The following is a 142,115-nucleotide window of genomic DNA, read 5'->3' on the forward strand; positions in this document are numbered from 1 at the left end:
CACTCTCCTAACACTGAATCTGCTTCAAAGTAACGCTGCAGACACTTTGCTAAAAGATGTAATAACTTATAATTATGAAAATATTTAAAATTTATTTTATGCATTCAGGGAAATGCAAGCTTCCATTTAGCCCACATAACAACTCCAGGAGCAGGCACAATTGTGGTTTGTAGTTTGTAAGTGAAAAAGCTGAGGATGCTAAGTAACTTGCTCAAGGTCACAGTCACTAAATGGAAAATGCATGCCCCAAATCAATTCGATTCCCAAACTGTTTTTAACTGTATTGCTAAGCTGCCTTCCACTAGGTTGGTCAGGAAGGATAGTAGAGACAGAGGAAATGGCAGAAGGGACTGGGGGGGTGGGGACAAGATGCTGGCTCTGTTGCATTTTGAAGGCCACATCTGCCAGCCTGGGAGTGGCCTGTGGTGGCCAGGCAACCCAGCTTGATGTTGCCTCTTCTGTCCTGAGGATGGAACGGAGGCAGGTGAGAAGCTTTCTGTGGCTGCTGCAGCAAAACCAACCTATGACCAGGGGCTTTGGCTGCCATTGCCCTCCCTCCAGCCAGAAGTAAGGAGAAGGGAGCCATGCTTTTGGTGGGTAAGCTCCGCGAACAAGAACTGTGGCTCTGGGAGCTTTACTCTCAGTCCTAGCTTCTCCAGGAGAGGGTCAGCCACTGGATGCTTGGAGTCCACACTAACAGCACAACTGATTCTCGGCAGCTGACGACGGGAGTGGAGTATGTAGTCACTGTGAAGATTGGCCGGACCAAATGCAAGAGGAATGACACGAGCAATTCTTCCTGCCCCCTGCAAAGCAAGAAGCTGAGAAAGGTGTGTAGTGGAAGTCATCCCAAAGGGACTTGTGAAGTGAACCTTTTAAAAAGCAACAGCTAGAAGTTTGCAGTTTTGCCACTTGTGTGGATTGGGGCCAGCTGCGGCCCAGCCCTGGGGCTGTCTGGCACCTCCTGAGGCACCTGGGTGAAGGAGGGAGGCTTTATATTTGGGCTGGTACAGCCCTGCACCCAGGCCTCTGGTCGCCTGGACCCTTCTCCAACCTGGCCTGCTCCCCAGACCCTCTGCGTGAAAGCAGTGGTTCCCTTTCCTTGGGGTCCTTCTTCTGTCTTCTTTCTCCCTCTCCAGGTCTCTAAGGTTGTCCAATTTCCTCCTTGTTCCCTTCTATTTTTCCTGGTCTGTGAGTGGCACCCCTTGGAAGCTGGCAGATACAAGGGGCTCCCCCATGCCTGGGGAGGTGCAGGAGGAGGTAACGATGCTATTGCTCCTTGCTGGCCTGCCTGGCCCACATGACAGGGTCCTGCCAGGCCGTAGACTCCAGGTTCACCTGCTGTGGGTCCCAAGTGGCTGGGTAGGGGGAAGACAGGGTGACATTCCTGTTCCAGACTGGCCGTCCTTTCTGTTTCTACCCTTGACTGTGGGCAGCTCCCCTCTCTGCCCACGGGGTTCATGAGCAGCCACAGGGACAGACCTGGGGAACAGGCGCCTGTTGCTTGCCTTTGAAAAATACTTCCCCCAAAGTCTGTTTTCTTTCTTCTTCCACAGAGTTTAATTTGCGAGTCTTTGATATACACCATGCCCTGGATAAACTATTTCCAGCTCTGGAACAATTCCTGTCTGGAGGCCAAGCATGTGGGCAGAAACCTCGGATGAGGGCTCAGATGATTGAGTTGTGCACTGGCTGTTATTAAACTGTAAAGGATCATGTCTCCCTCATTGGGGTCTTATTACACATGCACACACACACATGCACACACACACGAGTGTACACGTACACACACATGCACATACTTACCTTCACAACCCACACACACAATGCTCACACTCACGACACCCTCACACTCTCACCACTCACATACATGCACACTCACTTTAACAGCCTCACACACTCATCCACCCGCCCACCCACTCACTCCTACATGTCAAGCACATGCACACTCACTCGCACACACATTCAGTGGTCTTCAGGGGTTGGTGCAATCTTTTCTTTCTTTTCCTTTCTTTCTTTCTTTTTTTTTTTTTGAGACACAGTCTTGCTCTGTTGCCCAGGCTGGAGAGAAGTGGCACAATCACTGAAGCCTCCGCTGAAGTGGAGCTCACTGAAGCCTTGACTTCCCCGGGCTCAAGTGATTCTTTCACCTTAGCTTCCCAAGTAGCTGAGATTACAGGTGCACACCGCTTTGTCCAGCTAATTTTTTAAAACACATTTTTTTGTGGAGACAATATCTCCCTTTGTTGCCTAGGCTGGTCATGGACTCCTGGGCTCAAGTAATCCTCCTGCCTCAGTCTCCCAAAGTGTTGGGATTATAGGTGTGAGCTACTGCACCCACCCAGCTGATGCAATTAGAACAGAATGTTCATAATCACTGGGGAAACCTCATCATTCTTTCTACACCACCCCACCTCTCTATGGCTTTTCTGAATTTAGCATGTCCCTGAGCTCTGACCCTAGTGTGGGGAGCCCTATTTCTTCCCAGCACACACACAACACTGTGACTCACACACATTTTTGTGAGTGTGTCTGAGATTCCCAATACCAAATTCACATTGAGTGACTCACTAGAGGACTCACAGGACTTAGCCTAGAGTCATTCTCATGGCTGTGATATGACAGCAGTGGGACACAGGGTGAAACCAGCAAAGGCAAACGGTGCATGGCGCTAGGTCAGGAGAAAACCAGCCAGGAGCTTCCAGAGTTCTCTCTCGGTGCCATGACACAGAGCACGCTCAATTCCCCCAGAAGTGAGCTGTGGCAGTATGTGTCACAAGCAATCTCCTTAAGACCCAGCAGCCAGGGTTTTTACCGGGGGCTGGTCATGAAGGTAGTCTCTGCCTGGCACGTGCCGAAATTCCAGACTCCCAGAGGATAGCAGGGGTTCAATGTCAACCTCATTGCTGTACAGAGAATGTAGACACACTGAGGTCCTCTTCTCATGCAGGAAAAGTTTTCTATCAGTGTAGGGAACTGTTGACTCTCCAAGTTCTCAAACTCCATCCAAGGCCAGCCTTGCAAGCAGCCTTTCTTTCTTTTTTTTTTTTTCTTTTTTTTGAGACGAAGTCTCGCTCTGTCGCCAGGCTGGAGTGCCGTGGCATGATCTTGGCTCACTGCAGTCTCCGCCTCCCAGGTTCAACCAATTCTTCTGCCTCAGCCTCCCTAGTAGCTGGGACTACAGGCGTGCACTGCCACGCCCAGCTAATTTTTTTGTATTTTTAGTAGAGACAGGGTTTCACCATGTTGGCCAGGATAGTCTTGATCTCCTGACCTGGTGATCCACCCGCCTCAGCCTCCCAAAGTGCTGGGATGACAAACGTGAGCCACCGCGCCCAGCCTGCAAGCAGCCTTTCTAAGGACAGCAGTTCAGGCGGGCCGTGCGAACTCTTTTCTGCACACTGAGTCATTGAGCCTCCCATGTTCTGATGGCTGCTAAAATAAGACCTGTGTTTTCTCCTCTTCTCTGGCTGACAGTCGATTAGAGAAGGTGCTTGTTAGACCAGAAATGGTCTAATAGCCACAGACAATGGCTGACAGTGTGCCTATTGTACCACTTGACCATTCAGCCTCTTCCCAGGCACCAGTGCCACCAGCTGGTCATAATGGCAACTTGAGGGAGTATTGCTAAAGGGGAAGAATAAACACAGAGCAAGAACCTCAAACTTGACAGCAAGGCCTGAGGGAGAAGAGAGGATGGAGGAAGAGAGTTAAAGGAGGTGGAATTCCTGCGCAAAAAACCCCACAAAAACAACCTCCCCACAAACATCGCAAAAACAAAAAGGCCAGAAAGCACCCAGTCCTGCAAATCTAAGCTAATTGAGGGCTGACTGGGTGACCAGCACTGGCCTGCTGCCCACATTATCCTATTTGATCATCATGACCACCCTACGAAATGGTAACTTTTTCTCCACTTTATAGATGAAGAGCCTCCAAAGGCAGCCTCTGTCCAGATTCTAACATCCTAACTTAACACAGCTTGTTGGTTGCATTTTTAGAAATAGAGTCATACAATATATATTCTTTTGTCTCTGGCTTCTTGAATTCAATACATCTGTGTGGTCGTGTGTAGTTATAGTTCACTTTCTTTATTGTATAGAATTGCTTTGTGTAAATATACCACAATTTATCTATTGTACTGATAATGTACTTTTGGGTCGTTTTCAGCTTCTAAGAACAATAGCTATTAACAAGCATGAGTGTGCCTGTCTAATGCTGGACACATTACATGTACTTCTTTTCTTTTCTTTTTTTTCTTTTTCTTTTCTTTTTTTTTTTTTTTTTTTTTTTGTGAGACAGAGTTCCACTCTTGTTGCCCAGGCTGCAGTGCAGTGGCACGATCTTGGCTCTGCCTCCCAGGTTCAAGTGATTCTCCTGCCTCAGCCTCCCAAGTAGCTGGGATTACAGGTGCCTGCCACCATGCCCAGCTAAATGCTTTTGTATTTTTAGTAGAGATGGGGTTTCACCATGTTGGCCAGGCTGGTCTCAAACACCTGACCTCAGGCGATCCACCCGCCTCGGCCTCCCAAAGTGCTGGGATTACAGGCATGAGCCACCGTGCCTGGCCACATACATGTGTTTCTATTGGATATATGCCTAAGAGTTAGTTGGTAATAGGATGTGCTTACGTTTAGCCTTTAGCTATTTTTTGCTCAAGACTTTTAAACATTGTTTGTTTTTTACCTAATTTGTTTTTCTAATGTTACTTACTTATAGATTTAAATCTTGTTCAACCTCTAAGTTCTTACTTTTTGAACATCTTTTATTTATATGGTCTAATTGTACTATTTCTATCTTTTTTTTGCTTTCCAACTTTAGAGTCATCTCTTATTATTATTGTTATTAATACTTTATTTCAATGGGTTTTTGGGAACAGGTGCTGTTTGGTTACATAGATAACGTCTTCTGTGGTGATTTCTGAGATTTTGGCACAACTCTCACCTGAGCAGTGCACACTCTACCCAATGTGTATTTCTATCTCTTTAAACACAATTTCATATTGACACTCTATTCTTTTTATAATGTTTTACCAAACTTTATGGCATTACTTTGAATTTTTTAAAATGAACTCTCCCACCCCACCCGCTCACCTTGCTTTCATAACTAGCAAACAGGAATGGTGGGCCTGAGCCAGCATTGAGACAGGAGTGGGCACCCAGGCCCTGGCTGAGTACAGGGAGGCAGCACAGCAGAGCTCTCCGGTGATGGAGCAGTGCTGTGTCTTGAGCATGGTGCTGGTTACACGAATGTACACGTGTGACTAAATGGCACACACACAGTACCAATGTTGGCTTCCTAATTGTGATATTTTCCTATGATGTGATAAGATGTAACCATTAGGGGAAACTAGAGGAAGGACACAGAGGACTTCTCTCTACTACCTTTGTAACTTCCTGGAAATATATACTAATTTTTAGAAAAACTTCTAAGAAAGCCCCCACAACGTTGGCTGAGAAATCCAAGAGATTAATGGGCATAAATGTTCCACCTTCTCTTTTTAATCTCCCCAAGAATAGTAATGCCTGCCTTGGGGACACCATAGCAAAAAATGTCAGGAAAGTGTTGACTGTTGACTGGTATTAAATTACTACCACTGCCACTGCCAGCATTCTTCCTAATGGTTAATATTTATTTGAATGCCTGCTTCGTGTTAGGCACTGTGTTAAGCAATTTATATGCATTATCATCATCAATCTTTACAACTGCCTCAAGGAGTAGGTACTGTTATTCTCAGTTAAAGATGAAGACATTGTAGGTTAGCATCATCCCAGGCAGTTGGTGGAGGGAAACCCCACCTGGGCCCCGCTGAAACAGGGTTCTGGGCATTCCAGCACTTCAACAGGGAGAGTAAAAGCCAAAAATAAATTATTTGTTCTTTCAAAGCCCATCCCATCTTGGGGAGAACTGGTGTTGCTGACGTGCATCTCAGCTCACAGTTCACACATGCAGGAGCTCTCCTGTTGGTGCTCTGCCTATAGTCTCTCAAATCTCGCACTTTCTGTGCATGCCAGCTTGACTTCCCTGTGCCCTTTTATCTGTGCACCGTCTCTGCCGCTTACTCTGCCCTGGAGCTGCCTCAGGCAGGAGGTACTAGGGAATTCATGCCCCCTAAGAGCCAATACTGATGGGAACTGAACTGTTGGATAAATACCCCAACTCCCTCTCCCCGCAGGGAAATGAATGCCGTAATGCCGTGTGTGTGTGTGTGTGTATGTGTGTGTGTGTGTGTTTGCTATGATGTCCCTAGACCTCGCCTGTTGTATTAAACCCAAGGCTTTTGCTTGAGCTCTTGGGAACAAGATCTTCCTCCCTTTCTTACTGGATGTGAAGGAGGACACACCTAACCCATTGAGCTGCTGGCAGCCTCCCTGCAACCACATGGAGGAGGAAGTGGAGTGGGGTAAGCCCGGTGACATCATCTGAGACCTTGAATCAGGCTGTGGAGTTGGGGGATGCTTCCTCCCATGGCTGCTGTGCCTTCTGTGGAAAGAAAGCCCCTTGAACAGAGGACTCCTGGCTTCTCCCTGTCCTCAGGACTTCCTCTCCTGCTGGGATTAATCTGACTGGTCTGTTTGGGAAGAATGAACTGGGCATTGTCACCAGGTCTGCCTCCTTCACAGGGAGCACATATGTCCCTTTGCTCCTCTAGGAGAGGAACTTATTTATAGACAGACCTAGTTTGGTCCAGTGTTGCTCGTGCAAGGGGGCAGAAGTCTAATTCTGGAGTTTGCAATTAGAAAGTGCACTTGCTTGTAAAAATAAGGCACATCTCTCAACCTGGTTATCGTATCAGTAGCAAAGGCCTTGTCTTTCTTAGTTCTTTGGTGATTTCTTCTTATTTCACACTTTAGGCAAGGAGAGAGGGTGATCTTCATTGGGCCCCTCAGAGGTGCCATCACAGGCCATACTTGCAAATGTCTCTTGGCTGTTCAGTTGCTTTGAGCTTCTTCCCTCTCCTTATTCTGCTTCTCAGTTTCTCCATACTATTTTAAAATCTAAAGAATCTTAAAATCTTGCCTGATATGAGAATGAAATTGAAGTTCTGCTACCATGAAGGCATAGGTGATAAGGTCAGGAATAATGTAGGTCACCTCATTTGGACCCCCAAACTGCCCTGGCCCAGCAGACTTTCAGATTATTACTATGAGCTGAAGAATTTGGATAAAAGAAAAAAGAAAAAAAGTGGAATCACGATCTTAGGAGAATATGTTGACAAACATTTATTGCCTATATTAAAGATTATTGCCCATTGCAGGATTCTCTCACATGCAGTGGCCACAGTTGTACGCTCCAGGACACCTAGTCACTGCTGCAGCTTTTGTTCAGAATTTTGTACTGTTCAAACCAGGGTACAGCAAACACTGAGAAGAAGCAGTTGACTTGCTAAAACAAAAAACAAAGGCAATATTTTAAAAGACGCCAGGTGAAATTTAAAAGGAGAAGGAAGAGGATGTAAGACACGAAGATGGAGAAAAGGCTACCACCTCTCCACCCCTACAATCCTATTTGACCACAAACAGAAGGACATTTTCTGGAATGATCCCAGCAATGTTACTATCAAGCGGCTGAAATCAAAATAAATATCAAACAAGATATTTAGAAATAAAGTGTCTGCGCAGCCCATATTCACCATAGGTACTGCTGATTCTTTTTTCCCTCTTCATTTTTACTCATTTTTTTAAACTTCACTTCTTCCCTTATTTGTCCTCTCTTGGCTCCATTTATTCATCCACCCATTCTTCCAACCATCTATTTATCCCTCCATTCATCTACCCATATGTCCATCCATCCATTTGTCCATCCATTTATCCTTCAATCCATCCCCCATCCATCCATTTACCCATCTGTCCACCCATCAACCCATTCATCCATCCTTCCATTCATCCCTCATCCATCTCCATTCATTCTTCCATTTATCCCTCCTTCCATCCACCCATCCATCTTTACTTCCTGACTTTGCTTCCTCTCCCTCAGTGCATGCAGCCTTGCTTCATTTCTTCATCCATCTGTCCATTGCACCATCTCCCACAGATGGGCCAGTGCCAGGTGGGATGAAGGCCTGTTGGAGCTGGAGCTGCCTTCGGGGGTGGTGGCTTCCCAGCAGAGCACATGCATGCAAGTTTGTGCCCCTCACCCACCCTCACCCACCAGTCAAATCATTTCTGAACTTGTTTCCTCACCTCCTCCTCCCCCTGGATGAAGACGGCTGGATGAAATGAGAGAGGACAGGAGCCCAGCACTTGCGTGGCCTTGTCATGTTGACTCTGAGGTATTCAGTCAGCGCACCTGCCAGGTCCCTCCCACAGGCTGCTCAAATATTAGGAATTGTCTGCTTCCCTCGCCCCAGAGTGTGCCCCTGCAGCTCGGCCACCTCAACTCCTCTCTCTGGACATGTTCAGCCTCCTCACACTCCTTCCAGCAACAAAGGAGCAGCATCCCGGCTGTCTCCACCTTTGCTTTCCCTCTCTGAGGAAGGAGGTGTTACCCATGCATTCTTTTCAAGCCAGCTTGAGTAAATTCCAATTAATTCTTCCCAACTCATTCTAAAGCCACAGAAAAACCTCACTGAAAAGGACTTCTGTCTACGTTAAAGTGCTTTTACCCAATACCTTGTGAAGCTCCCCTTCCTGGGGGACACAGTTTGTGGTCTCTGGCTTTTGGCAGGTGGTCCGCTGCATTTCCACGTTCAGGTGATACTCCAGGTGGTCAGTGATCTGTGGGCGCCAGGCGTGGGGGAGGCACAGCTTGTCTCCTTCTCCCCTGTCTGTGGTTTCTGTGCCTGGGGGCTCCGCTACCCCACGTCCAAGGGCAAGGAGCTGGTCCTGGGCGGATTAGCGGGCTCCTCTCTCCTCTATTTGACTCATGATTGTTTTTGTCATTCCAAGAGAATTAACCAGAAACCATCAGAAACATGAACTTTCCCCCTGGGCAAATCTATCCCTTGGGTAATGCAAGTGACGCTAGTGGTTCTGGATAGGGGTCTGTAAACTTTTTCCGTAAAGGGCTACATAGTAAACATCTTACGTTTTATTGGCCATGTGGTCTCTGTAACTACTCAGTTCGGCATGAGTGTGGCAGCAGCAAGCAGTGGCAGACAAAGCACAGGCATGCTCATGGCTAGGTCACAAGAACACGACTTACAAAAGTGGGCGGCAGGCAGATTTGGCCCTTGGGATGTAATGTGCTGAGGATCCCTGGTCCTGGGTTTTGTTTAAGTGCCTTAACTTCATCACCCTAGTGAATTTATGCTTCTCTTAAAGTGCTCACATCAAGCTAAGCAAGGTTGAATTTCCCTTGAGTGGGACTATTCCTGACACCAGTGGCCACCCGATGTGGGCGTATCAGGCCTGGGGAGAGGCGGGAAGTCATACACTCACCTGCCTCTGGACTTTAAGGACTCGGAAGATCCTGAAGTGGTACTTGTCATCACTTTCCTTGTTATACTGGTCGGTGATCCACTGCAAGCTGTCCTTCGCATAGTTTTCTACTGCCATCACTTCATGGATGCTTAGAAAGGTTTTCTTCCTTGCTTGGTAGGGGAGGGCCATCAGAGTCAATAGAATGGCCAACAGGAGCCGTAGGGCCTGCCAGGGCTCAGCCATCATCCTTCAGCTGCAGAGGAACAGGAAGAGTGTTCTCTGTACTCCTCAGGGACAAGTCGAATCACACTGACCCTACCTGCCCTGGCAGGATTTAAGAGCAGCTGGTGGTGGACACCCACAGCTCTCCTCTCCTCCTCCTCCCCCTTCATCAGCAGCTGAACTCGAGGGGAGAGCAGCAAGAGACTGTGCAATGGTTTTTGCATAAGTTCATGCCACACACACACAGGCTAACACACACATTTTCTCTTTTGAGGGGCTGCTCCCTCAGCAACACACAGGCTTCTGCGGACCCAGCATTGTCTTGGTGGGAGCCAGGCGAGGGCCCCTGGGAGTCCTGGAGGATGGTAGCTGCTGGAGACACGGGGAGACTGGATGCCAGGACTGGCGCATTCATAGGTGAGCAGTGGGGGATGAGCACTGTGGGGAGGGGCCGCCTGCACCGGAAGCCACTCTCCCCCAGCCTGGTTCCTGGAGATGAGTTTTGGAAAATCCCCTCCCTTAGAGGACAAAGGAGCAGAGGCACCCTACAGAAAGGTGTGAAGGGAGGGAGAGTCAACTCTGACACCGACGATTCCCCAGTACCGACAAGTCCTAGAGTGGCCTCCGCTGGACTTGCATGTTTTGGAGGAGGAGGCAGTGGCGAGGAAGCTTCAGGTGTGAGACACAGGGAGCTTTCTGGTTGGACATTCTGGTCTCCTAAAGGTCCCATCCTGGGGACCTGATGGGAGTCCCCAGACTTGGCTGCCAGTTAGAGAAGGAAGAAGCCATTGGTGGGTGGAGGCTGGAGCTTGTGTCCCACGGCACACAGAATGCAGGCTTAGCGCGGTTATGTTCGACTCCTAGAAGGCCTGTTATGGTGTCTTTTGGGAAGATGCGATATAAAAATGTGCAGTGATGGCTCCTGTGTGGGAACCCGGGGAGGAGCCCTGGGCACACCCAAGGCCTGTTTCGAGGCTTCCTCATGTGCCTCCAGGGGATGCCAGGAACCAGGAAGCCAGGGCCTCTTTCCTGACACCCCTGCTCAGCCTTCCCTCACAGACACACTTGCTGCATAGCCACATTCACACCCGAACACACGGACACACAACACATACACATACCTACACACACAGTCACACTCACACTGAAACACAGACACACAACACACAGAGACAAATACCTATCCACGCTCACACTGAAATATACAGACACACACACCTACATGTATACATCCACATTCACAGCAAAAAACACAGATGCACAACACACACACACCACCACACATGCACACATACACACTGAAACACACACACAACACACAGAGACACACGCACCTACATGTACACAACCACACTCACACTGAAACACACAGACATACTACACACACATCTACACATACACAATGACACTCACACTGAAACATATAGACACACAACACACACCTACACGTACATGCCCACACTCACATTGAAACACAGACACACAACACACACAGACACACACCTACATTACACACCCACACTCACACTGAAACACACAGACACACAACATACACACACATACCTACATGTACACACCCACACTCACACTGAAACACACACACAACACACATAGACACACCCCCCCACGCATACATACCCACACTCACGCTAAAACACACAGACACAGTACACACACAGACATACATACCTGCACACACACACACTCCCAAAACTCATGGACCTCAGGGTTCACTCCTTGGAGTACAGTGGAGCACACATCCTCCATGCCCTCTTGATGGAGGGTTTGGCATCACCACAGAGCGAACACTGTGGAAGGGCTCTGTCTCCACCTCCTGTCTGTGCTTCCAGGACGGCCTCAATTTGTCTGGTGGCACAAAGGCAAAGCGGAAAAAGGTGAGAAGCTGGGCATCAGTTGGGCCTAGTGTGAGGTCTGCTTGGCCTCTGCCCTGAGCTCCCTGAGCGGCTGTAAGTGGGATATCAATGCTCTTTTCATTGGGTTACTCTTACATTATAATTAAGAGCCTATGGGCAGAGACTGCTCATTTTATTTTCCTCAGTAACAGAGCTGCATTTTTGTTTGAGTATGGGACTGCCTGCAATAAAGACTGCATTTCCCAGCCTTCCTTGCAGTGGGGGTAGTCTCATGACCAAGATCTAAGTGAAATTGTTGTTTGAGACATAGAGGAATTTACTCTGTAAATTGCTGACTCAGTTGCAAAGAGTCATTTTTGCCTTATCTGCCATTGGGAATGAGGACATGATGGCTGGAGCTCCAGCAGCTCTATTGGAACATGAAGTAATCTGGAGAACAGAAGCCAGCTCTGAGGATGGGAGAGAAAAAGATGAAAGGATTGTGGTGCCTTGTGCCCTTGCCACTTTTTGGAGTGCCAGCCCTATATTGCCATCCCAACTCTTGTATAGTAAAGTTTATTTTCTTGTTTATATAAATAAGAGTTTATTTTCAACTCTTGTGTGCTTAAACCACCATAGTTTTGGTCTCTAATTCTCATGGCTGGCCACATACTTCTACTAATTGAAACAGAATCTGACTCATAGTAAGTGCTTAATATATAGTGGGATTACTGTGCAATTGTCTGAACAATATTTATGAAATTTTGTTTTTTATTGTCTGATTTAGGTTGTTCATGGAATAGACATATTTACTACATGTCTCCGGCAGAATTGCTGTAAGACTAGGAATAGTATATGTAAGCATCTAGCACGTGGTGGGGCAGGGTGGTGGGGCTCACAAAGAATCCCTCCTGTCAATGTCTGTGGGGTCTGACTGTGGATCCCCTCCCATGTGTGCTTTGCAGCTGTGCAGAACTGGCAATGTTCATCTCTGACCTCAGTGGGCAGCCCATGGGCCTTCACTTATATCAGTGCAAACATGCCTTGCCAGTTCCCTCAGGCCCCAGGTAGCAAGGCAAGAGGGCGGCACCAAAGAAGCCGGGCCAGGAGGCGCAGGTGGTCGATCTTCCGCAGGGTTGCACTGGCAGCATTACCTCTTGGTTGATCTCGTCAGTGGCCCGTGGGTTCTCTTCCTGTCGCCCACTCGCCCTCCTGGCCCTGCATGGGGAGGTGAGCAGTGTGAAGAACACCACGTCCTCCAGCCCTCTTGATCTTGTCTTTTTTCCCCTCTGCTTTTTCTTCTTGTTATTCCCTCCCCACTCCCCTGCAGGCTGGAATACAAACTCTTCTCCAAGCCCAAATCTTGACCTCTTCCTCTGTGTTCATAATTCTTTACCTCAGCAGATACAAGAATCCCCTTTGAGAAGCTGGTGGAAGCTGTGGCCCACTCCCCTGAAAACAGAGAATGTGCCCCTTATGGGGAACAGGCTTCACTTGCAAGTGTCATCATGGTGTGGCTTTGTCCTCACTTTCTACTGTTCCTTTGCATGGACTCAGCCATGCTATTTGTCCTCTGTGACTTTTCAAGTGACTCCCAGGCAATATACACAGTCTCAATCCAGTTATTGAAATGCTAGTTTTTGGAGATGGTCAAAACTTTGAACGTGCTTTAAAGTTGCGCTTCTCCCTCCTGGAGGCTTGCATTTGGGGAGGAGTGCTTGCTTCTTTCTCTTTTTCCCTATGCACCACATCTCCTCTGCCTCTTCCATCTCACCAGCCATGGTTTTTAGGGCCCCTCTGTGTCAGAACGAGCAGAGAAGGAAGATGTAGAGGACTGGAAAATTCCTACTTGGCTGCAGCTGCTGTGCTCCCAAGCCTTGGCAGAATTTTAAAACTGGCTGTTCTGGGGTCCCTTCCTGCCTCTGCCCAGCCTCCATCGCTAGCAGCCCCTCCCCTGCAGCTCCCCTGGCAGCTGTGCTCATTTCCTGTGGCTGCTGTAACTAGTTACTAACAACAGTGGTTTAAAGCAACACCCTTTTATTATCTTGCAATTTTGGAGGTGACCAGCCCTACAATCAAGGTACTGGCAGGGTCGCATTCCCTCTGGATGGCCTAAGGGAGAACCTATTTTTTCAGCTGCCAGCATTGCTTGGCTTCTGGCCCCTTCCTGCATCATCAAAGCCAGCATGGAGTCTCTTCAGTCTCTCTACTCTCTGGCCTCTGGTTCTCCCCAGCATGTCTCCTTCTCTGACTCTCCATCTCCCTCTTCTAAGGACGCTTGTGATTAATTACATGGGGCCCCTTCAGATAATCTCACCATCTTAAGATCCTTAACTTAATCACATCTGCAAAGTCACTTTTGCCCACAAGGTAACAAGTTCACAGGTTCTGGGGTTAGGATGCGGACATCTCGGGTGGGGTGTTATTCTGCCTGTCATGGCAGCACAGAGGCTCTCCCTTCCGGCTGCCGGTTGCTGTTGTCTCGGCCAGGACTGCTCTGGTTCTTTTGGCTGAGGTATGTGGAGCCCTGTTGACATCCCTACCGCCTCAGTTCCTTCTCTGCTCTGGACCATCTCAACCCAGCCGCTTCTTGGCTGCCTGGCCAGAAAAGCAGGAAGTCAGTCACCACTAGCTTGGGCGAGGGTCAGGTAGATCACCTCCCTCAGAACTTCCTCTGTTCCCGACTCCTGGACATTTCATTTTCTCAACATGGGTGAGCAATTCAGGTGGCTTCTGTATCCACTATGAAAAATTTTACGTTCTTCTCTGGCACCTGATTTTGAAACTTGTCCTAATAAAAAATTCCATTTAACATTCAGTAACATTTACATAAAATGTTGCATATGACTTTAGGGAGGTTACAGGCCGCTGAATCCAATCCCTTGGCATGGGATAATATGTATGTATGTATATATATGTGTGTGTGTATATATATATATATATATATATATATAAATTTTTTTAAAGGCTAGTCAAGGGAAGCAGTGGGAGTGGAGAAAGAACAAAGGAATCTGTAACTGTTTGTGATCAATAAGTTGTAAATACCATTGTGCTTGCACCAGCCTTGATGGTATTTTAAGAGCCCCTTTTCTACAGTCTCAGTTACTAACAATTTGGCCACATTCAATGCTCCCGTAGAGGTGACTCCCATATAGTTAACTTCATTCCAAGTTCCCTTTTTGAAGTGTGATTTTATATTGCTACCTGTTTGCTGCAAATTCCTTTGAAAGTCCCACTGTAAACTGAATCTCCTCCAGCCAAAGAAAGGCTCATTGTCTTGACTTCCTTCCATCGCCTCTCTGGGGTACCCTATTTTGTCTCTTGGGAGCCCCAGAGTCAGCCACCAAGTCCCACAAGTCCTCCAGTCATGTCTCAGTTCCACACTCCATCCCCTATGGCTTCTTCTGGGTAACATGGATCTATGGGTCCATGGATTAATTGCTAGGAGACATCCATCCACAGATGCAATATTGTAGCATGTTTATATTCCAAAAAAAATCTTTCTGACTTTCCACATCCTACCAAGAGTTGGTTAAGATGCTAAAATTAAAAATAGAATGGACTGCCATTTCCAGCTGTCAGAAAGACTTCCTCTCAACATGGTATAGAACACTCAGACTGCAGTTTGTGTATATTTGCCCAAAGTTCCTGCAGCCACAGGCATGGAGTTGCTCTGCTGGAAGATGCTATCTGGCCACCAAACTGTCATCTCACATAGATGAACATGCTGAGGAACGTGCCGGTTTCTAAAATTTTCCATGCACTCTTCAACTCCAGTGGCTTTGTAAGTTTTCAGATTGCAATCAATGAATGTTCCTGCCCTGCTAAATCTTCTTCATTATTCCCCGTAGCTCAGGTGGATGTGTCTCCTTGCATGCTGATTCTCGCTTGCTGTTGTTACCTCAGCTTTCATGTCTCATGAAAACTGTTCTCCTGGCCAAATTGAACGAATGCAGCTCTCTGGACTCAGAGAGGATTGAATGGGCAATTAATCAGGAGGGTGCCAGTCTCCCAGGAGAACCAGCAAATATCACTGAATTACGGTGAGGATGAGAAAGGCACATTTATCAGTACTGTTCCTGGGAAGGAAGGCCCCTGAACCATTGGAGGTGGACCCAGTTTCCTTTGGGACTTTGGTTAAGATGGGTTTTGTTTTGTGGGTCTTGGGCCAGAGGAGTTGGAATTGCTGGGCCTCGGAGGAGAGGCCGAGCTCTTAGCCAGAGACTCCTTTTCCTCACCTTCCCTAGACCATTTGGCCTCTTCTCTCCATTAAAGAGGGGCCAACATTTAAGAGATGTAGGTTTATAGGAGTCCAAGATCATGAGCTTCCTGGGGCAGCCGAATTCCCTCCTACAAAGTCTCCAGCATACGTGCTGTAGCTCTGTCTTGGTAGGGGATTCCCCTCTGCTGAGCACTCTTGTCCTTCTCTTCCTTTTGTTAACAGCTGCTCATATTCCTGGACTCTGCTGAAGAACAATCTCCTCCAGGAAGCGCCTTCTGATTGCCTGGCCCACCTTCTGCCCAGGCTAACACGGATGCCACTGCTCTCTGGCCACACTTCTATCAAAACATGCAAGCTGTTCTCCTTCCACTGCTCTTCAGCTCTGCCTCTGGAACCTCACTTTGAATCCCTTGGGACAACAAAGTCAGACTGGCTGGACTCACATCTGGCTCCACCTTTGACCAGCTGGGTGGCTGTGGGCAAATTACTTACATTCAACATGCCTCAGTCTTCTCACCTGCAAAATGGGTATAAAATAGTTCCCATTCATGCTAATGAAATGAGATAATCCAGGCAAAGAGCTTATAATGGTTTTTAAAAAAATGTTCAATTATTATTGTTGTTGTTATTATCATTTGTTATTTTCTGTATTTCTGACAAGTAGTGCAGTTCCTGATGTTGAATGAACCACTGACAATGTTCACACACACACACACATGCACGCACTTGCCCAAATGTTAAACTTTGGTTCTCTCCTCTGACTCATTCTTTGTACCCAGTCAGTCATATGGTCCCATTGGGTCATTCTTCAGAACACCTGTCAAAAACCACTGGCATGGCGCAGGATTTAGTTTTATTCACAACTGTATCTCCAGGGACTGACACAAAGTCATTGCTCAAAAACATGTTGGATGAGTGAAGGCATGAACACATGGATGATTGAATGAATAAAATCCTTTTCCCTGTAGACTGCATTTCCACAGCTGCCTTCCAGCCCACTCTTCACTGACTCCATCCAGACTTCTGTAATATCCTGACCATTCCTGCACTGTTCACTCTGGCCTCTCCCTGCACAATACAGCTAGTTTTATACCACTGCTGTGAGGTCTTCAACTGGTTCCCAGTGGTTTAGCAAATAAGGAACAAACTCACAAGACAACTAGTGTTTATAGCATCACTTCTGTTTATACTTCCCCAGCTTGTACTTCTGCCAACATTAGATGAGAATGCCTTTTCCACAAACCCTGCTGGCCTCCCCAAGTCCTTTATAAGCACCTAAAATGCATTTATACCGTTCTGGGAACAAATATAATGGGATCCTGCTTCACAGCTCAGAAGGCAAATGGTGACTGCCTAACAGCTGAGCTTCCCAAATGCCCTCACCAACAGGAAGTCCGGCTCCTTCTCCACATTCAACCAGGGTTCTCTTGTAAGCCTCAGTAGAATCCAGAGGGTCATGGGGTGGCTGTCCTGGCTGCCAGATGAGCATTCACAAGTATCCCTTGTATTTGTTGATCCCATCTGGAATTTGTGTTGGTGGAAGGAATGCCTTGGGGATTGAACTATGTATTTATTTATCTATTTATTTTGCAGTTGGCTATCTAGTTTTACCCACCCCATTTGTTGAATAGTTATCTTTCACTTTTTAATTCATAAATTTTGTAATCATGGGGTTGTCAGTTGAGGAAAATGGCGAGACAAGTCTCAATCATTTTTGGAGATTTATTTGCCAAAGTTAAGGACGCACCTGGGAGACAGGTGCCTTTCTCTGAAGATGATTTTGGGGGTTCAAAATTTAAAGGGGAAAGTGTGGGATATTGAGAAGCCCACAGTTTTCACATTAAAAAAAAAGGCACACAAAAAATGTCGGGAATCCTCATTTTACTTAAGATAACACAGACAAAATGGGTTAGGGAAACAGTCAGATACACCCTGTGAAAGGAAATTAAATTTTGGGACCCCAAGCTCATTTAGCCAAAGGGAAAAGTCAGGCTGGGAACTGGGTCATGCAAACCTGCCTCCACCTTTTGTTTCCTAAGTAAGAAGACTACAAGATGAAAAGCTACTCGCTTCCCCCATATTCTGCCCACAAGAAAATTCCTGGTGAGATGTTAAAACTTCACCGTGGCAATGCAAATTGATAGCTTGTCTTTAAAGGTGCAGTCACCCTGGCCAGCCAGATATAAACTTTATTGTTGTCTTAGTTTCAGAAATTGCCACAGCCACCCCAACCTTCAGCAACCACCAGTCTGATCAGTCAGCAACCATCAACATCAAGGCAAGACCCTCCATCAGCAAAAGGATTATGACTCACTGAAGGCACAGATTGTTAGCATTTTTAGCAGTAAATCATTTTTAATTAAGGTATATATATTGTTTTTTATACATGATTCTATTACACACTTAATAGACTATGATATAGCATAAACACAACTTTTATATGCACTGGGAAACCCCCCAAAAAATGTGTGACTCACTTTATTGCAATATTCACTTTATTGTGGTGGTCTAAAATGAAACCCCCAATGTCTCCGAGGTATGCCTATGTAAGAAATTGCAAAACATGTCTATAGTGATTACACCATTTTGCATTCTGACTGGCAGTGAATGAGAGAACCAGTTTTTATCTTCATCCTCACCAGCATTTGTTGTTATCACTATTTTTTATTTTAGCTATGTGGTATCTCATCATGGTTTTAATCAGCATTTGTCCAAGGACTGATGACATGGAGCTTATTCGCTAATAACTAATGATCTTTTTATATGTGTATTTACTATGTGCTTATCTTTGGTAAAGTATTCATGTCTTTTGTCCATTTATTAATTGGTGTGTTTGTTTTTTTACTATTGAGTTTTTGAGGTTATTTATTTTTTCTGGTTATAATTTTTTAGGTATGTGATTTGAAAATATCCTATTTCAGTCTGTAGCTTGTCTTTTCATTTAACAGTGTCTGTGTTAGAGTAAAACTTTAAATTTTCATGAAGTTCAATTTATTTTCTTTTTTCAAGGGGTACATGCACAGGTTTGTTTTGTAGGTCAACTTATGTCATGAGGGTTTGTTGTAAAGATTATTTCATTGCCCAGGTATTAAATCTAGTACCCATTAGTTAGTTTTGCCTGATCCTCTTTTTCCTCCTACCCTCCACCTTCCAATAGGCCCCAGTGTGGTTTGTTCCCCTCTATGTGTTCATGTGTTCTCATCATTTAGCTCCCACTTATAAGTGAGAACATGTGGTATTTGGTTTTCTGTTTCTGCATTAGTTTGCTGAGAATAATGGCCTGCAGTTTCATCCATGTCCCTGCAAAGGATATGATCTTATTCTTTTTTATGGCTGCATAGTATTGCATGGTGTATGTGTACTACATTTTCTTTAGTCTATCATTGAGAGACATTTAGGTGGATTCCATGTCTTTGCTATTGTGACTAGTGCTGCAATGCACATATGCATGCATGTGTCTTTATAACAGAACAAGTTATATTCCTTTGGGTATATACCCAGTAATGGGATTGCTAGGTCAAATGGTATTTCTGTCTTTGAGACTTTGAGGAATCACCACACTGTCTTCCACAATGGTTGAACTAATTTACATTTCCACTAACAGTGTATAAGCCTTCTTTTTTTCTCCATAACCTTGCCAGCATCTGTTTTTAAAAAATTTTTAATAGTAGCCATTCTGGTTGGTGTGAGATGATATCTCATTGTGGTTTTAATTTGCATTTCTCTAATGATAAGTGATGTTGACCTTTTTTCAAATGCTTGTTGGCCGCATGTATGTCTTCTTTTGAAAACTGTCTGTTCATGTCCTTTGCCCACTTTTTAATGGGGTTGTTTGTTTTATTCTTGTAAATTTAAGTTCCTTATAGATGCTGGCTACTAGACCTTTGTTAGATGCATGCTTGCAAAAATTTTCTCCATTCTGCAGATTGTCTGCTCACTCTGTTGATAGTTTCTTTTGCTGTGCTGAAGCTCTTTAGTTTAATTAGACCCCATTTGTCAATTTTTGCTTTTGTCACAATTGCTTTTGGTGTCATTGTCATGAAATCTTTGCCCATGCCTGTGTCCTAAATGGTGTTGTCCAGGTTGTCTTCTGGGTTTTTATAGTTTTGAGTTTTACATTTAAGTATTTAATTCATCTTGAGTTAATTTTTGTACATAATGTAAGAAAGGGGTCCAGTTTCAATCTTCTGCATATGGCTAGCCAGTTATCCCAGCATCATTTATTGAATAGGAAATCCTTTCCCCATTGCTTGTTTTTGTCAGGTTTTTCAAAAGTCAGATAGTTGTAGGTGTGTGGCCTTATTTCTGGGTTCTCTATTCTGTTCCATTGGTGTGTGTGTATGTTTTTGTACCATGCTGTTTTGGTTACAGTAGCCCTGTAGTATAGTTTGAAGTCAGGTAGCATGATACCTCCAGCTTTGTTCTTTTTGCTTGGGATTGCCTTGGCTATTTGGACTCTTCTTTTGGTTCTATATGAATATTAAAATAGTTTTATTTAGTTCTGTGAAGAATGTCAATGGTAGTTTAATAGGAATAGCATTGAATCTATAAACTGCTTTTTAACAATATTGATTTCAACAACATTGATTTTTCCTATCCATGAGCATGGAATGTTTTTCCATTTGTTTGTGTCATCTCTGATTTCTTTGAGCAGTGTCTTGTAGTTCTCTTTGTAAAGATCTTTCACTTCCCTAGTTATCTGTATTCCTAGGTATTTTATTCTTTTTGTGGCAATTGTGAATGGGTGTACATTCCTGATTTGCCTCTTGGCTTGACTTTTGTTGGTGTATAGAAATGTTAGTAATTTTTCCACATTGATTTTGTGTGCTGAGACATCATTTTATGACTCCTTAACATAAAATGAGAGATATACATTATTTTTAAAAAAGGATCATGCCTTTGGTGTCATGTCTGAAAATTCTAACTTCATGCCATGAATATTTTGCTCTAAAACTGTTATAGTTTTATATTTTTATCTATGATTTAATTTTGAGTTAATTCTTGTATAATGCATATATGATGAAATTTAGTTTCAGATTCATTTCTGTTGCATATGGAAGCTCAATGGTTCCAACACCATTTATTGAAAAGATTGTTCTTTATACATTGAATTGCCTCTACACCAATGCCAAATGTGAGTTGGCTACCAGTTGGTCTATTTATGGCTATTTTGTTCTATTCTATGTTTTGACTATTGTATTCTGTTCTTACATATGTGTCCATCACCTTATAAATACCACCGTCCTCTAGTTCTGTAGGATTTGAGGTAGACTATTGGGATTTTCATAACATGACACATATAATCATACGTGTTTCTGTATGTGAATAGGGAGGTATATGCATACAGTTGGGAGATATTTTTATTCATTTTGACAATCTCTATCTTTTAATTTAGATCACTTATATTTAATGTAACGATTGATATGTTTGGATTTTAGGTCTATTATAGAGAGGCCCATCAGTCTTAGTCTAGGTTCCTCAGGCATCTGAACCCCAGGAACAGCTTTAGCCAGCATATCTGTCTTCTCTAGCAGCCATGTTCCCTTCCAGCAAGGTTCCCTAAGACACTAACAAAATATTTTGTCCGCTGCCAGGAAGAAAACTCCTATTATTTTTTCACATGGTGAAATAACTGTGCTGATGCTTGATCCTGTTTCTGATTTATGGATCAATGGATTGAAGAAAAGGCATTTTGTTTGTTTGTTTCTCTCCAGATCTACTTTTCAGAGCTCACAAAATGATGAAACGTTCTAAGGTCAGATGGCTACTCTGCTGTGTTTTGCTGTGTTTCAGTGGTTCTCTGGGAATGATGGCTCTCAAATGTGATGTAAGAATTGGACACCCAAGGAGAGATAGTTTGAGACTGTTGAACTCTGCAAAAGTCTAGCAGGCAGAGACACACCTTCCAGAGTGGCTAACATTAGCCCCTGGTGCTCTTAGGCAACACAAATGCTCCAAAAGGAGGCAGAAACCCTCAGGCCAGCTGAGAGACCAGAGGAGACCAAGCAGGTCAGCAGTGGGGATGTCAGGGAGGGGATGCTCTTCCCTTCTGCTCTCTCCTCTACTGCCAGATTGGGCACCAGAAGACAATGCCAGAAGACACTTTATAGGGAGCAACTTACCTTCAAATCATAGGCTTTTTCTTTTGTGATTCGGAATTCTCCTGAGCCCCTGAATTTTTTATTATGGTTAAAATGTGTATAACATAAAATTTGCCATTTTAAGCATTTTTAAGTGTACAGTTCAGTGGTGTTAAGTACATTCATCCATGTGCAATCCTCACCACAATCCATCTCTAGAATTTTTTTCATGTTGTAAAATTGAAACTCCATACCCATTAAACAATAACACTTCATTCTTCTCTCCCCCAGCCCCTGGTAACCCCTAGTCTACTTTCTGTCTCTGTGAATTTGATTAGTCTAGATATCTTATGTGAGTGGAATCATATAGTGTTTGTCTTTTGTTACTGGCTTATTTCACTTAGTATAACATCCTCAAGGTTCACCCATGTTGTAACATGTGACAGTTTTTTCCTTTTTTATGGCTGAATAATATTCCATTGTATGGAAATGCCACATTTTTTTTATTCACTCATTCTTCCATGGACACTTGGGCTGCTTCCACCTCCCAGCTATTGTGGATAATGCTGCTGTGAACACGAGTGTGTGGATATATGCTCAATTCCAAGCCTCTGATTTTGCACCTTTGGTAATGAAGGAATCCCGAGGGAGGGTTGCAGAAGCTCCAGGGCAGGAGCCCTGATCAGGCAGCTCTCCGTTCTGCCCATGAGTCTCCAAAAGGTCCTCTAGGTATATGAGCCTGTCCCTAAGGGCCTGACCAACTTCTCGGTTAATAAGAAAAACTTTGCCAAGACTGCAGATGATTGCAGAAGCAGCAGCTCAACTCAGCATGTCCCTACCAGCTTTTTGATGCTTAAATCCTTCAGCCTGGGGACCCAGCATGGTCTCCATTGTGAGCACTCAGTTGCAGATGCTACTCACTGCCCTTTGGAGAGACACTGTGGTAATAGACACTTGCCTTGATGTAGGAAACTTCCTGACTTGGAGCAAGACCTAGAGTGGAGGGCACCAGGGGCAGAAAGGGGATGAAAGATCTTGACTTTCAACACTGCTTGGGAAAATGCATTTTCTCTGCTTCAATTGAGGGGACAAAAATTAAAGTTCAGTGCCTGATAAGGAAGAAGACTATGGCAAATATCCAAGGGTTTCAGGTGAAACCATGACAGGCCACATCCTAGGAGTAAAAGTGAACTGGAAATAGACCATTTGCAGAAGCCCAGATTTGAATCTTTGAACTGAAAGAAAATAATGAACAATCTAGAATTCCATAGTCAGTAAAGATACTCCTCAAAAATGAAAGCAAAATAAAGACATTTTCAGAACATCAAAAAAGAAAAAAATCTCAAAAATTTTAAAGATGAAAATGTTTCAGAGTGTGTTCTTTGCTCACAGTAAACAACTATAATAAAAATAGCTAAAAATAATTTTAATAACTCTAGCTGTCTGTAAATTTAACAATAAAAAATCAAACAATAAATTTAAAAGTAATTCATGGATTTTGAATTGAAAGATATAACCATATGACATATCAACATTTCTGAGATGTTGCCAAAAAAGGGCTTAGAAGGAAATTTATAGTCTTAAACCCATGTGTTAGCAGTATTTTGGGGACACCCAGAAGAGAGAGGATGGAGATTTGGCTGAACCCCTAGGATAGGGGGTCCCAGAGAAGTAAAATTGTTTAGAGAAAAGTCAGCTTTTGGAAAAAGCTAAATGATAAACCAACAAGATCTAATAAAAAATAAACACTAAAATGAGTTCTTTGGAGGTAAAGGAAAATGATCCCAGGTGGAAGCAAAGTAATGTTGAAGGAATGGTGCATGGAAGAAGGGTAAATATAATTGATAAATCCCCATGAATATTAAACGTATAAAACCACTGTAATATTGTTTTACAGGCTATCAAATATGTAGAATTTAAGTACATGACAACAATAACATACAAGGTAGAAGGGGACAAAGGGGTAATAGTGCCCTAAGGTTTCCTCACCATCTTTGCAGTGGTATGATGGGAGCAGGCCCCCCAAAATCTGGCCATAAACTGGCCCCAAAACTGGCCATAAACAAAATCTCTGCAGCACTGTAACATGTTCATAATGGCCCTAACACCCAAGCTGGAAGGTTGTGGGTTTATGGGAATTAGGGCAAGGAACACCTGGCCCACCCAGGGTGGAAAACCACTTAAAGGCATTCTTAAGCCACAAATAATAGCATGAGTGATCTGTTTCTTAAGGGCGTGTTCCTGCTGCAGTTAACTAGCCCACCCTATTCCTTTAATTCGGCCCATCCCTTTGTTTCCCATAAGGGATACTCTTAGTTAATTTAATGTCTATAGAAATAATGCTAATGACTGGTTTGCTGTTAATAAATATGTGGGTAAATCTCTGTTTGGGGCTCTCAGTTCTGAAGGCTGTGAGACCCCTGATTTCCCACTTCACACCTCTGTATTTCTGTGTGTGTGTCTTTAATTCCTCTAGCGCCGCAGGGTTAGGGTCTCCCCGACCAAGCTGGTCTCAGCAAGTGGCACCCAATGTGGGACTCAAATCCAGATCGAAGGGTTGCCAGAGCGACCATTGGAATGGAAAACTAGCTGGAGGACACCCGAGTACTCTTAAAGCAATCCCCGTGGTGAGTAAGAAGGGGAGTTTGGAAGTGTCAGGGTAACAGTGGGACAGTGTGGGGTCTGGTTCCTTTCACCTTGGAACTTTTTCACACTGATAATGAGGAGAACAAGAGTATAGTGAAGTAACAGAAAAGGTTACAGAGCATGTTTATTTGCCAGCTAAAGCGGCAAAGGAAGGAAAGTTTCATCCCTACCCTTCTGCACCCCATCCTTATTATTTTGAAGAAAATGACCCCCCAGATCTTTCTTTTCTGGAGGACACTGGGTGAAAAGTAGTTGCCCCAGTGACTGTTGGAGCAGCGCCTCGAGCGACCACTCTTAGTTCTATTCAGGCAGGAATTCAGCAAGCTAGACGAGAGGGTGATTTAGAGGCTTGGCAGTTCCCTGTTAGAATACACCCCCCAGATCAACAGGGAAATATTACAGCTACATTTGAGCCTTTTCTTTTTAAATTACTCAAAGAATTAAAACAAGCTATAAATCAGTATGGACCAGGTTCTCCTTTTGGAATGGGACTGTTAAAGAATGTTACTATTTCAAGTCAGATGATTCCTACTGACTGGGACGCTCTTACTTGAGCTTGTCTAACTCCTGCTCAGTTCTTAAAATTTAAAACTTGGTGGGCATGGGTGCAGCACACCAACATGGCACATGTATACATATGTAACAAACCTGTATGTTGTGCTCATGTACCCTAGAACTTAAAGTATAATAAAAAATACATATATAAATAAAATAAAATAAAATAAAACTTGGTGGGCAGATGATGCTTCCATTCAGGCTGCTCACAACGCCCAGGCGCAAACTCAAATTAATATAACTGCAGACCAACTTTTGGGGATTAGCAGCTGGGCTGGTTTAGATGCACAACTGGTCATGCATGATGATGCCATAGAACAGCTTAGGGGAGTGTGCATTGGAGATTGGGAAAAAATCACTTCAGGTGGAGAACAATACCCTTCCTTTAGTGCTATAAAACAGGGACAAGGGAAGCATATGTTGATTTTATAGCTCGGTTACAGGAGTCTCTTAAAAAGATGATTGCAGATTTGGCTGCTCAGGATATAGTGTTGAAGTTATTAGCTTTTGACAATGCTAATCCCGATTGCCAGGCTGCTCTGCAGCCTATCAGAGGGAAGGCACATTTAGTTGATTATATCAAGGCCTGTGATGGTATCAGAGGTAATCTGCATAAAGCTACCTTGTTGGCACAGGCAATGGCAGGACTAAGAGTGGATAAAGGAAATACTCCATTTCCTGGAGCTTGTTTTAACTGTGGGAAGCATGGTCATGCTAAAAAAAAATGTAGAAAAAAATCAGCAAGTTAGGTTGCCAGATAGGGGAAAAAAGAAAACTGTTAAGCCTGTAATATGTCCAAAATGTAAAAAAAGGAAATCATTGGGCTAGTCAGTGTCACTCTAAGTTTGATAAAGAAGGGAACTTGATTTCGGGAAATGCAATGAGGGGCCCGTCCCGGGCCCTGTTCTAAACTGGGGCATTTCCAGCACAGGCCATTCCCTCACCCCTGTAAAATGTCTGTCCCCTGCCACAGCTGGTAGTGCCACAGTAGATTTATGCTGCACAAAAGCTGTGAGCCTTCTGCCTGGGGAACTCCTGCAGAAGGTCCCAACAGGAGTCTGTGGACCCTTGCCAGCAGGGACAATAAGATTACTTTTAGGAAGGTCTAGTGTAAGTTTAAAAGGGATACAAATACATACAGGAGTCATTGATTCAGATTACAATGGGGAAATTCAAATTGTTATATCTACTTCTCTTCCCTGGAAAGCAGACCCAGGAAAGCACATAGCACAGCTCCTGATTGTGCCATATGTAGGAATGGGAAAAAGTGAAATTAAACAAACAAGAGGATTTGGAAGCACAAACAAACAAGGCAAAGCAGCTTATTGGGTAAATCAAATTACTGATTAACGTCCTACCTGTGAAATAACTATTCAAGGAAAGAAATTTAAAGGTTTGCTAGATACAGGAGCGGACATTTCAATCATTGCTCTACAGCACTGGCCGTCCACGTGGCCAATTCAACCTGCTCAATTTAACATAGTTGGAGTTGGTAAAGCTGCTGAAGTATATCAAAGTAGTATATTTTGCATTGTGAGGGGCCCAATGGACAACCTAGGACTATTCAACCAATGATAACTTCTGTACCTATAAATTTATGGGGAAGAGATTTATTACAACAATGGGGAGCACAAGTTCTAATTCCAGAACAATTATATAGCCCTCAAAGTCAACATACAATTCATGAAATAGGGTATATCCCTGGTATGGGACTAGAAAAAAATTTGCAAGGTTTGAAAGAACCACTTCAAGCAGAAAAACAAAGTTCCTGCCAAAGATTAGGAAATAATTTTTTATGGTGGCCATTGTTAAGCCTCCAGAACCTATACCTTTAAAATGGTTAACAGATAAGCCAATTCGGATAGAACAATGGCTGCTAAGTAAAGAGAAACGGGAGGCTTTAGAGAAATTAGTTACTGAACAATTAGAAAATGGGCACATAGCTCCAACATTTTCCCCTTGGAATTCTCCAGTGTTTGTAATTAAGAAAAAAACAGGTAAATGGAGAATGTTAACTGAGTTAAGAGCCATCAGTTCAGTTATACAACCTATGGGAGCATTACAGCCAGGATTGCCTTCTCCTGCTATAATTCCAAAAAATTGGCCTTTAATAGTCATAGATTTAAAAGACTGTTTCTTTATTATCCCTTTAGCTGAGCAAGACTGTGAACAGTTTGCATTTATGATTCCTGCTGTAAACAACCTGCAGCCTGCTAAGCGTTATCACTGGAAAGTGTTGCCACAGGGCATGTCAAACAGTCCAACAATTTGCCAGATGTATGTGGGGCAAGCAATTGAACCTACTTGTAAAAAATTTTCACAGTGTTACATTATTCACTATATGGATGATATACTTTGTGCAGCCCCCACTCGAGAAATATTACTCCAATGTTATGATCACTTGCAAAATTTGATTTCTCATGCTGGTTTAATTATAGCTCCTGATAAAATTCAGACTACTACTCCTTACTCCTACTTGGTGACCTTAGTAAATGACACTACCATTGTGTCACAGAAAGTAACCATACATAGGGATCAACTAAAAACATTAAATGACTTTCAAAAATTACTAAGGGATATTAATTGGATATGACCTGCTCTAGGCATTCCTACCTATGCCATGAGTAATCTGTTTTCTATCCTTAGAGGAAATCCTAGTCTTACTAGCCCTCAGCAATTAAAGAAGGCTGAGGTCAAGTTACAGCTGACTGAAAAGCAAGTCCATAAGGCTCAAATAGAATAGATCCAGAGAAGACTCTAGATTTGCTAATTTTTTTCATCTCAGCATTCACCTAATGGTGTTATTGTCCAAGAACAGGACTTAGTAGAGTGGCTTTTTCTTCCACATACTAATTCATGGACTCTAAATCCTTATTTAGATCAAATCACTACTATGATAGGGATTGGGAGAACTCAGATTGTTAAACTACATGGATATGATCCTGGAAAAATTATTGTCCCTCTCACAAAGGCACAAATACAGTAAGCTTTTATAAATAGTCTTACCTGGCAAATCCATTTAGCTGACTTTGTGGGTATTCTCGATAATCATTTTCCTAAAACGAAGCTGTTTCAGTTTTTGAAATTAACTAATTGGATTCTCCCTAAAGTAATGAAATTTAAACCAATTGAAGGTGCTGAGAATGTTTTTACAGATGGGTCTAGTAATGGTAAAGCTTCTTATTCTGGCTCAAAAAGTAAAGTTTTTCAGATGCCCTATACTTAAGCTCAAAAAGTGGAGCTTGTAGCTGTAATTGAGTTATTGACTGCTTTTGATATGCCTATTAATGTGATTTCTGATTCTTCATATGTGGTTCACTCCACACAGTTAATTGAAAATGCTCAGTTATGATTTCATACAGATGAACAACTGATGACTTTATTTACCCAATTGCAAACAGCAGTTAGGAGTAGAATGCACCCTTTTTACATCACTCACATTAGGGCTCATACACCTCTTCCAGGACCTTTGACTGAAGGGAATCAAATGGCTGATCACCTAGTTGCTACTGCAATATCTAATGCTAGACACTCTCATAATTCAACCCATGTTAATGCCTCTGGTCTCAAACGCAGATACAGCATTACCTGGAAAGAAGCTAAAGCTATTATCCAGCGATGCCCAACTTGCCAAATGGTACATTCCTCATCTTTTACAGGAGTTAATCCTCGAGGACTGGAACCTAACTCTATTTGGCAAATGGATGTCACACATGTTCCCTCGTTTGGGAGACTAGCTTATGTACATGTATGTGTGGACACCTTTTCTCACTTTGTCTGGGCTGCATGCCAAAAAGGAGAGTCTTCTGCCTGTGTGAAACATCACCTTTTGCAGTGTTTTGTGGTGATGGGCATTCCAGCTTCTATTAAAACAGATAATGCCCCAGGCTATACTAGCCAAACTCTAGCTACATTTTTCTCTATATGGAATATTAAACACATTACCGGTATCCCATACCATTCTCAAGGACAAGCCATAGTGGAAAAAATGAATCTCTCCCTAAAACAGCAGCTGCAAAAGCAGAAAGGGAGAGACAGAGAATATGGGACACTGCAGATACAACTGAATCTAGCATTATTGACTTTAAATTTTTTGAGCCTGCCCAAAGGCCAGATGTTATCAGCAGCTGAATAGCATCTACAGAAACCAGCTGCAAAGACAGAAATAGAACAACTGATTTGGTGGAGAGATCCGATAACAAAAAGTTGGGAAATAGGTAAAATAATAACTTGGGGTAGAGGTTATGCTTGTATTTCTCCAGGCCAAAATCAACAGCCAATTTGGATACTATCAAGACACCTGAAACCTTATCATGAGCCAGAAGCTGAGGAAGAGACTCCGGGAGGATCCTGAGGACCCCCCAGTTGCAGCCATGTCAAGACTGACTCTGAGGAGGACTCCAACTGTCACAAGCAACACCTGTCAAACACAGCCACCCATCTGGGGACAGATCAAGAAGCTGTCACAGATGGTGGAAGAAAACCTGAGGAAAGTGGGACAACCAGTCACAACGAGTAATTTTATGGTAGCTATGATAGCGGTTATCACCACTGCCATGAGTATTCCTTCAGTAAGGGCTGACACAGAGAACAATTATTGGGTATATTTATCAATCTTGGCTGGCAATAATTCCTGGATGCAATCACTTTATGACACAGTTACACATGCTTTCTGATCTCAGTATTTACCATAATAAATCTGCCCCTATAATTGAGGCATACTGCCCTCAAAAACCTATTTGTAAACAGGAGTGGAACCAGTTAGAAAAAATGAACGTACTTGTTTAGGAAGATTGCATTGCAGAACAGGCAGAGGTACTGAACAACGATTCCTATGGAATCATTATTAATTGGTCCCCTAAGGCGATGTTTAGCTTAAATTGCACCTCTCAGTCTGTGCCACTGTCACACTATGTTCAGCTGATCTGAACAAAACAGTCAGATGGTAGATATAATAAGAAGTACAGCAAGAGTTCCTATTATCTGGAACCATGGCAGTATAGTGGCACCTCAACCTCAAATGATATGGCCCACTCTAGGAGCTTAACATAAGGATTTAAAATTAAAAGAACAAATATTTAAAGCATCCCAGGCACACCTGACCTTAATGCCAGGAGCTGGAGTGCTTAAAGGAGCTGAAAATGGATAAAAACACTTGGAAGTTCTGTGATTTCAATGATGATTGTGCTTTTAATCTCTGTTGTTTGTCTTTGTATAGTCTGCAGATGTGGATCCTGACTCCTGCGAGAAGTAGCTCATGATGACAAAGCTGCCTTTGCTTTTATCCATTTGCAAATCAGAGAGTGGTAAAGGTACTAATTTATGGTAACTCAGTTAAGTCAATGATACTCATTACAATCACTATAGTTACACTAAAAGAAGAGGTAAAGAAGAGATAACTTGGCTGGGTGCAGTGGCTCACTCCTGTAATCCCAGCACTTTGGGTGGCCTAGGCAGCTGGATCACTTGAGGCCAGGAGTTCAAGACCAGCTTAATCTACATAGTGAAACCCCATTGCTACTAAAAATACAAAATTAGCTGGACAGAGTGGCTCACATCTGTAGTCCCAGCTGCTCGGGAGGCTGAGGCACGAGAATTGCTTGAACCCAGAAGGCTGCAGTGAGCTGAGATTGCACCACTGCACTCCAGCCTGGGTGACAGAGTGAAACTCCATCTCAAAAAAAAGAAAAGACAAAAGGGGAGGTTAACTAAAAGCCACTGAGGAGAAGAAATTGAATAAAACAAGAAACAGGGACAAATGAAATGAATAGAAAACAAATAGCAATATGGTAGATTTGAAACCAAACATATGGTAATATTAGTCATTAGTAACTAATAATATGAGTAATGTAAATGGAACAACTTTCCAAATAAGAATCTTAGACTGATTTAAAAAACTATTTGGTGGTTATAAAGGCACATATTAATTAAGATACCATATTAGAATAAAAGTATGAATAAAGATATTCAAGTAAATAAGAATCAAAACAATGCTAGATGTTTTGGTGTCTCTGACATCAGACTTCAGAGCAAGAGACATTACTCAGCATAAACTGGTACATTATATAATGATAAAATGGTCAGCCACCAAGAAAGTGTAACAATTCTACTTGTATAAGCACTGGACGACATAGTCTGAAAATAAATCAAGCAAAAATTGTCAGAAAGAAATAGACAAATTCACAATCATAATCATCATGAGAAATTTTAACATACCCCTCAGTAACTCGCAGAAAAGGCGACCAAAACCTAAACCAAAACCAAACCAAACCAAACTCAATAAAACAAGACAAAGTAAAAAGAGTAAATATGGCCAGGCACAGTGGCTTATGCCTGTAATCCCAGCACTTTGGGAGGTTGAAGTGGGCAGATTACCTAAGGCCAGGAGTTTGAGACCAGCCTGGCCAACATGGTGAAACCCTGTCTCTACTATAAATCCAAAAGCGTGGTGGTACATGTCTGTAATCCGAGCTGCTCGGGAGGCTGAGGCATGAGAATTGCTTAAACCCAGGAGGCAGAGGTTGCAGTGAGCTGAGATCGTGCTACTGTACTCTAGCCTAGGTGACAGAGTGAGACTCTGCCTCAGAAAAAAAAAAAAAAAAAAAAAAGAAATAAAGAAAAAAGGGTAAATATATAGAAAATTTCAACAGAATGGACTTACTGATGTATATAAATATCTAACTCTACATCTATAAAATGCAGAATACGTATTCTTTTCAACTGCATATATTAATAGAATATTGGTTATTCTAGACAAATAATAACTCAAAAATTTCAAAGAAGGGAGATAATGAAATGGTGTTCTCTGACTGACTATAGTGGACTTGAGTTAGAAGTCGATGAGAGAAAAGATAACTAGAAAATCAACTACATTTGGAAATTAAACAATACAGCTATAATAGCCCACAGATTTAAAAAAATGTCATAGTGGAAATTACAACTGGTTTTGAAATGAAGGAAAACTAATAATCAGCCTGGGAGGATGAAGCCAGTTGCACCTTCTGGTGGAGGAAGGTCTGGCAGCAGGGAAAATGGACTCTTATAGACATCTCCCTTGCACCCTTCAGAGCCCCACTGGCCACACACTTTGTGCTCTCCTGGGCCCAGCTGGCGATGTGGGCTCCAGCCCAGTCATGGGCAGGCTTAGCAACTGCTTCTGCTCTTCAGGAATTGGCTCACCAGAGGTCTCAGAGATTTCTTTTTCCCTGGTGAGCCTTACCTGCACTACGTGAGGGCAAGCCAGGTGGGCTCGAGGTCTCCACCGGGTCTTCTCAGGGCTGGGCTGAAGCTGGAGGAGGCTTCCCTGAAAAGGTAGGCAGCAGGCATGTTGCATGCATGCCTGCAGGTCCAAAGTTATGTGACCTCCTGCTCTGCCTTGTTTGGAGATAACGGAGGGACTCTGCGGGGTTGTGGAGAGAGGCACTGGACAAGGCACTGCTCAAAGGGAGGTGCTCAACAGCTCAGGGCCCCTGGTGGACAGGGCTGTGTGGGACCCAGAGCTGAGAAGGGAGTCACCAGCAGCAGCTGCCACCACTCCTCCACCTGAGTGCCCCTGGCCCCCAGTGTGTACGCTGAGGATAGCCATGTGGTGGAAGGTGCCCCTGCTCGTGACACTTATTGTGCTGAGCACCCGCATCTGGATCATTCAAAAAGAATTCGTAGACATCAGTATCTTGTGGCATCAATGGAGCTTGCTGTGGCTCAGTTCAATGAGGACAATATGGAAGAGTACACGCACAGGTTGCTGGAGGTCCAGTGAGCCCAGCAGAAGGTGAGTGGCAGTCATTTTGTCCACTCCCAGAACTCTCTTCACCGACTGAATAGCTCAGAGCCCGGGGTGATGGCAGCAGGGGGTGACGTGGGAGGGGGTCCCATGTCTGCACCACATTTCTGAAGTTCGGGCTCAAGGGTCCTTCCTCCTGCGGAGGGCACACAGCCTTCCTGATCTTTGCCCATTTCCTTGGCCATCTGCCCCTTCCTTGGGTTGCATCCCCATCCCTGGACCCTGGGAGGCTGCAGGAGCCCTGGGCACAGGGGAGTTATGCTGCTGCCCAGCCACAGTGCCCGGGGTGGGGGCTTCATGCCAGCCCAAAAGGGGAGAATGCAAGGAGGGGAAGGGCATATGTGAGTGTTCTTGGTGTGTATGGGAGTATGAGTATGTGAGTGTGTTATTGATATATGTAAAAACATGAGTGTGCTGTTGGTGTGTATCAAGGAATGAGTGTGAGTGTGTTGGTGTGTTGGGGCATGAGTGTGTGAGTGTGTTGAGGGTTGGGCATGAGTGTATGTTGGTGTGTGTCAGGCATGAGTATGAATGTGTTGGTTTGTGTCAGGCATGAGTGTGAGTGTGTTGGTGTCTGTCAGGGCATGAGTATGTGAGTGTGTTGGGCATGAGTGTATGTTGTTGGTGTATGTTGGGCATGAGTGCATGTTTTTGGCGTGTGTTGGGCATGTGTGTGTGAGTGTGTGTTGGGCATGAGTGTGAGTGTGTTAGGTGTATAGGGGCATGAATGTGAGTGTGTTGGTGTGTGTTGGGCTTGAGTGTGAGTGTGGTGTGTGTGTGTTGGGTATGAGTGTGAGTGTGTTGGTGTGTGTTGTGCGTGAGTGTATGTTGGTGTATGTTGGGCATGAGTGCATGTTTCTGGCATGTGTTGGGCATGCATGTGTGAGTGTGTGTTGGGTATGAGTGTGAGTGTGTTGTGTGAATAGGGGCATGAGTGTGAGTGTGTTGTGTGTGTTGGTCATGAATGTGAGTGTGTTGTGTGTATAGGGGCATAAGTGTGGTTGTTAGTTTGTTCCAGGGCATAGTTGGGTATCATCTCATCCCCAGCATGGATTGCTGAGCCCTTGACTGGGTCAAGTTTCTCGACAATTTCTAGGCTGTCCAGTAAGACCTGTGCCCCAGCCTGCCCAGACTTCCGGTCTGGATTCATTTTCTCTCTACATTTGGGTGCTTCCTGAGTTTCGTGGACTTCTACGTAAAGAAATGAAAATAACTTTTAATCACTTCTTATAGAAGCCTAAGAAACATGCACAACAGCATGGTGCAGCTCTGTATTCACCTCGATGAACACTGGCAAGGTAGATGGTTACGAGCAATTAGCACTCACATGAAGCAGAACAGTGCCATCCCCCAGAGCCCCCTCTGTGATCCCATCTAGATTCTAACCTGCAAGGAGTCCTGCTGACCTAGTTTTTAATCCCAGGCATTAGTCTCGCCCATTTCTCACTCTGTGTAAAAGGAACCACCCAGTGTGAGCCCTCTGTGTGTGGCTGAGGCTCAGGTGTAAGGCAGAGGCAGTGTATTGTTAGGTGTGGCTGCGGCATGCGCAGGTTCACTGCTGCGCAGGATTTGATTGTGTGAGTGTGTCACACCCTATATGTTTATCACTCTGTCAATTTGTCTGTCAGGTATTAGTCATTGGGAAGATTCCAGTGTGTATCTGAAGCACACTTAGTGGACTCTCTTCTATTGACCTGCAGAGAGATTGTACATGGCCCTATCTAGGCCTATTTATATGACATGCACATGGCAGCCTTTTATCCACTTTCCTAGTTGTTTCTCTGCCTTTTTAAAAAATTCATGAAAAGAAAACACTTAGCAACTGTTTGTATAATTCTTCTTGACAGACGTGGACAATGATATTTTTTTTCTTTTTTTTAATTATTATTATACTTTAAGTTTTAGGGTACATGTGCACAATGTGCAGGTTAGTTACATATGTATACATGTGCCATGCTGGTGCGCTGCACCCACTAACTCATCATCTAGCATTAGGTATATCTCCCAATGCTATCCCTCCCCCCTCCCCCCACCCCACAACAGACCCCAGAGTGTGATGTTCCCCTTCCTGTGTCCATGTGTTCTCATTGTTCAATTCCCACCTGTGAGTGAGAATATGCGGTGTTTGGTTTTTTGTTCTTGCAATAGTTTCCTGAGAATGATGATTTCCAATTTCATCCATGTCCCTACAAAGGACATGAACTCGTCATTTTTTATGGCTGCATAGTATTCCATGGTGTATATGTGCCACATTTTCTTAATCCAGTCTATCATTGTTGGACATTCGGGTTGGTTCCAAGTCTTTGCTATTGTGAATAATGCCACAATAAACATACGTGTGCATGTGTCTTTATAGCAGCATGATTTATAGTCCTTTGGGTATATAACCAGTAATGGGATGGCTGGGTCAAATGGTATTTCTAGTTCTAGATCCCTGAGGAATCGCCACACTGACTTCCACAATGGTTGAACTAGTTTACAGTCCCACCAACAGTGTAAAAGTGTTCCTATTTCTCCACATCCTCTCCAGCACCTGTTGTTTCCTGACTTTTGAATGATTGCCATTCTAACTAGTGTGAGATGGTATCTCATTGTGGTTTTGATTTGCATTTCTCTGATGGCCAGTGATGGTGAGCATTTTTTCATGTGTTTTTTGGCAGCATAAATGTCTTCTTTTGAGAAGTGTCTGTTCATGTCCTTCGCCCACTTTTTGATGGGGTTGTTTGTTTTTTTCTTGTAAATTTGTTTGAGTTCAGACAATGATATTTTTAACAGATTTGGAGATGGGCCTCACAATTTGTAAAAAATATGATGAAGACATTGACAATTGCCCATTGCAAGAAGGCTCAGCAGAGAAAAAGGTTTGAGAATAAAATCAACCCCAAAGCATCATGAATCTCTCAGGAATGGATAGTAATATCAAGGTGGGCCTTTGGGAGGAGGCTTAGAAAGGTCATCAGAGGTGATCCTGGGGCAGAATGAGGGTCCCTGAGCCCTCTCCCACCTGGTGTCAGGGCTCCCTCAGTGAAGGCAGAAGGCTGGCATGTAAGCAGACAAAGCCTGGCCTCAGTGCCAGGGAGATCCCTCTGCCTACAGCATGGCTGGCTGGACATAGCAGGCACCTGCAGATTCTACATGGCCTTTGTCCCTGGACCAAGCCCTCACTTTGCTCCCCAGGCCAGTACCTTCCTGAGACCCTCGAGATCCAGGTAGATGATGTTCTCCATGCAGTCCTCACTCTTATTTTGTTCTTGGGGATTGCAGGACTGTCTAGTTTCTCTGGTCACTCAACCTGTCACTCTAGTTCCTGTGTGGTAAGGATGTGTCCTAGTCAGTCTGAGTTCTGACACCATCCTCCCATGACCCATACATGACCCATGTGAGCTCAGAGGTTGAGGATGCTCTGAATCAGAGTTACAGGAGCAGCAGGGCTGGTCTCACCCTTCCACCTGCAGTCTTGCTGTCAACTGCTGTGCTCAGTTGGTGGGTGCCCAGAGGGGCCATCCCTTGGGAAGTTCATTCTCTCCCCTAGAACACACAGGGTGGGAGCCGTTCATCCAGAATCATGTGTGCTAGGGAGATTGTGAGTGGACAGGATGCTTCAGGGGTCAGGTGATGGCCCAATCAGGCATGCTTTCAGGAATCCCCAGGCTCAGGTGGGAGCATTCAGCCACCTGTGCCCCTTGTCCTGGTGGAGGCTTGGGCATTTCAAGCCCTGTTTCTGGATGACTGTTTTTGTTTTTCATTTTTTGTAGTTTTTAATACATCTTGACCCCCTACTACAGGCTAAATGCTCTCAGTGCATTACATTTTTCTAATTTATATGTTATACTTATTTTTTTTCAGGTATACTGCACATTTGCAATGGATGCCCGACCTTGGTTTTCCCAGTTCAACCTCCTAAACATCACCTGTAATGTGGAAACAGGTGGTGGCAGAGCCTCTGATTTTTTGCAGCAGAAGTCCTCTCTTCCTCTAGAGTATGAAAGTTTGTAGTTCTAGGCCTATGCTGCACTAGCAGAATTAAAGACATCTTAGCTCCTTCTGGGTCTGTGAACAGTTTTGCACTCTTTCCTATTATTTATTTGTCATGGATGTTGCTGGCAGTGATAGGCAAGGGAGAATTCATTATCATCGTTACCTTGGCTGCAGGTGCAGACTGTTGAATAAACCAAACTCCCCAGTTGATTTGAGGCAGTTCATGTAGGAGCCCCCCACCAGTTGGTTGGTGTACTCATCCATCCACCCATCGATCCATCCATCCATCCATCCATCCATCCATCCATCCATCCATCCAATCAGTTCCTTCATTCATGCACTGATTCATTCATTCATCCTTCCATTTCTCTATGCCATCATCCATCTACTCAAAAGGAATGCAGACAAGTTTTTTAACCACACATGACCCTTCTGTTTCCATCTCAGGAACAGGCTCACAGAGGGTGGCTCTTCTGCAGAAAGGCCAGGCGCAGGCCTAGGGATCAGAGAAGGTCACTGAAGCTGACAGGAGGCTTTGCCCTTTGTGGACACTGAGGGCTGCATGAATGACAAGGATGTTTTCTTTAGTGTTCAGATGACAGCTCAGAGAATGACATCTCCAGTCCCCATGTCCCCCATGACCCATCTGGTGCATATGTTCCCCAGCTGGGACTCAGCTCGGCCTTCATGTCTGTCGGCACTACTCACTGCCCCTGGGAGAGGCACCGTGGTGACAGACACCCATCCTGATGAGCAAGCCTCTCTGCTGGGGTCTTGGTCGGGGAGCAACCTTGGAGAGGCAGAGAGATGAGGATCTAGGGGGAGGGGGTACATGGGTGGGCCAGAAAGGCAATGCAAAGCCCTCTGGAAGAGTCTTTCAGATCTGAAGTGCTGGAGAGTCTTTCCTCCTCTCTCCTAGGTTTTTAGGGACTTTGATTTGAATATTTCTTGGTAAGAAGTCTGCGTTTTTCCTGTCTGGCTCATTCCCATGAATTTGCCATAAGGGCTAATGGGACAGAATTTTCAGAAACAGCTCTGGGAAGCTCCATCTGTCACGGTAAAAAGATGAGGCAGCTTTGGTCATTTGACCCACCTGTGTGCAGGATTTGTAACATCCCCTCAGAATTTGAGAGGGCATATTTATATTACCAAGAGTGTGTCTGTGTGGTCAGCAAAACCAATCTATTGCTGGCCCTTGGCTTTGAGAGCCCTCAGGCTGCAAGGGGCAAGGGATGGAGCCCTTGTTGATGGACCTCATGCCCACTGTTCTAGGCAAGCACAGTGGGTTCTGGTCAGCATTGCTCACTGATGGCAGCACCTTTACCCAGTTCACAAGGAATGCCTGGTGTCCTGCTCTTTTTCAATTTAAAGTTATCATTTGAGGTCAGATGCACTTAAGTGCACCAGACGGCTTTCAGTGTTCATAACACACTCTAGCATTTGGACTCAGATGCTGGGTTATTTGAATGTTTCCTCCGATGATTCTCATGAGCCTCTAGTTGGACACCTTAGTGAAAATAGGCATGACCAATTCTGACTGTGGCCTCTCTCTCTGCTGGTTTTATGAAATTAGAAACATGGCCTTTTGAGAACTAAAGGGCACAGTTTTGCTCAATTATTGAAGTTACAACAGTTCTATCTGTGGTGCCCCCTCTTAACACAGCCTAAAAATATATAAAGCGACACATGCCAGGGCTAGAAGAAAAACTAGCAGCACCATCACCCTCATGGGAAAGTTTCAGGCACCTCTCTTAAGAACCGACAGAATCTACCAGGTAAAACTCAGAAGAGGCTCAAAAAATTTAAGAGCTCACTAAACATATTTGATCTTTTGTTATATAGAATATCACCCAACAACTGGAGAACATTATTATTCTTATTATTATTATTATTATACTTTAAGTTTTAGGGTACAGATGCACAATGTGCAGGTTTGTTATATATACATACATGTGCCATGTTGGTGTGCTGCACCCATTAACTCGTCATTTAGCATTAGGTATATCTCCTAATGCTATCCCTCCCCCCTCCCCCCATCCCACAACAGGCCCCAGTGTGTGATGTTCCCCTTCCTGTGTCCGTGTGTTCTCATTGTTCAATTCCCACCCATGAGTGAGAACATGTGCTGTTTGGTTTTTTGTCCTTGCAATAGTTTGCTGAGAATGATGGTTTCCAGCTTCATCCATGTCCCTACAAAGACATGAACTCATCATTTTTTACTGCTGCATAGTATTCCATGGTGTATATGTGCCACATTTTCTTAATCTAGTCTATCATTGTTGGACATTTGGGTTGGTTCCAAGTCTTTGCTACTGTGAATAGTGCCACAATAAACATACGTGTGCATGTGTCTTTATAACAGCATGATTTATAATCCTTTGGGTATGTACCCAGTAATGGGATGGCTGGGTCAAACGGTATTTCTAGTTCTAGATCCCTGAGGAATTGCCACACCAACTTCCACAATGGTTGAACTAGTTTACAGTCCCACCAACAGTGTAAAAGTGTTCCTATTTCTCCACACCCTCTCCAGCACCTGTTGTTTCCTGACTTTTTAATGATCGCCATTCTAACTGGTATGAGATGGTATCTCATTGTGGTTTTGATTTGCATTTCTCTGATGGCCAGTGATGGTGAGCATTTTTTCATGTGTTTTTTGGCTGCATAAATGTCTTCTCTTGAGAAGTGTCTGTTCATATCCTTTGCCCACTTTTTGATGGGGTTGTTTGTTTTTTTCTTGTAAATTTGTTTGAGTTCATTGTAGATTCTGGATATTAGCCCTTTGTCAGATGAGTAGGTTGCAAAAATTTTCTCCCATTCTGTAGGTTGCCTGTTCAATCTGATGGTGGTTTCTTTTGCTGTGCAGAAGCTCTTTAGTTTAATTAGATCCCATTTGTCAATTTTGGCTTTTGTTGCCATTGCTTTTGGTGTTTCAGACACGAGTCCTTGCCCATGCCTATGTCTTGAATGGTATTGCCTAGGTTTTCTTCTGGGTTTTGATGGTTTTAGGTCTAACATTTAAGTCTTTAATCCATCTTGAATTAATTTTTGTATAAGGTGTAAGGAAGGGATCCAGTTTCAGTTTTCTACATATGGCTAGCAAGTTTTCCCAGCACCATTTATTAAATAGGGAATCTTTTCCCCATTTCTTGTTTTTGTCAGGTTTGTCAAAGATCAGATAGTTGTAGATATGCAGCATTATTTCTGAGGACTCTGTTCTGTTCCATTGTTCTATATCTCTGTTTTGGTACTAGTACCATGCTGTTTTGGTTACTGTAGCCTTGTAGTATGGTTTGAAATCAGGTAGCGTGATGCCTCCAGCTTTGTTCTTTTGGCTTAGGATTGACTTGGCAATGTGGGCCCTTTTTTGGTTCCATATGAACTTTAAAGTAGTTTTTTCCAATTCTGTGAAGAAAGTCATTGGTAGCTTCATGGGGATGGCATTGAATCTATAAATTACCTTGGGCAGTATGGCCATTTTCACGATATTGACTCTTCCTACCCATGAGCATGGAATGTTCTTCCATTTCTTTTTATGCTCTTTTATTTCATTGAGCAGTGGTTTGTAGTTCTCCTTGAAGAGGTCCTTCACATCCCTTGTAAGTTGGATTCCTAGGTATTTTATTCTCTTTGTAGCAATTGTGAATGGGAGTTCACTCATGATTTGGCTCTCTGTTTGTCTGTTATTGGTGTATAAGAATGCTTGTGATTTTTGTACATTGATTTTGTATCCTGAGACTTTGCTGAAGTTGCTTATCCACTTAAGGAGATTTTGAGCTGAGACGATGGGGTTTTCTAGATATACAATCATGTCATCTGCAAACAGGGACAGTTTGACTTCCTCTTTTCCTAATTGAATGCCCTTTATTTCCTTCTTCTGCCTGATTGCCCTGGCCAGAACTTCCAAAACTATGTTGAATAGGAGTGGTGAGAGAAGGCATCCCTGTCTTGTGCCAGTTTTCAAAGGGAATGCTTCCAGTTTTTGTCCATTCAGTATGATATTGGCTATGGGTTTGTCATAGATAGCTCTTATTATTTTGAGATACGTCCCATCAATACCTAATTTATTGAGAGTTTTTAGCATGAAGTGTTGTTGAATTTTGTCAAAGACCTTTTCTGCATCTATTGAGATAATCATGTGGTTTTTGTCTTTGGTTCTGTTTACATGCTGGCTTACGTTTATTGATTTTTATATGTTGAACCAGCCTTGCATCCCAGGGATGAAGCCCACTTGATCATGGTGGATAAGGTTTTTGATGTGTTGCTGCATTCAGTTTGCCAGTATTTTCTTGAGGATTTCTGCATCAATGTTCATCAAGGATATTGCTCTAAAATTCTCTTTTTTTGTTGTGTCTCTGCCAGGCTTTGGTATCAGGATGATGCTGGCCTCATAAAATGAGTTAGGTAGGGTTCCCTCTTTTTCTATTGATTGGAGTAGTTTCAGAAGAAATGGTACCAGCTCCTCCTTGTACCTGTGGTAGAATTCAGCTGTGAATCCATCTGGTCCTGGACTTTTTTTGGTTGGTTGGCTATTAATTATTGCCTCAATTTCAGAGCCTATTATTGGCCTATTCAGAGATTCAACTTCTTCCTGGTTTAGTTTTGGGAGAGTGTATGTGTTGAGGAATTTATCCATTTCTTCTAGATTTTCTAGTTTATTCTATAAACACCACCTACATAGAGGTGTTTATAGTATTCTCTGATGGCAGTTTGTATTTCTGTGGGATCAGTGGTGATATCCCTTTGTCATTTTTTTATTGCGTCTGTTTGATTCTTTTCTCTTTTTTTCTTTATTAGTCTTGCTAGCAGTCTATCAATTTTGTTGATCTTTTCAAAAAACCAGGTCCTGGGTTCATTGATTTTTTGAAGGGTTTTTTGTGTCTCTATTTCCTTCATTTCTTTTCTGAGCTTCGTTATTTCTTGCCTTTTGCTAGCTTTTGAATGTGTTTGCTCTTGCTTCTCTAGTTCTTTTAATTGTGGTGTTAGGGTGTCAATTTTAGATCTTTCCTGCTTTATCTTGTGGGCATTTAGTGCTATAAATTTCTCTCTACACACTGCTTTGAGTATGTCCCAGAGATTCTGGTATGTTGTGTCTTTGTTCTCGTTGGTTTCAAAGAACATCTTTATTTCTGCCTTCATTTCATTATGTACCGAGTAGTCATTCAGGAGCAGGTTGTTCAGTTTCCATGTAGTTGAGTGGTTTTCAGTGAGTTTCTTAATCCTGAGTTCTAGTTTGATTGCACTGTGGTCTGAGAGACAGTTTGTTATAATTTCTGTTCTTTTACATTTGCTGAGGAGAGCTTTACTTCCAACTATGTGGTCAATTTTGGATTAGGTGTGTTGTGTTGCTGAAAAGACTGTATATTCTGTTGATTTGGGGTGGACAGTTCTGTAGATGTCTATTAGGTCCGCTTGGTGCAGAGCTGAGTTCAATTCCTGGGTACCTTGTTAGCTTTCTGTCTCATTGATCTGTCTAATGTTGACAGTGGGGTGTTAAAGTCTCCCATTATTATTGTGTGGGAATCTAAGTCACTTTGTAGGTCACTAAGGACTTGCTTTATGAATCTGGGTGCTCCTGTATTGGGTGCATATATATTTAGGATAGTTAGTTCTTCTTGTTGAATTGATCCCTTTACCATTATGTAATGGCCTTCTTTGTCTCTTTTGATCTTTGTTGTTTTAAAGTTTGTTTTATCAGAGACTAGGATTGCAACCCCTGCCTTTCTTTGTTTTCCATTTTCTTCGTAGATCTTTCTCCATCCCTTTATTTTGAGCCTATGTGTGTCTCTGAACGTGAGTTGGGTTTCCTGAATACTGCACACTGTTGGGTCTTGACTCTTTATCCAATTTGCCAGTCTGTTCCTTTTAATTGGAGCATTTAGCCCATTTACATTTAAGGTTAGTATTGTTATGTGTGAATTTGATCCTGTCATTATGATGTTAGCTGGTTATTTTAGTTAGTTGATGCAGTTTTTTCCTAGCCTTGATGGTCTTTACAATTTGGCATGTTTTTGCAGTGGCTGGAACTGGTTGTTCCTTTCCATGTTTAGTGCTTCCTTCAGGAGCTCTTTTAGGGCAGGCCTGGTGGTGACAAAATCTCTCAGCATTTGCTTGTCTGTGAAGTATTTTATTTCTCCTTCACTTATGAAGCTTAGTTTGGCTGGATATGAAATTCTGGGTTGAAAATTCTTTTCTTTAAGAATGTTGAATATTGGCCCCCACTCTCTTCTGGCTTGTAGAGTTTCTGCCAAGAGATCAGCAGTTAGTCTGATGGGCTTCCCTTTGTGGGTAACCCAACTTTTGTCTCTGGCTGACCTTAACATTTTTTCCTTCATTTCAACTTTGGTGAATCTGAGAATTATGTGTCTTGGAGTTGCTCTTCTCGAGCAGTATCTTTGTGGTGTTCTCTGTATTTCCTGAATTTGAATGTTGGCCTGCCTTGCTAGATTGGGGAAGTTCTCCTGGATAATATCCTGCAGAGTGTTTTCCAACTTGGTTCCATTCTCCCCGTCACTTTCAGGTACACCAATTAGACATAGATTTGGTCTTTTCACATAGTCCCATATTTCTTGGAAGCTTTGTTCATTTCTTTTTATTCTTTTTTCTCTAAACTTCTTTTCATGCTTCATTTCATTCATTTCATCTTCCATCGCTGATACCCTTTCTTCCAGTTGATCGCATCGGTTACCGAGGCTTCTGCATTCATCACGTAGTTCTTGTGCCTTGGTTTTCAGCTCCATCAGGTCCTTTAAGGACTTCTCTGCATTGGTTATTCTAGTCAGCCATTCATCTAATTCTTTTTCAAAGTTTTTAACTTCTTTGCCATTGGTTTGAACTTCCTCCTTTAGCTCGGAGTAGTTTGATCTTCTGAAGACTTCCTCTCTCAACTCATCAAAGTCATTCTCCATCCAGCTTTATTCTGTTGCTGGTGAGGAGCTGTGTTCCTTTGGAGGAGGAGAGGTGCACTGATTTTTAGAGTTTCCAGTTTTTCTGCTCTGTTTTTTCCCCGTCTTTGTGGTTTTATCTACCTTTGGTCTTTGATGATGGTGACGTACAGTTGGGTTTTTGGTGTGGATGTCCTTTCTGTTTGTTAGTTTTTCTTCTAACAGTCAGGACCCTCAGCTGCAGGTCTGTTGGAGTTTACTGGAGGTCCATTCCAGACCCTGTTTGCCTGGGTATCAGCAGCAGTGGCTGCAGAGCAGAGGATATTGGTGAACCGCAAATGCTGCTGCCTGATCGTTCCTCTGGAAGTTTTGTCTCAGAGGAGTACCCGGCCATATGAGGTGTCAGTCCTCCCCTACTGGGGAGTGCCTCCCAGTTAGGCTACTTGGGGGTCAGGGACCCACCTGAGGAGGCAGTCTGCCTGTTCTCAGATCTCAAGCTGAGTGCTTGGAGAACCACTACTCTCTTCAAAGCTGTCAGACAGGGACATTTAAGTCTGCAGAGGTTATTGCTGTCTTTTGTTTGTCTGTGCCCTGCCCCCAGAGGTGGAGCCTACAGAGGCAGGCAGGCCTCCCTGAGCTCTGGTGGGCTCCACCCAATTCGAGCTTCCTGGCTGCTTTGTTTACCTACTCAACCTGAGCAATGGCTGGTGCCCCTCCCCCAGCCTCACTGCCACCTTGCAGTTTGATCTCAGACTGCTGTGCTAGCAATGAGTGAGGCTCCGTGGGCATAGGACCCTCCGAGCAAAGTGCAGGATATAATCTCCTGGTGTGCCATTTGATAAGCCTGTTGGAAAAGCACAGTATTAGGGTGGGAGTGACCCAATTTTCCAGGTGCCGTCTGTCACCTCTTTCTTTGACTAGGAAAGGGAATTCCCTGACCCCTTGTGCTTCCCGGGTGAGGTGATGCCTCACCCTGCTTCGGCTCACACACGGTGCGCTGCACCCACTGTCCCGCACCCACTGTCCGGCACTCCCCAGTGAGATGAACCCAGTACCTCAGTTGGAAATGCAGAAATCGCCCGTCTTCTGCGTCGCTCACACTGGGAGCTGTAGACTGGAGCTGTTCCTATTCGGCCATCTTGGCTCCACCCTCTCGAGAACATTCATTTTTTCGGCTGATAGAACATGTATCACAATTGAACATATTCTTAATGAATTTCAATCGCATAGAATACGTTCTCTGTGAAATTTAGGTAGAAATTAAAGTCAGAAATGTTTGAAAATTCAGCTACACGCCTCTAAATAACACATGGACTAAAGAAGAAATCCCAATGCAGATTAGACTGTACTTTTAAAACACTGGAATTGAAACCTGAGTAGCAAACTTACGAGATGCTGCTGATGCCATGCCCTGAGGTTCACCTCCAGATCTGGAAATGCACATGCTAGAGAATGAACAGGATGGCAACTGATGACCTCTCTTCAATCTCAAGAATCAAAGAATTGTAAATAGAACTGGGGAGAAAGAAAGAAGAAAATCATAGCAAAAAGGCATAGGTGAGTGAAAGAGAAAGCAAAGATTGGCAGAAAGGATCAAGAAGTCCAATAGTTAATTTTTTGGAGGTCTAATAAAATCTCTAACCCTGGGCCAGGGAGAGCTGGAATTGGAGAAGGCAATCACAACCCATACCAGCAGTGAGGAGGGGCCTCAGGACAGATCCTGCCGACCTCAGAAGACAACAATGAGACATTTTAATCAGCCTGCTGGCAGGAAAGGCAAAGATGAGCAAGAACTGGGAGCTGCAGCTTCTCTGGCAGGAGGACACATGGGGGTTCAGGCACACTTTGAGCATGATCAACCAGACAGAGCCACTGTGCTCCTCAGGCCCCCACCTGTCAGCCACTTTCAGGCCAGTCCTGTGTGGAAGTGCACCTGAGCCTCTGTCTCCTCCCATCGAGAAGCTGCAAGAAGGTTGTCATAATTGTGCCCATCATTCTGGCCACAGTCCCATCTCTTCCTGTGTCAGCCCCAGTCCTGCCCTTACTACTGGTCCCCAAGGCAGTGGCCCAAGCTCTGAGACATTTTTTGAGATCATCACTCTACATACCACACAGCCAAGGTAGGGTCAATTGCTCCAGCACGGCCACCTTTGGGCACATTGGTGCATCCAGACACGGTGCAGGCACCTCCATACCCTCCCAACCTGCTCATCCCCTGGCCCTGTTTACCTCCCAGAGGCTTCCGCAGGAGGAGTCAGATAGAGCTTGGGTCAGTTCCCCTCAGGGCAGTCTGACACGGTGGCTCGGCGTGGGCCCAGGGGACTACAAAGAGGCAGAGCTGGGTGAGAACACACATTGGCCAGTGCTCCCAGGGCTTCTTCCAGCCCCTGGCCCCTTCTCATGTTCATGGTTGCCTTCCACACCCATCCTAGCAGGGCTCTAGCCTTGGACTTGGCTTCTTTCTGGCCCCCCTGCTGAGAGCAAGCGCTGCAAGGCCACAGGGCAGGAAGGGGACATGGCAAGTCAGCTAGCAGGTGCCAGAGAGGGTGAAGAGGATGACCCCAGCCCCTGAAGCTGGCCCTTCTCCCGTACCCTCCCAAGGCTCCCTGAGGTCATGGGTCTATGCAGCCAGGGTCACAGGCAGACATGGCTCTTCCCTCAACTGCTCAGCACTCAGTGCCCATTATTATTCCTAAGCGTTCCCATCACTCTGCCAGTCCTGGGATGCAGCCCTGTGAAGGCAAGGCAGGTGGGCTTGAGACCTCCACCCCGGTCTTATCAGGGCTGGGCCAGGGCCAGAGGAGGTGACCCTGAAAATGTGCGGGCATGTGTGTTGCATGCATGCCTATGGGTCCAAGGCTATGTGACCTTCTGCTGGCCTTCTGTTTGGAGATAATGTGAGGAACACTGTGGGGGAGTGGGGAGAGGCACTGGACAGAGGAACCAGTCAAAGGGAGGCTAAGCAACTCAGGGCCTCTGTTGGGCAGTGCTGCGTGGGGTCGGAGCTGGGAAGGATGTCACCAGCGGCAGTGGCCACCTCCCCCTCCACCGAGCGCTCCCGGCCTCCAGTGACAACTCTGGAGACAGCCATGCAGTGGAAGGTGCCCCTGCTTGTGGGGCTCATCGTGCTGGGAACGCAAGTCTGCAGCTGCAAATTTGTAGACATCGACAAGAACTTGAAGGATTTCGCCAGTGCTGTGGAATATGCTGTGTTTCAGTTCAATGAGGACCAGGAGGATGAGTTTGCCTACAAGTTTCTGCAGGTCCACCGGAGCCAGCGTAAGGTGAGCAGCTGCTGTCTCTCCCCGTGAACCCTGCATTCCCTGGCGCCAGGCCAGGGCTGGGTGGATCCTTGGTCTGCAGGAAAGAGCAATGGCATTCCAAATTCTGAAAATATGCATATAATTTAAATATAAGGTATCATTAGGAGAGCTACAGCTTTCTATTTTGCTTCCTTAATGAGGGTAGCCCCTGCAAACAGGGCATGGGTGTGAGCGTGTTGGCTTGTGTTGGGCATGAGTGTGTGTGTTGGTGTGTGTCAGGTCATAGATGTGAGTGTGTAGTTGGTGTGTTGGGGCATGAGAGTGTGTTTGTGTTGGTGTATTGGGGCATGAGTGTGTGTGTAACTGTGTAGTAGGTGTTTGTGGGCATGAGCATGTGAGCGTGTTGGTGTCAGAGTGTGGGTATCTGTGTTGATGTGTGTTGGGGCATGAGTGTGTGTGCTGTTTTGGGGCATGAGTGTGTGTGTGTTGGTATGTGTTGGGGCATGAGTGTGTGTGTATTGGGGCATAAGTGTGTGTGAGTGTGTTATTGGTGTGTGTTGGGGCATGAGTGTGTTGGGGCATGAGTGTGTGTGTGCTATTGGTATGTGTTGGGGCATGAGTGTGTGTGAGTGTGCTGTTGGTGTGTGTTGGGGCATGAGTGTGTTGGGGCATGAGTGTGTGTGAGTGTGTTGTTGGTGTGTGTTGGAGCATGAGTGTGTGTGTGTGTTGGGGCAGGAGTGCATGTGTGTTGTCTGTTGGGACATGAGTGTGTGTGTGTTGGTGTGTGTTGGGGCATGAGTGTGTGTGTTGGGGCATGACTGTGAGTGAGTATGTTGGGGCATGAGTGTGAGTGTTCTGGGGCATGAGTGTGTGTGTATTGTGTGTTGTGGCATGAGCGTGTTGTTGGTGCATGTTGGGGCATGAGTGTGTGTGAGTGTGTTGATGTGTTGGAGCATGAGTATGTGAGTGTGTAGGGGCATGAGTGGGTATCATTGTCACCTGCATGGATTGCTATCCCCAAGGGATGTCTGCTTCCTCAACAACTTTCAGGAGAGATGTGAGCTTCAGCCTGGGAAGATTTCCTGGTTGGATTTGATTTCTCTCTCTCTCTGGGTGCTTCCTGAGTTTCATGAACCTCTATTTACAGAAATGACCATAACTTTTAACAACTTTTTGTAGCACCCTAATAAACATACTGAATAGCAACCTTAATATTTACTTCAATTAATATTCTCAAGTACATTCGTGTGGTCCTCACTCACATAAAGGACACAACATTGCAGTCCCCAGGATTCCCCACCCCAGGTAACCGTCTAGATCTATCTCCCAAGGGATAGTCCCATTCTGAGTACACTGCCTGCACTGCTGTGTAGGAGTCAATCATGTGATGGTCCACACCCTGTGTATTCATTGCCCTGTCAATGTGACTGCCAGGTATTAGATGTCAAGTAGAGTACTACAGGAAAGACTCTAGTGCATGCTTTAGGTATAGTGAATGGATATCTGTTTTTGAAAAAAAAAAATGGAAAATTAAGAGAAAAATTTGAAACAAAAAACTTGAAATAAAAAATAAGAGAGAAGAAAGATTGCACAGGATATGTATATCTTTATTTGCATGAATATTAACATTCACCTCTTCTGGCAGCTTTTCTGTTTGATTCTCTTTGTTTTTCTCATTCCAATTTCTTCTTGACAGAGACTGACGTGGATATATTTAATGGACTTGGAGATGGGGCGTACAGTTTGTAAGAAACGTGATGAAGACATTGACAATTGCCCATTGCAAGAAGGCACAGAAGAGAAAATGGTTTGAGAATAAAATGAACCCAAATCATGAATCTCTCAGGAATAAGAAATAATGTCAAGGCAGGCCTTTGGGAGGAGGCTTAGGAAAGGAATCCGGGGTGATCCTGGGGCAGAATGAGCATTCCTGGCCCTCTCCCACCTGGTGTCAGGGCTCTGTTAGTGAAGGCAGAAGGCAGGCATTTATTTGATAGACAGAGCTTGGCCCTCAATGCCAGGGACAGCCCTCTGCCTACAGCCCAGCTGGCTGGACACAGGCACCTGCAGATGCCGCAAGGCCTATGTCTCTGGATGGAGCCCTCACTCTGGGTCCCAGGTGTATCTTCCTGAGACCCTCAAGATCCAGGTAGACGGTGTTCTCCCTGTGGTCCTCACTCTTCTTTTGCTCATGTTCTTGGGGATTGGAGGACTCTCTAGTTTCTCTGGTCACCCAACCTGTCCCTCTAGTTCCTGTGTGGTAAGGATGTGTTCCGGTCAGTCTGAGTTCTGACACCATCCTTCCACGACCCATGCATGATCCATGGGATCTTGGAGTTTGAGAATGCCCTGAATTAGAGTTACAGGATCAGTGGGGCTGATCTCACCCTCCCACCCCCAGCCTCATGGGCAGCCTCCCTTTGAGGTAGGTTTGCAGCTGCTGTTCAGTTGGTGGGTGACCGGCAGGGCCATCCCTTTGGTAAGCCCATGGTCTCCCCCAGAACACACAGGGTGGGGGCAGCTCATCCACCCTCATGTGCTCTGTGGAGGCTGTGAGTGGACAGGATGCTTCAGGGGTCAGATGATGGCCCAACCAGGCATCCCTTCAGAAATCCTCAGGCTCAGGTGGGAGGATTAAACCACCTGTGCCCCTTGTCCTGGTAGAGCCTTAGACATTTCAAGCCCGGTTCCTGGGTGACTGCTTTTGCTTTTTATTGATTTATTTTTGTAGTTTTAATACATCTTGACTCCCTATTGCATGCTAGATGCTCTCAATGCTTGCATTTTCTAATTCGAGTCTTACAATTTTTTTTTTCAGGTGCGCTGCACTTTTATAGTAGATGTTCGAGCTTGGTTTTCCCAGTTCAGCCTCCTGAACAGCACCTGTGTGGAGAGAAGCTGGTGACAGAGCCCATGGTTTTTTGCAGCAGAAGTCCCCTCTTCCTCTATAGTGTGGCAGTCTGTAGTCCTAGATCTGTGCATCCCGGCAGAATTAAAGGCATTTCAAAGCACTTTCTGTGTCCCTGAGCAGTTTTCACTCTCCTATATTGTTTATAAGCCATTGATAAGCAATGGCGAATTTATTATCATCATTATTACTTTGGTTGCAGGTGCAGAGTATTAAATAAATCAAACTCCCTGGTTGATTTGAGGGAGTTCCTGTATGGTTCCCACCAGTTGGTTTGTGTGCTCATTAGTCCGTCCATTAATTCTTGTATTCCCTCCCTCCCTCCCTTCCTCCCTCCCTCCCTCCCTAACTTCCCTTCCCTCCCTCACTTCCTTCCTTCCTTCCTTCCTTCCTTCTTTCCTTCTCCAGTTTCTCTATGTTCTCATCCATCTACTCAAAAGAATGCAGAACATTTTGTTAGCCACATGTGTCCCCTCTGTTTCCATCTCAGGGACAGGCTCACTGTGTGTGGCCCTTCAGCAGAGGGTCCAGGCCCAGACCCAGGGGTCAGAGGAGGTCACTGAAGCTGACAGGAGGCTCTGCCCTCTGTGGACACCGAGGGCTGCATGAATCACAACGATGTCCTCTCCAGAGCTCAGATGTCTTCTCCAGGGCTCAGAAGATGGCAGTTCCAGTCTGCACGTCCACACCTGCTCCTGATGCCTGTGTTACCTATCTGGGATCCAGCCAGGGCTTCATAGCTGCCAGCATCACTCACTGCCCCTGGGAGAAGCACTGTGGTGACAGACACCCATCCTGACAAGCAGTCCTCTCTGCCGGGGTCTTGGTGGGGGATCAGCCTTGGAGGGGCAGAGAGATGAGGGGATGGTGTGGTGGGGGGACATGCGTTGGGCAAAGAGACAGTGCAACAGTTTCTCGAGGAGTCTTCCTGAACAGAAGGGCTAGGGAGTCTTTACTCCTCCATCCTTGGTTTGGGGGATGATTTGAATATTTCTCGGTAAGAAGTCTGCCTTTTTCCTGGATAGCTCATTCCCATGAATTTGCCATAGGGCTTATGGGACAGAATTTTCAGAAACAGCTTTGGGTAGCTCCATCTGTCATGGCAAAAAGATGTGGCAGCTTTGGTCCTTCGGCCAACTTCTGTGCAGGATTTGTGTGCAACATCCCTCCATAATTTGATAGGGCATATTTATATTACCAAGGGGATGTCTGCATGGTTAGCAAAACCAATCTGTTGCTGGCCCTTGGCTTTGAGAGCACTCAGGCTGGGAGGGGTGGAGCCCTTGTTTATGGACCCCATGCCTACTGTTCCGGACAAGCACAGCCACACCCTCCCTGAGCTCTGGTCAGCATTGCTTGCTGATGGAAGCACCTTTACCTTCAATTCTAAGTTCACAAGGAAGGCCTGGCATCCTGCTCTTTTTCACAATAAGCCAGTTGTTTTCTACCTTGATCCACACAAAATCCCACTGGTTTCATTTTATATTTCTCTTAGGGACCAAGCATTACCCCTATCTGTATTGCAACAGAAAATTTGGGCCTAAATCATAAATACATGGAGTCCTCAGGTGTTCGGTGCTTGGGGCTATGGCTGTGAAGTGGTTCTTTAAGGTACTCCAATATTTTAGAAATTGTGTTTACTGCAGTTGGGTGTTTTGTCCATGGCCTGTGTTCTTTAGTTCCGGCTCTCATAGAAATTGAAAACATGGCCCTATTGCGGATTTCATTGTTGATGGTGCCCAGTGGTCATGAGCTATGCAAGCAGCTTTGGTAGGGTTAGTAAATTTTGTGCCTGCCACTTTTGTTAGTAATATGATGACCTCAAACCAGTAGAGCTTTGAATAATGTGTCAATATCCAAGATCAGCCAGAATCCACGAGTCCATCTTGTTTCCTGGAGAAACCTCTCTGGATTTGGCTCAGTCATTAAGTGGCCTGAATAAGTAGGAAGTAAACATATTGAAAGTTATAGTACACAAAATTGACATATATTTTTAAATTCTAGATCTATGTCAAACCCCGAATATTTTCTACATCTTATTGAGTGACCTGTTTTGAAGGAGCAGGGCTCTTTGGAATGCATTTGCTGAGACCCCTCCTAAAATTAGGACTTAATTAAAATCTCAGCATTGGAGTGAGGGAGGCTGAAGAGAAATATGTGTCACCGAAATCATCTCCTTTAACCCTCACCACAGCCCCCTCCCCATCTTCATATTAGGACATTGAGCTACTTTTGTGGTTAATTACTGGGATTTTCTGAAATTGACCTCAGGGCCAAACGAGTCCACTACCCATATCACCAACTGCCCTTCTAACTCTTGAGTTTCCAACCCCACAGATCCACGGGCATTCAGTAAAGAACAAACCAAAGGCTTAGGAACACTTGCAACTGCCACTTATCTCCTTTGTCTGATGTTTCCCAAATACTATTTTTTTCAAAAGAAAATCACCCACTACAAAAGCTGCTATTGTTTATTTCCTTTCTCCTGTCAGCCCAGGAATGCAATCAGCAGATCAAAGTAAACAATCTGTCTGTCATCAAAACCCCTTGTCTGGTCTCCAGCCATACCATACTCATCTTTTGCCCCACTTGCTCTCTGAGCTCCACAGACCCTGAATGGCCTCCTCCCATTCCTCTTCCAGCCTCCTGGTTGCACCCCGCTTGAAGAGTTCTGCTGCTTTTTAAATGATGATACCTATTATCTCTGCAATGGTCTATATTTTACACAGACATGTCCCCTGCTTACATCCTGTGCATGGCAGACAGAAAAATCTAAAATGCCATCTAAATCATACATAACCTCAAATTAGTTTTATATTTTAAAAATACAGTCTGTAATTGATTGGAGATGTGAAAAAAACCTGGCTCTTCACAACAGATTTTGAGAAACACAGGACTTTCTATTGGCCATGAAGTTTATCTTCACACTGATTTTCTGTTCTACATATTAATTCAGACATGGGCAATGTCTTCGTCTATACTGTCATTTATCTATTGACTTCTTATGTCTTCCGTGGGTCAGAAATCCTTAATTTTATAATTTTTAATGTGGGGTGTGGCATTTTATACTAAACATTTTTAGAGTACTCTTCAAGTCTTTTCCTCTCTGCTTATTTTTTGGCTTCTTGATCTATCAATTTTTGGCTTTAGAACTGTCAAATAAAATGTTGGTCACACCTTTTTTTTCTGCAGTTCTCTTATTTTTTTGCTAGATATGTGTTAGACTGCAATGATGGTATATAAATGTTTTGATGACTGTATTTTCTTGTCCTATTTTTTCCTTTGTTTATTTTTGTTCCTATATTAGTTATCTATGCTATGTAACAAATATCCACAAACTTAGAAGGTTAAAACATCTATTTGTTATCTGAGTTTCTCAATTTGTGTGAGTCAGACTTATATGGGTCCTATAATCAGGATCTCATAATGCTGAAATCAAGTTGTCAGTCAAGACTGGGGACTCATCTGAGGCTTGGGGTCCTCCTCCAAGCTCATATGCATTTATTTTAGGACTCTCAATTCTATTCCACTGATCTCTATATATATCCTTATGTTGGTACTATAGCGTTTTGAAGACTGTAGCTTTATAGTAAGTTTTGAGATTGGGAAGTATAAGTCTCCCAACTTTGTTCTTTTTCAAGATTGTTTTTCATAGTCTAGGTTTCCTGCATTTACATGGGTGAATGGGTCCATGGAGTTCCCCACTCTGACATTCCAAAAGTATAACTCTTTTCTAGATTCTCCTTTAAAGACTCACTGGTTAGGTAAGGTCCATGCAGGGAAATATGCCTTTATATTATCTCAGCGCGATGGACTGGAGACTTTAATTACGTCTACAAAATAGTGTCACCTTTGCCATATAACCTAACCTAATCCCAGCAATGATATTCCATTGTATTTCTATGTCCTACCCACAATCAAGGGGAGGAGATTATACAGAGTTGTTGTTGTTTTAAGATTTCTGTCTACCACAGTTTCTTTTTACTTTATTTTTTGCATTAAGTTCTATTTTGTAATATATTAAGATTGAAAGTCTAATTTTTTTGCTTCAAATTTGCCTAAACATTTTCCCAACCTTTTTAATAAAAATATTTTGGGCATCTTTTCATTTTGAGAGTCTTTTATAGACACTATGCTGTGGGTCTTTTTCAAAAATTCAATCTGTGAGTTTCAATATTTTATTTACTGAGGTATTTTTATTACCGTTATGCTAGATATCTTCTCTGTTATTTTCAAACCTTTCTGTTTACTGTATTTTCTCATTTTGTGTTTGTACACCCTCCTAGTGATGTGCCTTTGGACGGATAAGCTGAAGTTTCTTCTGCTTATTCGACTCTGCTTTTGTTCCTGTGGTTACTGCTCACTTAGCTTCAGGGCCATTTTCATGCTCATATCCCCTGTGGCCTCCAGTTCCTGTCAAGATGGTGAACTAGCACGGGCTGCTGGCTTCTTTCTGAAATCAATGCTAGAGAGACTATAGAAATGAGAAGGAAACTTAAATTCTAGTGACCATCAAAGAATAACAAAACAAAAGCTACGTGAGACTCCTGAGTGACTAGCGGCTACAGGTTGGCTCTTGTTTTGAAGCAATTTTTCACCGTAGAAACTGGCAGCAAATTCTAAGACTTCAGGTACCAGGGCCCCAGGGAAAGAACAGGACAGTGCAAGATTTCTTTCAGTAACAGGAGTTGATGACAACCAGTGGGGTCAAAAATCTACTTTCAGGGAGTTACATAGCCCATCCCAAATCTCCTGGTATGGTGGTATGAAGGGTTGAGACTATTTGAATGTTGAGGAGGGGAGTATTTTGCATGTAGAGCTTTCAGGTGTGATTGAGGATCTTGGAATGGAGAGATTATCCTGGATTATCTGGGCAGGCCCAATGTAACACACAGCTCCTTATAAGAGAGAAGCAGGAGGGTCAGAATCAGGGTCAGAGATAGAGATGTGATGGTAGAAGCAGCAGAGAGTGAGAGAGGGAGAGCAAGTGAGAGAAGTTTGAGGATACTCCACACCTGGCTTTGAATATAGAGGAAGGGACTGTGTTTGTCAAGGTTCTCCAGAGAAAGAGAAGCAATAGCATATTTATATATTTATTGCAGGCCCTTGCTCACACAATTACAGAGGCTGAGAAGTTCCATGACCAACCACCTGCAAGCTGGTGAAGCAGAAACACTGGTGGTGTAATTCAGACCGAGTCCGAAAACCTTCTTTCTGGAATCATTGCTAGAGACACGACCGAAGTTGCTGGTGGTGTCTGAGCCTGAAGGCCTAAGAACCAAGAGCTCTGATGTTTGACGACAAGAGAAGATGATGTCCCAGCCCAAACAGGGAGAATGTGTTGGCCTTTCCTTCACCTTTTTGGTTTATTCTGGCCCTTAATGGATTGAATGATGCCCATCCACACTGGTGAGGGCAGATCTTTTTTTGCTCTGTCACCTATTCAAATGTTAATGTCTTGCAGAAATGTCCTTACAGACATACCCTCACAGAAATAATGTTTTACCAGCTACCTGGACATTCCTCAGCCCAGTCAAATTGGCACATAATATTAACCATCAGAGACCATGAGCTGAGAAATTTAGTCAGCCTCTAGAAACTGGAGGGGGAAGGAAATGCACTTTCCTTTAGAGCTTCCAAAAGAAATACAGCCCTGCCCATACCTTGATTTTAGCCCAGTGAAAGCCAGTATGGACTTCTGACCTGCAGAACTGTGAGATCACACATTTGTGCTTTTTGAAGCCACCAGATTTGTGGTAGTTTGTTACAGCAGCCACAGAAAATGAATGCAGGTAGATTCCAATTTTGGAAGACTGTCAAAATTGCTTTATTAAAAGCATTTTTTAAAGTTATTCTTTTTTTTAAATTTTTTAAACTTCATTTTATTTTGGGGGGTACATGTGAAAGTTTGTTACATAGGTAAACTTGTGTTATGGGGGTTTGTTGTACAGATTATTTAATCACCCAGACATTAAGCCCAGTGCCCAATAGTTATCTTTTCTGGTTCTTTCCTTCCTCTCACCCTCTACCCTCAAGTAGGCCCCAGTGTCTGTTGTTCCCTTCTTTGTCTTCATAAGTTCTTATCATTTAGCTCTCACTTATAAGTGGGAACATGCGGTATTTGGTTTTCTGTTTCTATGTTAGTTTGCTAAGAATAATAGCCTTCAGTTCCAACCATGTTCCCACAAAAGACATGATCTTGTTTTGTATTTTTTATGGCTGCATTGTATTCCATGGTGTATATGTACCACATTTTCTTTATCCAATCTGTCATTGATGGGCATTTAGGTTGAGACCATGTTTTTACCATTGTGAATAGTGCTGCAATGAACATTTGCATGCATGTGTCTTTATGATAGAATTATTTATATTACTTTGAGTATATACCCAGTAATGGGATAGCTGGGTCAAATGGTAGTTCTGCTTTTAGTTCCTTGAGGAATAGTCATATGCTTTCCACCATGGTTGAACTAATTTACACTCCTACCAACACTGTATAAGTGTTCCATTTTGTCCACAACCTCACCAGCATCGGTTATTTCTTGACTTTTTAGTAATAGCCATTCTAACTGGTGTGAGATTGTATCTCATTGTAGTTTTGATTTGCATTTCTCTAATGATTAGTGATATTGACCTTTTTTTCGTATGCTTGCTGGCCACATGTATGTCTTCTTTTGAACAGTGTCTGTTCATGTCCTTTGCCAACTTTTTTAATGGGGTCATTTGTTTTTCTCTTGTAAATTTAAACAAAGTTCTTTATAGATTCTGGATATTAGACCTTTGTCAGATGCATAGTTTGCACATATTTTCTCCCATTCTGTAGGTTGTCTGTTTACTCTGTTGATAGTTTCTTTTTACTGTGCAGAAGCTTTTTAGTTTAAACAGTACAATTTGTCAATTTCTGGCTTGTTGCAATTGCTTTTGGCATCTTCATCATGAAATCTTTGCCAAAGCCTATGTCCAGATGGTATTTTCTAGGTTATCTTCCAGGGTTTTTATAGTTGTAAGTTTTACACTTAAGTCCTTAATCCACCTTGAATTCATTTGTGTAAATGGTGGAAGGAAGGAGTACAGCTTCAATTTTCTGCATATGGCTAGCCAATTATCGTAGCACCATTTATTGAATAGGAAGTTCTTCCTCCATTGCTTGTTTTTGTCAGCTTTATCAAAGATCAGATGGTGGTAGGTGTATGGCTTTATTTCTGGGCTCTCTATTCTGCTGCATTGGTCTATGTGTCTGTTTTTGTACCAGTAGCATGCTGTTTTAGTTACTGTAGCCTTGTAATATGCTTTGAAGTCAGGTTGATTCTTCCAGGTTTGTTCTTCCCATTTAGCACTGCCTTGACTATTTGAGCTGAATTTTGGCTTCATGTAAGTTTTAAAATTGATTTTCTAATGCTGTGAAGAATGACATTGGTAATTTGATAGGAATAGCCCTGAATCTGTAAAGTGCTTTGGGCAGTATGGCCATTTTAACAATATTAATTCTTCCTATCAATGAGCATAGAATATTTTTCCATATGGTTGTGTCATCTCTGATTTCTTTGAGCAATGTTTTGTAATTCTCACTGTAGAGATCTTTAGCCTTTCTGGTTAGCTATATTCCTAGGTATTTTATTCTTTTTGTGGCAATTGTGAATGGGATTGCCTTTCTGATTTGGCTCTTGATTTGGCTATTGTTGGTGTATAGGAATGCCAGCGATTTTCGTAAGTTGATTTTGTGTCTTGAAACTTTGCTGAAGTTGTTTATCAGCTAAAGGAGCTTTTGGGCCAAGGCTATGGGGTTTTCTGCCTTTTGCAACAGCATGTTTAAACCTTGAGGACATTATGCTAAGTGAAATAAATCAGATGCAGAAAGACAAGTACTGCATGATCTCCCTCATATGTGGACTCTAATAAAAAGTCAAACTCATAGAAAGGGAGTAGAATGGTGATTACCAAGGGCTTGGGGGTGAGGAGAGAGGGAGATATTGGTCAACTGGTACAAACATTCAACTGTAAGAGGAATGAGTGCTGGAGACCTCATATGCAGCATGGTGACTGCAGTTAATAATAATGTATTGTATACTGGAAGTTCGCTAAGGGAGTAGATCACAGGTGTTCTCACCATTAAAAAAAAGGTAACTATATGAGGGGATGAATATGCTAATTTGCTTGATTGTGATAATCATTTTGCTATCTATCTGTCTAAGCATCACACGTGCACCCTCTATATAACTTTTTATTTGTTAATTATGCCTCAATAAAGCTGGAAGCAAACAGAAAACCCTGCAACTACTTCCCCCAAAAGACCATAGAAATCTCAAAATGAAAGAAAAATAAAAAGATGGAAATATTTGAAGAAATTATGGAGATATATTTTCTAAAATTAAAGGAAAACAAAAGACCTCAACTATAAAGTTTTGGTATAGATAAGCTGTGATATGTAAGAAACAGCCTCACAATTGATAGCATGCAGCAGTGAGGATTTACTCCTGCTTGAAAAGTGTGCAAAGTAACTGGAGCAGCTCTCTGAGTATGTTCAGAGAAAGCCCAAATCAAAAATTTCTAAGTAATATCAACATGATGATGGTGTGTGTGTGTGCATGTATGTGTGCATGTGAGTGTGCATGCTTGTGAAGGCCAAAGGAGCATAAAAGTGTTAAGGGTATACGATTTGGATCTTTTACCTAGTTAACAACCACCACCACATACTTCTCCAAAGTCTAAAACCTAGAAATACTGCTTTGGTTCAGTGAATGTGTGTGTAGCAGTCAGCTGTTGGCCCAGAAGTGCTGCATAACAAACCACCCCTATCCTGTAGCTAACCACAGTAGGCCTTCATTTTCAGGGACATAGGTCTACAGGCTGACTGCCCCTTGGCTTGTCCAGGAGGCTTGGCTTTGCTTCAGGGTGTCACAGCTGGCCTCACCAAGGGGAAGTCTGCTCTACATGCATCCTGGGGCCTTGATCAGGTGCTCCTAGACTCAGTGAGTCTCTATGAAAACATGGTTAACCCTGACTAATAATACAAATAGTACAAATCAAATAAATGGAACATAATCATCTATTCCATGAAGAAAGGCTAGGCTGAAGGCAAAGATATGAAGAAGCAGGGATTGTCACAGGTCAATACTTCTCTAATCAAACTGGGATCTGAATATCAGCAGAATTTGGATCACATGGGGAGCTAGTTAGAAATGCAGAATCTAGGCCTTGCCTCAGACCCACAAACTCAGCACCTACATTTTAACAAGAGTCCCAGGTGGTTCATGTGCACATTAATATCGGGAAGTGCAGATCCACTACACTGATTTTCAAACTTGGCTGCAGATTGGAACCCCTGGGGAACTTTAAAAACAGCTGGCTTCCTGGACCCTGTTCCAGAGATTCTGATTTTATCAGTTAGGTATGCCCTGGTGTTTTAAATCTCCGTCAGTACTTTTAACATGCAGCAGGATTTGAAAATCATGAATATATAATTAGTAAGTGACAAACATTTTGGCAATAAATAATAAATTTAAATTTGCGTAAAGCTTTGCATCAATTTTCCATCTAGTCTTTTATTTTACAAAAATACTTGTGTAACATCATGAAGATATTGGAAAGGGATTGTTCACTGCAATACTGTTTGTAACAGCTGAAAATGAGAAACTGAAGAATCTAGTCATAGAGAGAAAATTTAAATACAGCATAATGCATTTGTAGTCTGCAATGCTTTGCCACCTGCCTGACAGATTCCTGCCCCATATGTGTTTTCCGTACGTTGCCCTTGCTCATAGAACCCATTGATCTTTGCAGCCTAGGAAGAATGCTCGCCTCTCTGCCTCACCAGGAACTTTCTGGACACTGATTTGGGATTTTCACAGAAAAGCAGAAGCTTTGAGAGCTTAACAGGTGCATGCCCCCCTCCTCCCACTAAGGGCCAGGCCTGGGCATCAGAGTGGGCCACGTGACCCTTACCCTGGCAGGACAGGGCAGGGGGTTACTGTTGGCCCAAGCCAAGGGAGTTCAGAGGCCAGGCATTCAGGAAGCCAGAGTCATTGGCACAGGTGGGCAGAAGATGCCAGAGGGGCCCTGTATTAGTCAGGGTTCTTTTAAAGGGACAGAACTAATAGGATATATATGGTTGTGTATATATATAAAGTTAATACTTAATAAACTCCCTTTATATGTATATATAAATAATATATGTAAATAATATATATATAAATAATATGTATATAAAAGGGAGTTTATTAAGTATTAACTTACATGATCACAAGGGCCCACAATAGGCTGTCTGCCAAACTGAGGAGCAAGGGGAGCCAGTCTGAGAGTCCCAAAACTGAAGAACTTGGAGTCTGATGTTCGAGGGCAGGAGGCATCTAGCATGGGAGAGAGATGTAGACTAGGAGGCTAGGACCATCTCTCCTTTTCACGTTTTTCTGCCTGCTTTATATTCGATGGCAGCTGATTAGATTGTGCCCACCAGATTAAAGGTGGATCTGCCTTCCCCAGCCCACTGACTCAAATGTTAATCTCTTTTGGAAACACCCTCACAGACACACCCAGGATCAATACTTGGTGTCCTTCGATCAAATCAAGTTGACACTCAGTATTAACCATTGCAGGCCCCTGACTCTGAGGGCACAGCAGGAGGCATTTGCCTGCTCTCTGTGCCCCTGTGAGAGCTGTTTAGACCAAAGGCCCTAGGCTGGCAAGTGGGAGATGTCCTCACTGGGACAGGACACAGGTGCTGAATTACATCACAAAGCGTAACCTCCCTGCAGGGCGTGGACTCAGAGGGGCAAGAGAGACCGGAGACCAGAACCCACAGAGACCCTTGACTGGGCCACAGGCATGAACTAAGAGTGCTGAAGACCCAGGAGAACCACTGGTCAGGTCAGCTCCCAGCTCCACAGGGAGTAAAGGAGCTGCAGGTACAGCAGGCTGAAAGTCCACCAAGGGCTGAGGCCACAAGGCCTCTGGGGCAGCCACAGTTTTCATGATCACATCACACAGGACTGAGAAGCAGATAACAAGAGTGACACTCACAGGCGTAGGCATAGACACATCGGGGCCTAAGGGGAGAGGAACTCTCCCTAGGCACACAGATTGCTCTCAGGGTAAGGAGGGGAGGCTGGTAGAGAGACTCCTTAACTGGCATTCCTGGGTGGGTTTCCTTGGAGAAAGAGAGGACAAATCCCAAAGAGTGACCCTAATGGCCTGTCTTGAATCCAGCTGGGCTGACGCTAAGAGGAGGCAGTGTGTGGCTCGAAGATTCTTGAACCCACAGCAGCAGCTGCGGCCACCCCATCCTGCCCACAGCTCCAGCCCTGAGACCACGAGGAGACTCGACTTTGCCTCTTGCCCAAGGGACCATGCCCAGGTGCCGGTGGCTCTCCCTGATCCTCCTCACCATTCCCCTGGCCCTGGTGGCCAGGAAAGACCCAAAGAAGAATGAGACGGGGGTGCTGAGGAAATTAAAACCCGTCAATGCCTCAAATGCCAACGTGAAGCAGTGTCTGTGGTTTGCCATGCAAGAATACAACAAAGAGAGCGAGGACAAGTATGTCTTCCTGGTGGTCAAGACACTGCAAGCCCAGCTGCAGGTAAAGGTTTCTCTCCATATAGGTGGACATTTGCATATGGCGGCACAGTTGAAGCCAGACTGAAAGAGTGGGCATATGAGAAAAATATCAGTATGCAAAAATCCTAAATATGTGAATGCTTAAGAGCCTAGACACTTCCACAGCATCAATAAGGCAGTGAACACACAGAGCACTTTCTACAAACGCTTGCGCTTTTGTTCTAAGTCCTTCGCATAGATTAACTCATTTAAACCCCAAACTGCAAATCAAATGTTCATGTATTTGCTAAGGTTGGGAGACAGATAGAATGCTAGCCATGAGAAAAGATCTGATAAAGGTGAGTCCAGGTGAACCTGGACCCAACTAGCAGACACTCCTTCATCTCCTGCTGTAATCCTTTAATGCCAGATGAAAACAGATTTAAATGGACATCACAAGTAGCCTTGATTGCATTCAGTCACTAATGAGTTCAACAAATACTAATGTCCTGCTATAAACCTACTGCTGTTCTACTCACTAAAAACTCAGCAGAGAACAAGACAGGCAAACTCATGCCTGCATGGGTCCTCATGGACTGTGTGCTGAGCTGGTGGGAGGGGCTTTGGGTGGGGAAACCCCAGAGGATGGGAGGTTTCACAGGAATCTGAGGGACTGGGGCCTAATGTGGCTGAGGGGGCTGTCCCCTGGTCAGGCCTGTGTGAACCTGAGCATCTCAGGCCCAGGAGAGCTGATGGTTCTGAAGAGCCCACCTTTCACCTCTCAGTCCTCACTGAGCATGCAGCATGCCCTGGGCTTGGGGACAGGAAATGGAATGAGAAGGCCTTGCTTTCAAGGAGGTGACAAACTGGAGAGGAGCCTTTACTCAAGTGTCCAGCTCCAGGAGTCTATGGAGTCCTGACTGATCTTGTTGTACACAGGGCTCCAGGCAGTGGGCATCTTAGCCTTCCACTAAAGCTCTGTCTGGGGGTGAGGGAGGAAGGAAAGTGGAAAGGACGAGAGTAAGAGTAATTTTTTTTTTTTTTGCCAAAACTTTAAAAAAGTACAACTCTTTTGAATAAAATTGCATAATTGCTAACCAACAGGTCACAAATCTTCTGGAATACCTTATTGATGTAGAAATTGCCCGCAGCGATTGCAGAAAGCCTTTAAGCACTAATGAAATCTGCGCCATTCAAGAAAACTCCAAGCTGAAAAAGGTAGGTGATGAACCACTCGTCTGTGACGGCCTAGGCAGCTCTGAGCCCAAGAGAGAAAGCTGAGGCACACAGACCTTCTCTTTGAGGTCTGGGTGGCTCCCAGTGTTTAGCCCCAGATAGCCAACCCTGTGGCCTTTAGAGCAGAAGATCCAGGGCCACGGAACGTGGTGAAACCCTCTGAGCTTCTTTCTCATCCTTCATCCTACAGAAAGGATGTTGTCAAGACCACTCTTATCTCAAGGGCTGCATTGACTTCTGGCCTTTTGATGCAGGCACACTGGACAGCACATAATCACCAAAAGCCTGTCATCTTGGGTCCAGACAAGCCACCCACTATTGCTGGGCCCACGGTCACTCATCCCCATACAGACACAAAAGGAACTTCATTCATTCACTCATCCACTCATAGAAAATTACTGAGCACCAGGTGCTACGTGCTTTGCACCAGGTCTATTCTGGGTGCTGGAGATTAAGCAATGACTAAGCCAGAGGGTGGCCCCACCCTCCTGGGTTTACAGTTGATTTTTGCTGGGGTCAGTCCAGGTTTCCAGGAAGGTTGGGGCAAACCCAAAGACTCCCAACGAAAGGAGGACTTGGCCCAGGGGCTTTTGGCTTCAAGGCTGTATTTTTTAATCTCAGAGCAGCTCATAGGCCAGTACTTGGTCCCAGACAGATGAAGGCCTGAGCATTCTGCAGGTTTGCCCAACAGGTGCATCACTGTCCCTGTCTTTACATTGGTGGTTCTCCAATGTGAGCAGGCATCACAATCACTTGGAGATATTGACAAACCCTGATGACTGGGTTCCACCGGCAGAGTTTCCAATTCAGGAAATGGGGTCTAAGAATTTGCATTCTTAATGAGTTCCTGAGTGGTGCTACTGCTGCTGCTGCTGCTGGCCTTAGGATCATTTTGAGAACCACTGCTTTATGCACTGCCACAGCACAGGAAATTGCAGGTACATTTATGAACTGCCCTGCCATTATGTTTGATGAAAACTGCCTCTGTATGCTCAGATGAAACAAACCCTATCATTTCCAGCTCACAATAAATGACCCGTCAGGACAAACATTTCAGCAGTGAGCTTGTCCGAATGCTGTCTGATCTTTTATGCTTGTTTTATCTTTTACTGGTATTAGGAGTATGGTTGCTTTAAATTTATATTTTCTCCCGGGCTTTTAAGGATTGTAGAAAAGTTTTTGCTTTTGGCAGTTTGTAGAAAATATTAAAGTGCATTAAAGAAAATTGTTCTCAAGGAGCCCACTTGTGTCTAAGATTTCCATGATACGTCTCAGTTTTTAAGACATACATGTTCAAGCAGACATTTGTCAATAATAAAAACTTTCTCTTTTTCCAAGCAGATGCTTTTGGTTTCCCAAATTTGATGTAATTTGCCTATAAAGTCATCTTGATCCAGTACTTTTTATTGCATATTTTCAATACTCAGAAGGGACTAAACTTTCTTCTTTCTGACTTTGTCTGCCTCTTAACTCCTGGAAGTGCCCCAGTGATTTCAGTCTATTCGAGATGGCCTTTGCAGTTTGTCCAGGACCACTATCTCTCTGCCTACCCATCTATCTACCCATCCATCCATCCATTCATTAATCTGTCACATACACATAGGATATTTTATTTGTCATTTCAATGATATTTTGAAAGAAAAGCAGAGTTCTTTGGAAGAAAAGATATGTTAGGCCCTAGAATTTTCTAAATTGCTCTTGACTTGTTGTTAGAACAAAAGGGATGTTAAAAAGTTTATTTTAGATTCAGGGGTACACATGCAGGTTTGTTATACGTAAATTCGTGTCACAGGGGTTTGGTGTACAGATTATTTCATCACCCAGGTAATAAGAACAGTATCCGATATGGTATTTTTTTCTGATCCTCTCTCTCCCCCGCCCTCCATTCTCCAGGAGGCCCCAGTGTCTGTTGTTCCCTCTTTGTGTCTGTGTGTTCTCATTGTTTAGCTCTCACTTATCAGTGAGAACATGTGGTATTTGGTTTTCTGTTTCTGCATTAGTTTGCTTAGGATAATGGTCTGCAGCTCCATTCATACTACTGCAAAGGACATTATCTCATGTTTTATGGCTGTGTAGAATTCCATGGTGTACATGTACCACATTGTTTTTTTTATCTAGTCCACCATTGACAGGCATTTAGGCTGACTTGATGTCTTTGCTACTGTGAATAGTGCTGCAGTAAACATACATGTGCGTGTGTCTTCGTGGTAGAACAATTTACATTCCTTTGGGTGGGATTCCTGGGTTGAATGGTAATTGTGTTTTTAGTTCTTTGAGGAATCACCTCACTGCTTTTCACAATGGGTGCACTAATTTACACTCCCACCAGCAGTGTGTAAGCATTCCCTTTTGTCCACAACCTTGCCAATATTAAAATGGATTACTTAATCAATAAAATAACATACTTTAGTTAACAATTAGAATCATTTCATTTACATTGTATTAAAGGGAATTAAACATAATGTCAAGTTTATATCTGAACTTGCACCACAATGTTATGATTATTAACATTTCTTGTCTTCCTGTGGTTAAAATAGAACAGAGATCCCTCTGGGCAACTGCTGATGGCCATGAAGTCTGCAGCCTCTAGCTCTGCAGATTCCTGGGAGCTCACTCGAGAGTGGTGACCCATCTGTCAGCATACGCCTAAACTGACACTTAGCAACAGGACAATTGTTTTTCTTTTCTTTTCTTTTTTTTTTTTTTTTGGCACTCTACTAATTTTTGTTGTTGTCATCTTTTTCAGAAATTAAGCTGCAGCTTTTTGGTAGGAGCACTTCCCTGGAATGGCGAATTCACTGTGATGGAGAAAAAGTGTGAAGATGCTTAATGGTGTTTTGAGGCATCCCTCCAACCTCTGTGACTACTTTATCCATGAAAATAAAGCAATGGCAGGTGGGAGGCTCTTCCCAATGTGCTTTCTTCATGCATGCCTCTCTGCTTGGTGTTTTGTTTTTTAGTTGCATATATGTGGGGACAGAAGATGGGCATGTCCAGGTCCTCTTTGCTGGCACCGAACACAGCCACGCACCTTTGCTCAGCTTGATGATCTACCCATCACCAAGTACAAAGGTTAGGGTGAGGTCTGATTCCATTCCCTACAGCAAATCAGAGTATTGAGATAAATTCAGCCAGATATCAGGTGAAATTCACCCCCCATATTTCACATAGGTTCTTTTCTATTTTCCCTAAGTGTCAGCCAGTCTGAGAAATAAAGGGACAGAGTATAAAGGGAAAAATTTTAAAGCTGGGTGTCCGGGGGAGACATCACATGTCGGCAGGTTCCATGATGCCCCCTGAGTCTTAAAACCAGCAAGTGTTTATTAGTGATTTTCAAAAGGTGAGGGAGTGTACAAATAGGGTGGGGGTCACAGAGATCACATGCTTCACAAGGTAATAAGATATCACAAAGCAAATGGAGGCAGGGCAAGATCACAGGACTACAGGACTGGGGTGAAATTAAAATTGCTAATGAAGTTTCAGGCACACATTGTCATTGATAACATCTTATCAGGAGACAGGGTTTGAGAGCAGACAACTGGTCTGACCAAACTTTATTAGGTGGGAATTTCCTCGTCCTAATAAGCCTGGGAGCACTACGGGAGACTGGGGCTTATTTCATCCCTACAGCTTCAACCATAAAAGATGGCCGCCCCCCAAAGCAGCCATTTTAGAGGCCTACCCTCAGGGACGCATTCTCTTTCTCAGGGATGTTCCTTGCTGAGAAAAAGAATTCAGTGATATTTCTCCCATTTGCTTTTGAAAGAAGAGAAATATGTCTCTGTTCTGCCCAGCTCACAGGTGGTCAGAGTTTAAGGTTATCTCTCTTGTTCCCTGAACATTGCTGTTATCCTGTTCTTTTTTCAAGGTGCCCAGATTTCATATTGTTCAAACACACATGCTCTACAAACAATTTGTGCAGTTAACGCAATCATCACAGGATCCTGAGGCAACATACATCCTCCTCAGCTTACGAAAATGACAGGATTAAGAGATTAAAGTAAAGACAGGCATAGGAAATCACAAGAGTATTGACTGGGGAAGTGATCAGTGTCCATGAAATCTTCACAATTTATGTTCAGAGACTGCAGTAAAGACAGGCGTAAGAAATTATAACAGTATTAATTTGGGGAACTAATAAAAGTCCATGAAATCTTCACAATTTATGTTCTTCTGCCATGGCTTCAGCCGGTCCCTCCGTTCGGGGTTCCTGACTTCCTGCAACACAGAGGAGGAATGAATCCCTTTGGCTTGGGTAACAATCCCTTACAGAGGTCTGAACCCACTGGGTGCTAACTCAGCAGGTTCCATCTGGATGCTTCCTTTGGCCTGAGGCTCTTCCTGTCTAAGAGTCCTGAATGGACAGGTCATTTGGTCTGGGGGACCCCTGTGACAGAACTAGTAGCCCTCCCCTGTGGGATCTCTATAAATTGGGGGATTTGTGTTTCTTCCTATATGTATTAGTCTGTTCTCACACTGCTGATAGACATACCTGATACTGGGTAATTTACAAAGATTAGAGGTTTAATTGACTCACAGTTTCACATGGTTGAGGAGGCCTCATAATCATGGCAGAAGGTGAATAAGGAGCAAAGTCATGTCTTACATGGTGGCAGGCAGAGAGCTTGTGCAGGGGAACTCCCATTTATAAAACCATCAGATCTTGTGAGACTTATTCACTACCACAGAAACAGTATGGGGGAAACCACCCCATGATTCAGTTATCTCCAGCTATCCCTAACCTTGTCACGTGGGGATTATTACAATTCAAAGTGAGATTTCAAACCATATCACTGTGTATGTAAACAATGGTCACAAAGAGAGAGGGGTGGTGGCAATAAATCTTGAAGGATAAGCTGTGTTAGATTGCGTGTTATCTGTTCATGGGTGTACATGTGTGTGCATGTGTGTGCATGTGTGTGTGTATTTGTGTGTGCATGTATGTGTGTGTGTAGAGAGAGAGAGGGAGGAGGGAGAGAGGGGAAGGGGACTTGGAGAAGGAAGTAGCCAAACAAGGAGAAGAGCAGGAGACAAAATTCTCTTGAAGAAAGTAACTATTAAACAGATGTGTCTAATAGAGAATTATTTAATGGGTGGAGTTTCTGCAAAATGAAAAGCTCTGGAGGTTGGATGCATGACAATGTAAATAGACAACACTACCGAAGTACACACTCAAAAATAGTTCAGATGGTACATTTTGTATGTATTTTGCCATAATTAAAAATTTTTTAAATAGATGTATCTATTTTAAACATAGTGTTGGTTATGACTCAGGAGGCTAATTGTATCTCCAATGTCCATTAGGAGAAGCCAGGTTTTATCTCCCATGACTTGCTTGGTAAGTGGTAGGGATTTCAGTATTTCTGCCCCTGACAGGATGAGGCCATGAAACTCCAAGGCCTCAAACTACTTTTTCCTCTGGTTCCTCTGACTTAGCCAATGCATGTTTCAGGAGTTGGAGACTGTCGCCCTGGCTTCAGGCAGCAGAGACAAGTGGAACTTGCCTTGGAAAGCCTCTGCTGTTCCTAGCTGTCTCCTCTCCCTCTTCAGCCCCTGCCTGTGGTCTCTGTCTGTGTGCCACTCCCGTTATGCCCACCCTGCTTCCTCTGCTGAGGCCCCACTCTGCTTCCTCGTTTCCCTTCTCAAATCCCCAACTAACAAAGGAACCAGGATTGGAATGTGATGTATCTTTTAGGACTTGAGATTAATATATGTATCCTGATTGAAAGTGCTTCTTTCCTATGTGCTAGGAAGACTCCATAAGAAATTGCCCTCCCGTCCCTCTACCCCAGACACAGGAAGTCATGAGCCATGAGGAACAGCAGGCTAGAGAAGACCGCAGCCCTGCCTTCCAGGGGCTCCCAGTGGCTGCATGGAATTATAGCTCCATGTGTCTTTTCTGGTTTTCTGGGATATGAGTGTCTTAAGAAAGACAGCATTTTTGGAACATCTTGAATTGTCTTTCCTGATAGATAGGTGAGAGGCAGCCTCAAGGACTCAGATGTCGGGAGAAGACAAGGATCAGCAGTGTGTGACCAGCTTGGATGCAGTACAGTGGGGATGATGCCCACCTGTGCTGTGTACAGATCTGCATCCTGTACAGGCCTAGAGACACATCACATATATGTGTTTCTATGCACAGGTCTATTTCTAAGGGCATTTCTATTTATATTAAAATTTTATTTAATTTAATGTTATCTCTTTTCAACCTGCCTGTCTTAATCTCTTCCTTTCATTTTCCCTCTAAACACAGCCAAACTGAAATAAAATGCAAAACAAGCTTCATTTCTCCTATCCAGCATTTAATGTCTTTTTGCTAAGATATTACAGGAGAACACACAACACACGTGCATTCACATGGACTCACTCTACACCACCTTTCCCTGCCTTTTCCAGAAATGAGCCCACTGTCACAGGGCCTGCTGCGTTCTGTTAAAGGTCATGGGGAGCTCTGAATGCCCAGTGCTGTCTGGGCCTGAAATGCAGGAGCACTGGGAACACAAGAGACCATGGAGCTGGAGGGGACAGGGCAGAACCAGGCAATTCATGTGGTCTTGGATGCTGCCAGGCTCAGGATTCACAGGGGGGTCCTTGCCCTCTACCTTGCTGTCCTCCTTGCAGGGATGCATGGCCTGTCCACCTGGCGACCAGTCATGGCCATGCTGTGAGTGAGAACAAGCAGGAATTCAGCTGAGGACAATCTTGGACAGGGCCATGGGGACCTTGCTGGTTGGTGGGGAGTGAGGTCTGTCTCAGTCTGTTTGTGTTGCGATAAAAGTCTGTTTGTGTTATCTGAGGTGGCTAATTTATAAAGAAGAAGTTTATTTGGCTCACAGTTCTGTAAGCTGTAGAAGCAGCATAGTGCTTCTTCTGCAGGAGAGACAGAGACAGTGTGAGAAAGAGAGAGAAAGGGGAAGGGTAGGAGGGAGAGAGAGAGAGAAACAGAGAGGACAGAGAGGAGAAAGGGAGAATAGAGACACAGAGAGGAGAGGCAGGGAGGGAGGTGCCAGGCACATTTTAACACTCAGTCTTGCGGTGGGAAACTCTCTCATTACCTCGAGGAAGACACCAAGCCATTCATGAGGGATCTACCCAAGCACCTCCCACCAGGCCCCACCACCAACACTAGGGATTAAATTTCAACATGAGATTAGGAAGGGACAAACATCCAAACTATATCAAGATGCAAGGTGTTGACCCTGCTGGGACCAGGGGTGGGCTGCCTGCGGACTACAGGGACAGCAGCAGCATAGAGCTCAGAGCCACAGACTTGGGAAGGAGCCCGGTGTGCTCTGGTCTCAGAGGACGTGAGTGCTGTCCCAGCCTAGCCGGTTTCTACCTGTAGGGCCTTCACCACCTAACTTAATCCCATCTGCTCACACATGACCTGGGAGAGTGTCAGGACTGCCTGCCCCCCAGGGGCCTGGTGGAATGGGAGGCAAGAGGGGTGGGCCTGGGAGTAATGTCCCATGTGCGTCCTAGGAGGGGCCCTCCTTCTCCTACGTGGTTGGTACACTTAGACCATTAGATGCATTTGTAAAATCTGCAAAAATGTCAGGGACAGACAGTCATCAAGACCTGGGGACGGACGGTGCCCCTGAGAGTGTGGGGGTGCAAATGGCAGCCAATCAGTGCCCTCCGCTGATTCTTTCTGGACCTCTGTGCGGTGGGGTGGCTGGGTGGGGGGGTGCAGGTGGAGGGTGAACAGGGGGTGGGCTCTGGGGGACCCACTTGTGCCTCAGCGAAGGGGACTGTTTTACTCCCACCCCCAGGCCATGTTACTTCCTTCTTGCTCTCTTCTGTAACTCTGTCCAGAAAAAAAATTGCTTGAAATTTGGAAAAAGGCAGAGGGAGATCAGCAAAGCTTCCACCACCATTTTGGAACGTTACTTAACAGGCCTACTGCGGGTGATGGAGTTATCTAGGGAATGTGCCTCTGTTTGACTCGGTCTTTGTTATTGATTTAAGGCCAGACTCTAAATTTACCGTTAACTTGTGGAGCTTTTTGTCCAAGGGAGATGCCAGGGATTTCTGTGCAGCAGAAAAGATCTTCCCAGATGCTGTGGATTTTCTGCTCTTTAGGAACTGAACCAGTTATTAACTGACCTGGGATTTCCCCTCATGCCCAATAACTACGACTCCTCCAGTTCTCCTTCAGCTAGTATCGCCCATTGCTGGTTGTCTCTTTACAGAGATGAGGGAATCAGACGCTCCTTCTGTGTTTGTAAGTAGTCTAGGTTTATAACTTTCTGAAAATTACCCTATTGCAGTCTCCATGTGAATCCCCCAAAGTTCCCCACAGTCCAGGGCATCAGGTTTGTCCGATGGATTCAGGGCCTGCTGCCTTCCCTCCCTCCCTCTGCCCCATCCCTTGTCGGGTCCCCGCAGGGAGACTGAGGCACGCCTCCTCAGATGCCTACCGCTCGCTATGGAGGGGACAGGGTGAAGGGTGTGAGTGATACACAGAAAAATACCCAATGGCTAAGAGATGTCTTTGATGGACATGCACCTTGGCCCCTTGTGTAGGGGCTTGGCAACTGCAGGGCCACCTGGGAGTCAGCTGGGGTCCAGAGAAGGCGACACTGAGAATGTACTATTTGGATCCTGCCCAGGGAAGAGAGCAAGTGCTCGGACGCTGATGATGGCCACCCATTACCAGATAGGAACATTTTTGGCTGTGAACTTATGATGCCTGAAGACAATAAAATGAGCATCATGTCCCTGGAGCAATCATTGTTCCTTTTTTCTGGTTCCAAACTCCTTCAGATTCCTTGTTTTTAATAACACACCTGCATCCTCAAATACAGAGACATTCTGAGTGAGCTGCTGGGGGCACCTTCTGTGTGGACACGCCGGCTTTCTGCTTTGCTAACCATATTCCTGGAGGCTTTGTCACCTACACCATGCTGTAGCTTGACCACCCAGGTGAAGCTGATAAAACTCCAAATCTGACAGTTCAAGACTCAGTGACTGAGCCCTTTTCCAGAAGCAAGGTGACAGAACCTCAGGGCATGGAGGTAAAAGCCACACCTGCTTGTGGAATTTTGCCTTGACTTCCGTTGTGGATGAAACTCGCTCCACTGGTGTAGCCACAGAAGCCACCTGAAAGCCAGCACTTACTGAAATGTCCAGGAAACCAGTCCAGGGTGGAGAGCCCATGAGACCACATAGTTTGGAAATCACCTCTGCAAATATCATTGCTTTAATTTTGTTTTAAAACAAAAGTAAAGAAAGGGGAAAGCATGGTGGGGGTATGTGCTAGTGTGAGACAAAGTAGCAATGGTGAGAAGCCTGTGTGCTCTTGCCTGCTTGCAGCGGAATCTCACAATGCCCCTGACTCTGCAACAACATGCAGCTCTCCGGAAAGACGCTTTGAAGACAAAACAAGATAGAGTGCCGCACGGCCCCCACGTCTCTAGCCTGAACCACTATGTTCCTTAAAAGATAAACCGTCCTAGTCCCTGCTTCCTGCTGCACATAAGATGATGCCTGCTGGGGTTAGTGATGATGCTTCTGTCATCTATAACCAGGTGGATTCTTACACCCAAACCTTCACGTGATTCTGCTTTACTGTAACTTCCGAGCAAGTGTGATGTGATTTTGCACATACTGAACCTCCACACTTCATATATAAACTGTTGGCTGAAGCCCTATTTCAGAATTGTCTGATGGAACTTCTCTAGGGGACTGCTCCCGGGCTGTAGACCTCCATTTACGGTCTTCAGTAAGACTCCGGAATAAAAAATAATTTTAATTCTTGAAAAACTTGATATTTTTCTTTAGTCGACCCTAGAAAACAGTTAGGTATCACTACTGTGCTTTTTCTCATGATGGAGAATATACCAATCTAGGGGTTGGCTCCTACTAAAAAAAGAACAAATTGCTTTCTAAAAAAGAAAAATGATTAATTACCTTTTTTTTAAAGGAGCAATCATGGAAGAAGAAAAACCAGTTTCCCACGGCAGGTGTCTAACAGGCTATGTTAGGCAGATACTGATTGATACGTTGAAAAAAATACCAGGGTAAATGAACAGTTAATAAACTTTAGCAGTAAGTGATAGCAGAATGGAAACATCAGGTAGCATGCACAAATGCATGAGAGGGAAATCCAAAGGAATGAAAATTTACCCAAGCTAAAACCAGGAAATAAAACACAATAATAGAGACAATAAATGTGGGTGGATTTTATAAACTAATAGACTAGAGAGTCTTAGACTTTATTAGACAGGATGCTCATAAAAGCCACTTTGACCACAAACTAATCCTGACATGTTGAAAATTTGCTCAGGATGAAGATACACTGAACAGCTGCTAATTAAAGAAAGTAGGGGAGAAAATATTAATATGAGGCATCATGGAATTTAGGCAAAGAGCGTTAGGTGGGGTAAAGAATTATGTCTCAACAAAACGTACTCTAAGACACCAAGAAAATACAAATAAAATGTCCCTAAAAGACACACAAGCCAATGTCAGATTATAAAAATGAGAAAACCACAAATAGAGCTAAAGACTGAGAAATCTTTCAGAAGTACAAAAACATTAAAGCTACAAATGAGTTGGATAAAGTAATGAAGTCATTATTTTCCTAGGTACATGCAAATGAAGATGTGGCTCCCACCCACGGGACTGGAGGAAATCAACAAGGGCGGAAGTACAGGAGAGACAGAGATGTCTGAGGACTGCGCCCCGCCACTCTCAGGTGAGAGGCGGCGGGCAAGAGCCCTGAGGCCACAGAGACGTGCTGTCCTCGAAGGGAGGGAGTGCCTACCTGTGCCAGTCATGGCGGGCGGGTCAAGGAGGATGCGCGCTCGGAGCTGACCGCAGGTTCAACCTTCCCACGTCATTGCTCACCCTGGTGACAGCGTGGAACAGACTGGAGTAGGTTCCAGAGAGTGCAGGAAGAGGGGAATTGGAGATCATGAGGACAGACACTTCTTTTGAAAGATTTTGCTGTAAAGGTGAGGAAAAAAAGAAACTTTTAATCTGAGGAATGTGAGTCCCCTTTAATTATCAAGCCCAGAGGGGCATTGAAATGTGACAGCAGACACAGCAGCAATGTGTCCCTCCTGCCTTGAACTAAATAATGACCTCTTGAAGCCGCCGGCTATGTGAACTCTAGACTAATGGATGCCAAGTAGCTACAGGGTGCCATGTGCCGGACACCATTATCCATACCCTATATAGTTCAACAGTGTAGAGCCAATCACCACCCAAAGTTCTTTCTGTGAACCAATGAGAACTCCTGGCAAACACCTTTGTATCCGCCCACTCCTTGTCCCCTTTTGCCTTTAAAAGCCTGCTTGTAGCAAAAGCTGAACAGGAGCACTCCTCCCCAAGGCAATGTGGAAGTGTGTCCTGGGCTGCTGTCCTTCACCTTGGCCCAAATAAACTCTCTATATTCATTTTGCCTCAGTCTCTTTCTTTAGGTCGCCAAAGAGGACCAGAGAAATTCTGGAGAATTTGGAAAGTAACAGGCTAAAGTAACTTTATTTATAGATATAAATGTTTACCTTGAAAATGTAAAAATGAAATTCTTTACCATCTAATGCATATATAGAAAATATATGATAAAAATAACATTTATAATACAACAACAACAAACGCATAGAACACACCCAATGACAAGCTTTACAATGACTTCAAGGAGGGAAAACTGAACTTTTATTGATGGAACAAAAGATCTGGCAAAATGGAGAGACAGATAATATTCCTGACAGGAAGATTTAACATTAAATATGTCACAAGTACTAGTTTCCCCAAAGCTGGGGAGGCCAGGAGTTTGGGGTGCTCACCATGGCTGCTCACGGGAGGGCAAATGGAACCTGCAATCAGGAGGTATTCCGGAGCTGGAGGACTTCACCGTGCTCAGACCATACATGGCTACTTTGAGAATTGCCCTGTGACTACATTTTCTTGATTGGGGTTCCTTGAATTTTGAATTTGAAGCTCTTTTGCAATTGTTACAGGCAATCTCCATGTGTAAGATGACCGTAACTCACCCCTAGATAAATAGCTCTGGTAGATCCCACAGGCAAGAAGCACTCTTTTTTTTTTTTTTTTTTTTTTTTTTTTGAGACAGAGTCTTGCTTTGTCACCCAGGCTGGAGTGCAGTGGTGCAATCTCAGCTCACTGCAACCTCCGCCTCCCAGGTTTAAGCGATTCTCCTGCCTCAGCCTCCCGAGTAGCTGGGACTACAGGTGCCCGCCACCATGGCCGGCTAATTTTTTGTATTTTTAGTAAAGACAGGGTTTCACTGTGTCAGCCAGGACGGTCTGGATCTCCTGACCTCATGATCTGCCCACCTCGGCCTCCCAAAGTGCTGGGGTTATAGGCGTGAGCCACCGCACCCAGCCGCAAGAAGCATTCTTGACTGAGTCTTCTAAATGGACAAAGATATACGGAACAACTGCTAATTTTAAGAAGTAGGAGAGGAAAAAAAAATCACACCCCAGCCAAGGGCTGCTTTTATCTTGCAAACCCAACCCACTTTTGAAGAATGAGAAAGAGTGGGGTTGAGCATGGGGCCACACATGGTCTGATTTGCCCCGATTCTGGCTCATTCCCTGAGGAACGCCCTTACTGAAGTGGATCCGGTGGGAAATTAGATGTCCTCCATTAGACTTGCTGCACAGATGTGGGCCATGGATCAGCAGCATCAGTGGCACTGGGAGCTTGCTAGCAATGCTGAATCTCGTGCCCATCCTGGACGCACTGCCTCAAAATCTGCATTTTAATGAGATCCCAGGTGGTTTGTGTGCACATTAAAGCTTGAGAAGAACTGCCCTCAAGTCTTAAAAATTTCTGCTGAATGTCAATGGTAAACCACCTAATTCTGTACATTAACATGCAGGACAATTGACATGTAAAGAATATTTAATACATTAAAGTATTTAAATCTCCTAGATTTTTTTTTTTTTTACAAAGATCCTGTATACCATTTTGCTCCTAAATAGCTTCCAAATGGTTTTTAGTTGTTGCTGTAAGTAGAAATTTTCCCCGGTTGCTGGTAGTTTGTACTGGAGAATGTTGTGAATCTGACTACATTAGAACATTTTGCCACTTTTCTTACTTGCTGGAATAATTTAAGTGAAATACTCATTGACTCCTTTGATGGTAAATCAAGGGGCTTAGGGCTTACTGGGAAACAAGACGGACACACTGGGAAACACAGCATGCCTATGCGAGGACACCAACACAGATATGGTGAGGGTGGGTGCTGTGGGGGTCCTAGACTCCTCCTTCAGGTGCAGGCTTGCCTGTAGGTGTGTGGACAGTGACCGAGGTCCACAGCTTCTCTTTCCTTTGGGACCTACCAGTTTTATAGAAAAGCATGGTTTGAAGAAGCCCCATTCCCCATTCCTGAAGCTTATGAGGATTCCATGGTTATAGGATTTTAGAACTTTCTATACCCCATGTTCTGAATTTCAAGACACCTCCTCCTTCTTTTGTCTATGCATATTCTTCAGAAATCCCTGATATTCTGCACTAAAACAGCATCTTGGTATCACACAGATTTTTTTTTTTCTGTAAGACAACACATAATAGTGTAGCAAAAAATAAAAAAATAAAAGATAATTTACAAATCCTACATGCTAAAGTTCTGACTACCTATCATATATAGCCAGGAAAATGGCCCCTTCATAACTCCTGAGTCTTACCTCTGGCTTTTCTTTCCTTTCTCTTTTAGTGCCATCAACACAGGGTCCCAAGAGTTCTCAGCCACATCAGCTCCAAGAAGAACTTGTTTCATTGAGGATTTAGGGGAACTGTCTCATTGGCGATGAGAAGTTCTCCTCCCCCTGCCCCCATGTGACTCGTTAACGTTTGGGGTGCCCTGGCTCTTGGAGCTTTCATCTATGGTCTAAACCTTGAGCACCATAAACATTAGGTTGGCAGTTCTTGGAGCTTGGGTAACTGCATGCACATGCCTTGTTCACACGTGTCCCAGTATTTTTATTTACTCTGTTGAGGGAGTTTATTCTTTCCTTTGAATACATTTCACTCCCACCTGTAATAAACTCCCAATTGGTCTTTCTACTTTTGTATCTTTAGGTGAATTAAAAATTTCATTTTTAGTAGGTGTTTCATATTTGTGTTACATCATTCTGAACTCCAGAATCATATATATGCATACATGTATATGTGTGTAGATATATATTTAGAGTATATATATATATATATATATATATATTTAATACATATCTATGATAAACTCTATATTCATTTCCACTCTGGTGTTAGGCTTCATGGTTCTCACTGACAGGCCGCTCTGGGTCCTGGGAGTCTGCCATTGTTGGACTCCATTAACAGGCTCCCTAGCCCTTCCACTGATGGCTGCATTTGGCTAATTTTGGGGAATGGGTGCATGCGGAAACATGAGTGCAGCTGGAGCCAGTGTTGGGATATTTCTTACTGGCTGCTGGAACCCACTTAACAGCAGCTGCATTTTTCCGCCAGGGGCCAGCACTCCTGCTGGGCAGTCCCTCCCTGCCACCTACAGCAACCCCCAGTGCGTGTGGCAGGCAGAGCAATGCTTCCAGAGATGTGTACATCCTGAGCCCTGAAATCTGTGGATATATTATGCAAGCTAGCAAGGGGAAGTTCAGGTTGCAGAGGGAGTTAAGGGTGCTAATAGGCTGACCTTAAAATAGGAAGATTATCTGGATTATCCAGATAGGCCCAAATTCCTTAAAAGATGGTAGAATGGTAGGGGAGTCAGAGCTGAAGTGATTCAATACGAGAAGAACTCCACTCACTGCAGGCTTGAAAGACAGAAGGCCATGAGGCAAGGACTGTGGGCAGCCTCTAGGAGCCGGGAAAGGCAAGGAAATGGGTTCTTTCCTAGAGCGTCTGGAAGAATGCAGCACCACCCCCACCACCCCCACACTGTCCAGAGCCCAGTGAGCCCGTCCTGACTCTGACTTTCAGAGCTGTAGGATCACAAACTTGTGCTGTCAGCTGCCAAGGCAGTGGTATTTGTTCAGCAGCCGTGGGAAACTAGCACACTGGGCTTGGCCACCACTGCATCCTTCACCCGTGGGGTCTAGGGATGGTGCACGTGCCCCTTTCACTGACTGTGGGTCCTTTACCCTCCTTTGTTGGTTTCCCTTTGCAAATATCCCTCTGTTCCCTCTCCTCAGATACCCTGTGGAATTTGTCTCCAATTTCCTGGCAGGACTGGGGATGAGATGGGAAATTAAGGGGGGAAGGGTCAAAACGACCTCATCCCCCTCCAGCATCCTCTAGCTCAGTCAGTGCCCACTGTATAATTATTGTCACAAAACCATGCCAGATAATTCTCTTTTTTTGTGTCATAATCAAAGGGCCATAAAATAGATTTAAAGCATAACTCACACTATCTCTGTCATTACTTGGTGCATTTTTCTCACCCTCAAAATTAGCTGTTTTTTTCTTCATAGACCAAAGAGAAGTAACAAAAATAAACTTGTGCCGAGTTCACAAGCTTCAGCTGGATGTACTGGGGCTGGGTCAATTCAGTGCCATCGACCTCCCTCAGGGTGAACGGGAGCCGCTCTTCAGGCCCACCTAAGCATCTGCTCTTTCCCATGGAGGGACTGGTGTCGGGCCTCCAGAAGGGGAGAGGTGACTTCAGCGTCTGGACAGCCTCCTGTGCGGACCTGGCAGCACTGCTGGTGGTGGCGATGGCTGACAGTGCCTTTGTGCTCCCACCCTGCCCAGAGCTGTTAGATGCTCTCCACACAAGGCCTTCTGCCCTCCTCTGCTCCACACCCTGACCCCAATCACACAGGAAGCATCCCCATCCTGGTGTCAGTACCCCGTTTTCAGAAACTCCTCTCTCTCTCTCTCACACACACATGCACAGACCATTGTCCCTCCTGAGTCAGGGCTGCTTCCCAGTGACTGGCAGCCTCCCACCTCCCTGGCTGCATCCTGGCAGGCTCAGCCCAAGCTGTGGGAAGACCAGGGCTTAAGGAAGCCATGTGGAACAGAGGACAAAGAGAATGAACAGGGCAACGGGGCATGATCAAAGGAGCCATGTGGTCTGAGTAACTGCCCACAGCTGTGGGGCCAGCCTTGGGTAGTGGGAGGCAAAGAGGCTGAAGAGTGCAAGGAAACACTCTCCCCTCAGTATTCTAACCATCTTTTCAGGCAGGCAGTGTCTGGCTACCTTGTGGTCAATCCTAGCTAATAGCTTTCTTTCTTAGCCATGTTTTAGCACAAGGAAGCGAGTTTCAACATCTTGGCTGGGCCATGGGAGCAGACTGGCTACTGGGAAGTGAGTTCAGAGCAGAGGCTGGCTCTGCAGTAACCTCATAGACCCTGCATCTGAGTTCCAGGTCGCTGACCCGGAAGAGGGCAGAGGTGCAGCCACAGGCCAGCTCGGAAGGCAGCTCCAGTTTCAGCTTTGCCATGTTCTGGCTTTAAGGCTTCGCCATGCAGCTCAGCCCTCAGTGGCTCACCTGCAGCTTGGGAGGAAAGCCTGCCTCCCACCTCAGACAGGGCTGCTGGCCTCCCGGGAGTGGGCAGCGTGGGCAGGCAGAGCAGCTTCAGTGGACTTGGAATGGGAGGGCAGTGGCCTTTCTCCGTCTAGGCCATGGATGTATTTGGACACTTTTGTGAGTCACTGATGGGGTCAAGGCAGTGGCCTGGGACAGATGGAAGAGCAGCAAGGTACCCATCCTTGCCTCCGCTGCCTCCTCCCACGGGCTGGCTGCAGACTTCCTTTCACCAGAGTTGAGAAATGTTACTTCTCAGGTCCGTTTGGTTCCTGAGCTGACACAGAGTTTGATTGTTGCAACTTCAAAGTAGTCCAGGGACAAAGAAAGACTGCAACTCTCTTTTCCAAAGAACAGAGAGTTCTCAGATTGCAGTATAGGGAGGGCTTGAGTTCGGGAGCCCCTAGGTTTTGCCTAAACATGGGGAGCATCTGTGGCTCCCAGGCTTCCATGGATGTGAAGACGTGAGTCTGGGGGCCTCTCTGAGAAAGACAACCATGGGAGGGTGAAGATGCTTCTCCCTTTCCTCCCCAGGGCCCTCATCCCCTGTCCCAGTGATCTCGCCACCAGAGACACTGCAGTGACGGGCCTCCGGGACTTTCACACAGCAGGCTCGCCCCAGTGGGTGCGCATGTGCAGGCGACTGGCATGCTCTGCTTCCAGAACCCTGCCTGCCCTTCCTCCAGGAGCCTCAGGGCTCATACCTGGGCCCTTGCAGGAATAGGTGCACATGGGAAGTGTGTCCTGTGCCTGCTGAAGCTCACTCAGCCTCACCTTGCAAGTAGGAAAAGCATAGGACATGGAGACTGCTCGCTGCAAAGGAGGAACATGACCCTGCGGTGGGACCAGCTTTAATTGCTAAATGTTACAGCAAACTTCAACTATAAGACAAAACCCAGTGCCAGGCTGCAGTCCCAGAATTGCTCAAAGTCCCCCTATGCTTCTCTCTGACAAAGGGAGATGTGACGGAGGGAGAAGTTTCTACAGGGTCTTCCCTAATTCAGCAATTCCTGAAGCAAGACTTGAGGGCCCTGCTGTGAGGAGAATCACTGAATCAGACCATCCTATCTGTTCTGTAGAGATAGCTGAGTGCCAGAGAGGTTAGACAACTTTCCCAAACGCGAGCCTGCAGCCCAGGGGTGCTGACCATAGGCCAGTGCCCATGCTCACAGTGAGCCTGGCTGCACTGGGTGTTGTCCCCAGCTTAACGTCTGGCTTGGGAAGTGGCCAGTAAATGATGGGTCTATGAAAGAAGGGGTGGTGGAACTGTTTTCTCTCCCAGGCTCATTTGCTTTGAAAGGGAACTAATCCAAATGTGACAGAGCTCTCCAAGTATGGACTTGGCAGCCTCTTGGGAGACCTGCCTCTCAGGAGACCCCTAATCCTACAGATGGAGAAGGGCTTTAGGTGGTTTCTGGAGAAATCTCAGGGAGGTCAGAGGGAAGGGACTGAGACCTGGAGACAGACAGAGAAATCAATCAATCAATCAATCAATCAATCATTCAATCACTAAATGACTTATTTCAGTAGCTTCATCTGGGCCCTCCAGCCCAAGGTGGCTCCAAAAGTTCTGCAGAGAAGGGGCTCTCCCACAGCAATCCCGGGAGAAGCTGGAGGTCTTGTCTTGATCTGCTTTTCCACAGCGTGTATAAAAGTGAGAGAGATACAACTGTTCACATGCAGAAGTAGAGGCTCTGCTGATGTATGCAACCTGGGGAGGGAGGGAGCCCAGGCCGTTGCTCATAGCATGAGCCCGCCACGCTTCTGACATGCACCAGTTTCAGTGGGATTCGCTTCCCTATGTTCAACTTGTGATACAGGTTGTGAAGCTTCCCTCACACCCACCACCCACTATGTGTTTTGTTCCTTCTCCCAAGCCCTGCCTACTAGGTCAAAATTGATGTGAGCTGGTAAAGCTGGTGATGATGGTGGCTGTCATTTTGTAAACAGTCCTGCTGTTCCTGGTTCCAACAGAAGCCTGCTCTCTCCAGCCCAAGGCCCAAGGCAGGACTGCCTTCTTCCATCCTCAGAGCCAGCAATCCAGCATCCTCGCATCTCAGCCTCCCTCTCTTCTCTTCCTTCTGTCTCATTTTCTATAACCCTGTGACCTCCCTCTTTCCTGTACAAGAACTTTTGTGCTTGTATTGGTCCCATCTAGATAATCCCAGATAATCTCCCCATTTCAAGATCCTTAAGAGTAATATATCTTAATACATAAGAGTTAAACTAATAGAAAAGAACCGGAATGGAGAACTTCCAATTTACTAGAAGAGGAAGAGAAAATCTATTCTCCAAACATGAATAAAGGGAAAAAATGATAGGAATCATGATTACAAGAAAAGAAAATAAATAAGTTGTGAATGGATTAAAAGAAAATATTAGTGACCACAAAAATGTGACTGGATTAAATTTCCCTACTAAATTTCCCTACCAAAAGACCTACTAAGAAACCAAGGTCCAGTAATATAATGTTTATAAATGATATCTGTAAAATGAAATGACCATAAAAGATTATATGTAAGTAAATTGATGAAACTAGGTCTCAGGAACTAAAATAAAATGCTGTTCTGAAACGTTTTAGAAAATGCATTAAGGCCCCAAAATGAAAGAACTGATATAAACATTAGAAAAGAGGAGGTAAAACATCTCTTTGCATATAGTTGCTTACCCGGAGGACTTAAGACTCAGGTGAAAATGCTGCCTGGTCAGTGGACCCCCAGGAGCAACCTGAGCAGGTGGTGCCCCTACATTTTATGCTCGGTGGAACCTGGCACTGACCACTATGTTTAGAACAGCCTGACCCCACGGTAGACCTCAGAAAATATTTCTCAACATACTAAATAAAGCCACCATTTAATGTCATAAAGAATGATTCATGTGGAAGATGTAATAATTCTGAACCCAAATGCATCCCAAACTATATAGATGCCTTAAAACAGAGCAAAAGTGGACAGAATCATCACCAGGTGACAGGGAGGCAGCCCCAGTGACAGCAGGCATCTTTGCATGCACCTCTCCCAGTAAGCAAGAGCTGGCAGATGCCAATCAGGAAGGGCTGGAAGAGGCGGGGCACACAGGCAACACCCTCATCAGGGGGATGCCTGTGGAGTCCATATGTGCACCCAGGGGGGTTGAGGAACAAGGATGGATTTCCCAGGAGGCTCCCGCCCATAATTGGGAATTGACTGTGCACTGAAGAAATCCACCTGGGCAGGGGAGGAGGAGGAAGGCGGAGGAAGAGCACAGCCCAGGGAGGAGGAACACCCAGAGCCTCAGAGGCCCAGGGCGTGGGAGGGTTGGGGGTGCCTCCGGTGTAGGAGGCCTTCCTTCCTTCCTCCTCTGTCCTCCCAGGCCAGCTTGCTGGCTTCACCTGAACCCTTGCCTGGCTCAAAGGCAACCTTTTGTTACTACTTTGTCCCCCATTTGGCTTATACTTTTCTTCTTGTTTCTCTTTCTCTTCCCTCATTTCCTTTTCTGCATCCCTCTCACCTCTCTCCACTGGGCTTGTTGTGGGAATGAGCTACAGTCCTGTGCTGCACAGGGACGCTTCCATCAGCGACAGCCCACATATACAACGGTGGGCCCAAGATATAGTGCCATGTTTCCATTGTACCTTTTCTGTGTTCAGAAATGTTTAGATGTAGAAACACTTACCATTGTGTTACAATTGTCTGCAGCATCCAGCAGTTACAAGCTGTACAGGTAGGCAGCCTAGGAGCAGTAGACCACACCATGCAGCCTAGGTGTGGATTAGGCTCTATCATCTAGGTTTGTATAAGTCACTCTATGATGTTCAGACAATGACAAAATCACCTAGTGACACATTTCTCAGATATAGCCCTGTTGTTAAGCAAAGCATGACTGTATATGTCAATCATTATCTCTATGTACTGATTTTTTTTTTTGGTTCCTCATTTTAGGAATCTAATGAACTGCATATACTGCTCATGTATTCTCTCCCTCCTTCTTTCTCTCTCTTTTTTCTCTCTTTCTTTCTCTCTCTTTCTCTCTCTCTCCACCCCCGCCCTCCCCCCCTCCGCCACACACACACACATACACAAACGAACAATTCTTTTACAGGACTGGGGTAGCTTGTTGCATTTGGATGCTTGTTGACTATTTGATTTTCTGGAATTTCTCCCAAGCAAGATATTGGGTATGTACAAGGAGGGATACACAGAATAAGAATTTTGCTGTTGATAATAATAGCAAATGATGTAAATAACACATATGTTCAGAATAGGGACTAGGTGAAATCAGTTATGGAACATTATTCAGCATTACAGGTAAAAAAGGAACTCTTTATATAATGGGGGTTGGAAGGCGGCAACAACAGGTCAAGGAGCAAGTAAGAATATTTCTGGTATTCCCAAGTGCCAATGGAATGCAAACTGGGGTAGTGGGCTGGAGACTGGCTGGCAACCAGAGGTAGGGTATGGGCCACCTGATACAAGTGCAACTTGCAGGTACTTGACACTCCATTTAGCCAAAATTCAACCCTTCACATTTCCTGCCCAAATCTGCTTCTCCTCCACTCCCTGTTTCAGCACATCCCACCACTACCTGCTGCTGAAGCCATTTATTGTCTGGGGGTAAGACAATAAATGACAATAAATGACTCCTCCTTCTCCAGGCCATGTTAACTCAATCAGCTCCATAGCTCCAGGCATGGCTCATTTTCCCTTTTGCCTGTTAATACTGTCAGGCCTCTGAGCCCAAGCTAAGCCATCATATCCCCTGTGACCTGCTCGTATACATTCAGATGGCCTGAAGCAACTGAAGATCCACAAAAGAAGTGAAAATAGCCAGTTCCTGCCTTAACTGATGACATTCTACCATTGTGATTTGTTCCTGCCCCACCCTAACTGATCAATTGACTTTGTGACAACACACTCTCCCTGCCCTTGCGATAATGTACTTTGTAATATTCCGCCACCCTTGTGAATGTACTTTGTACGATACATCTTCCCCACCCTTGAGAAGGTACTTTGTAATATCCTCCCCCCACCTTAAGAAGGTACTTTGTAATATTCTCCCCACCCTTGAGAATGTATTTTGTAAGATCCACCCCCTGCCCACAAAAAATTGCTCCTAACTCCACCGCCTATCCCAAACCTATGAGAACTAATGATAATCCCACCACCCTTTGCCGACTCTTTTCAGACTCAGCCCGCCTGCACCCAGATTAAAAAGCTTTATTGCTCACATAAAGCCTGTTTGGTGGTCTCTTCACATGGACGCGTGTGACAAATCCCCCAGCTGAAGTCACCTTTGCTTGCAACTGCAATATTCCAATGGCCACTGAGAATCATACTGAAAAAAATAGACATCTTACCATGCCATGCCTGTGCGTTTAAACAACTGTTTTCTTGGTTTTCAATATTTTAGGTCAAATGTTGGGCAAAGTACAGTCTTGAGAAAAAAAAACAAATGAGGATTTTGACAACAGAAGGTGGCACAAAGGCATAGGGGTGGTGAGGGTGACAGCAGGGCTGTGCTGACATCCTCATCCTACAGAGAGAAGTGCCAGGAAATCCTGGGAGATGATAAACTGTGAGAGTGTGATGATAGTTTCCAATCTTATAAAAGCAACTAGTAGAATATCTATCTATCTGTTGATCAATTAGTCAAAACAGTGAGAGGCAGAGGAAAGAATAATAAGCTGCTGTGTGAATTAATGTCTCATCTTCTATATTCAGGACTCCACATCCTTTAGGAGCCCTGGGAAGTGGAATTGGGAGGTAAGGAGTGGGATGGGCACGTGCTTTTCATCATCTTCAGACCTCTCTGCATTTGCCTTTTACTATGGGAATTTGACCTTTTTAAAAATAACTTTATTTTTGAACAGAGTGAGCACTACAGGAATAATTCACTTAGAAAGTGAAATTCCTGCATAACACCATGCCTCAGGCACAAAGCTGCAAATGGTTGGAAATACCCAGATCTCCTTTCTTTGACCTTAAGAAATCACTGTTTGCATTCTTAACAAATACAAATTCTTCTCTGCTTAGTGTTTTACAACTAGCTTACAGCAGTTTATATATGACAGATCTCTTTCAGTGCATGCACATATTTTGGTTGATGTTTTAAATCTGATTTCACAAATATTAAACATTTTATTTAAAATTTACTATCGGGCTGGGTGTGGTAGTTCATGCCTGTAATCCCAGCACTTTGGGAGGCTGAGGCTGAAGGATAGCTCGAGGCCAGGTGTTTGAGACCAGCCTGGGCAACATAGCGAGACTTCATCGCTACAAAAATAAATAAATAAATAAATAGATAAATCTATTATTGATACATATTTGGGCTCTTTCTCTCATTTTCTTTTCTTTTAGAAACTATGTTGCAGTGAATAATTTTTCACCCAGCTTTGTGCACGTAGGCAAATATTTCTGTGGGATAAAAATCCTATATGTGGAACATTGTGTTGATGAATATGTAATTTTTAAATGTTTAACAGATTGCTAAATTGCTACTAACAAGGACTATTGAATTCCCACTCTGCCAGCGTGGCATGAAGGCCACATATCAATCCAGCATCGTTGTTGTGTTTAACTTTTTTCCAATGTGTAAGAAAATAGTGACATTTCCTTGTTGGGTTAAATTTTTATTTTTGAAGAGCTTAACCATATTTTCACATGTGTAGCAGAGACATTTATATTTATTTTCCTGTGATTTGTGTTCATGACTTTTCCCCAGATTTTCTACTGGATTGTTTGTCTTTTTAAAAAATTTCCTTGCCGGGCCTGGTGGCTCATGCCTGTAATCCCAGCACTTTGGGAGGCCAAGGCAGGCAGATCAAGTGAAGTCAGGAGTTCGAGACCAGACTGACGAACACGGAAAAACCCAGTCTCTGCTAAAAATACAAAATTAGCCAGGCATGGTGGCACATGCCTGTAATCCCAGCTACTCGGGAGGCTGAGGCAGGAGAATCACTTGAATCTGGGAGACACGCCATTGCACTCCAGCCTAGGCAACAAGAGCAAAACTCCATCTCAAAAAAAAAAATGTGTATGAGTCCTTAGATATTATGAAAATTAAAATTTCCAGTGTCACATTTCTCACTACTTGTCTTACTCCACACCCACTAGCATGACTATAATAAAAAAGACAGGTAACAAGTGTTGGCAAGCATGTAGAGAAACTGGAACCCTCAAACACTGCTGATGGGAATGCAAAATGGTGTAACTATTTTTGGAAAACCATCTGGCAGTTTCTTGAAAAGTTGAACATACAGTTATTATATGACACAATAATTCTACTTTTAGGTATATGCCCAAGAGATAGAAAAACATATGTCCACATGAAAGTCTGAACAGGAATGATCGTAACAGTATTTATTAAAAACAGCCAAAAAGCCAAAACAGTAGCCAAAATAACCCTACTTCTCATTAATTAATGAGTGGATAAATAAATTATGGTATATGCATACAACAGGTTATTATTTGTAATAAAAATAAATGAAGTAGTGATACAGGCTACAGACAGGAGGAACCTTGGAAACATGCTAAGTGAGAGGAACCAGACACAGGAGATCACACACAGCGATTCCGTTTATGTGCAATGCCCAGAAGAGGGACATCTGTGGAGAAAGCACGTTAGTGGCTCCTCCCTAGGGCTGAAAGGGGATGGAGAAATTGGCATATAAAGGCTAAAAAGTTTGAGGTTTCTTTTTAGGGTAACAAAAATGTTGTAAAATTGATTGTGGTTTGGATATAAAATTCTATGACTATACTAAAGTCATTGACTTGTATGCTTAAGTGGGTGAATCCTACAGTGTGTGAATTACCTCTGAATAAATCCATTATAAAACCCCCTCCTCATTATCAGGGAGCCCAGTCATGGTGTAGATGATGGTGGTCCCAGCCACTCCCGGCCTGCACCTCCTGGGACCTTCCTAGCTGGGTCTTTCCTAAAATCCTGATTATCTTGAGTCATGAGCAAGGTAAAATGCTTTCTATGAGGCAGTAGTTCCCAGAGCAACCAGTGCCTGTGGTCCTGATGACCCCACCTTAGACAGAATGTGTTTGGTGATGTGAACATTGACGGGGGGAGGAACTATGCCAAGAGGAGAGGAGGGCTGCCTCCTGTCCCTATGCCATGGGGGCCCGTGCACAGGCCCTGGGACCTCTAAGAGGCCCCACCCCAGCCCTGAAGGAGCCCATGAGAGTTCTGGTTCCCCTGCGGGCTTGTGGGTTCACACCCACCACAGCGCTCAACAAACACTGCCTCCATCCTTTTCCTTTTACCAGGCCCCTTCCCCTGTGGAATGCTCAGCGGAGGACACAGGCATCTCTCGGCTCTGTGTTGTGCAACCTCCCATGGACACTTGTGTTCTGCTCTGGACACAAGATGTGTGGATCAGTGTGGCAGTTGGAGTGAGGCATCGCCACAGGCCAACTGTTTTCAGACAACTGATGTGTGGCCAAGAGAGGAAATGGATTCCTTTTGAGTAGATTGTCTGCTTGAATTCTTGGCTCATTTTGAGCCAAGACGATTGAGGAAATTGTCTTTTTCTGTTGGCTTTTAAAGAGCTGTTTCCATGAAAGGGAATTTAGCCCTTTACCAAATATGTTCTAAATGACTTATTGTGTGTTCCCTTTCCTCTTTGGTCTTTGTGGTGTGTGTGTCCGGTGTGTGTGTTTGTGCACATGTGCACACTATACAAAATGTATAGCCAGATTTATTATTCTTTACTGTTGGCCTCTGTGTGTTGTACCAGCTTAGAAAGGGCTCCCTAGTCAAGCATGCAATTCAGTTTCAAACACTTGAGGCTTTAACCCAGGGATTATCAGGGCCGACTTTCTGTTTGGAATTGGACCTCAGGTCTGATGTACTTTCGGCTGATCTGTATTTTATCTTGCAAAGAGAAATATTAATTTCCAAACTTGTGAGTTCTTGGGAGCTCCCCTACTGTCGCCGAGGCAGGCCCTAAATGCAGAGCAGGATGAAGTTCTGCTCCTCCATGGAACCTGGCTTGAGCAGACAGGTGTCAGGTCCTGAGATCACAAACAGGGTAGAGAACTGTGTCCCAAGTGAGCAGAATCAGGAATGCTTACCTGGGACATGCATCAAGATGGGGGAAGACAGGGCTGATAGGTGGGAGGGATCTGTGCTGGCTCTTCTGGGCTACATTGTTCACTCCACAGAGGTAGCTTAGGCTGGCATGGCCATTGCCAGCTGACATCTTCTACCTGGCGTGTCTGGTGGCAACTCTTGTCAGCTGGTGGCCCCTTAGCTCCTGGCCAGGCGCATTCCTGAATGCCTGTTGGTCCCAAAGTCCTTTAGCCTGGTTCTTTGATGGTTCCTTCTGCTTCTAGGGCCGTGGCATTGCATAATGGGGCTCTGAAAGACATGGCTGCCAAGGTGCTGTCATGTGTACCTAGCACAGTCCAGAGGACAGCAGTTTAGAAAGTCAGCAGGTGTGGAACAAAGGTGAGGGACTTCTGCGAACTGGCAGCCCTTGGTGAGCCCATGGCCTTCTGAGGGCCAGTGTCAGAAGTGCCCTTCACTTGAGCAGCATCAGAGGGCCTGGGCTGACCTCACAAAGGGGCCATGAGTGTGACTACCTGGCTGGGGAGTGAAGCCAGAGGGCAGAAGTGCCCTGGAGTGCAGACCCCAGCAGACACTGACCAGGCACAGGAGGATGAAGTGAGTTTGTTGGGGACAGAGAACAGCCAAGGGGCAGCCAGCAGTCAGCTCAAGTCCTCACAAAGAAGGGCAATACCACCCGTGGGCCCGGACAGTCGGCTCGAGGGCCAACAGCCAGGAACGTGGCGAAGAACTTGGATCTGAGGTGGGCCCATAGTGTAGCTGTGGTGTGCTAGCAAGAGTGGCCTCCAAACCCACCCTGGAAGGTGATCCAGAGACCATAGAGCAGAAAGGCTTCCTTCTCAGAGTGAGCTGCTGGAAGCCCACCAGTGTCAGGTCAGTGTAAAATAAGGAGCGAGAAGAGGGTGGAACAGGTCAATGTGCTTAAAACACAGAGAAATGGGGTGACAGTGAGGAGACCATCTGCCTGGTCCTGGGTCCTCCATGTTCACACCCCCCATCTCTCTCAGCCGCATCAGCTCCCCGCTAATGGTAGGGTTGGGGGACCATGGTGGACATTTGGGCAAGAGTCCTAGAGATGGAAGGTGCTTGTCAGTCACACACACTGGTTTACGGACAGATGCAGGCAGGGCTGCGCCAGCCAGCTGATGAGCCTCCTGCACAGCTGAGGACTTGATTTGCATTTCTAGGGGAGAGCATGTAGGGTGCCAGAATGATGTCACCAGAGGGTGGCCAGATTAAGAACTCATGAATCTTCTGGCTGTGTGTAACTCGTGTATATTTAGTGCCTGATGGATATCAGGTGTCTCTTTGTTTTGCCAACACGTTCTGTGTTCAACTTAGATATACACTACCTCCACATATCTTTCATTAACACAACTTATGATTTCTGCCTACATCTCTATTTGCCCACTCTCTATACACATCTTAACTGGTTTGCCTGTCTTACAAACTACATACTCATTTATATTCTATAGTAGAATTGGATATCCTCAAAAGCAAGTGTACATTCCAAGCGGTTACCTACATATGTGTATCTCTTAGATTGAGATAGGTTACAAGGTAGGGGGAAGGGCAGACCCTGAGTTAAAGAGTGGATGCTTCCATCAAGTATGCTTAAGTGCTCTCTTGACCTCTCCATGAGTCTCATTTTCCTCCTGTATAAAGCAGTTACTCACAAAACAGCCCCATGGGGGACAGCAATGATTACATAAGACACAGGAAGTGCCTATGGAACTCTCTCAACCCTATCCTTCTGAGGTTTCAATGGAGGCTCCATTTCACAGGCATGGTTGATTAACTGGTCATTGATTAACTCAATCTTTGGCCCCTCTTTCCTCCCTGGAGGTGGAGGGTGGGGCTGAAAGGTCCAATCTTCTAATCACACTGCAACCAGCCTCTATCCTGAGGCTATCTGGGATCCCACCAGGATTCACCTCATTAGCATACATTCAGCTGTGGTTAAAAAGGGCATGTTAGAAATAACCAAGATGCTGCTGTGACATCTCAACCACTTAGGCGATTGTAAGGGTTTTAGGTGCTTCCTGCTAGAAACCTGGGGTGAAGACCAAATGTCTATTTCTAATTCTACTACAATATCACCACTGTGTTAACAGAAGTTCCTTCCTTTTAATCAGCAGTGCCAAGAGGAGCTGGGGTGCCAGTATCTGTGTATCTTCAGAGGCAGCAGGGGCCAGCGTGCCACATCTTGCCCCAGTCCTGAAAGGATAGATGGTACTTGGCCTGTGACCCTTGGCTGAGGAGCCATGGTCCGGCTCTGCCAGGCCCTGCTGCTGTTAGTGGCCACTGCGGCCCTTGCATCCAGAAGAGTCCAAGCCTGGGGCTCAACGAAGGTGGTGAGGACATTCCAAGATATCCCTCAAAACTACATCTATGTGCAGCAGGCACTCTGGTTCGCCATGAAGGAGTATAACAAGGCCAGCAGAGACAAGTTCAGCTTTAGGGTGCTGAAGGTTCTGAAGAGCCAGGAGCAGGTGGGTGGGGTGCTTGCTCCTTGCCCTTTCACTCCCCGCCCTCAGTGTCAACAAACAGAGTCGAACTCAGAATAAAGGGGTTTATTCTGAGCCTAATGTGAGTGACCAAGGCCTGTGATACAGCCCCAGACGGTCTTGAGAACATGTGCCCAAGGTAGTTTATAGTTTAATATTGTACATTTTAGGGGGATAGAAGTTACAGGCACACATCATTCAATACACATAGGTGTACGTTGGTTTGGTTTAGAAAGGTGGGACAACTTGAAGTGGGGCTTCCAGGTCATAGGTGGATTCAAAGATTTTCTGATGGTCAATTGGTTGAAAGAGTTAAGTTGCTACCTTAAGAGCTGGAATCAGCTGGACGTGGTGACTCACTCCTGTACTCCCAGCACTTTGGGAGGCCAAGGCAGGCAGATTACCTGAGGTCGGGAATTTGAGACTAGCCTGAACGACATGGAGAAACTTCATCTCTACTAAAAAAGAATACAAAATTAGCTGAGTGTGGAGGTGCATGCCTGTAATCAGAGCTACCTGGGAGGCTGAGGCAGGAAAATCGCTTGAACCAGGGAGGCAGAGTTTGCAGTGAACCGAAATCATGCCATTGCACTCAGCCTAGGCAACAAGAGCAAAACACTGTCTCAAACAAACAAACAAAAACAAACAACAAACAAACAAACAAACCTGGAATCAATAGAAGGGAATGTCTGGGTAAAGATCAGGGGTTGTGGAGACCAAAGTTAATCATGCAGATGAAGCCTCCAGGTACCAGGCTTCAGAGAGAACAGATGGTAAATGTCTCTTATCAGGCCTTAAAAAGTGCCAAACTTTTAGTTAATTCTCTCCTGGATCAGGAAAAGACCTGGAACAGGAAGGGGATTCTCTACAGAATGCAAATTTACCCCCATAAGAGCTGGCTTTGCAGGGTCATTTCAAAATTCATCAAAGAAATATATTTTGGTAAAATGCTTCTTTCAGGACCTGCTATCTGTCTTGGGATGCTATAGTAAAGTTGGAATTTGGTAACTTATTGCTACAAAGATCTGTTTTGTCAGTCCGAAGACCTCTGTTTTAATGTTAAAGCTGGTCAGTTGTTTCTGAATTCCAAAGGGAGGAGGGTATAATGAGGCATGTCTGACCCTCCTTTCCATCATGGCCTGAACTAGTGTTTCAGTTTTACTTTGGAATGCCCTTGACTGAGAGGGGGTCCATTCAGTCACTTGAGAGGTCTTAGAATTTTATTTTTGGTTTACATCAGTCTGAAGAGAGCCCATTATCTGTGGATGGCTACTGAAACTAGGAATGGAAGACACAACTGAGAGATGCTTTTAGCCACAATATATTTATTTTATTTTAGGAGTTTTTGAAGGAAAACAAATTTTATTTCATTCTTTATTATACTGGGATGGAGATGAAACAAAAATATCCATTAAAATCACTTGAAAGTGGTTACAGTCACATCAAAAAGTAGAGATAAGAGCCCAGAAAGCAGCTTGAAGGGAGCAAGTTTGGACCATTTGTGCATCATCAATGTGGGCCATGGCAAAGATGGGTTATGACACATTGAGCGAGTACAGCTGATGCTGGGAAAGGAGCCTGGACAGAAGGGAGGCTCCTCTTTACAGGAAAATGCCATCTCAAAAATGTGAAAGCAGTGGCCTAACTAGAAAATTATGTCATCTTCTAGTTGTATCTTCTCACCACTACCACGGTCATAACTATTTCAGGCAAAGATCATCAGTGAATCCTACAACCACTGGGTGAGAGTGTTTGGCGTGAACCATTGCAGGGATTGCTTATTAGTTACAAGGGGAAAAGACATCCTTCTAATCAGAAAATTGGATAAACACCTTGCTTACCAAATGCTCACCACCAACACTGAGACAAATTGGCATCACATACTTCCTGACACGATGTGCACAGAGGGGATGCCAGCACCTGTATATGGTATTCTTGCCCAGAATGCATACTTTGAATGTAATCAGAGGAGAAATTAGACAAATCCATAAATCCAATATCATGAGAAACAGGGGAAAATGCTGGAAAACTGTTCCCCAACAAAGGAGACCTACGAAGCATGACGGCTAAATGCAGCAGGTGGTCCTGTGTTATCTTGGTGTCAACTAGAGATTCAGTCTGGTTTATGAATTTGAAAAGGAGAGCTTTGTTTCTCTAAAGGGTTGCAGCCTACAGGGTGACCATTCTGACAGGCTGGGAATTCTGACGGAAGCTGGAAAGAGGCACTTTGAGGGGAGAAGCATAAGACAGGAATCTGTGCTGAATGGGTTGGCTAAGTATATATATTTAATAAGCTATAGGAGGAGTCATGAAGATTCATGAAAGAAAAATGTATGCATGCACAGTTGAGCTTCATGCCTCTTCATGGGTTGCATCTTCAAAAAGTGATGCTGTTAGCATTATCCAAAGGTGGATTTTCAGCCCTCTGATGGCAAAAGCTGAAGTAGAGTCACCAAAACCCTCACTGTGCATCCTCCACATGTCAGGCAAAACCAGTCCAGAGATGGTGGCCAGTTTTCAAGAAAGGATGCCTTGTGAAGCTGGTGAGCTGTCACATCAAAATGCAAAGAGGGAAGAGGGACTCTGGTCTTGGCCTCAGATGATTGACTAATGGCCATAAAAGAATGAGTCGTTTATTTCTTGTTTTCCAGTGTTGGTTTCTGCTTACTCCTTAGGAAAGAATACAAATTAAAGGTTAGTGAGGAGGGGGCACACTGAGGTATGTCTGACATCCCATCCCCTCATGGCCGGGAATTCAGTTTTTAATGTTTCTCTGAGGTCCCCTTGGCCTAGAGGGGGTCTGTTCGGTCCATTGGAGATTTAGGGTTTTATTTTTATTTCTCAACAAAAGAAAAGAAAAAAATTATAAAGGATGTTATTGGGACAATTGATGAGATTTTCATCTGGGCTGTATAATAGAAGAGAACTTTGTACCTGCGTTAAATTTCCTGAGAGAGGTGATTGTCCTGTGGCTCGGCAGGCACCCAAGGCATCCACGGTGGCACACCGTGAAGGCCCAGGAATGAGATCAGTCTGCTGGAGTCTGGGGAGTGAGAGGGTGGCAGAGGTGGAAGGCGACACCGAGCTTGGGTCATGGCGGTGCTGACATGAAGTGTCACGCAGAGATGCCTCTTTGTGCTCTTCCTTCTCGAGCTCATCTCTCTGCTGCCTTCCCTTTGACCTTTCCTGTTCATGTCTCCAGGCTGCCAGGCCACCTGCCCTACTTTCCTGTTTTCTTATCTGATCAGGAGAGAAGGTTCACTGGGAGGCTGCATGCCCGACAGTGCTGGGACATTAGGCCCCTTATGCGTCTTGCCATGCTCCGTGGGACCTTGGCTCCCTCTGGTTCTTTCTGTAGTTCTGGTTATGTTGCTTGTGTTGCTTGAGGAGAGGACACCTATGACCAGGAATGTGCCACCAATGAGCGAAATTAAAACCTTAGAACACAGGCAGCCTGCAGCCTCTCAGGCATGTTTAACACCTGTTCTCAGTAAGTTCCCGCCCCCTCCAGAACTATTCCACTTTCTTGGGTTTCTCTGTATCTAAGCTTTCCTAAATAAAATAGTGTTTTTGCTTTATAGGCAGGTGTTTAATAATACAGTAAACCAAATACCTGGATATCTAAAAAATTATATACCATTTTGTACTGTTTCTTGTTTTTTTTTTTCTGTGAATGAATGTTTTATTTTTCAGTTTGCTGTGAGCTTTTGAATGCAGGCAATAATTCAAAAGAATCAGGTAGAAACAGATTCAATAAGAGACTACAACACAAGTATTTAAAATTCTTTGACCTTACAGCTACATACTGCTGCAAAAGAGCACAGAGAGAGATTTTTTTAAATGTATCATCCCCCAAACAACACACAATAAAAGCAAAAAGAAAAATTCTTGGTGACAATTCAGCTTAAACTTAATAATATACACATAGGCTTTATGAAAAGAAAACAGCCATATCTTATTGGGAGATTTAAGTTAAGAATACACAGATTTGTATCAGGGGTTCGCCAAGCGTAGCCTGCTGCAGGCTTTTAAACAGAGTGGTTACAGAGACAGCTTGGCCTGCAAAGCCTACAATCTTTACCATCAGGTCCTTTAGGGAAAAGTTTGTAGATGCTGCTCTTTTCTTTTCTTTTGGATATTTGAAGCAATTTTATTAATTTTTTCTTGACATATTAAATGTTTCTATTTATTTTCAAGGTATACAACATGATGTTTTGCTCTATACATTGTGAAATGACTACTAAAATCAAGCTAATTGACATACCCATCACCTTACATAGTTACCTTTTTTTGTTTGCGTGTGGTAGGAATACTGGAGATCTACTCTTAGAGCAAGTTTCAAGCATATGATACACTGTTAATAACTGATGTCATCATGCTGGACTATCTCTTGGTAGACTGAGTTCTGCTGCAGAGTTTGTGCAATGTGAGTGCTGGCGCAAGGAGCATCCCATCCCCAGCAGCCTGGAGCCACACGGCAATGAGAGAATTCCAGTTTACTTGGCACCAGGGCTGGTTGCTTTCCACAGGTGCACTCAGGTCTCATAGCTCATTAAGTTAGAACTACCTTCTTCTACATTACTGAGGAGGAAACAGTCACAGAAAGGTTTAGTAACTTGCCCAGAGCCACACAGCTAGTAAGTAGAAGAGCCGAGATTTAAAGCCAGGCTGAGCCAGGCGTGGTGGCTCACACCTGTAATCTCAGACTTTGAGAGGCTGAGGTGAGAGGATTGCCTGAGCCTGGGATCAGCTTGGGCAGCATGGCGAGACTTCATCTGTAAATTTAAAAAAAAAAAAAAAGAAAAAAGAAAAAGAAAATTAGCTGGGTGTGCCTGTAGTCCCAGATACTCCGGAGGCTGAGGCTGGAAGATTGCTTGAGCCCAGGAGTTTGAGGTTGCAGTGAGCTGCAGTTGTGCCACTGCACTCTAGCCTGAGCAATAGAACTACACCCTGTCTCAAAAAAATAAAAGAAAATAAATAAAAATAAACTCAGGCTGCTGTGCTCTTCTTCATCAGCACCTGTCTGAACAATGCCCAGTGGAGCCAAGGTGGTGGGAAAAAGTGCAGCCACAGGGTAGGGGAGGAGAGGGGTCTTCGGATGGCCAGGAGTCAGAGGGGCCTGTCTGTGTAAAGACTGAGGGGCTCCTCAGCAGCCAGGACCCCACCTGCCTCCTATTTCCTGAGCAAGTGTGGGTCAAGATAGGATTAGCGGTTGCTTGGTAGCTGATGAGTATGAATTAGAGCTGTTAGTTTTTTGGGTTTTGGTTTGTTTGTTTGTTGTTTTTTTTTGAGATGGGGTCTCGTTCTTTCCCCCAGGCTGGAGTACAGTGGTGCAATCTTGGCTCACTAGAAGCTCTGCCTCCCAGGTTCACGCCATTCTCCTGCCTCAGCCTCCCGAATAGCTGGGACTACAGGCGCCCGCCACCACCCCCCTACCCCCACTTGGCTAATTTCTTTGAATTGTTTTTAGTAGAGATGGGGTTTCACCGTGTTAGCCAGGATGGTCTCAATCTCCTGACCTTGTGATCCACCCGTCTCGGCCTCCCAAAGTGCTGGGATTGCAGGAGTGAGCCACCATGCCCGGCCTAGAGCTATTAGTTTTTTATTGTAATTTCAACTTAGACCTATGACTCAAATATACAGCAATGGTTTGCAACTAGGGGTGGCTTTTGCTCCTTAAGGGAGTTTTGGCAATGCCTGGAGAGATTATTTTGTTGTTATGACCAGAGGGGGCTGCTCCTGACATCTAGTGATTGGAGGCTCAGGATTCTACTAACCATCCTGCAAGGCACAGGGCAGCCCCCAAACAAAGAGGGATCCAGCCCAAAATATCAATAGCACTGAGGTTAGGAAACTTGATATACAGTCACCAGAAAGTTCTAAGAGTACAACTGAAAGTTGTTTAAAAAATGAAAGCAAACCCTCAATTTCTTGCATTTCCAGTCTGGCTTGTCATTCTTGAGGGCACCACTAAGAGCAGTGTGCTCTGTCCTTCTAGATATTTTCTATGTACTTACATATGCATCTGAAATATTTAAAAGTATATTTTATAGTCATAAAATCATGCTTTCTATGTTATTCTCTACTTCTTTTGCCACTTGAAACATGTCTTAAAAAAGTTACGTAAATACACTTAGATCCACCTCGTAGTTGTATTTCATGAGATGATGTGCCATAATTTTTTTTCGCCCATCTCCTAATGGACCATGAGGTTTGTTAATAGGAAAAGTGAAACAATGAATATTCCTTTGTATGTGTTGCTTTGATATTGTGAGGTTAAAATCAGGTGTCGACTGGATTGAAGGATGCCTGGATGGCTGGTTAAGTCTTGTTTTCGGGTGTGTCTGTGAGGGTGCTGCCAGAAGAGATGGATGTTTCAGTCGGTGGACTGGGAGAGGAAAACCCACCCTCAATGTGGGTGGGCACCAGCCAATCGGCTGCCAGTGAGGCTAGGACAAAGTAGGCCAGGTGGGAGAGGAGGATGGCTTTGCTGGCTGAGGCTTCTGGCTCTTTTCTTCCTGCATTGGATGCTTGCTTCTCCTGTCCTTGGATATCTAACTCCAGGTTCTTCAGCCTTTGGACTCTGGGACTTGCACCAGTGGGTCCCCAGGGCCTGTTGGGCCTTTGGCTGCACTGCCAGCTTTCCTGGTTTTGAGGCTTTTGGACTTGGACTGAGCCACTACTGGCTTCTCTCTGCTTGCAGACAGCCTACTATGGGATTTTTGCCTTGTAATCGTGTCAGCCAATTCTCCCTAGTAAATTCCTTTTATATACAAACTTATTCTATTAGTTCTGTCCCTCTGGAGAACCCTGACTAATACCGATAGTATCCTGAATTTGAATTCATTGGTTAAAAAGTACATTTGCAAAATAATGGCAAATTGCCCCTTAAAAGGGCTAAATTACATTAGATTTTTGGCAATGCTGCAGGTCTCAGTACCTCTTGCCTCTCATTTTCACCAGCTGTGGTCTCATTTTGTCTTTCAGATGTTTGCCAGTCTGATGGAGGCAAAAATAACATTTTTTAATTCCCCTATAGAGTGAGAAATTGTCTTCCATTGAATTTATCTACAATATATGTTTACTTCTAAGAATTGTTTCCCTTTTTCTTTTGCATTGCTTGTCTTGCTCTTACAGAATCATAGATGTTCTTTATGCACTATTCATATTAAACTATGATTCTCATATATTTCACTCACGTCTGTGTGAAGAGACCACCAAACAGGCTTTGTGTGAGCAACAAGGCTGTTTATTTCACCTGGGTGCAGGCGGGCTGAGTCCGAAAAGAGAGTCAGCAAAGGGAGATAGGGGTGGGGCCATTTTATAAGATTTGGGTAGGTAAAGGAAAATTACAGTCAAAGGGGGGTTGTTCTCTGGCAGGCAGGAATGGGGGTCACAAGGTGCTCAGTGGGGGAGCTTTTTGAGCCAGGGTGAGCCAGGAAAAGGAATTTCACAATTCAGTTAAGGCAAGGACCGGCCATTTTCACTTCTTTTGTGGTGGAATGTCATCAGTTAAGGCAGGAACAGGCCATTTAAATATCACTTCTTTTGTGATTCTTCAGTTACTTCAGGCCATCTGGATGTATACCTGCAGGTCACAGGGCATATGATGGCTTAGCTTGGGCTCAGAGGCCTGACAATATATACTGCAAATATTTTGTGCTTGCCTGTCTGTTGCTTATAGTTTAATTTTGCTTACAGTGTCTGTAAGATTTTTTTTAAAAATACTGACACAATAACATTTATTAGTTCTTCCCATATGTTGTTTGGAGTTTATATCTTGCTTAAGAAGTCCTTTTCCATTCTTGAGTATAACAGTTACAATTGTTATAAATAAAGTTTTGGTGCTGCAAAAGAAATAGCACTTGAATATAAAATTTTCTATTTTTCTTCTCAGCAAGGCAATTTACTTCTATAGAAGGGTGCATCCTCAGAGATGGAGCAATGGTGAGCACACACCTGGACAAGGGAGGAGAAAGAGTTCTTATTCCTGATGCACGTGGGCCCTGCTGCTGTGTTGTTCCCTTATTGGCTAGGGTTAGACCACACAGGCTAAACTAATTCTGATTGGGTAATTTAAAGAGAGTGATGGGATGAGTGGTTTGGCAGGGAAAATGGTCATGGCAGAGAAGGAAATCAGAATGAGTCAGGGTGGAGAATGAGTCAGGGCAGAGAAGGTAATCAGAATGAGTCAGGGTGGAGCAGGTGATTGAAAAAGGTTGTTTTATGAGGAAGTTAAGTTTAAAAGTAGAAGGTAAAGAGTTGAACATACTGGCATATTGATTCTTTGAAGAGAAATTTAGAACTCATATCTAACACGATTCTTCTAAGACATTTATAATTTAAGCTCAGTAATCTATCTTGGAATTATTTTTATTTATGGTGTGGAGTTAAAGTTATCCAGTTAAAGTTACTGGATCTAACTTTAACTTTTTAAAATAGTAAATTTCCGTAACTGTCTCTATAAAAGGTCTCTGTGTTTTGAAAAGCCAGCTCACCATAGACTAAGTATCCAAATATAGTTGAGTCTGTTGCAGGATCATTGTTGATTCTTTTTCCTTGATTATTTTATTTGTTCCTGGGTGGGTATTGTAGAGTTGCTACTGAGTAGGAAAAGTCCTTTACATTATTCTTTTAAAAACCTTTTAAAAATAAGAATTCCCATTTATTCCTTAAAACCTTTTCATTGTGAAACCAACACAAAAACCGAAAAGTTCATAATGCATAGATGTCAAGCAGAATGAATCACTTTAAAATGAACGCTCATGAAATGATTCCCCATATAGTGTGGAGAGAACATCTCAGGCTCCCTGGAGTTATGCATGCCACTCTTCCCTGCTCTGCCCCAGAAGAAGCCTTTACCGTGAACACTGCCTAAGTGTACAGCCCTCGACACCACATCTTTACCTGCTCCTTGAACTTCATAGGCGTGAGATCCCACATGCTGTGTTATTTTGGTTTGGCTTGTGTCTTTCAATATTATGTTTGTGCATTTCATTCATGTTGTGGCAGGTAGCAATAATATATTCCTTTTGTTTTTTCAAAATCAAGTGTTTTATTTTAAAAAAATTTATTGTATATATCTAAAGTATATAACACGATATTTTCATATACCTGTAGATAATGAAATGGTTACTACAGTTGAGTGAATTAACATATCCATCATTACACATTGTTACCTTTTTATGGGGATCAAGATCCCCAAAATCCACACTTTTAGAAAAATCCCAAATACAATATAGTAATCTTGACTTTGTCCTCATGTTGTACATTAGAACTCCAGACTTGTTTGTTCTACATATCTGTGACTTTTTATCCTTTGACCTATGTCTCCCCATTTCTTCCCTGACCCACTTCACTTTTTATGTTAAGTGAAGTGAAAAACCAGATACAGAAAGAAAAATACTACATGATCTCATTTATGTGTGGAATCTTAAAGAAAAAAAAGTATGTTCGTTCCGACTGCTGCAGAAAATTTCATTATATAAGCACACTACCATGTATTTATCCTGCTATTGTTGATACATATTGGGGTTGTTTTCCGTCTTTGACTGTATGAGTAGTGACACTATGCACACACAGGCATACCTTGTGGATACTGTGCCTTGTGGATTTAGTTCCGTAATACAATCCATCGCATTGTATTCCATGCAATACAGTGAATATCACACTAAAGTGAGTCACACACATAATTTGGATTCCCAGTGCCAATAAAGTTATGTTTACACTATACTGGAGTCTATTAAGTGTACAATAGCACTAAATCTAAAAATATATACCTTAGTTAAAAATACTGTATTGTTAACAATGCAGATGATACCTAAACCTTAGGCCCATTGTAATCTTTTGCTGGTGAGGGATCTTGCCTTGATGTTGGTGGCTGCTGACTGAGCAGGGTGGTGGCTGCTGAAGGTTGAGGGGACTGTGGCAATTTCTTAAAATAAGACAACAGTGAAGTTTGCCACATTGATTGACTTACTCTCATGAAAGCTTTCCTGTAGCATGTGATGGTGTTTGATAACATTTTACCCACAGTAGACTTTTTGAAAAAATTGGAGTCAACCCTCTCAAACCTTGCAGCTGCTTTATCAACTCAGTTTGTGTAATAGTCTAAATCCTTTGTTGTCATTTCAACATGTTCACAGCACCTTCACCAGAAATCAATTCCATCTCAAGAAACCATTTTCTTTGCTCATCTCTGAGAAACAGCTCCTCATCTATTCACATCTTATTATGAGACAGCAGCAATTCAGTCACATTTTCAGTTCCATTTCTAATTTTAGTCGTCTTGCTATTTCCACCACATCTGCAATTACTTCCTCCACTGAAGTCTTGAGTCCCTCAAAGTCATTCATGATGGTTGGATCACATTCTTCCAAATTTCTGTTAATGTTGATATTTTGAACTCCTCCCATGAATCACACATGTTCTGAATGGCATGTAGAATGGTGAATCCTTTCCAGAAGGTTTTCAACCTACTTTGCCCAGACCCATCAGAGGAATCACTCTTTATGGAAGTTACAGCCTTATGAAATGTTTTCCTTAAATAACAACACTTGAAAGTTGAAATTACTCCTGCAGAATGGATGTTGTATTAGCTGACATGGAAAGAATATAAATCCTTGTATATTTCCACTAGAGCTCTTGGGTGACCAGGTGCATTGTCAATGAGCAGCAATACTTTGAAGGGAATTGTGCATGTGCTTTTTTTTTTTTTTTGAGCATTATGTCTCAGTAGTAGGCTTAATATATTCAGTAAACCGTGTTGTAAACAAAAATGCTTTCATCCAGGATTTGTTGTCTTATCATATGTAAAGTAGATTTAGCATAATTCTTAAGTGCTTTAGGATTTTCAGAATAGTAAATGAACATTGGCTTCAATTTAAAGTCACCAGCTGCATTAGCCTCTAACAAGAGAGTTAACCTGTCGATTGAAGCTTTGAAGACAGACATTGACTTCTCTCTAGCTATGAAAGTACTAGATGGCATCTTCTTCTAACAGAAGCCTGATCGAACTACATTGAAAATCTCTTGTTTGTGTAGCCACCTCCATCAATGATCTTAGCTGCATCTTCGGGATAACTTGCTGTAGCTTCTTCATGAGTACTTTGCCGCTTTACCTTGTATTTTTACGTTATGGAAATGGCTTCTTTTGTTAAACCTCATGAACCAGTCTATGCTAAATTCCAACTTTTCTTCTGCAGCTTCCTCACCTCCCTCAGCCTTCATAGAATTAAAGACAGTTAGGGCCTTGCTCTGGACTAGACTTTTGCTTCAGGGAATGTTGTGGTTAGTGTGATCTTTCATCCAGACCATTAAAACTTTCTCTATATCACCAATCAGGTTGTTTTGCTGTCTTATCATTTATGTGTTCAATAGATTAGCACCTTTAATTTTTTTCAAGAACTCTTTCTTTGCATTCATAGCTTTGTTAACTGTTTGGTGCAACAGTTCTAGCTTTCAGCCTATCTTAGATATCAACATGTCTTCCTCACTAAGCTTAATCATTTCTAGCTTTTCATTTAAAGTGAGATATGTGTGACTCTTCTTTTCACATTACAATGAGGCAACAGTAGGGTTGTTAGTTGGCCTTATTTCAGTATTACTGTGTTTCAGGGAATAGGGAAGCCTAAGGAGAGGAGAGAGATGGGGAATGGCCACTCTGTGGAGCAGTAGGAAGACACGTATTTATAGATTTAAGTTCACTGACTTATATGGTCATGGTTCTTGGTGCTCTAAAACAGTTACATAGTAACATCGAAGACTACTGATCACAAATTACCATAATAGACGTAATAATAATGAAAAAGTTTGAAATATTTTGAGACTTGCCAAAATGTGACACAGAGACAGGAAATGTGCACGTGCATGTTGGAAAAATGGTACCGATAGATGCTTGACTCAAGGTTGCCATAAACCTTCAATTTGTAAAGAACACGGTACCTATGAAGCATGATAATTCAAAGTACAATAAAATGAGGTGTGCCTGTATTTGTACATGTGTGTGCCTTTGAAGTTAGGTATACATCCAAAAGTGAAATTGCTGGATCCAAGGGTGTGCACTTCTCTCTCTGACCTCTAACCCAAAATTTAAAGGGCTCATGTGAATAGGTCAGGTCAACCAAGTCAATCTCCCTATTTTAATTCAGCTCTCCCCTAGAGGATAGCCTAATCACAGAAGTAAAATCCATCCTATTCGTAGTCCTAGGGATCCCACAGGGCACACACAATAGGGAGCAGGACTCCTGGGGGCATCTTAGAATTCTGCATACCACACTCCCTTTGTTCAATGCCTAGGAAACTTTTCTAGAATTTCTAAAAAAAAATTTTTTTAATATTTTGTCAGTTGTCTCTGATTCTTCTGGGACCAGTTATTGTGTTTAAACTTGATCATTCTCTTTAATATGTTCTCTCCCCCAAGTCTTGTAAACCTTATTTTCTTGTTCATTTTTAAATAAAGTCCACTTTTGCCATTGAGCTGCTCCATTTCCCCAAGAGGCTCTCTTTGAACAGAAGGGCTGCTAGGGGCTTTGTGCAGGTAGAATGCCCTCAGAGGCAGAAATTTTGGAGGAATCCACATTTCAGTAAGGCGTGGATACTAAGATTGGCAAAGAATAGGAGACTTTAGAGAGAATCAATACAAATATACACTAAGCAAGTTCTAGTTTAGGGTCATAGTTTTATTTCCTCAATATCTATTGATTAGGTGTGAAGATGCTACAAGCTCTGCTGTTTCCCAAGCTCTAATAAGCAAACCATTAGCTTCCCCAGGAAAATAATTTTTGGGGGGAATTGTTTTCTTGCTTTATTTTGGAGACAGTTACCATTACTTTAAAATTAAATACTATGATGAGAGACAGAGAGACAGAGATATCAAGGTAAGAAAACTTCCAAATTACCCCAAAACTTCTGGACAGAAAAGAGTTGAAGAGGGGGAAGGCAAAAAAGACATTCTTGGCCTTGAGTAGTCAATGACATGTTTATTTACCAGAGATGACAATTGATATTATATATTCTTTAATGATATATGATTTTTACATTACTCATTGACAGGTAACAGATAGTTTGGAGTACTATATTGAGGTCAAAATTGCCCGAACAATTTGCAAGAAAATTTCAGAAGATGAAAACTGTGCATTTCAAGAGAATCCCAAAATGCAAAAGGTATGTAGCTGAGACAAGGAGAACCCCTTGCACTGGTAAGATTTGTGTACCAGATCATATTCAGGACTGTGGATGACCAGGTTCTAGACACAGAGCATCATTTCTATTATCTGTTGCTAATGCCAACCTTCCCTTCCCGAATGTTATGGGATCTTTGGGGTGTTGCTTTTCTGGCTGGAAACCTCTATGGCTGGTGGCACCTTTGCCCAAGTTCTTGTCCTGTTTCTGGAAAGAATGAGGTACACAGACAAGCGGAGGGTGAGCAAGATGAAGAGGAGCTTCACTGAGTGTTAGAACAGCTCAGAGGAAACCCCGTGGTGGGTAGCTCCTCTCTGTAGGCAGTTCATCCAGAGTGTTCAGCTCTCAGCAGAGAGGGTAGCTCCTTCTCTGCAGCTGGTCATCTGGTAGTCTTCCCAGATCTCAGCAGAGAGAACAGCTCCTTTCTGCAGCTGGTTGTCTGTCCTCTGCTCTCTCTGAGTCTGGGGGTTTCTATGGTCTTCAGAGGGGGAAGTGTGTGCTGATTGGTCTGTGGTCAGCCATGGGTGGGCCCAGCAATAAGTACAAGTTCCCCCTCTGGTCTGCAGGACTGGCAGCCCAGCCCAGAGGCCTCAGGCCCTCCCCAGCCTGAAGGTGGGGCTTCGCCTGGGACCCACCCCCTTCTGCCCAGGAGCCTGTCTGCCTTCCACCACCCTTCAGGGCCCAGGCTGTTCATACCAAGGGGCGCCCGCAGGCCAGTGCTGAGCTGTCCTCAGCACCCCCCTCGGCCTCCCTCCGTGCTTCTCGGTGCCCAAAGACTGGAGGGGGCCGAAGCAAGAGGGGGCCAGAGTATTACAGCTGCCCTGAGCATGCGTGCACCCGACTGGATTGCGACAACTCCGGGGTTCTGCCCCAGCCTTGCTCCATGATCAGAGCAGGCGCCAGGAGCGGGGAGAGGCCAGGCAGTGTAAGCAGGCATCCCAAGCCTGTGGGGGGCAGGGAGAACTTCCCAGGCCCTCAAGAGCACAGAGATGCCCAGGTCTACCCCTGGACCTGGGCAGCTGCAGCTGAATCCAGGGCCTCCTGCCTCCCACAACTCAGAAGCTGCGTGGCTCCTGCTTATCCTGGAGTCCTGGGCCCACTTTCCTGCTGCAGCCTGCGTCTTGGCAGTGGCCACTCTCCATGTGCCGCTGCTGCCATCACCACCAACACACCAACACTCACCCACGCGTGCGCGCGCGCACACACACACACACACAGTTAGTGGCTTAAAGTAAAACGAACTCATTATTTCTCACTATTCTGCAACCTGTGCTGTGTTCTATTGGGGCAGGAATATTCTAGATAGCTACTTTACTCATGTGTCTGGCACCTCCACTAGGATGGCTGAAACAATGGGGGGGCTGGCTAGGCATCCTTCTCATACTGCTCAGGGACTTGCCATGGGGCAAACTTGTAGAGTGATCAGTCATCCTGGTTTGTCAAAGACTGTAGGCTTTCCTGGGATGTAGGCCTTTCAGTACTAAAACCAGGGAAATTTTGGCAAACCAAGATGTGTTGGTCATCCTATACTTGGACATTCTCACAACGTGGTGCTTCCAAGGGAGTCAAAATTCTTAATTAGCTCCTAAGAGGAAGAAGCAGAAGCTGCCATCAGAACTGATAGAGAAGAAAGTGATGGCCGCCATCTTGGTGCACTGTCAACTCCGGCACCCTTTGCTGAGGGGTCCTGACCCAGTAGAAGGTACAGCATGACCTTCCTCCACTGCAGTCCTTGAAAGACCATTCCTCTCCTGCTGGGATTCCACAAGCCTGTGATTGCTTTGAAGCAGAGGATGTTGGAAGCAATGCTTCTTGGCTGATTCTGATACCAGTGGGCTAGGGGAGGTCTCCAAATGCCAGCGGGACCTTGACCCTGGATGGTGCCCGGGCTCTTGACACCTTCATGAGAAGGAATTCAAGGATAAGTTTGAAAATAGTGAAAATACAGAGATTTGTTGCAAAGCAAAAAGAACACACTCAAGATGTGGGGAGTGTGGGTATGTACTTGAGAGAGAGAGTCATGTGCAAGAGGGTTTGGTGCTCCTACCTTTATGGGTTTCTTTAACCAAAGTCTGGAATATTCATGAAAATTCCTGGAAAAAGATGGAGATTTCTTGGACCGGTGTGCCACCCATTTTTACACCAAATATGGGTGTTCCCAGAGCTCCATGGTGCTGATGGGTGTGTATTTAGTATGTTAATGAGCACATAATGAAGTCCTAGGTGAAACTTAGGTCAAATCCAGTGCCATGTTGGGTCCAGTCAGTCTTAGCCAGCTTGGTCCACACCCTGGTTTTCAGGGTATCATCAGCCCCTAGCTTCTGCAGCTATTTCAACAGTTTCCTTTTGCTAGTCATGCAAAACTGCTGCCTAGAATGTTCTATTCTCCTGCAACCACCCTGTAGTATTCCTGTCTCAATTCCACTAGTCCAGCTGCTGCATGGAAGTCCTACAAGGCTCTGGAACAGTCCCAAGACTCCAGCCCAATGGCCCTGCCTGCTCCCCATAGTCTCAGAGGTCCAGGCTGCTGCTGCTTCAGGCCAAGATGGGGGACAGCCCCAGCCAGGCCAGGCTGTTTTCAGATGGAGACTGTCACAAAGGCAAGTTCATCACAGAGGAGACAGGCTTAATAAAAAAGTCCCTTACTCTCCTCGTAGTTGACTAAACAGGGATACATTTCAGATTTAAATTTGATATTTTAAAATGTATATAAATATTTTCTAAAAGTATATTCTCATAAAAATATATGGGATAACAGTGAGGTCATGCCCCTTGGACTCCTGGATGATGCCCCAATTCTGCCCCCTGCCAAGGAGTTTCCACTGGGATCATTTGTGTGGACAGCTTTAAGATAATTTTGCTATAAACTTACAAAAATGACACAGTCTTTTTTCTCTTTCCCTTTTTATTTAAATAACTGCTGATGTGTGTTTTTTGATATAACTTCCTTTTTTTTTTACATTTGTCTTGGTAATCTTCTTATTGAAATTATTTCCAAATTTTTTCTTTCATAAATGAAACTGCATTGAAAACCCTTATATATGCATATTTCTGTGCCCTGTGTATTTTTTTCATCTATTTACTAAATACCCGAAGCAGGCACAAGACACGGACAGGTGGAAATAGTGGCAGATAAGTGATTGGCAAAAACTGCTCAGACATAATGCCAATTAAAAATATCCTCATATTTAGGCCAGGCGTGGTGGCTTACGCCTGTAATCCCAGCACTTTGGGAGGCCAAGGTGGGTGGATCACCTGAGGTCAGGAGTTCAAGACCAGCCTGGTCAACAGGCTGAAACCCTGTCTCTACTAAAAATACAAAAATTAGCTGTGCATAGTGGCATATGACTGTAGTCTCAGCTACTCAGGAGGCTGAGGCAGAAGAATCTCTTGAACCTGGGAAGCAGATGTTATAGTGAGCCAAGATCACGCCACTGCACTCCAGCCTGGGCCACAGAGCAAGACTCCATCTCAAAAAAAAAAAAAAAAAAAAAAATTCCTCGTATTTTAATGAAGAGCAGACATCATAGCAGAATGCCAAGTGCAAGCAGATGGCTAAATCTAGAGAGTGAATTCTTATAAAAGATTAGAAATAATTTTAAATTAAGTAATATTTCAAAAATTCAAGGAAGTACTAAGAATGATATATCAAATGCCCATCTGCCTACCACACAAATTTTACAACTATTATCATTTTATTACATTAATTTTAGATATCTATTTTTTAAAATTTATTTTTATTTATTTTTAAAAATAAATTTTATCGGGTATATTTAAAATATATCAGATGGTATTATGTGATTCATACAGATAGTAAAGTTACTATAGTGAAGTAAAATAACATATCTATAATCTCACATAATTTTGCATTTTGTGACATGAACAACTAAATCTAGTCATCTAGCAGAAATTCCAAATATAGTATAATTTAATTAACTCATGATGTACATTAAACCTCATCCTATATCTGCTAATTTGTAGCTTCTAGCCTACATCTCCCAACCCCCTACAACCCGCTCTGCGGGTAACCATTACTTTATCCTCTCTCTGTATATTTGGCTTTCTCTTTTTTTTTTTTTCAGATTCTACGTGTAAGTGTGAACATGCAATATATTTCTTTCCGTGTCTGGCTTGTTTCACTTAGTACAACGTCCTCCAGGTTCATCCATGTGGCCAATGACAGGATCCCCTTCTTCTTTAAGGCTGAATAATATTTCATTGTGTGTGTGTACTGCATCTTCTTTATCCATCCGTTGATGGGCACTTAGGTTGTTTCCACATGCTGGGTATTGTGAATAGTGTTGCAACGAACACAGGAGTGCAGATATCTTTATGAGGTGATGATTTTATTTCCAGAGGGATTGCTGAGTCATATGGTAATTCTATTTTTAATTTCTTCAGGAACCTCCACACAGTTTTTCATAATGGCTGCGCCAGTTTACCTTCCCAGAAACAGTGTACAAGGGCTATCTTCTCTCCACACCTTCACCAACATTCATTATCTCTTGACTTTTTGGTAATAGCCATCCTAATGGGTATTATTATTTATTTTAAAAAGTAAAATGTTACACATCTATTATGCTCCCCCCTCAAAGATAACCACTTTTCTATCATTGGTGGGTAACATTTCTACCTATGTTTAAAAACTTTTGCCTATGTAAAAGAATTTTGTGTGCTTTTCAAAATTTACATAAATTTTGGAATTTCTGTTTTGTTTTGTTTTTTATTTATAGGACTTGCTTTTTAATATCCTTCTTTTTGGGAGCAATAAGGCAGCTCCTGTTGGGGCCACAGCCTTAGATGGAGGAACACAGCCAACCTGCTGTGACTCCCTGACCTCACCCTCCTCCTGCTTCCCACTTTTCTGATTTTATCCTTCCTTGGCCAAACTCAACTGGAAGCCAAAAGGGGCCCACTGACACTGTCCATGGTGGTCATAGAACAAGGGTGCCCACTGGCATGGTCCAGAGAAGTCAGAGGATAAGGATGTCCATTGGAGCAACCCACAGAGGTCAGAGGGCAAATGTGCCCATTGGAGCAGCCCGTGGAGGTCAGAGGGTAACGGTGCACATTGGTGTAGTCTGTGGAGGACAGAGGGTAAGGGTGCCATTGGAGCAGCCCATAGAGGTCAGAAGGTGAGGGGCCCACCGGTGTAGTCCATGGAGGTCAGAGGGTAAAGGTGCCAATTGGAGCTGCCCATGGAGGTCAGAGGGTAAGGGTGCCCACTGGAGCTGCCCAGGGAGGTAAGAGGGCAAGGGTGCCCATGGGAGTTGCCCATGGAGGTCAGAGGGCAAGGGTGCCCATTGGAGCAGCCCATGGAGGTCAGAGGGCAAGGGTGCTCATTGGAGCAGCCCATGGAGGTGAGAGGGCAAGGGTGCCCACTGGAGCAGCCCATGGAGGTCAGTCTTCCAAGACAAGCCAGGTAGAGATAGGAGGAGTGCAGACCTCGGGGGACAAATGGAGAAAATTTAGCACAGGGGCAGGGGTGGAGATGTGAGAGCCATATGAGTCCATTATTAGTCTGTTGAGATACCTCAAATGAGAGATGATGTTGGTTAGGTTGGGGAGGTGCTCAGATTCTGGGTCTATGAAAGTTTGTTTAGAATTTGCTGATTGATTAGCCATGGAGCGTGAGAGGAGGAAAATCAGGATGGCTTTGGGTTTGAGAGGTTGGGAGGTGGTTTGCTGTCTTTGTTTTCTCTTATGATTGCATCATCTATCTTGAGTACATGGCACTCAATAAACTTTTTTTCCACTTGCCCACATCTATTTATCATGTGGAGATTTTTATCTGTCTCTGTCCTTGCATGGGGTCCTTTCCTGTTTCATAAAGCTCTTATAGGTTGGACTTTCTCTGTTTTCTTGGTTTATTTATTGGTATTTAGAGAGGAAGAAAGTGTGGATATCTGGGATCCTTGGAAAATAAATTTTAAAACAATATTAAATAGTTATTGGCCTGATTCAATATAAAAAATTTGGAAATTTTCAAAAATATTAAGCTTTTTCAAATCATCTGTTAATAACCTTATGTAAATCTTACCACTGTAAATATATTGGTATGTATTTTAGTTTAAAAATATTTTATGTTTATATTTTTTGTAATTGAGACCCTGATGAATACTGTTTCATGATCTAGATTTTTATTTAATAATAAAACCTAAGCATTTCCAAAACTGTAAAATTATTAGAGAGCATCATGTAATGCAACCATTTGATATTATTTTATGATGCTTCCATATATTATTTAGCCAATTCCTGAGAATTGATTAAGATTTTCCCTAATTTTTAGCTACTACGGACAGGGCTATAATGAATAGTCTTATTTCTATATGTGTGTATGTCTGATTTTTGTTTCCTTCTAGGCAAGGTTCTCAGAAATGGAATTAGTCATCCAATATTTTTTCACCTCTTAAAAATTTTAATATACATTGCTAAAATATCCTCTAGGGTTGATCTTGATAATTGGGTTATTCAGGTCCTCTGTTTCCTGATTGTTTTCTGTCTACCTTGGCTGGTCCGGAAGTTAAGCAATTACTTAGTCACCTCTGTGGCAAACCTGATGCCCACTCTCTCTCTTTGCACCACTGGCACACACAGGCTCCCTCGTCCCTGGATTCCCCCTCCCGCCCAGGTGCAGAAGCCTGGACTCAGTTCTGCAAGGCACTGTCTGGGTTGCTGGTGGCGTGTCCTATTTTCTCCCCAAAACTGTTCCTACACCTTTATATCTTACACAACTTCTTCTCTACTTGATGCTATCATTCAAGTTTACACTGACTTCATAGAAGTATTCTTACTTTATATTTTTATTCTAAATGAAGATTTTAGGAGAGAGGAGGGAAACAGTGTTCTCATTCCCATGCATGGATCCTGAAACCCACATGTTCTGCAGGACTCTGGGATGAGAGCTACTTGTTTCCTTCCAGCCCTACAGCTGCAAGCTTTCCTCCTTGATTGCTGGCCCATTTTTATTTCCCCAAGGGGTGCAGGACCTGGTAATATTCTTGCAATGTTGCATTCCCTGGGTAGGACTGTCTGTGCAGCATGGGGTCTCTGTAGGCTACAGGGAGTCCATGTGGCTGGATGAGAGTCAGGGCTGGAGATGGGGATTTTCCAATAATAACCCGTCCTTGGGCTCTGATCCTTGCTCTCCTGGAGTGAATAAAGCCACACCCATGATGGCTCAGATCACAAGAGGTGAACTGATGAGGACTCCTCTGGTGAGGGGGCTGGATCCTCTGCTTTCTGATGAGGCGTGGCTGACTCAGACAGATTAGCCCTGCTGAATCTAACTCCTGCCTGGAAATAGGAACTTCTGCTTTTGTTTCCTTCTTTTGAAAATAGAAACTGACTATTCTTTTTGTCTCTTTCAGGTGGTTTTTTGTACTTTTATTGTTGCATCTAAACCATGGAAATTTGAACTCACCATGCTGAAGAAACAATGCAAAGATATGTAGTTATCTTCTAGCGTGTTCTGCCACACTCATTTCCATTTTAAAGAAGAAGCAAAGACACTTGCAAGAACTAGAACAACACAGTTAACCCATTAACTTCATTTGTTTGGCCTTTTTGCATTTTTGTGTGTTCTTCATGGGCTGATGTTGAAAATCCATGATGTGTTTTGACAGCATTGCATAGCCTATTCTTGCTGGATACTTCCCCTACTAGCTGGGATAATCTGCTGCAATAAATGGAAGTGGTTTCTACACCTCACCCAACTCTGAGTACAAATTACTTTTCATGGACAAATCTTTCTAGATAACCAGAGGACCCAGCCCTCAATTGCTTCAAGCATGCTGGCACTCTCTGTAAGGCTCTGAGAGTCTGGCTGCCTTGAGAGTTTCCATCCATGGATTTCTACGGAAATCTCCCTTCCCAGGACTTTTTGGAAGACACAGCCCGTTAGCTTAGAAACAGTTAGTTTTAACCAGATCCAACCAGAGAGACAGCTGGGCCATTTAGAGATTTTCATTGGTTTTGAATTGAAGCAGAAAAGTTAATGATGCAGGGAGAGAAGACTACATTCATGTGTGTGTGTGTGTATGCACACGTGTGCATGTCTGTGCATAAGTGTGTGCTCACAGTTAGATGTATCAGTTAATGCTGTATGACAAGTCACCTGGTCACTTAACGGCTCAAGCAATTGATTTATATGTCTCATGGTGTCTGTGAGTCAGGCATCTCTGGATGGCCAGACTGGGCAGCTCTGGTTGTCACGTCTCATTGGGTTACACTCTGATATTGATTGTGCTGCCATTATTTAAAGGTTTGATGGACTCTGGAGAATCCTTTCCAAGGTAGCTCACTCCCATGGCTGCAGGTTGATAATGGTTATTGACTGAGGTCTCTGTTCTCCACGTGGCTTCTCCGCAAGACTGTACGTCAGCTTGGTATCCTGGATGACTTGCTCCAGACACAGTGTTCCCAGAGACCAAGATGGAAGCCACTGTATCCTTTGTAAACTAGACTCAACCCAGAACAGCCCTGGCTCAGTGTGGACTACACAACGACATAAAGATAGAGATTAGGGTCACTGGAGGCCATCTGGGAGGCCAGCCACTACAGTGTGTACACATGTGTGCATGTGTGCGCATGCATGTGTATGGGGAGTGGACTGAGGTGATACCATGACCGTAAAGAGGCACTTTTGAAATCCTGATGCTTAGACAGCAGCACCAATGTGCAGGCTGGGGCAAGGAGACAATATTGTGTAATAGCCAGTAGTAATACAGGGTCAGATTCTAACTTAGACACATGACGGAAGGATGGTGATGCTCAGAGGCCACCTGCATGACAGCTGTTCTTGAGGGCTCTTCTCTGACAGGGCTGACTGCAACCTTCTGAGCCTCTCTGCCTAATGGCTTTCTCTGCCAATGAAGGGCAGGCTGGAGTGCCAGTGGGTAATACCCTTGAGAGGAGCCCTCAGCCAATGATAGAAGTTGGAGGATAAACATCCTGGCCTTTTATCCCCTGGGATATAACGCCAAGTTGTGTCTACCCAGTCACTGAGGAGTGTCCTGCAAGACTGAGCCCTAGCTATCCATATTGCTAATCTCACTATCCGTGCTGCTTCTGCCCCTTACTATTTCCACTTTTCAACTGCCTTTCTGGAATCATTTATAAATAAGCCACTTGTACTTGAATTTTTTGTCTCCAAGTCAGCTTCTGGAGGAGCCAACTTGATAGTGGAACCCAGATCTACTGTAAATGGCACCCTGAGACCCCCAGGGGCTTACCTGGCTGAGATCAGAAATCAGGATACCCTTTACCTTGACAATGGAAAAACCAAATTCTGCCAAAATATTTAAAGAGGTTTATTCTGAGCCATATGAGTGACCAAGAAAGGGAAACACAGTCTCAAGAGGTCCTGAGAAAGTGTGGCTGAGGTGGTCCAGTTACAGGTTAGTTTGAAACATGTCATGGAGCCAGGAGTTGCAGGTAAAATTATAAATCAATACATGGAAGGTATATATTGGTTTGGTCCCAAAAGGTGGGACATCTCAAGGCATTGGCTTACAAGTTTTAGGTGGGTTTAGGGATTCTTTAGTTTGAAATTGGTAGAAAAAGTTAAGCTTTGTCTAAAACATGGAGTCAGTAGAAAGGAATGCTAAGGGGCTCTACTATCTGTCAGGTGATGCCATGCCAGAGTCAGGTTGGAAAACAAGTCACAATGTACTGGGTCAGAAAGGACCTTTTTGATGAAATTTTATGGTTTGCAAGGCATGATTCCTCAGGTCCTTAAACAGGAATTTCAGAAATAAAGAAAAAAAGGTAAGAGGTCAGTCCTCAACCTGCGCTCTCTAACATCTGCCAGCAGTTGAGCTCTTGGGTGGCGAGCAGGTGAAGTGGCGTTCTTCATGGCCCCACACAACCCTGGGCCCCTTTCTTTCCCATGTGCTGGCAGGGTTGTGGGGACACTGTCAGAGCAGTTCTTGTTCCATTCTCTCCCTGCCTCAGGAATGGGATCCCTATGCTACTAGCTGCAGCACCTGAGGACACATCTCTCTCATCTACCCTCGCCTTCATCCCCAAGCTCCGTGGGTATGCAACCTGTCCATCTGGGGGACTTGGTCTCCCTTGCTTCTTGGCCTGAGCTGGCCAGCCCTATGTGGTCTCATGAGCAGCCCATGGAGGAAGGTGTTCTTTGCTGAGCCCTGACAGTGTGATTGAACATTGGAGGGACCTGGGTCTTCACATGTCCCGGGCTGCTTGTTTCCATCATACTCATACCCCATGTTGTCTTAGGGCGTACCAAACCCTACTGCCAACATCTAAGGTCAGTTTTGTTAATGTGATCTGTGCATGGGTTCAGGTTTAGCTCTTCAAAACCATCTGGCCTCTTTTGACCCATTGAGTCAGAGTCAGGATGAAGAATTAAGATCAAGACAGTTTCACTGACTCATGGAATTTTTGAGTTTATTGACTAACAGCAATATTTTTATATGAGCATGAAAGGAAATGGAATGTGTGGACATAGAGGCTCCTGAGACACCTCTAAATTGTCTCCTTCTCTACCAAGGCCGTGTTAGCCTTGGCCACACCAGGAAGGACACAGACATATATCAAAGAGGCTTCATGCAGTGTAGCTTGCCTTTCCACCTTCTACCACGTGAGGACACAGCAGGGAGGCCCTCACAAGATGCTGGCACCTTGGTCCTGGGCTTCCCAGCCTCTAGAGCTGTGAAAAATAAATTTCTGTTTCCTGTAAATTAACCAGCCTGTGTTATTCTGTTATAGCAGCACAAACAGAAGAGGACAGTTCCTTTCCTGGGCTCAGCAGGGGCCAGGGAAGAACCAGAACTCCAACTCACAGGAGGTATGTGGACATGAGGGACTCTGGGTCTTAGGACCTGAAGTGGAGATTTGGAGTGAGTGGGAGTTGTCCTGAGACCACATACAGGGCCAGGACTGACAGCTGAGATGTTTCCTTGTGTATGTATCCCGGCAGTTCCCTGCCCTCCCCAGGCTCCACCCCATCTTCCCTTCCTCTGCCTCAAGGAGAGAGGTTTGGGGAGTCTGCAAAAACCTCACATTTTCCTCATCACTTTGTGTTCATTATTATGGTCAACCTCCCCAAGGCTGTGTCCCAGCCCTGACCCCCTGAGAAAAATGAGGAAAGTATCCAGATGTCCTCCAGCAGATGGGAAAGTGGCCACAAGGTAGAATAAAGTAGTGTATATGTAGCACATTTTGGAACTAATTTATACTTAGTGTTTTCTTCTACTGCCACTTTTGACTTCAGCTGTAACCATTTGGGGACAGCCAAGCAGAGGTTGCCATCTTTATATAAATGACTCAGGGACAGCAGATGACAGATTAGGAGCTGAGGGGTGCAGGGTTAAATGAGAACTCACATTTCTGGGGAAGGAGGAAGCTAGTGACACTACACTACAATCTGTGCCCCTTTTCCTTCCTGGGGTTGGGGTCCAGGGATGCTACTGACCAGACGTTCCCAGCATGTCTCTGGCCTTAGCCTCTGGCACAAAATTTGCTCAGGGGCCCACCTCATGGCTACACTCAACATCTATGAACCCAGTTTCCTGATTCTTCACTGCACAAATTCCCGAAGGAGGAGAAGTATAGCTGTCTCCAGGAGCAAGTGCAGACAGGCAAGGCAAGCTAGGAGAGGTCTTTCCAAAGGAACAGGGCCTGCAATGCGACTCCTGTCCTCTAATTAGGCCTGTGCACCTGGGTCATGTCATGCATGATGAGTCTGGAAATACAATAGAAATCAACACATGTCCCAGAAATTGTGGATGTCCATTTCTTAGGGATGCAGAAAACTGTTAAAGACCCACACATGTAGTCTGAGTCAGGCAGGAATTAGTACATCCTCCCAGGAGCCAGTGCCTTAGAGTGGGCTCCTCTCCCCTTGCTCCATGAAGGACGGCTGTGCTCCAAAAGGGTCCTGAGCCAGGACACCCCATCACCTCAGTGAGCTCACTCCCCATGAGACCCTGTCCTGGGAGCTGTCTCAGAAATTGTTCTCAAATGGAATGAGTAGGGTGGATTCTTGGATCCGCAGGAGGCGCTGTGGATAAAGCGCCTTCTCTGAGCTTCCTTCTGCTGATGGAGTCAGGGTCAAGAGAAGGACCAAGGGTGGGAGCAGACAGGGGAGGTGGTGGGAGGGTCTCAAAGGAAAATCTGTTCAAGTCTGGAACAAGGCAGTGCAGGGCTGTGTGGGTTCCAGAGACCCACGCACCAGATGGGACAAAGTGCAGCAGCTGTGCCTACCTCAGTGCTGGCAGGCCGCAGGGAGGTCTCTGGGCCTGGCTCCCCACTCTGCCTTGCCTGAATGCCCATGATCTAGGGACCACCCTCCCAGCACTTCTATGGAGGGTACGTCCCAAGACGATGGTCCAAACGCACCACAGGTCTGTGTTAGGTCCCCCCAGGCTGACCCTGAAACGCAGACTGGTGGGTGCAGGTAGTTTATTTGGAGATGATCCCAGGAGGCACATGTGAGAAAGGGAGATAGAGAAGGGGAAACACAATGTGTCTGTTATCGATGGGTTACACTGGGGCCGAGGGTGTTTATCCTGCTGGGGAGCTCTGAGAACCATGTGACACACACTCTGAATCGGGTGCCAGGAGGCTGGGAGACTGGGACATTCACCTGCCTCGCTTCTGAAGATGGAGCGTGGCTCTCAGACTTGACCTTAGGAGTTGGCAACCATGGCCCGAGGACCAAATGCAGCCCAGTCTGGTTGTCTCCATGTGTAAACAAAGTCTTGTTGGGACAGGACTGCTCTTATTTGTTTATGCATTGACTATGGCTGCTTTCAACTTACAAAGGCTGTGCTGGGTAGCTGAGAAAGTGACTATATGGCCTACAAAGATCAAAATAGTTACTCCTTAAATCTTTACAGAAAATACATGCTGAAGCCTGATCTGGGAGATGTGGACAGGGTGTCCATAGCTGCTGGCTATTCTCAGCTAACACACTAGGTATACATGCACCCTGAGCATTAGTGCCAATGTCACATTTGTTACGTGGGATCCCGAGTCCCTGTCCTGCTCCATGTGCACATCTGATACCCTGGGAGGCCACCCTCACTGCCCCTCTGCAGCCTGCAAGGGGCCCTGAGATAGCAGCTCAGACGCACCTTACCTGTGCCTCTGGAAGTGGCTCAGGAGGCCCAATAAGGGAGAAAAACTTACCCCTGAGAGCCCAGGAGGCTGCCCTGCTGAGAATAACTCCATCAACTGCCCAAGCCCCTTCCTCCAGAATCATGGCACACAAAGCTTCTTAAAATGCTAATTGTTAAGATGTATACTACATGATGAATTTAGACAATGAAGAATTTCTAAAATACCTGAGCATGAACTCCTAACACATGGAAAGTAAGAACACACAAGCACAGAGCTGCTCAGGCACTGAAGGGCCATGTTGAGGAACTGCCGACATGCTGGAAAGGAGAGGACAGCAGGTGGCCAGGCCCGTGGCTAGGACCCACTCAGGAATGCCCGCCTGAGCACGTCTTGTTCCAGAGGTCAAACCGTGTCCTCCAGGGCTCTATTCCAATGGTGAAGAAGCAGGTGCAGGTCTGAGGGAGCAAGCACAGGAAGGGACAGTGTGTGGGGGCTTGGGACGCAGAAGCTTGTGGCTTCTGCTATCAACACAGGTTCCATCTCAATCTTGCCCATTCCCAGGGCTGGGCTCTGGACGCCAAGTGTGGCCCTCCAGCCTGAGTTCTGGGCTGTTCCAGACTTTCAGGGTGATCTGTGGCTCCCTCCTGACCAAGGAACACCTGTAGTAGCACCCTCCTCCCTAGCCAGCAGCCTCCAGGGGAAACCCAGGCTGTCTAGTGTCTTTCATCCTCCAAGAACAGCATGGCACACTCCATTCCAGAGGGAGCTGCTCTCAGATTTAAACAAGTACTTAACCTATTAACTAATCCTCTGATAAGGGGATGGAGTAATGCTAGATGTGTTGTGCACAGTGTCAGGGTTCATTATGTCCTTGTCCCCACAGCAGGTCCTGCAGCTCAGCAGGAGCCAGGACAGGACCAGGGAGGGAGGGCAGTGGGGTCCCTCCTCAGCCTCCACCTGCCTCAGGCTCTGGATTAGGGGAGGGGGACCCTGAGAACTGCACACTCAGAGAGAGGTGATGTCAGATCCCCACCAGGCTCTTTCTTCAAAAGGCAGAGGAAGGCTGGGGAGGAAGACCAGAGAGGGGAGAGTCTCTACTCAGGCCTAGGAGACTAGGACCCCAGGGGGCAAGAGCAGTCTGAAGGCCATGTGCCCTGGGTACAAGCAGCTGTAGTGGCGTGACATGGCAGAGTCAGGAAACTCAAACTGGCCAGGAGACTGCAAGTGGACCCCTGGCTGCCTGCCCCTCTGTGCTCGCCACTAAGGCACAAGCAAGGTAGCCTGGTAGAGGCTGCTGCAGGCTCACTCCTCTAAGTCTCTTTGTCAGCTGCACCTGTTTCCACACCACACCCCATGCGGCATCCACAGCTGTATCCAGGAGGGAAGCTGGTGTCTTGTCTTACATTGTTCAGCTCTGGGCTCTCTTGAAAAGGGCAGTTGTCAATGTCATCTTCAAATTTCCCACACATGGTTCTGCCCAGTTGCAGATTCATGGAGAATGTCATCTTATCATAACCCTGTTGAATAAAAACGATTAAAGTGGACAGACTCTTTGAGTTGCTCATAGGTAACTCCTTGTGAAAATGCGACCTTGTAGGAAGAGGCTGCAACACTCTCCTCCACTAGGGAGCTCGCACGTGGGCCTGGCATCAGGTCACTGGAGGTAAAACCCAGGAGACCTTCTCTAGACTGAGGAGTTAAGAGCAAACAGCAAATATGTGTGGTGGGTCCTGGGACAGACACAGGCTGTCAAACCCTATTAATGCATCCTGTATCTCCAGCTTCACCTCCCTATCTCCCATGATGAGACCCGGCTTCACTCTCAGCAGGCATGTGAGCCTGCAGCTGCATTTTCAGAGGACATGTGCTGCATGCTCGGGAAGGTGTTAGCTCTCCATCAGTTTTCAGGGTAACCTCAGCCCTGGGGCAAGGGGAGCCTCATCTAGAGTGTGTTTTCCAACCTTCCACCTGACCTCCAGCAAGAGGAACGCAAGAATGCTACCCAGTGCTTCCACTACACACAGGGACACACCCTTGGGACAACGGCTTTAAGAAACACCGTCTGCCCTATTGCAAAGTGCACTCTGAGGTTCTCCTTCCTCTCCTTCCCACTCCATTCTATGTCATTCCACTCCATAGACTCCCTCCCCATCCAGCCAGGACCTTGCACAGAGTCTTTCCAGAGCTTAAGCTCTGTGCGGCACTGGGGTCCCTCTACGCTTCTTTCAGGTTCTTGGTGCCGACAGAGGAAGAGCAATGCTCCTTCTCCCTCTAAACCAGACGTTCTCCACTAGGAGGGCATTTTAATTGTTTGTGCCTGCAGCCCAGATGAATGGCACATTCCTGAATCATTTAATGATTCCATTAAAAGGAGAACATTTTAGGATTAAGGACCATGGACTGTGGAAGAGTGTAACACAACATTCAACTCATTAAGTGTAGATGCAGGGAGGAGCCCAGAGCAGGTGGAAATCAGAGAAGAACTGACTTCACAGCGGCCTCTCAGGGCCGATGGTGCTTCTTTTTTACTTCTGAATTATCAGCTCTCTTTGTCTCTCTGTCTCTCTGTCTCTTTCTGCCTATCTGTCTCTGTCTCTCTCTTCCCTTTCTTTTACTCTGATTATCTCTTTTCCTAATTATCTCTTTTTTAATTTCTTTGAAATGTTTCTCAGTTTCTGTCTGTGGACGTTTTTTTGTGTGACCCATTTCCTCACCTGATGCATCATTTTCTCAGTTTTCCTTATTTTGAGGTCATTCTTCAGTTAAGTGATGCCATAAAAATCATGGAGGTTGAATAATATATCTAGCATTGAGTAGATCTGGACTCAAAAAAATTATAATGTATATCTTTCATAAAGACAAAAAGCGAATTTCTGAGGTTGTATTTTATACAAGTTTAGACTACAAATGGTGAACCAGGAGTCCTGGTTAAGCCCTGCCCCACACGCTGCCACCCCTGCCCATCACTCAGCAGCCTGTGCTGGACACTAGTGCAGAAAAGGATGTGCTCACCAACCTGCTCCTTCCAGGAAGCCAGGACAGGCACCAGCTTGTAGGCATACCAGTCCTTGCTCTGCTTGTTGAATGTGTACACGGCAAACTCCAGGGTGGGAGGGAGATAAACAGCAATTTGTTTTTGGTCATTCCACTCCTCTTCCTCTTGGAAACGCCAAGCATAGGTAACCAGGAACTGGAAGCTGAAGAGAAGCAGCAGTGGCGCACAGGACAGAGCCCTGCTCGGCGGCAGACTCCACATGGCGCAGGGCACAGGAAGCACTCCTAACCTCCAGCCTTCCCAGCCTGGACTCCCACAGGAGCCTACTGCACACAGTTCTGGCCCTTAAACTCTTGAGCTCAGGTGGAAACTCCTCCCTCCAGGCCTCATCTCTGGCATTATAATCTGTCCCTCCCAAATGTGGCTTCGCCTCCTCCAGACAAAGCTGTTTCAATCATCTCTTGTTCAGGGAGAAGTGACAGCAACCATGGGGGTGGGTTAGAAAGATAGGGACCCCAGTGGGCAAGAGCAGGGCATGAGGTCCAGCCACCACTGCTCCCTAGTGCCTCAGTGGGCTAGAGGAGAGCACCCACTTCCTCGGGTGTCCCAGGGTCAGTCCCTGAAATAAGAATAGAAGTACAAGAGGTGTGAGTGGAAGGTGATCCCTGGACATGCCAGTGGGGTGGGGAAACAAAACCAGATGGGTCAAGGACTAAAAGGAGGAGCTGCCAGGAGTAAAAGTGCTGTGAGTGAACAGAAGGCATGGCTGCATGGGGACTCATAGGAAGGCTCCACAGCACCTGCCTGAGTATCAGCAACCTGATGCTCTGGGGCCCTGGGGCTGAGGGTGAAGACTGCTCTTGGGCATCCTTCATGGCTGCTTTAAAGCTTAGGACCTGCTGCACTGGCACAGCACCCTCCCGACTAAGAATGTGAGAAAGATTAGTACAGGTACTTGCAGCTGGATTCAGCCACTGGAGATACAAGTTTGGCTAAGTTGGGGGATGGTCCTAGGAACCCCACACTGCTGGAAGTCAGGGATAGAGGAGGGGGCTTGGGACAGAAACAATGCCATGCATTCAGCACCAGGTCACTTTCTCCTGAGCATAGCTGGACATAGATGTGGCCTGTGCTGAGCTCTGACCTTGGATGTGGCGGCCATGAAGGACAATGTGCCAAGGTGAGGCTACTCCCATGAGCTGGTGCATACCCTTCCTTCCCAGGCCTGCAGAATGGAGGGAGCATCCAGGTGGGACTCTGAGTCTGTGGATGGTACTCACAGGAGTGGGTCTCAGCAGAGTTTCCTCCAGCACAGCCCTCACCCTCTGGCTGACCCTCTCAGCCCTAAGTCATGAGTGACAAATGCCATTTCATGGTTCCACCCCCTGAGATCCTTGTTGTCCCTTCCAGCAGCTGGCAGAACTTAATGAATTCACCTGAGTTCTCCCGGAGATGCAGAGAGTTGGGGGTAGGGGTGGAGGGGTGGTCCTAGCCTTGGAGACCTGAGACCCAGTCCAGCTGTGCCAGGAGCTGATTCTGCACCTTCACCCTTCCCTGAGCTTTCTGGGCCTCCCTTGTCCACTCCTCAGATGGGCATAGCATTGTCCATCCAGCCTCCAGAGGCTTGTTGCTTACTGGACAAATTGCCCTCATGGAGTCAAAGTGCTGTGATAATCACAAAGCTGTATGCTTAGATTGGCAATTGTTCTGCACTGGCAATTCCTTTCCTTATCTCTGCTGAGGGTACATGGGGACCTTGCACATTTGACATTTCTCCCCAGTGTTCAGGCCTGGACCACAGCCTGGGGAAGGAATGAAGGCAGGGCTCAGCACTGCCACTGAGGCTGACAACAAAATGCAGACTCTGGGAGGTATTCTCACCACTGTGATGACTAAATGCACCTGTGTATCTCTCCAGAGGGGAGCACAGATGAAGGAGGCCGAGGCACAGGAAATTCCTGCAGAAAGGGGCTCAGAGGGAGGGCGTGCAGGGGCCCTGGAGACAGGCACAGTCTGGCTTCCTTCCCGTGCTCTCTCCAGAGCCCCACCTGGGTCCTCCCTCGCACTCTCCTCACCCACCTGGAGCACCCTACCCATCTGCGCCATGTACTGTGCATCTCCTTGATCTTCATATAGAGTCTATTTTTCTTTCTGAGTCACAGAATCATCGTTTGTTCAAGTCAGATTTCTCTCCATTGTGGGAACAGGTGAATAAACTCACCCCCGCTCCCCAACAAGAGTATCGTGGCCAAGTAAAGGAATCTGTAGTTTACATTTACAGGCCTTTGTCCAATTCTTTCACATACATCACTAGTCAAAGAGCAAGGAAAAGAACCTTCTTATTGCAGTAGTGACTTGGTACATGATTTGACCTTGGGCTGAGAGCATGCACAGCAATGTAAATGCAGGTTATATGATCATAAAGAAAAAAATCCATCAAGAAGCCATAATAGTGATGAATCTGCATGCAAATACAACAGAACAAATGACAATGTTGCAGGGAATATGGCACTTCCACAACCATGTTGGGAGGGTTTAATATGTCTCCTGGAAGCTGGCTTACAGAAGCCTACATGTTATAAAGGATACAGCAGAGTTGACAGATACAGTTAACTAGTCTACTTCAGTAGTTGCCTGTAAATTTCTTTACCTAATATAAAGTATGTTTAAATTGTAGCAAAATAAACATAACATTTACAATCTTAACAATTTTAAGTGTACAGTTCACTATTGTTTAAATATATTTACGTTGCTGTGCATAGAATATAATTTTTAAAGGAATGATCTGTTAATTATGAAATTAAAGTGTTAATTGTATTACAGAGATATTGGCAAAACAACACTTAAGGCATAGCTGGTGGGGTTTGGGTGCATTGTACTTACTGAGGATGATGTAATTGGCTGCTCCCTAATGTGTAAGCTCTCACTCCAACATCCCCAGAAGGTCTCTTCCACTGCCTGGCTCTCATGGGTCGCCAGGCTCTTTCTTCACAAGAAACCTGATTCCTTGATGGCAGGAGCTTTGAGTCTTCATCGTGGGCCTCTGTGCTGTCTCTGTGCTGAACATTGACAGGGGAGAGGGCTGGCATTAGCAGGGAAGCCCCATCCCATGGTGCTCTCCAGCTCCCATGGAGTTCTAGAACAGAACAAGTTCTGTGGAGGATGGTGCCAGGATGGGTGGCTTGAGGTAATCTGGAGGCAGGAGCCCCCAGCCAAGCAGTCTGTACCTCCCTGAGGGCAGCCTCACAGCCCAGAGATGTGCCACCATCTACTGGCCTAGGGTCTGAGCTGGTTATGAAAATGACCCCCACAAAGTTGTTTGGAAGATGAGTGGTGGCTGGGTGCAGTGGCTCACACCTATAATTCCAGCACTTTGGGAGATTCACAGGGGAGGGTAGCTTGAGCTCAGGAGCTCAAGACCAGCATGGACAACATTAAAAAAAACCCATTTCTACAAAATAGACAAAAATTAACTGGGCATACTGGTGTGTACCTGTAGTCCCAGCTATTTGGGAGGCTCAGGCAGGAGGATCACTAGACCCCAAGAGATGGAGATGGAGGCTGCAGTGAGCCATGATCACACCAGTGCACTCCAGCCTGAGCAAAAGAGTGAGACCCTGTCTCAAAAAAAAAAAAAAAAAAAAAAAGATGAGTGGTTACTAATACACATTGCCCCCCTCCTTTTTTTTTTGTAATTTAACATTCTATTTTAGATTCAGGAGGGTACATGTGCAGGTTTGTTACATGGGTATATTGTGTGATGATGAGGTTTGAGGTATGATTGATCCTGTCACCCAGGTAGTGAGCATAGTACCCAATAGTTAATTTTTTAACCCTCACCCCCCTCCCTCCCCACCCTACTAGTTTCTAGTATTTATCTTTAGCTCCCACCTATAAGTGAGAATATACTGTATGTGGTTTTCTGTTTCTGTATTAATTCACTTAGCATAATGGCCACTAGCTTCATCCATGTTCCTGAAAGGGATATAATTTTGTTCTTTTTTTATGGCTGTGTAGTATTCCATGGTGTGTATGTACCACGTTTTCTTTATCAAATACACTGTTGATGCGCAATTTGGTTTATTCCATGTCTTTGCTATGGTAAATAGTGCTGCAATGAACAAAGAGTGTATGTGTCTTCTTGGTAGAATGATTTATTTTCCTTTGGGTGTATACCCAGTAATGGGATTGCTGGGTGGAAAGGTCATTCTATTTTTAGTTCTTTGAGAAATCTCCAGTTGCTCTCCACAGTGGCTGAACTAATTTACATTTCCACCAACAGTGTGTAAGTGTTCCCTTTCTCTGCAGCTTCACCATCTGTTATTTGTTGACTTTTAAATATTAATCATAGCCACTCTGACCAGTGTGAGATAGTATCTCATTTTGTTTTCTTTTTTAACTTTTATTTTAGGTTCAGGGGTACATGGACAGGTTTGCTTTATAGCTAATTTGCCTGTTAAGGGGTTTGGTGTACAGACTGTTTCATCACGAAAGTAATAAGCACAGTACCTGATAGGTATTTTTTTTTATCCTCACTCTTCCCTGGCCTTCTACCCTCCACCTTCAAGTAGGCCCTTATTCCTTTCTTTGTGTTGATGTGTACTCAGTTCTCACTTATAGGGGAGAACATGTAATATTTGGTTTTCTGTGTCTGTGTTAGTTTGCTTAGGATAATGGCCTCCAGCTCCATCCATGTTGCTACAAAGGACATGATCTTATTCTTTTTTATGGCTGGGTAGTATTATTTACTTTATATGTACCATATTGTCTTTATCCAGTCTACTGTTCATGGACATTTAGGTTGATTCCCTGTCTTTGCTATTGTAAATAGTGTTGTGATGAACATACACGTGCATATATCTTTATGGTTTATATTCCTTTGTCTGTATACCCAATAATAAGGTTTCTGGGTTGAATGGTAATTCTGCTTTGAGTTCTTTGAGAATTCACCAAATTGCTTTCCACAATGGCTGAACTAATTTACATCCCTACCGGCAGTGTATAAGTGCTCTCTTTTCTCTACAACCTTGCCAGGATCTGTTTTTTTTTTTTTTTTTTTTTTTACTTTTTGGTAATAGCCATTCTGACTGGTGTGAGATGGTATCTCATTGTGGTTTTGATTTGCATTTCTCTAATGATTAGAGATGCTGAGCATTTTTTCATATGCTTGTTGGCCACATGTATGTCTTCTTTAGATAAGTGTCTCTTCATGGCCTTTGCCCACTTTTTAATGGGGTTATGCATTTTTTTCTTGTAAATTTGTTTAAGTTCCTTATAGATTTTGGCTATCAGACCTTTGTCCAATGCATAGTTTGCAAAAATTTTCTCCCATTCTGTAGGCTGTGTGTTTACTCTGTTGATAGTTTCTTTTGTGGGGCAGAAGCCCTTCAGTTTAATTAGATCCGATTTGTCAATTTTTGCTTTTGTTGCCTATGCTTTTGTGTCTTCATCATGAAATCTTTGCTAGTTCCGATGTCCAGAATGGTATTGCTGACATTGTCTTTCAGGGTTTTTATAGTTTTGAGTTTTACATGTAAGTCTTTAATACATCTTGAGTTGATTTTTGTATATGGTGTAAGGAAGGGGTCCAGATTCAATCTTCTGCATATGGCTAACTAGTTATCCCAACACCTTTTATTGAATAGGGGGTCCTTTTTCCATTACTTGTTTTTTTTCAGGTTTGTTGAAGATCAGATGACTGGAGGTCACACACCTGTGTGACCCTATTTCTGCGCTCTCTATTCTGTTCCAATGGTCTATGTGTCTGTCCTTGTACTAGTACTATGCTGTTTTGGTTACTGTAGCCCTGTAGCATAGTTTAACATTGCGTAACATGATGCCTCCAGCTTTGTTCTTTTTGCTTAAAATTGCCTTGGCTATTCAGGCTCTGTTTTGGTTTCATATCAATTTTAAAATAGTTTTTTCTAGTGCTGAGAATTATGTCCTTGGTAGTTTGTCAGGAATAGCATTAAATCTGTAAATTACTTTGGGCAGTTCGGCCATTTTATTAATATTGATTCTTCCTATTCATGAGCATGGAATATTTTTCCATTTGTTTGGGTCATCTCTCATTTCTTTGAGAATTGTTTTGTAGTTCTCACTGTAGAGATCTACAATGTAGATCCTAGCTGTATTCCTAGGTATTTTATTCTTTTTATGGCAATTGTGAATGGGATTGTGTTCCTGATTTGGCTCCTGGCTTAGCTCTTGTTGGTGTATAGAAATGCTAGTGATTTTTGTACATTGATTTTGTATCCTGAAACTTTGCTAAAGTTGTTTATCAGCTGAAGGAGCTTTTGGACTATGGGATTGTCTAGATATAAAATCATGTCATCTGCAAACAGGGATGGTTTGCCTTCCTCTCTTCCTATTTGGATGCCCTTTATTTCTTTCTCTTGCCTGATTGCTCTGGCCAGAACTTCCCACACTATGTTGAATAGGAGTGAGAGAGAGGGAATCCTTGTCTTATGCTGGTTTTCAAGGGGAATGCTTCCAGCTTTTGCCCATTCGGTATGATGTTGGCTGTGGGTTTGTCATATATTGCTTTTATTATCTTAAGCTATGTTCCTTCAATACCTATTTTATTGAGAGTTTTTAACATGAATGGATGTTGAGTTCTATTGAAAGCCTCTTTTGCATATATTGAGATAATCATTTGGGTTTATATATTTTTTGTTCTGTTTATGTGATGAATTACATCCACCACTTTGTGTATGTTGAATCAAACTTGCATCCCAGGGATAAAGCCTACTTAAGTGTGATGGACTAGCTTTTTGATGTACTGCCAGATTTGGTTTACTAGTATTTTGTTGGGGATTTTTGCATCTATGTTCATCAAAGATATTGGCCTGAAGTTTTCCTTTTTTGTTGGGTTTCTGCCAGGTTTTGTTATCAGAATGATGCTGGACTCATAGAATGAGTTAGGGAGGAGGCTGTCTTCTTCAATGTTTTGGAATAGTTTCAGTGGAAATGGTACCAGCTCTTCTTTATACATCTGGTAGAATTCAGCTGTGAATCTGTTTGGTCCCAGGCTTTTCCTCGTTGGTCGGCTTTCTTTACTGACTCAAGTTTGGAACTTGTTATTGGTCTGTTCAGGGATTCAATTTCTTCCTGGTTTGATATTGGGAGGTTGTATGTTTCCAGGAATTTATTCATTTCTTCTAGGTTTTCTAGTTTGTGTACATAGAGGTGTTTGTAGTAGTCTCAGAGGGCTTTTTGTATTCCTGTGGAGTTGTAGGTAATGTCCTCTTTGTCATTTCTGATTGTGTAATTCATATCTCAATTTCATTCAGTTTAGCTCTGATTTTGGTTATTTTTTGTTTTCTGCTAGCTTTGGGATTGGTTTGCTCTTGTTTTTCTAGTTCCTCTAGGTGTGATGTTAGCTTGTTAATTTGACATCTTTCTAACTTTTTGATTGGGATGTTTAGTGCTATAAACTTTCCTCTTAACACTGCTTTAGCTGTGTCCCAGAGATTCTAGTATGTTGTATCTTTGTTCTCACTAGTTTCAAAGAATTTCTTGACTTCTGCCTTAATTTCATTGTTTACCCAAAAGTCATTCAGGAGCAGGTTGTTTAATTTTCATCTAATTGTATGGTTTTGAGTGGTCTTAATATTGATTTCTATTTTTATTGCACTGTGGTTTGAGAGTGTGGTTCGTATGATTTTGGTTTTTTCAATATGTTGAGAATTGTTTTATGGCAATTTTGTGGTCAATTTTAGAGTATATCCATGTGCAGATGAGAAAAATGTATGTTCTGGTTTTTTGGGGTGGAGAATTCTGCAGATATCTGTTAGGTCTATTTGGTTGACAGTTGAGTTCAGGTCCTGAATATCTTTATTAGTTTTCTGCCTTGATGATCTGTATAATACTGTCAAATGGATTTTGAAGTCTCCCACTATCATTGTGTGGTTATGTTAGTCTTTTTGTATGTCTCTAATAACTTGTCTTATGAATTTGGGTGCTCCTGTGTTGGGTGCATATATATTTAGGATAGTTAGGTCTTCTTGTTGAATTTAATCTTTTAACATGATGTAATGCCCTTCTTTGTTTTTTTTTTTTTTTTGAATGTTGCTGCTTTAAAGTCTGTTTTGTCTGAAATTAGACTAGTAACCCCTCCTTTCTTCTGATTTCTGTTTGCTTGATAGATTTTTCTCCAACCCTTTATTTTCAGCCTATTGGTGTTATTGCATGTGAGATAGGTCTCTAGAAGACAGCATACAATTGGGTATTGCTTTTTTATCCAATTTGCTACTCTGTGCCTTTATAATTGGGGCATTTAGCCTGTTGACATTCAAGGTTAATATTTATATGTGTGGATGTGATCCTGTAATTATGTTGTTAGCTGTTTATCATGCAGACTTGATTGTGTATTTGCTTTACAGTGTCAATGGCCTATGTACTTAGGTGTGTTTTTGTGGTGTCTGGTAATGGTCTTTCCGTTCCATATTTAGCACTATCTTAAGGAACTCTTGTAAGGCAGATCTAGTGGTAATGAATTCCCTTAGCATTTGCTCTTATGAAGTGGATCTAATTTCTCTTTCACTTATGAAGTTTTGTTTGGCTGAATATGAAATTCTTAGTTGAAATCTATTTTTTTTTAAGTGCTGAATATAGGCCCCCATCTCTTCTGGCTGGTAGGGTTTCTGCTGAATGGTCCACTGCTAGCCTGATAAAGTGTTCTTTGTAGGTAACCTACCCCTTCTCTCTTGTTTTATGAATTTGGGTGCTCCTGTGTTGGGTGCATACATATTTAGGATAGTTACGTCTTCTTGTTGAATTGTCTTGTATAGTATCTCGCAAGGGTTGCTTTTAACACTTTTTCCTTTCACTTTGACCTTGGAGAATCTGATGACTGTGTCTTGGGTATGGTCGTCTTGTTTAGTATCTTGCAAGGGTTCTCTGCCTTTCATGAATTTGAATGTTGGCCTCTCTAGTGAAGTTGGGAAATTTTTCATGGTTGACATCCTGAAATATGTTTTTCAAGTTGCTTGCTTTCTCTTCCTCTCTTTCAGGGATGCCAATGGGTCTTAAATTTGGTTTCTATATAACCCCATATTCCTCGGAGGTTTTGTTCATTCTTTTTTATTCTCTTTTCTTTATTTTTGTGTGCTTGATTTAATTTGGAGAACCAGTCTTCAAGTTCTAATATTCTTTCATCAGCTTGGTCTATTCTGCTGTTAATAGTTGTGATTGTACTCTGAAGTTATTGAAGTGCATTTTTCAGCTCTATTAGATCAGTTTTGTTCTTTCTTAAACTGGCCATTTGGTCTTGCAGCTTCTGGATCATTTTATTGTATTCCTTAGATTGCTTGGATTAGGTTTCCACTTTCTCCTGAATCTTGATGATTTTCATTCCTATCCATATTCTGAATTCTAAGTGTGTCATTTCAGCCATTTCAGGCTGGTTGAGAACCATCACTGGGGAAGAAGTGCAATCCTTTGGAATTAATAAGACATTCTGACCTTTTGAGTTGCCAGAGTTCTTGCACTGGTTCTTTATCTTTTCTGTGAGCTGATGTTCCTTCAGTCTTTGAAGTTGCTGTCCTTTAGATGGGTGTTTTACTCTTATCTTTTTTGATGCCCTTGGGGTTTTGATTGTGTTATAAGATGGGTTCAGTCACCTGGTTTCATTTCTCAGCACTCCTGGGCTGCATACGCTAATCTGGGTGGCTACTACCAGGTCCCTGACTTTGTTTTCTAACCCCTTGACATTAGAAAACTGTTGTGCTGGAGGGGCTGAGGTGTTCCCAGTCTGTTGGCCACAACAGTCCAGTGAATAGCGCTGGTGAAAGCTCTTTGCTGGGGTGGTGGTAACAGGATCCATGCTCACCTGTGTGTGTCAGCAGCTGCAGCAACATGGCAGGGTGCACGTGTATCAGCTGGAATACAGCACTGGGGAGATCAGGGTGGCAGCATTCCTGCTTGCATTCCGGGGCATGGTAAGGGTGGGGAGCTGGTGAAAGTAGGATTGTTGGCTTCTGTGCACACACTTGCACCAGTGGTGGCAGTGGCATGGCAAGGGCAGGACTGCCAACATCTGTGTGTTTGTTTGTGACATTGGTGGCAGTTTGACAGGGTGCCTGTGCATCAGCAGTGGTGAGCCATTGGGGTGTGTATACATGGCAGCAGTGGGGTGGCAGGGTGTGCGCACATCAATGCACAGGCAGGAGACTGGAGGGAAAATCTGCCCATAAGTGCTGGCAAAGCAATGAAAAGATCAAAGTGAGCAGAAGCCATCAAAGTGGTGGGGAATGCTGTAGCAGAAGGAGGTTGCAGGTGAGTAGGAACCAGTCTGCTGAAGCTCTCCAATGGTCAGGTGCAGCCTACAAGTGAAGGAGTTAGGATGAGGGCCCCGGGGAAGCACTCTGGTTGGGCATCAGAGCTGCAAGCAGGGATGGCCAGACTGGCCCAATCTCATGGACAAGACCACCCTGCTCTGTCCGGGTCTGACAGTCACCTTAAGACTACTATCTGCTAGAGGAGCATGACTAGCCTTGGAGAATGGGCACCCCTGGCTGTACTCTACTACAGATGTTCCCATACCAAGCTCTCTCAGCTCCACATAGGCTGGAGTTCTGCCCCTGCCACCTCTCTAAGTAGTTACTGTCTCTGCCAAGTCCCTGCCATGTCAAGTGTCCGTGGGGGTCTTGGGGTATCCCACTGCTAGGATTCTGGTCTCCTATGGTGGGAGTGGGCCACTTCTCACCTGTTCAACTCACCCCTTCCCTATGAGTCACTGGGGGCCAAGAATGAGTCTGGGTGCTTGGCAGTCCTTTTCAGCATTCCCAGATTCTTTTAACATTCAGCCCAGCATCTGCATCCTCCCTCCATCTACTGTCAATGCCTTCCTTCTGAAGTTCTGCTCAAAGATTGCCAGTCTTCCCAATGTCCCAGTCTCTTGGTAGAAGATGTTCCTTCTGGCTGCATCTAGTCAGCCATCTTGGCTCTTCTCTTCATTGTGGTTTTGATTACTCTGATGACTAGTAATGTTGAACTTTTTTTCATGTTTGTTGGCTGCTTGTCTCTCTTCTTCTGGGAAGTGTCCATTCATGACCTTTGCCACACTGGGCTTTTGAGTTTCCTTTTTGTAGGAATTTGCCAGTAGAGGAGGGGAGTGGAGTTAGGGAGAAACAGCAAAAGAGAGGGAGAGACATAGACAGAATGAGCCCCCAGGGATAGCCAAGCTGCATCCACTAGGTGGTCATCAGTGCCTTTTAGTGGCCACAGTCATCGCAGTTCAGTGGCCACAGTTTCTGTGTGGAGATGCTGGGTTCTAGAAAAAGACTTTCATAGCCTCCAAATCTAGTAATAAATGGGGCTCTGAAAAGACTGAATAATGTACTCTTTCCAGACAAAACTTAAGCTTTGGCCCTGTGAAACATGCCTCCAGCATTTATCTGCAGCTATTTGTATACTTCAGAGAGGATAAGAATTCTCTGAAGACACATTAAAAACCAAATATCTACCCCTTCCCTTCCAATCCCCTCAAGAATCTGACCCACTAAGTCTGGGCAAGGCCAGGGAATATTCATTTCTTACCAGCACCCAGGAGATGGACATGTTTCTGGTCCCTAGACTATACTTTGGGTAGTCCAGTTTCAAAATACTTCTTTGAGATGTGGATACAGACCAAACCAGAAGTGACAAGTAATTCACCTTGAAGGACATGGAGGTGGAGGATGGGAGTGCCAGTGGCTTTGGGGAGACAAACAGAATCAGGGAAGGAAGGGTTCAGAACACCATGCCTGGTGATAAAGATAAAGGATTTCTAGACCCAGATGTCAGTCACCAGGATGATACCTCTGGAAAGGAGAGAGTCTGCTTTAAATCTGTGAGCTGATCCTCTCCACAGTGGCCCCTCAGAGCTGAGGCTTCCCAGTAGCTACAATTGTGAGACTCACATTTACATTTTAGTCAATGCCCAGAATTGACTGTTTAAAGTTTTCTGATTTTAGCTATTAGGAAGACTGTTGTGCTGAACGTGTCATTTATATGTATTTGTGTGTATAACTGATTATTTCTTCCTTGGAGACAGAGTTCTCAGAAGTTGAATTACTCAATTTTCTTAACTTCTTAAGGATTTTTAATTTTAAATTTAAATAGTTATTTTAATTGCCAAATAAAAATTGTATATATATATATATATATGTATATACACATGAACATATACACACAGAAACACATACATATAGTATAGAATGTAATGTTTTAAAATATGTATGCATTGTGGAATGGCTATACCAAGATAACTAACATATGCATTACCTCACATACTCATCATTTTTTTGTGATGAGAATAAAATCTAATCTATTAACAATTTTTGAGTATAAAATACATTGCTATTAACTATAGTTACATTTTCTACCATAGTTTTCTCAAATTTATATCTTCTAATTGAAATTTGTTTTCTTTGACGAGCATCTCTCTAATCTCAGTTTCTCCCTTTCCCATCCCTACAGCCTCTGATAACCACCATTCTATTCTCTGCTTCTATGATTCTTACTTTTTAAGATTCCATATATAAGTGAGATAATGTGGCTTTTGTTTCTCTGTGCCTAGTTAATAATAGGCCACTATTAACATAATGGCCTCCAGGTTCATCTATGTTTTCACAAATGAGAGAATTTCCTTTTTCTTAAAGGATCAAGAATATTCTATCTTGTATATGCACCACATTTTCTTTATCCATACATCCATTGATGGACACTTAGGTTGATTCTACGCCTTGGTTATTGTGAATAATGCTGCAATGAGCATGGAAGTGCAGATTTCTCTTTGATAGACTGATTTTATTTCCTTTGGATATATACCCAGTATTGGGATTGCTGGATTATGTAGTAGTTCTATATTTAATTTTTTGAGTAATAGCTATACTTTAATCCATAATGGCTGTATTAATTAGCATTTCCAGCAACAATGTGCAACAATTCCTTTTTCTCCAAACCTTTGCCAACATTTATCTCTCATCTTTTTGATAATATTCATTCTAACATATTTGAAGTGGCATCTCATGGTTTGATTTATTAATACATTTCCTGGTTGATGAGTGATGTTGAGCACTTCTTCATATATTTGTTGGTCATTTTTGTGTCCACTTTCGATAAATGTGTATTTATGTTCTTTGTCCATTCTTGAATTGGGTTATTTGTTTTCTTGCTATTGAGTTGTTTGAGTTTCTTATGTATTTTGAATATTCATTTCTTATCAGATGAATCATTTGTAAACATTCTCCCCCATTCCATAGGTTGTCTCTTCACCCTGTTAATTGTTTCCTTGCCTGTGCAGAAGCTTTTTCATTTGATGTAATTCCATTTTTGCTATTGTTGCATGTATTTTTATGGTCCAATCCTAAAAATCATTGCCCAGAAAAAATGTTATAAAGCCTTTCCCTTGTGTTTTCTTGTAATAATTTTACAGTTTTGAGTCTTACACTTAACTACAAGATCATTTTGAATTGAGTTTTGTAGGTAGTGTAAGATAAGTGTCTATTTTTATTTTTCTGCTTATGGATATCCAGTTTTCTCAATATCATTGCCTGAAGGGACTGTCCTTTTCTCCCTGTGTGTTCTTGGCATTTTTGTCATAAACCAATTGACCGTAGGTGCTTAAATTTATGTCTGGGCTGTCTAATATTTCCTTTGGCCTATGAGTCTGTTTTTATGCCAGTTTCATGCTGTTTTGATTACTCTAGCTTTGCAGTAGATTTTGAAATCAGGTAGAGTGATGCTTCCAGTTTTGTTTTTTTTCTTAAGATTTATTTAGCTATTCAGCATCTTTTCTGGTTCTCATACAAATTTAGGATTGCTTTTTATATTTATGTAAAAAAATCATTAGAATTTTAATAGGTATTGCAATGAATCTATAGATCACTTAGGTAATATGGTCATTTTAACAATATTTATTCTCCCAATCCATGAACATGGAATATCTTTTCATTTATTTGTGTCTTCTTCAGTTTCTTGCATCAGTGTTTTATGGTTTTTGGTTTACAGATCTTTCATTTTATTGGTTAAATTTATTTCTAAATAGTACATATTTTTGTGTAAAATAGGTTGTTTTTATCATATAGAAAGTGTACTGATTTGTGTATATTGATTTTATATCCTGAAGCTTTACTGAATTTGTTTATTAGTTATAACAGAATTTTTTGTGGAGTCTTTAGGATTTTCCATACAAAAGATAATGTCATCTCTAAACAGATACTATTAAATTTCTTCCTTTGTGATATGGGTGACTTTTCTTTATCTTGCCTTATTGCAATGGTATGATTTCCAGTACTATATTAAATAGAAGTGGCAAGAGTGAACATCCTTGTCTTTTGCTTGATCTTAGAGAAAAAAACTTCAAATTTCACCATAGAGTATAATGTTAGCTAAGGTTTTGGCATATGCTGTATTGAGGGTTTTTTTATACCTGATTTTTGAGGGTTTTTATTCATGAAAGGATGTTGAATTTTGTGAAATGCATATACCGAATCTATTGAGCAGATCATTTGTTTTTTGTTTTCCATTCTGTTAATGTGGTGTGTCACATTTACAGATTTTCATATGCTGAACCATCCTTGCATTTCAGTGCTAAATCCCAACTGATTATGGTAAATCATCCTTTTACCATGCTGCTGAACTGACATTATGATATTTTATTGGAGAATTTTGCATCTATGCACATTGGAGATATTGATGTGTAATTCTCTTTTCTTATATTGTCATTCTCGGCTTTCGTATAAGAGTAATGGTAGTCTTATAAAATAAAGTTGTAAATAGCCTGTTCTCTTCAATTTTGGGAAATACTTTGAGAAGATTTGGTATTAGTTCTTTAAATGTTTGACAGAATTCAGCAATGAAGCCACCAATTTCTGGGCTTTTTTTGGACAGGAGATGTTTTATTACTAATTCAATTCTTTTACTCATTTTTGGTCTCTACAAATTTTTTATTTCTTCATGAATCAGGCTTGGTAGTTTGTATGTTTCCAGAAATTTATCCATTTTTTTTACTGTATACAATTTGCTGGCACATAATTGTTCATAGTAGTCATTTAAGATCCTTTGTATTTCTGTGGTGTCAGTTGTAATATCTTGCCTTTCCTTTCTGATTATACTTATTTGACTCTTCTCTTTTTTTCCTAGTCTAGCTAAAGGTTTGTCAATTTTGTTTATCTTTTTAAAAAACCAATTCTTTGTTTTGTTGAACTTTCCATTGTTTTCCTAGTCTCTATTTTATTTCTTTCTGCTCCAATCTTATAATTTTCTTCCTTCTATTAAGTTTGGGCTTAGTTTGTTTTTCTTTTTCTGGCATCTTGAGGTGCAATATTAGGATGTTTATTTGAGTTTTTTTTCTTATTTGATATAGACATTTGTTGCTATAAATTTCCTTCTTAGAACCACTTTTTGCTGCATTCTATAAGTTTTGGTATGTTGTGTTTTTATTTTTGTTTGTCTCAAGATAATTTCAAATTTTCCTTTTAATTTATTAATTTACCCATTGATTATTCAGAAGCACGTCTTTAAATTTTCACATTATTTGTAAATTAAAAAAAAATCTTTCTATTATTGATTTGTAGATTCATACCATTGTGGTCAGAAAGGATACTTGATATGATTTCATTCTTCTTAAATTTGAAATTTTTTTTGCCTAATGTAAAATGTATCTGGAGATTGTTGTTTGTGCAATTGAAAGTAACGTATATTCCCCTTCTGGTGGCTGGAATGTTTTGTACATATCTGTGAGGTCATTTGGTCCAGGGAATAGTTAAATTATAATGTTTCTTTATTGTTGTCTGTCTGGATAATCTGCTCATAGTGGGAAGTAGAATACTGAAGTTCCCTACTCTTATTGTTTTGCAGTCTACTTCTCCCTTTAAATCTATTAACTCTTGAATTATATGTTTAGGTGCTCAGATAGATGTCTGGTGTATTTGCATTTATAATTCTTATATACTCCTAATGAATCAGTTCTTTTATTATAAGGATCTTCTTTGTCTTATTTAAGTATTTTTGACTTAAAGTTTATTTTATCTGATATGGTATAGGTATCTCTGCTCTCTTTTGATTTGTTTGCATAGAATATCTTTTTTCATCCCTTTACTTTCAACCTATTCATACATTTAAGGTAAAATGAATCTCTCGTAAGCAGCATAGACATGGATCTTATTTGTTTATCCATTCAGCCATTCCATGTCTTTTGATTAAAGATTATAATCTATTCATATTCAAGGTAACCATTGATATGTAAGGACTTACTACTGCCCTTTTGATAATTGTTTTCTGGCTGTTATGTAGATTTTTATCATTCTTCCTCTCTTGTTTTCTTCCTTTGTGATTAGATGATTTTATGTAGTAGTACGCTTTGAATTTCTTTTTTTTCTTTTTTTTTTTTTTTTTGAGATAGAGTCTCGCTCTGTCGCCCAGGCTGGAATGCAGTGGCGTGATCTCAGCTCACTGCAAGCTCTGCCTCCCGGGTTCATGCCATTCTCCTGCCTCAGCCTCCCAAGTAGCTGGGACTACAGGTGCCTGCCACCATGCCTGGCTAATTTTTTGTATTTTTAGTAGAGACAGGGTTTCACCATGTTAGCCAGGATGGTCTCGATTTCCTGACCTCGTGATCTGTCTGCCTTGGCCTCCCAAAGTGCTGGGATTACAGGCATGAGCCATCATGCCTGGCTTGAATTTTTACTTCTAATATTTTCTTTATCTACTATAGGTTTTTGCTTTCAGTACCATGAGGCTTACACAAAATATGTTATAGTTAAAACAGGCTATGTTGGACCAACAATAACTTAACTTCAATTACACTGAAAAACTCTACACTCTTCTCCCAACATTTTATCATTTTGATGTCACAGTTTACATCTTTTAATATGTATATCCCATAACACAGGGTTCCCCAACCCCTGGACTGGAGACTGGTACTGGTCCGTGGCCTTTTAGGAACCAGGCTACACAGCAGGAGGTGAGCAGTGGCTGAGCAAGCATTACTACCTGAGCTTTGCCTTCTGTAAGGTCAGCAGTAGCATTAGATTCTCATAGGAGTGTGAACTGCACGTGAGAGGGATCTAGGTTACATGCTCCTTATGAGAATCTAACTAATGCCTGGTGACCTGGGGTGGAACAAATTCCTACCAAAACCGTCCCGTACCCTCTACCCCCCAGTCCATGGAAAAATTGTCTCCTATGAAACACGTCCCTGGTGCCAAAAAGTTGGGGACCACTGCCTTAAATCATTGTGGCTACTATTATTTCAAAGAGTTTTGTCCTAAAATCTTCATACAGAAGATATAAGAGATTTGCAAATTACCATTATAGTATTAGAGTATTCTGAATTTCAGTATGTACTTAGTTTCACTAGGGAGATTTTTATTTTCATATATTAATATGCTACCAGTGAGTATTGTTTTCTTGCAGCTAAAAGAATGTTCTTTAGCATTCCTTTCTCCCTTTCTTTCTCTTTCTTTCTTTCTTTCTTTCTTTCTTTCTTTCTTTCTTTCTTTCTTTCTTTCTTTCTTTCTTTCTTTCTTTTACAGAGTCTTACTCTTGTTGCCCAGGCTGTAGTGCAGTGGTGCGATCTCGGCTCACTGCAACCTCCACCTCTGCCTCCTGCGTTCAAGAAATTCTCCTGCCTCAGCCTCCAGAGTAGCTGGGATTACAGGCACCTGCCAAGTTAATTTTTGTATTTCAGTACTATGTTGGCCAGGCTGGTCTCAAACTCCTGACCTCATGATCCACCCACCTCACCCTCCCAAAATGCTGGGATTACAGGTGTGAGCCACCATGCCAGGCCAGCATTTCTTTTAAAGCAGGTCTAGTAGTGATGAACTGCCACAGTTTAATTTGTCTGGGAAAATTCTTATTTGTTCTTCATTTCTGAATGACAGATTTGTTGGGTATAGTATCATCGGTTTGCAATTAAAAAAATTCTTTCAGTTTATTTAATGTATCATTCAGATTTGTCCTGGCTTTTCAGGTCTCTGCTGAGAAATCAGAGGATAATCTTATAAAGATTCTCTTGTATGTGACAAGTTGATATTTTCTTGCTGCTTTCAAAATTCTCTTTGCCTTTGGCAGTTGAAAATTGTATTATAATGCATTGGTAAAAGTCACATTATATTTAATCTATTTAGGGTTATTTGGGCTTCCTGAATCTGTATGTTAATTTCTAGCTCCAGATTTGAAAAATTTTCTGCCATTATTTACTTAAAGATGTTTCCTGCCTCTTCTTTTTCTGTATTCCTTCTGGGACACCTGTATTGCATTCATTGGTTTGCTTGATAGTTTTTTATAATTCCTGTAGAATTTATTTACTCTTTTTGTGCGTTTTGCTTTGTTTCTCTCACAGGGTAATTTCAAATGACCTGGTCTTAATCTCACTGATCCTTTCTTCTGGTTAATCAAGTCTACTGTTGAAGTTATTAGAAGAAATTTTTCAGTTTAGTTCATTGTGTCTTTAGCTCTAGAATTTGTGTGATTCTTTTTTGTGGTTTCTCTCTTTTTTGATCTTATAATTTTGTCTGTGTTCACTTTTACTGATTTTATTTATGTATATTTTGATATTCTCTTGTAGCTCACTGAGCATTGAAATATAATTACTTTGAATTTTTTGTCAGACATTTGTAAATCTCCATTTTTTTAGGGTAACTTACTGGTGCTTTATTTTTATGGTAGTGTCATGTTTCTCGGATTGTTTGTAATCCTTATGGCCATGTGTAGGTGACTGTGCATTTCAAGTAGGCACTTGTTCCAATATAGACTGACTTTGACAGGAAAAGCCCTTCACCAATCATCCTGTCCAGAATTCTGGGCAGGCATCTGGTATGGTCCATGGTAAGCTTGTTGCTGGAGTTCTTGGGCAGGCTCACCTGGTGCTTGGTTCTATAGGGTTGGGCCTGCAGCCTGGGCTCACCAGGATTGACCTGTTGATTGGGTCTGCAGTGATGGTTCTATAGCCTTTTTCCATGTGGTTGGGCAGGAAGTTGAATTAACTGGGCAAGCCTGAATCCTGGCTGACTTGGCACTGGAAAAGTCCTGAGTCTGTGTCTGCAGTGTCCAGCCAGGTGCTGGGATGGGCGTGGTGTCTGTGATGGAACTGGAGCCTGAGTGTACAGATTCTAGCCTAGCCCTGGGGAAATCCAAGAGCCAGGGTCCATGGCTATAGGTCTGGGTCCTCAATTTTCAGAGGCTGTCCTGGAGACTGAGTCCACAGGGGTGGTTCTTGAGCCTTGGTCCACAGGGAAAGCTTGTGCAGGAGTCTACTGGTGTGGTTCTGGACCCAGGGTACACTGAAACATGTCTGGATCTTGGGTCCACTGGAGCCTGGTGCTCTGGGGACCAGCCTGGGTCCTGGGGCAGTGTAATGCAGGGGAGTCTTATAACCTGGGTCTGCAAGGTCTGGTCTGGTGCATAGGGCTACAGAAGCCAGGCTGAAGGCTGGATGTGTGCATGCTGACCTGGAGGCTAGATTCATGAGGACTGGCTTGGAGCCTGGGACACAGGGCCTGGTTCAGATCTGTTGTCATCCTGAAGGCTGAATGTGTGGGTACAGGCCTGGGTTCTGGGACTGTGCGGGCTGGCCTGGAACCTGGGTGTGCAAGGGAAATCCTAGAACCTGGGTTTGCAGAGGCTGGACTGGCAGTGGAAACTTTTGAGATAGGCCTGATCTTTGGGTTTACTGGAGCACAGGATCACAGGGGATGGTCTTGAGTATATGCAGGCTTGTATGCTCAGTCTTCTGGTGCTGACCTGAAGTCAAGGGTTTTAGAAACTGGACAGGGGCTGGGTTAGACCTGAAGGCTGACTCTGAGGAGCCAGCCTGGAGCCTGTATCTGTAGGAGCTAGCCTAGTGCTGGGATTGGCCTGAAATCTGGGACCACAATAGCTGTCTTTGTGTTGGGGTGGGGCTGTAGCCTTGGACCATGGTGCCAGCCTGAAGGCTGGGGTCCTGTGGGACTGCCTGACACTGGTTTTACTGTGGTAGGTGCAGTGTTGAGGTCTGAGGCAAAGTTCAATACTCCCTCACCTTCCTTCAAGTAGGGGATGTTTCTGTCCACAGTGTATAGCCTGGAGTGAGAGGAAAGGTGATGTGGGTTGTATAAAACTCTCCTTACTGCACTCTTCAATGTTTTAGTCTTATTTCTGTGCTACCCAAGTGTTGCAATCTGACACTTGGTTTGATGAGCTCCTGTGAGGATATTTTATGTACAGTTAGGTTCAAATTGGGGTATTTGAGAAGAGATTAATGTGGAAAGTTTCTATTCTGCCACCTTATTGACATCACTCCAAGGATTTTTATTATAATAAACATTGTGAAAATGTCCTATGTAATTTAACTTGAAAAGTGGGCAATTTAATTCCTATATTCCTGAAGGTTTTCATTCTACCTAGGCTGGCTCAGAAGTTAAGCAGTTAGTTAATCCTCTGCTAAGTCTGAAGCCCTCTCACTCCCTTCCTACCTCTCCCATGCATCTGCACATCCCGTACTGGGAAATCCCTCTCCTCTGGGAGAAAGTATCTTGGTCTTGATTTATTTCTTAAACAAATCCTATACCTTCATATTTTATATAACTTCCATCCTACTTGATGCTGCTCTTTCATGTTTCTTATGTTGTTATCCAGGTTCATGAACCCCTGGGGATTTGCAAGAATGCAGACTTATTTTCCAAAGGCAGGGAGGCCCTGAGGTTCAACATTTCTAAGAGATTTTCCAAAGATGCTGCTGCTGCCTCACACATCAGGACCATTTTACGAGGGTGAGCCTAGAAGTCTTTCTTCCGCCCACCAACCTGCTGAGGATCAGGAAAGGCGTGTGAGCCACCCTTCAAGAGCAGAGGCCACAAGACCAGGGGAGCCCAACACCATGTCTGAGCTCATCCAGGCACATGAGGTGCCTGAGAGGAGATAGTCATTGCACCTCTGGCCACGTGGGTTATTGGCCGTGATCCCTGAGACAGCAGCTCAGATGTACCACTTGTGCCACCTGGAGCTGGCTCAGGAGTCCATCTACCCAGATCCTACTTGTCTGCCCTGGTGAGAATAACTCCATCAAACACCCAGCCCCTTTTATCGAGAACTACAGCACACAAAGTTTCTTAAAATGCTGATGTTTAATGATCTACACTACATGATTAGGCTCAAGATGTGTGGATTTTCTAAAACACTGATCTGAGATCTCAAACACATGCAAAATAGGATAACAAACAAGTCCAAAGCTGCTCAGCCACTGAAGAGTCCTCAGGAGAGAAGTGCTGATGTCCACGGAATGTGGGAGCAGCACATGGACAAGCCTGTGAGTGGGTTTCACTCAGTGGAATCCCTCCAAGCAGGTCTTGTTCAGGAGGCTGAACTGAGTCATCCAGGGCCTGGTGCTGATGGTGAAGAAGCAGGTTAAAGTCTGAGAGAACAAGCACAGGAAGGGACAGTGGGTGAGGGAGGCTCAGGAAGCTCATGGCTCAAGCTCTGAACAATGGCTTCCTCTCCACATTGCCCTTTCCCAGGTCAAGCAGTGGGAAGACGGGGCCTCTGGCTATCATGTGCTGCCCCCAAGCCTGAGTCCTGGGCTGTTCTGGAGATTTGAGCTGAACTGCAACTCTTTTCTGACCCAGGGGCGCCTGTGCAATGTTCCCCACTCCCTAGCAGTGGCCCTCAGGGGAACCCCGGGCTGTCCTGGTGTGATCCCTGCACCCAAGAGCAGCAGGAGAATGCATTGTCCCAGTGGAAGCAGTTCCCAGATTTAAGCAATCAGCTACCTATTTTTTAATATTACAATAAGGGTGTTGATTAAGCTTAGGAAGAGTTTTCCCAGAGCCAGGCTTTACTTGGAGCTTGTCCCCTAGAGCAGGTGCTGCAGCTCAGCTCAGGGCCTGGGAGGGAGGGTAGTGGGGCTCCTTCTCAGCCTCTACCACTTTTGGGTCTAGGGGAGGGTAGGGAAACCCTGAGAACTGCATCCACAGACAGAGGTGATGTCAGATCCCAGGTTCTTCCAGAAGGCAGGGGAGGAAGACCAGAGAGGGGACCACTTCTTACTGGACCCAGGAGAGTGGGACCCCAGGGGGAAAGAGCAGTCTGAAGGCCATGTGCCCTGGGTGCAGGCAGCTGCAGTGGCATGACAGGGCAGAGTTGATAAACTCAGATTGGCCAGGAGCCTGCAAGTGGACCCCTAGCTGCCTGCCCCTCTGCGCTCCCCACTAAGGCACAAGCAGGGCAGCCTGGTAGAGGCTGCTGCAGGCTCACTCCTCTAAGTCTCTTTGTCAGTTGCACCTGTGCCCACACCACACCCCATGTGGCATCCACAGCTGTATCC

At 44.0% G+C, this 142,115-nt stretch overlaps 6 protein-coding genes, 1 long non-coding RNA gene and 1 pseudogene across 13 annotated transcripts in view; 4 read left to right on the top strand and 4 right to left on the bottom strand.

Moving 5' to 3' along the window:
- The window catches only part of CSTL1 (cystatin like 1), a 5,256-nt gene extending 3,540 nt beyond the window's left edge, over positions 1 to 1,716 (top strand). Inside the window, exons 3-4 of the mRNA XM_016937550.3 lie at positions 720 to 830; positions 1,557 to 1,716. Coding sequence (XP_016793039.1) covers positions 720 to 830; positions 1,557 to 1,664 — 219 coding nt within the window. The 3' untranslated portion in view covers positions 1,665 to 1,716. The remainder of the gene's footprint in view (positions 1 to 719; positions 831 to 1,556) is intronic.
- Positions 1,717 to 7,205: 5,489 nt separating this feature from the next.
- On the bottom strand, positions 7,206 to 9,670 carry CST11 (cystatin 11). The gene is made up of 3 exons (XM_525284.6): positions 9,378 to 9,670; positions 8,610 to 8,714; positions 7,206 to 7,383 (listed from the first exon to the last, which is right to left on the bottom strand). Exons 1-3 carry the CDS (start codon positions 9,603 to 9,605, stop codon positions 7,300 to 7,302), a joined length of 417 nt encoding a protein of 138 aa, XP_525284.5. The 5' UTR covers positions 9,606 to 9,670; the 3' UTR covers positions 7,206 to 7,299.
- A 36,864-nt stretch (positions 9,671 to 46,534) lies between these two features.
- On the top strand, positions 46,535 to 49,856 carry LOC458140 (cystatin-12-like). The gene is made up of 3 exons (XM_009436923.3): positions 46,535 to 46,866; positions 48,542 to 48,652; positions 49,664 to 49,856. The coding sequence occupies exons 1-3, from the start codon at positions 46,597 to 46,599 to the stop codon at positions 49,748 to 49,750; spliced, it is 468 nt and encodes a 155-aa protein (XP_009435198.1). The 5' UTR covers positions 46,535 to 46,596; the 3' UTR covers positions 49,751 to 49,856.
- A 68-nt stretch (positions 49,857 to 49,924) lies between these two features.
- On the bottom strand, positions 49,925 to 88,494 carry LOC134809196 (uncharacterized). Its single transcript, XR_010154301.1, has 4 exons — positions 88,057 to 88,494; positions 84,204 to 84,310; positions 73,288 to 73,469; positions 49,925 to 51,687 (listed from the first exon to the last, which is right to left on the bottom strand). It is a non-coding gene; the product is annotated as an uncharacterized LOC134809196 (long non-coding RNA).
- CST8 (cystatin 8) lies at positions 60,505 to 65,418 on the top strand. 3 transcript variants are annotated; one of them, XR_010154300.1, is made up of 4 exons: positions 60,505 to 60,840; positions 60,956 to 61,326; positions 62,388 to 63,457; positions 65,057 to 65,418. XR_010154300.1 is itself a non-coding variant. In XM_009436924.5 (4 exons), exons 2-4 carry the CDS (start codon positions 61,096 to 61,098, stop codon positions 65,347 to 65,349), a joined length of 429 nt encoding a protein of 142 aa, XP_009435199.1. In that variant the 5' UTR covers positions 60,505 to 60,840; positions 60,956 to 61,095; the 3' UTR covers positions 65,350 to 65,418. The 3 variants fall into 3 exon arrangements, 2 of the variants coding, with proteins under 2 accessions (XP_009435199.1, XP_009435200.1); XM_009436924.5 differs by having other exon boundaries at positions 62,388 to 62,501; positions 65,266 to 65,418; XM_009436925.5 differs by having other exon boundaries at positions 60,541 to 60,654; positions 62,388 to 62,501; positions 65,266 to 65,418.
- Positions 88,495 to 88,548: 54 nt separating the features above from the next.
- On the top strand, positions 88,549 to 111,450 carry LOC469901 (cystatin-13-like). 4 transcript variants are annotated; one of them, XM_009436926.5, is made up of 4 exons: positions 88,549 to 88,924; positions 90,187 to 90,543; positions 103,612 to 103,722; positions 111,111 to 111,450. In XM_009436926.5, exons 2-4 carry the CDS (start codon positions 90,316 to 90,318, stop codon positions 111,192 to 111,194), a joined length of 423 nt encoding a protein of 140 aa, XP_009435201.2. In that variant the 5' UTR covers positions 88,549 to 88,924; positions 90,187 to 90,315; the 3' UTR covers positions 111,195 to 111,450. The 4 variants fall into 4 exon arrangements, with proteins under 4 accessions (XP_009435201.2, XP_525286.2, XP_009435202.2 ...); XM_525286.8 differs by having other exon boundaries at positions 88,555 to 88,924; positions 90,190 to 90,543; XM_009436927.5 differs by having other exon boundaries at positions 88,580 to 88,793.
- A 4,703-nt stretch (positions 111,451 to 116,153) lies between these two features.
- LOC469902 (putative cystatin-9-like protein CST9LP1) lies at positions 116,154 to 120,154 on the bottom strand. Its single transcript, XM_054674430.1, has 3 exons — positions 119,846 to 120,154; positions 118,233 to 118,346; positions 116,154 to 117,284 (listed from the first exon to the last, which is right to left on the bottom strand). Exons 1-3 carry the CDS (start codon positions 120,083 to 120,085, stop codon positions 117,195 to 117,197), a joined length of 444 nt encoding a protein of 147 aa, XP_054530405.1. The 5' UTR covers positions 120,086 to 120,154; the 3' UTR covers positions 116,154 to 117,194.
- A 20,746-nt stretch (positions 120,155 to 140,900) lies between these two features.
- CST9L (cystatin 9 like) overlaps positions 140,901 to 142,115 on the bottom strand; it is a 3,991-nt pseudogene continuing 2,776 nt past the window's right edge. Inside the window, exon 3 of the transcript XR_010154293.1 lies at positions 140,901 to 141,206. The product of XR_010154293.1 is annotated as a cystatin 9 like (transcript). The remainder of the gene's footprint in view (positions 141,207 to 142,115) is intronic.

Source organism: Pan troglodytes, chromosome 21 (genome assembly GCF_028858775.2).
Source record: "Pan troglodytes isolate AG18354 chromosome 21, NHGRI_mPanTro3-v2.0_pri, whole genome shotgun sequence".
Classification (NCBI taxonomy): domain Eukaryota; kingdom Metazoa; phylum Chordata; class Mammalia; order Primates; family Hominidae; genus Pan; species Pan troglodytes.

Coding starts and splice junctions, on each gene's coding strand:
- LOC458140 (XM_009436923.3), top strand. CDS start 46,597: ATGTCACCAGCGGCAGTGGCCACCTCCCCCTCCACCGAGCGCTCCCGG. Junction 46,867..48,541: donor TCCACCGGAGCCAGCGTAAG/GTGAGCAGCTGC, acceptor TCTTCTTGACAG/AGACTGACGTGGATATATTT. Junction 48,653..49,663: donor AAGGCACAGAAGAGAAAATG/GTTTGAGAATAA, acceptor TTTTTTTTTCAG/GTGCGCTGCACTTTTATAGT.
- CST11 (XM_525284.6), bottom strand. CDS start 9,605: ATGATGGCTGAGCCCTGGCAGGCCCTACGGCTCCTGTTGGCCATTCTA. Junction 8,715..9,377: donor TCCTTAAAGTCCAGAGGCAG/GTGAGTGTATGA, acceptor TGGCGCCCACAG/ATCACTGACCACCTGGAGTA. Junction 7,384..8,609: donor AGGAAGGGGAGCTTCACAAG/GTATTGGGTAAA, acceptor TTTTTGTTTTAG/CAAGTCAACTGCTTCTTCTC.
- LOC469901 (XM_009436926.5), top strand. CDS start 90,316: ATGGTCCGGCTCTGCCAGGCCCTGCTGCTGTTAGTGGCCACTGCGGCC. Junction 90,544..103,611: donor TTCTGAAGAGCCAGGAGCAG/GTGGGTGGGGTG, acceptor ACTCATTGACAG/GTAACAGATAGTTTGGAGTA. Junction 103,723..111,110: donor AGAATCCCAAAATGCAAAAG/GTATGTAGCTGA, acceptor TGTCTCTTTCAG/GTGGTTTTTTGTACTTTTAT.
- LOC469902 (XM_054674430.1), bottom strand. CDS start 120,085: ATGTGGAGTCTGCCGCCGAGCAGGGCTCTGTCCTGTGCGCCACTGCTG. Junction 118,347..119,845: donor TGGCTTCCTGGAAGGAGCAG/GTTGGTGAGCAC, acceptor TTTATTCAACAG/GGTTATGATAAGATGACATT. Junction 117,285..118,232: donor AGAGCCCAGAGCTGAACAAT/GTAAGACAAGAC, acceptor TTGCTCCCTCAG/ACCTGCACCTGCTTCTTCAC.
- CST8 (XM_009436924.5), top strand. CDS start 61,096: ATGCCCAGGTGCCGGTGGCTCTCCCTGATCCTCCTCACCATTCCCCTG. Junction 61,327..62,387: donor CACTGCAAGCCCAGCTGCAG/GTAAAGGTTTCT, acceptor GCTAACCAACAG/GTCACAAATCTTCTGGAATA. Junction 62,502..65,265: donor AAAACTCCAAGCTGAAAAAG/GTAGGTGATGAA, acceptor CATCTTTTTCAG/AAATTAAGCTGCAGCTTTTT.